The sequence below is a fragment of the Erythranthe guttata genome, chromosome 3, assembly GCF_056151865.1.
Source record: "Erythranthe guttata isolate IM_541 chromosome 3, IM_541, whole genome shotgun sequence".
NCBI classification, from domain to species: domain Eukaryota; kingdom Viridiplantae; phylum Streptophyta; class Magnoliopsida; order Lamiales; family Phrymaceae; genus Erythranthe; species Erythranthe guttata.
In genome coordinates this window covers 18070232-18198962 of record NC_142535.1, presented here as the reverse complement: position 1 = coordinate 18198962, position 128731 = coordinate 18070232, and the positions used below count along the sequence as shown (strand labels likewise).

General features: G+C 36.2%; 40 protein-coding genes and 1 non-coding gene across 52 annotated transcripts in view; 10 read left to right on the top strand and 31 right to left on the bottom strand.

Annotated features, from left to right (window-relative positions):
- The window catches only part of LOC105974276 (DNA-directed RNA polymerases I, II, and III subunit RPABC5), a 1771-nt gene extending 1173 nt beyond the window's left edge, over positions 1 to 598 (top strand). The window contains exon 4 of the mRNA XM_012999340.2: positions 317 to 598. Within this exon, the coding sequence (XP_012854794.1) occupies positions 317 to 342 (26 nt within the window). The 3' untranslated portion in view covers positions 343 to 598. The remainder of the gene's footprint in view (positions 1 to 316) is intronic.
- A 172-nt stretch (positions 599 to 770) lies between these two features.
- Positions 771 to 2829, bottom strand: LOC105974201 (putative F-box/LRR-repeat protein At5g38386). Its single transcript, XM_088815901.1, has 4 exons — positions 2669 to 2829; positions 1534 to 2552; positions 1317 to 1457; positions 771 to 1235 (listed from the first exon to the last, which is right to left on the bottom strand). Exons 1-4 carry the CDS (start codon positions 2787 to 2789, stop codon positions 918 to 920), a joined length of 1599 nt encoding a protein of 532 aa, XP_088672027.1. The 5' UTR covers positions 2790 to 2829; the 3' UTR covers positions 771 to 917.
- Positions 2830 to 3459: 630 nt separating this feature from the next.
- On the bottom strand, positions 3460 to 7412 carry LOC105974449 (embryogenesis-associated protein EMB8). The gene is made up of 14 exons (XM_012999555.2): positions 6879 to 7412; positions 6337 to 6426; positions 6178 to 6239; positions 5837 to 5937; positions 5643 to 5732; positions 5352 to 5474; positions 5185 to 5262; positions 4983 to 5068; positions 4813 to 4861; positions 4658 to 4714; positions 4436 to 4566; positions 4246 to 4329; positions 4071 to 4140; positions 3460 to 3980 (listed from the first exon to the last, which is right to left on the bottom strand). The coding sequence occupies exons 1-14, from the start codon at positions 7139 to 7141 to the stop codon at positions 3606 to 3608; spliced, it is 1659 nt and encodes a 552-aa protein (XP_012855009.2). The 5' UTR covers positions 7142 to 7412; the 3' UTR covers positions 3460 to 3605.
- Positions 7413 to 8506: 1094 nt separating this feature from the next.
- LOC105974202 (patatin-like protein 2) lies at positions 8507 to 9434 on the bottom strand. Its single transcript, XM_088815302.1, has 3 exons — positions 9297 to 9434; positions 8846 to 9178; positions 8507 to 8737 (listed from the first exon to the last, which is right to left on the bottom strand). The coding sequence occupies exons 1-3, from the start codon at positions 9432 to 9434 to the stop codon at positions 8507 to 8509; spliced, it is 702 nt and encodes a 233-aa protein (XP_088671428.1).
- Positions 9435 to 10762: 1328 nt separating this feature from the next.
- Positions 10763 to 13531, bottom strand: LOC105966602 (patatin-like protein 2). Its single transcript, XM_088815902.1, has 7 exons — positions 13411 to 13531; positions 12468 to 12589; positions 12181 to 12362; positions 11865 to 12057; positions 11574 to 11735; positions 11174 to 11476; positions 10763 to 11079 (listed from the first exon to the last, which is right to left on the bottom strand). The coding sequence occupies exons 2-7, from the start codon at positions 12576 to 12578 to the stop codon at positions 10828 to 10830; spliced, it is 1203 nt and encodes a 400-aa protein (XP_088672028.1). The 5' UTR covers positions 12579 to 12589; positions 13411 to 13531; the 3' UTR covers positions 10763 to 10827.
- A 980-nt stretch (positions 13532 to 14511) lies between these two features.
- LOC148771997 (embryogenesis-associated protein EMB8-like) lies at positions 14512 to 18218 on the bottom strand. Its single transcript, XM_088815900.1, has 14 exons — positions 17841 to 18218; positions 17368 to 17457; positions 17181 to 17242; positions 16845 to 16945; positions 16650 to 16739; positions 16381 to 16503; positions 16213 to 16290; positions 16012 to 16097; positions 15841 to 15889; positions 15685 to 15741; positions 15472 to 15602; positions 15298 to 15381; positions 15117 to 15186; positions 14512 to 15027 (listed from the first exon to the last, which is right to left on the bottom strand). Exons 1-14 carry the CDS (start codon positions 18101 to 18103, stop codon positions 14656 to 14658), a joined length of 1656 nt encoding a protein of 551 aa, XP_088672026.1. The 5' UTR covers positions 18104 to 18218; the 3' UTR covers positions 14512 to 14655.
- A 1952-nt stretch (positions 18219 to 20170) lies between these two features.
- LOC148771996 (patatin-like protein 1) lies at positions 20171 to 21076 on the bottom strand. Its single transcript, XM_088815301.1, has 3 exons — positions 20939 to 21076; positions 20484 to 20807; positions 20171 to 20380 (listed from the first exon to the last, which is right to left on the bottom strand). The coding sequence occupies exons 1-3, from the start codon at positions 21074 to 21076 to the stop codon at positions 20171 to 20173; spliced, it is 672 nt and encodes a 223-aa protein (XP_088671427.1).
- A 1060-nt stretch (positions 21077 to 22136) lies between these two features.
- LOC105974413 (sucrose transport protein SUC8) lies at positions 22137 to 24627 on the bottom strand. The gene is made up of 4 exons (XM_012999513.2): positions 23122 to 24627; positions 22980 to 23043; positions 22757 to 22800; positions 22137 to 22394 (listed from the first exon to the last, which is right to left on the bottom strand). Exons 1-4 carry the CDS (start codon positions 24391 to 24393, stop codon positions 22263 to 22265), a joined length of 1512 nt encoding a protein of 503 aa, XP_012854967.2. The 5' UTR covers positions 24394 to 24627; the 3' UTR covers positions 22137 to 22262.
- Positions 24628 to 24745: 118 nt separating this feature from the next.
- LOC105974412 (sucrose transport protein) lies at positions 24746 to 28012 on the bottom strand. Its single transcript, XM_012999512.2, has 5 exons — positions 27233 to 28012; positions 26330 to 27118; positions 25508 to 25571; positions 25319 to 25362; positions 24746 to 25213 (listed from the first exon to the last, which is right to left on the bottom strand). Exons 1-5 carry the CDS (start codon positions 27707 to 27709, stop codon positions 25031 to 25033), a joined length of 1557 nt encoding a protein of 518 aa, XP_012854966.2. The 5' UTR covers positions 27710 to 28012; the 3' UTR covers positions 24746 to 25030.
- A 5195-nt stretch (positions 28013 to 33207) lies between these two features.
- Positions 33208 to 38392, bottom strand: LOC105974388 (Ikzf5 (DUF668)). Of its 2 annotated transcripts, XM_088815899.1 has the most exons (13): positions 37997 to 38211; positions 37716 to 37786; positions 36922 to 37439; positions 36487 to 36812; positions 36293 to 36385; positions 36113 to 36203; positions 35879 to 35972; positions 35562 to 35659; positions 35374 to 35443; positions 35170 to 35264; positions 34930 to 35046; positions 34755 to 34831; positions 33208 to 34013 (listed from the first exon to the last, which is right to left on the bottom strand). In XM_088815899.1, the coding sequence occupies exons 3-13, from the start codon at positions 37237 to 37239 to the stop codon at positions 33443 to 33445; spliced, it is 1950 nt and encodes a 649-aa protein (XP_088672025.1). In that variant the 5' UTR covers positions 37240 to 37439; positions 37716 to 37786; positions 37997 to 38211; the 3' UTR covers positions 33208 to 33442. The 2 variants fall into 2 exon arrangements, with proteins under 2 accessions (XP_088672025.1, XP_012854935.2); XM_012999481.2 differs by lacking the exon at positions 37716 to 37786 and having other exon boundaries at positions 37997 to 38392.
- A 581-nt stretch (positions 38393 to 38973) lies between these two features.
- Positions 38974 to 40950, bottom strand: LOC105974486 (protein-tyrosine-phosphatase PTP1). Its single transcript, XM_012999595.2, has 8 exons — positions 40704 to 40950; positions 40355 to 40448; positions 40175 to 40257; positions 39958 to 40092; positions 39654 to 39788; positions 39400 to 39548; positions 39184 to 39325; positions 38974 to 39069 (listed from the first exon to the last, which is right to left on the bottom strand). The coding sequence occupies exons 1-8, from the start codon at positions 40902 to 40904 to the stop codon at positions 38992 to 38994; spliced, it is 1017 nt and encodes a 338-aa protein (XP_012855049.2). The 5' UTR covers positions 40905 to 40950; the 3' UTR covers positions 38974 to 38991.
- Positions 40951 to 41063: 113 nt separating this feature from the next.
- Positions 41064 to 44559, top strand: LOC105974427 (uncharacterized). Of its 2 annotated transcripts, none has more exons than XM_012999527.2 (3): positions 41064 to 43262; positions 43802 to 43924; positions 44489 to 44559. In XM_012999527.2, exon 1 carries the CDS (start codon positions 41117 to 41119, stop codon positions 43205 to 43207), a length of 2091 nt encoding a protein of 696 aa, XP_012854981.2. In that variant the 5' UTR covers positions 41064 to 41116; the 3' UTR covers positions 43208 to 43262; positions 43802 to 43924; positions 44489 to 44559. The 2 variants fall into 2 exon arrangements, with proteins under 2 accessions (XP_012854981.2, XP_088672017.1); XM_088815891.1 differs by having other exon boundaries at positions 44092 to 44512.
- Positions 44560 to 45627: 1068 nt separating this feature from the next.
- Positions 45628 to 47524, bottom strand: LOC105974203 (protein DETOXIFICATION 54). Its single transcript, XM_088815890.1, has 3 exons — positions 47344 to 47524; positions 46378 to 47244; positions 45628 to 46302 (listed from the first exon to the last, which is right to left on the bottom strand). Exons 1-3 carry the CDS (start codon positions 47395 to 47397, stop codon positions 45742 to 45744), a joined length of 1482 nt encoding a protein of 493 aa, XP_088672016.1. The 5' UTR covers positions 47398 to 47524; the 3' UTR covers positions 45628 to 45741.
- Positions 47525 to 47576: 52 nt separating this feature from the next.
- On the bottom strand, positions 47577 to 48981 carry LOC105974204 (F-box/kelch-repeat protein At3g23880). Its single transcript, XM_012999269.2, has one exon. The coding sequence runs from the start codon at positions 48876 to 48878 to the stop codon at positions 47703 to 47705; it is 1176 nt and encodes a 391-aa protein (XP_012854723.2). The 5' UTR covers positions 48879 to 48981; the 3' UTR covers positions 47577 to 47702.
- Positions 48982 to 49143: 162 nt separating this feature from the next.
- On the bottom strand, positions 49144 to 50661 carry LOC105974407 (putative F-box protein At2g02030). The gene has a single exon (XM_012999505.2). The coding sequence runs from the start codon at positions 50523 to 50525 to the stop codon at positions 49353 to 49355; it is 1173 nt and encodes a 390-aa protein (XP_012854959.2). The 5' UTR covers positions 50526 to 50661; the 3' UTR covers positions 49144 to 49352.
- A 132-nt stretch (positions 50662 to 50793) lies between these two features.
- On the bottom strand, positions 50794 to 52497 carry LOC105974408 (F-box protein At3g07870). The gene is made up of 2 exons (XM_012999507.2): positions 51005 to 52497; positions 50794 to 50966 (listed from the first exon to the last, which is right to left on the bottom strand). The coding sequence occupies exon 1, from the start codon at positions 52273 to 52275 to the stop codon at positions 51109 to 51111; it is 1167 nt and encodes a 388-aa protein (XP_012854961.2). The 5' UTR covers positions 52276 to 52497; the 3' UTR covers positions 50794 to 50966; positions 51005 to 51108.
- Positions 52498 to 53183: 686 nt separating this feature from the next.
- LOC105974406 (F-box protein CPR1) lies at positions 53184 to 54647 on the bottom strand. The gene has a single exon (XM_012999504.2). The coding sequence runs from the start codon at positions 54551 to 54553 to the stop codon at positions 53348 to 53350; it is 1206 nt and encodes a 401-aa protein (XP_012854958.2). The 5' UTR covers positions 54554 to 54647; the 3' UTR covers positions 53184 to 53347.
- Positions 54648 to 55168: 521 nt separating this feature from the next.
- LOC105974222 (F-box protein At3g07870) lies at positions 55169 to 56725 on the bottom strand. Its single transcript, XM_088815889.1, has 2 exons — positions 55793 to 56725; positions 55169 to 55696 (listed from the first exon to the last, which is right to left on the bottom strand). The coding sequence occupies exons 1-2, from the start codon at positions 56591 to 56593 to the stop codon at positions 55394 to 55396; spliced, it is 1104 nt and encodes a 367-aa protein (XP_088672015.1). The 5' UTR covers positions 56594 to 56725; the 3' UTR covers positions 55169 to 55393.
- A 296-nt stretch (positions 56726 to 57021) lies between these two features.
- On the bottom strand, positions 57022 to 58531 carry LOC105974205 (F-box/kelch-repeat protein At3g23880). The gene has a single exon (XM_012999270.2). The coding sequence runs from the start codon at positions 58402 to 58404 to the stop codon at positions 57196 to 57198; it is 1209 nt and encodes a 402-aa protein (XP_012854724.2). The 5' UTR covers positions 58405 to 58531; the 3' UTR covers positions 57022 to 57195.
- A 1031-nt stretch (positions 58532 to 59562) lies between these two features.
- Positions 59563 to 61087, bottom strand: LOC105974206 (F-box/kelch-repeat protein At3g06240). Its single transcript, XM_012999271.2, has one exon. It carries the CDS (start codon positions 60947 to 60949, stop codon positions 59780 to 59782), a length of 1170 nt encoding a protein of 389 aa, XP_012854725.1. The 5' UTR covers positions 60950 to 61087; the 3' UTR covers positions 59563 to 59779.
- Positions 61088 to 61885: 798 nt separating this feature from the next.
- Positions 61886 to 63459, bottom strand: LOC105974433 (F-box protein At3g07870). The gene has a single exon (XM_088815888.1). It carries the CDS (start codon positions 63328 to 63330, stop codon positions 61999 to 62001), a length of 1332 nt encoding a protein of 443 aa, XP_088672014.1. The 5' UTR covers positions 63331 to 63459; the 3' UTR covers positions 61886 to 61998.
- Positions 63460 to 63581: 122 nt separating this feature from the next.
- Positions 63582 to 65175, bottom strand: LOC105974434 (F-box/kelch-repeat protein At3g06240-like). The gene has a single exon (XM_012999536.2). It carries the CDS (start codon positions 65082 to 65084, stop codon positions 63864 to 63866), a length of 1221 nt encoding a protein of 406 aa, XP_012854990.1. The 5' UTR covers positions 65085 to 65175; the 3' UTR covers positions 63582 to 63863.
- Positions 65176 to 65770: 595 nt separating this feature from the next.
- LOC148771995 (F-box protein At1g11270-like) lies at positions 65771 to 67317 on the bottom strand. Its single transcript, XM_088815886.1, has one exon. It carries the CDS (start codon positions 67315 to 67317, stop codon positions 66004 to 66006), a length of 1314 nt encoding a protein of 437 aa, XP_088672012.1. The 3' UTR covers positions 65771 to 66003.
- Positions 65771 to 69071, bottom strand: LOC105974207 (F-box/kelch-repeat protein At3g06240). The gene is made up of 2 exons (XM_088815887.1): positions 67741 to 69071; positions 65771 to 67535 (listed from the first exon to the last, which is right to left on the bottom strand). The coding sequence occupies exons 1-2, from the start codon at positions 68952 to 68954 to the stop codon at positions 67505 to 67507; spliced, it is 1245 nt and encodes a 414-aa protein (XP_088672013.1). The 5' UTR covers positions 68955 to 69071; the 3' UTR covers positions 65771 to 67504.
- Positions 69072 to 69790: 719 nt separating this feature from the next.
- On the bottom strand, positions 69791 to 71389 carry LOC105974498 (F-box/kelch-repeat protein At3g23880). Its single transcript, XM_012999611.2, has one exon. The coding sequence runs from the start codon at positions 71287 to 71289 to the stop codon at positions 70105 to 70107; it is 1185 nt and encodes a 394-aa protein (XP_012855065.1). The 5' UTR covers positions 71290 to 71389; the 3' UTR covers positions 69791 to 70104.
- A 442-nt stretch (positions 71390 to 71831) lies between these two features.
- On the top strand, positions 71832 to 73239 carry LOC105974239 (F-box/kelch-repeat protein At3g06240-like). The gene has a single exon (XM_012999307.2). It carries the CDS (start codon positions 71968 to 71970, stop codon positions 73144 to 73146), a length of 1179 nt encoding a protein of 392 aa, XP_012854761.1. The 5' UTR covers positions 71832 to 71967; the 3' UTR covers positions 73147 to 73239.
- Positions 73240 to 73669: 430 nt separating this feature from the next.
- Positions 73670 to 75152, top strand: LOC105974482 (F-box/kelch-repeat protein At3g06240-like). Its single transcript, XM_012999592.2, has one exon. The coding sequence runs from the start codon at positions 73770 to 73772 to the stop codon at positions 74949 to 74951; it is 1182 nt and encodes a 393-aa protein (XP_012855046.2). The 5' UTR covers positions 73670 to 73769; the 3' UTR covers positions 74952 to 75152.
- Positions 75153 to 75171: 19 nt separating this feature from the next.
- LOC105974481 (F-box protein At3g07870) lies at positions 75172 to 76819 on the bottom strand. The gene has a single exon (XM_012999591.2). It carries the CDS (start codon positions 76768 to 76770, stop codon positions 75610 to 75612), a length of 1161 nt encoding a protein of 386 aa, XP_012855045.1. The 5' UTR covers positions 76771 to 76819; the 3' UTR covers positions 75172 to 75609.
- A 254-nt stretch (positions 76820 to 77073) lies between these two features.
- Positions 77074 to 80024, bottom strand: LOC105974395 (lectin protein kinase family protein). Its single transcript, XM_012999490.2, has one exon. The coding sequence runs from the start codon at positions 79766 to 79768 to the stop codon at positions 77273 to 77275; it is 2496 nt and encodes an 831-aa protein (XP_012854944.1). The 5' UTR covers positions 79769 to 80024; the 3' UTR covers positions 77074 to 77272.
- A 1326-nt stretch (positions 80025 to 81350) lies between these two features.
- Positions 81351 to 83566, bottom strand: LOC105974208 (GDSL esterase/lipase At1g29670). Its single transcript, XM_012999273.2, has 4 exons — positions 83112 to 83566; positions 82195 to 82425; positions 81850 to 82099; positions 81351 to 81765 (listed from the first exon to the last, which is right to left on the bottom strand). Exons 1-4 carry the CDS (start codon positions 83499 to 83501, stop codon positions 81548 to 81550), a joined length of 1089 nt encoding a protein of 362 aa, XP_012854727.2. The 5' UTR covers positions 83502 to 83566; the 3' UTR covers positions 81351 to 81547.
- A 2595-nt stretch (positions 83567 to 86161) lies between these two features.
- On the bottom strand, positions 86162 to 88039 carry LOC105974457 (GDSL esterase/lipase At1g29670). The gene is made up of 4 exons (XM_088815898.1): positions 87561 to 88039; positions 87071 to 87298; positions 86693 to 86942; positions 86162 to 86596 (listed from the first exon to the last, which is right to left on the bottom strand). The coding sequence occupies exons 1-4, from the start codon at positions 87948 to 87950 to the stop codon at positions 86373 to 86375; spliced, it is 1092 nt and encodes a 363-aa protein (XP_088672024.1). The 5' UTR covers positions 87951 to 88039; the 3' UTR covers positions 86162 to 86372.
- Positions 88040 to 89097: 1058 nt separating this feature from the next.
- LOC105974220 (PyrD) lies at positions 89098 to 90832 on the top strand. Of its 2 annotated transcripts, none has more exons than XM_012999285.2 (2): positions 89098 to 89242; positions 90291 to 90832. In XM_012999285.2, the coding sequence occupies exon 2, from the start codon at positions 90302 to 90304 to the stop codon at positions 90599 to 90601; it is 300 nt and encodes a 99-aa protein (XP_012854739.1). In that variant the 5' UTR covers positions 89098 to 89242; positions 90291 to 90301; the 3' UTR covers positions 90602 to 90832. The 2 variants fall into 2 exon arrangements, with proteins under 2 accessions (XP_012854739.1, XP_012854740.1); XM_012999286.2 differs by having other exon boundaries at positions 89104 to 89242; positions 90272 to 90832.
- Positions 90833 to 91345: 513 nt separating this feature from the next.
- Positions 91346 to 93444, top strand: LOC105974446 (Exostosin family protein). Its single transcript, XM_012999551.2, has 3 exons — positions 91346 to 92149; positions 92449 to 92705; positions 92778 to 93444. Exons 1-3 carry the CDS (start codon positions 91543 to 91545, stop codon positions 93327 to 93329), a joined length of 1416 nt encoding a protein of 471 aa, XP_012855005.2. The 5' UTR covers positions 91346 to 91542; the 3' UTR covers positions 93330 to 93444.
- Position 93445: 1 nt separating this feature from the next.
- On the bottom strand, positions 93446 to 94126 carry LOC105974209 (protein DMP7). Its single transcript, XM_012999274.2, has one exon. The coding sequence runs from the start codon at positions 94124 to 94126 to the stop codon at positions 93446 to 93448; it is 681 nt and encodes a 226-aa protein (XP_012854728.2).
- Positions 94127 to 94952: 826 nt separating this feature from the next.
- FAB1D (FORMS APLOID AND BINUCLEATE CELLS 1A) lies at positions 94953 to 102185 on the bottom strand. Of its 6 annotated transcripts, none has more exons than XM_012999376.2 (13): positions 101723 to 102185; positions 100802 to 101023; positions 100655 to 100688; positions 99906 to 100535; positions 99664 to 99808; positions 99222 to 99566; positions 98493 to 99125; positions 98073 to 98407; positions 97869 to 97995; positions 97616 to 97753; positions 96274 to 97401; positions 95660 to 95926; positions 94953 to 95569 (listed from the first exon to the last, which is right to left on the bottom strand). In XM_012999376.2, exons 2-13 carry the CDS (start codon positions 100998 to 101000, stop codon positions 95213 to 95215), a joined length of 4338 nt encoding a protein of 1445 aa, XP_012854830.2. In that variant the 5' UTR covers positions 101001 to 101023; positions 101723 to 102185; the 3' UTR covers positions 94953 to 95212. The 6 variants fall into 6 exon arrangements, with proteins under 6 accessions (XP_012854830.2, XP_012854829.2, XP_012854835.2 ...); XM_012999375.2 differs by having other exon boundaries at positions 99906 to 100538; positions 101723 to 102078; XM_012999381.2 differs by having other exon boundaries at positions 99906 to 100538; positions 100802 to 100976; positions 101723 to 101985.
- Positions 102186 to 103491: 1306 nt separating this feature from the next.
- On the top strand, positions 103492 to 103564 carry TRNAR-UCU (transfer RNA arginine (anticodon UCU)). Its single transcript has one exon. It is a non-coding gene; the product is annotated as a tRNA-Arg (tRNA).
- A 350-nt stretch (positions 103565 to 103914) lies between these two features.
- LOC105974300 (uncharacterized) lies at positions 103915 to 105858 on the bottom strand. The gene is made up of 4 exons (XM_012999367.2): positions 105660 to 105858; positions 104735 to 105567; positions 104490 to 104636; positions 103915 to 104350 (listed from the first exon to the last, which is right to left on the bottom strand). Exons 1-4 carry the CDS (start codon positions 105760 to 105762, stop codon positions 104003 to 104005), a joined length of 1431 nt encoding a protein of 476 aa, XP_012854821.2. The 5' UTR covers positions 105763 to 105858; the 3' UTR covers positions 103915 to 104002.
- A 5544-nt stretch (positions 105859 to 111402) lies between these two features.
- LOC105974447 (uncharacterized) lies at positions 111403 to 112968 on the top strand. Its single transcript, XM_012999552.2, has 2 exons — positions 111403 to 112058; positions 112139 to 112968. Exons 1-2 carry the CDS (start codon positions 111699 to 111701, stop codon positions 112748 to 112750), a joined length of 972 nt encoding a protein of 323 aa, XP_012855006.2. The 5' UTR covers positions 111403 to 111698; the 3' UTR covers positions 112751 to 112968.
- A 1851-nt stretch (positions 112969 to 114819) lies between these two features.
- On the bottom strand, positions 114820 to 117504 carry LOC105974393 (Translation initiation factor IF2/IF5). Of its 2 annotated transcripts, none has more exons than XM_088815882.1 (2): positions 117180 to 117504; positions 114820 to 116632 (listed from the first exon to the last, which is right to left on the bottom strand). In XM_088815882.1, the coding sequence occupies exon 2, from the start codon at positions 116298 to 116300 to the stop codon at positions 115017 to 115019; it is 1284 nt and encodes a 427-aa protein (XP_088672008.1). In that variant the 5' UTR covers positions 116301 to 116632; positions 117180 to 117504; the 3' UTR covers positions 114820 to 115016. The 2 variants fall into 2 exon arrangements, with proteins under 2 accessions (XP_088672008.1, XP_012854941.2); XM_012999487.2 differs by having other exon boundaries at positions 114820 to 116629; positions 117180 to 117297.
- A 722-nt stretch (positions 117505 to 118226) lies between these two features.
- On the top strand, positions 118227 to 121011 carry LOC105974394 (beta-1,3-galactosyltransferase 7). 2 transcript variants are annotated; one of them, XM_012999488.2, is made up of 11 exons: positions 118227 to 118692; positions 118831 to 118933; positions 119039 to 119100; positions 119185 to 119384; positions 119488 to 119551; positions 119663 to 119735; positions 119829 to 119949; positions 120058 to 120145; positions 120219 to 120344; positions 120458 to 120567; positions 120658 to 121011. In XM_012999488.2, exons 1-11 carry the CDS (start codon positions 118601 to 118603, stop codon positions 120804 to 120806), a joined length of 1188 nt encoding a protein of 395 aa, XP_012854942.1. In that variant the 5' UTR covers positions 118227 to 118600; the 3' UTR covers positions 120807 to 121011. The 2 variants fall into 2 exon arrangements, with proteins under 2 accessions (XP_012854942.1, XP_012854943.1); XM_012999489.2 differs by having other exon boundaries at positions 118388 to 118692; positions 119296 to 119384.
- A 1271-nt stretch (positions 121012 to 122282) lies between these two features.
- On the top strand, positions 122283 to 125999 carry LOC105974351 (vacuolar protein sorting-associated protein 9A). 2 transcript variants are annotated; one of them, XM_088815881.1, is made up of 5 exons: positions 122283 to 122651; positions 123310 to 123486; positions 123926 to 124096; positions 124728 to 124907; positions 125034 to 125999. In XM_088815881.1, exons 1-5 carry the CDS (start codon positions 122298 to 122300, stop codon positions 125880 to 125882), a joined length of 1731 nt encoding a protein of 576 aa, XP_088672007.1. In that variant the 5' UTR covers positions 122283 to 122297; the 3' UTR covers positions 125883 to 125999. The 2 variants fall into 2 exon arrangements, with proteins under 2 accessions (XP_088672007.1, XP_012854887.1); XM_012999433.2 differs by having other exon boundaries at positions 122345 to 122651; positions 123339 to 123486.
- The last annotated feature ends 2732 nt before the right edge of the window (positions 126000 to 128731 follow it).

Here is a 128731-nt window from a genome sequence, read left to right as displayed (position 1 = left end):
TTCATGGATTTGTGTTTTATGGTTGGAAGTTGTAGATTTATGACTGGAGACGTGCTTTCTTGATTACGGACTATTTACCAATCTCTGAACTGGAATAATGTACCTGCCATAAATGGATTAAAAAGTTGATTTTCTGATTTGAAGACGTGCTATATTTAACTACAGTATCTAGTCCGACTTGGTTATTTGGTTACTGTCTGGTTGATGGCAAGATACAATTCTGTAGTGCCGATATAACATATCTTTTTAAGGGTGACTGCTATTTATCGAACTCCCTTTGATCCTTTTCTGTCTTTTCTTTTGTTATGTGTTGCAGCTTTGGAGAAGTCCGAGGGCAGCTGATGCAGTATGGGATCGATCGATATATCCGAGTCTATGATCGTCTTAAATCTCGATTACGAGATAGTTGTTTGTAAATGTCCTAGTTAAAGATGATTCTGGCTGTGTGCTGTTTAAGACCATATAACCATCTCTCAGAAAGACTTGTCGTCTGAATATATATGATTAGGCAATCTGTTCTCTTTTGGTGTATTACTTGCGTTTGTTTTTACCGTTGGGTCGGAATTTCAACCTTGATAAACGTGTCTTTTTTCCCCAAGTTTTGTTCTCGGTTTGGTTTTAGTTATTTGTGCCAAGGAAAATGTGTCTCGTTTTTTGGCCTTTGTTTATCTGCAGCAGATTTCAAGAACTCTGCCATATGTCGATTTCTTAGTTGGCGAAAGAAGAATCAACGAATACGATAGTTATAAGTTGATTAGTACTAACAGCAATTTCGAAGCATTGAATATTCGACCAAAAATTCAACCAAAATCATGATACTGTGAATAAATTTTCTTGATTTTCCGAAAGCAAATGCCGGCAAATACTAGTATGCATCGACAAAACCGAATAATTAACGTAAAAGAAATGTATGTCATTTATTGAATAACGACTTGTGCGGTCTTGGAAACAGCTTGTCCTTGTAATTGTTCGTGAATCGTTTTATACTTGTTCTTACTCCACGGAAACTTTTGTATCGAGATCCATGTGCCAGGTCCCTCGCGTGATTTCAGGTATACCTTATTACATCTACTTATGTGCATTTCCTCCAAGTTGATTGCACTTTTGAGGATGTACAAGGCGAACTCCATCTCGTTTTTCGTCCCATTAAATCCGCCGATTTCCATTTTCTTTAGCTCCGAATGAAATACTATGGGCTGCTCTTCCACCTCTGGTTCATTACCCATACCATTTGTCTGCAAAAGAAAACACTTGAAGTAATCAACAAATTTGCAACAATTTTCTCAATCATAAAAAAAAAAATTAAACCTACTTACATTCAAGCCAAACTCCTGTAGGAGGGGACAACGTCGCAAGATTAAAACCAGCGAAAGAAGATTCATTTTTGATAGATTCATGTTGACATCCAATCGCCTAAGGTTGCTCAACGTGTCGATTCCCATGTGTTCGTTGCTCACCTGCGTATTTAAGAATTTCGGAATTTAAGAATTTTGCACGGCAAAAAAGTAACATAATCGAGGGCGGTTCTCGTACCTGTAAACTATCCCCCGCAGTAACAAAATGCATTGATTTCAGGTGCGGCACGTCGATTGCGAGTCTCCCAAAAACATAAGGAACAATATTTTCCACGACATAAAGAATCATACTTTGCAGCTGCGGAACATGATCAAATCTAAGGTTAACCATTTTACGAGCATCAAACTGAAATAGAACGAGATTACTGGCATATAACTCTATTTCCCCTACGCCTTGACAACCATCGATATAGAGTCTCTTCAATTCTAGATGGGGACCGCGTACACTTAACTTATGAGGACATTTGCAACAATTAATTGACAGTGATTGGAGCTTCAAACAATTCGACAAAATGCACTCTATCGCACCACGAGAAACTTCAACAAACATAAGCACGAGGGTTTGGAGGGAATTATATTGGATTCTCGAGCTTGGCTGCAGCGAGCACTTGGACAATCGGAGATATTTCAACGAGGGCATTTCGGAAAAAAGGTGACACGAAAAAGAAAGATCACTGGTTTCCGAATACGAACAACAACACGTCAGACAGAGTTCTTCGACGCCCGAACTTCCTAGAGAAGAAATGCACTGCTCGAATCGGTCGTTGACCGATCCATCTAAACAACAATGTAAACGAAAAGAATGAATCTTGGAACCGGAACGAAGCTTCAGAAATTCATCCACTGAATTAATGATTAATTTAGGGTTGTGGAGGCTATTTTCGGCTAGGAAGTTGCCGCAGCGCGACTCGATGCGAGACAGAAATCCGTGAACACTCCTCCACCTCTGCGAGGAAATGCTCGTCTTAATACCGAAATCCGCATGCTTTAAAAGGTAGGAACAGTCCAATTTGATATGTAATGGCAGAAATCTGTGAAGATTCCTCCATCTTCGCGACAAGAGGCTCGTACGCACGGCATCCGTTGTAGACAAACACGAGATGATTGAAATCAGAATATCGTCTGGCAGTTGACTTATGAAGTCGGTCAACTCCTTGTCCCTTTTTAGCTTCTTCTTTCCGGGGCCTACTAGCACATCTGAAAAAAATAAAAAAAAATAAAAGAATATCAGAAAATATATGCATGGCTTCAGAATTCCAAAATTCCAGGAAAAGAATATATATATTTTTTTTTATTTTTTTTTCTTATCATACATTGCAAAGAAGACGATGAATTTCTTTTAATCCGTGCATTGCGACTACGGATTTGTATTAGTGTAGCAAAAACAGAAATTGGAAACACCAATGAGAAAATAACTTGCTCAGAAAAGATCATTATTTCTGAGTTAGAAGAAACACAACCAACCAAACAATCCTTCGCAATTAGGGTTTGGAGAAATTGAATCTATATAGCAAGGATTTCTTCTTACAAAAGTAAAAATAAATAAAAATATTACCTTCCTCGTTAATTGCCGAATTACGAATTCTTGTGTTCTCTTTACAACTTTGCCCTTACAAACGACACCGTTTTTCCTTCGAAATCTCGCTTCAATTTTCTTCCAACAGTTCCTTCATTTTTGGCTCGTCGAGTTCCTTTTTTTTGGCCTATTTGTAGACCTCGAGTCCAAGCTCATTTTGTTGTTTTTTTTTTTTAAATATTTTCAATAATTATTTTATTATTATTAAATAAAAAATTCCAAAATAAACAATATATTGTAATTATATTTATATTTTATTTTTAATTATTTCTATAATATTTTATATTATTATGCATTATTTAAATAAAAAATAATATATAAAAAAAAATTAAAAATAATAAATAAGGCTCGCGAGCCGGCTCGTGAGGTCACGAACAACTAAAAACTAGTTCGAGCTCGAAAAACACGAGTCCAAGTTCGAGCTTTTTTCGAGCCGGCTCGCCTCGTTTACCACCCCTACTTTGAGATAATGGGTAATGCAAAATTGATTGAAGATGATGGGGACGACAGGGACTACTACGAATCCGGTTTCGCTCAAGAAACTGAATCGAGATTAGTGAGATTTTGCCATGGAAACATTTCTCGACATCGTTACAAAATTAACCCATCGATGGCTTCTAGAGGAAAATTACAAGTTATTATACTTGTTGATGATAATAAACTAATATCACTAATCATTTTGGTGCTCTTTTAAACTTCCTTTTGAAGAGAAAACCGAGCGCAGCACCGACAATTGGCCAGCTCGAAATAACGGCTATATAAGCAAGAAGCCATATTGACTTATTAGTTTGTCTCGAGAGCTGATGCATGCACTTTTCAACAATACTCGAACCACCACTATTTTCAGCATCAGGGGCAAAATCGGGTTTTCGCCCACTGCTAAAAACATGGTTCTCTTTATTAACTGAAACTGCTTGATTAGTCTGATCTTTATTCTCTTCAGAAACCTCGTTTCCCATTGGAGCCACCATTCCATCAGCTACATTAAGATAAGGCCCTTGATCGATCGAAGATTGCAGCGGTGACGAATTGGGCACAATATTTTCCGCCTGAAAATTACGAGAAAAAATGTATTATTATCGGTTAATTATGTGTTTCTGCGAGTAATTCTCCATTAATACGAGTAAAAAAAAAGGTACCTTCTTCTGTGTATGCATCAACGAACTCGAAAGTAGAGCTCCAAGGTATTCATTAACTGCTCCCACCCACCTGAACAAGAAATCATTTTTTTTTTTTTTCAAATTTAAATATCGGATTTTTTTGCAATTATCACGACCATCTATGTTAAAAAAAAAAGAAAAAAAAAGGTAGTACCAGAGACGAGATCCAGATATGCCTTCAAAGAACGCCAGGTGTCCACCGTGTTGTGTTGTAACAAGGACTACGTTTTTATTTGCTCTGTTGTAAATTTTCAAAAATTACGATTACTATAGCAAACTCAAATCTAGTCAGAGAAATGGACTAAGCATTTTTTTCCATCGACAAGATATAAGTAATTCTATACCGGCATTCATCCCACGGAATAGCTTCTACGGTGCACACTGGATCATCCAACGCACTTATGCAGAGAAGCGGTACCTTCACTTTTCCGATAAACGAAGAACTGCTACACCGCCTGTAGTACGTATCCACAGTCTTGACGAAAAAAAAAAAACAAAACAAAAAAATTCAATATGTTAAAATATTCAATGCGCTTCTTCGAGAAAGACGAGAGAGAAAGACGTACCTCGTAGTTCCCAACAAGACAGGTGGCATGTGTATCAAAATCCCGAATCGAACGTGACTGCATAAAGTATACGAATCACCGAACGGATTTTTTTTTAGCAATACATTTTCACATAGAGGAAAAATAAAAAGAGATATTGAAGCCAAAAAACGAACCTTTTTAATACCATCCCAATTAGCAAGACGAGAATAACGGGTTTCGTGTCTGCATTTACACAATAAAGTACGTGTAATTTCAGTCTCTTACATAAGTCCACCATATTATGGAACAATAATTAAAAGTAAGTGCATAAATAAAAATCATGTAAGAAGGGAATGCAACGTACAGCTGTGCATAACCTTGAAGACCAATAGTAAGAGCTCTGTCGTAAAACGTTTGGATAAGCCTTCGAGATATAAACCTCGAACCAATCTGAGAAGTTGGAAATAAAGGACGAAAAAAATTCCGATTAAGATAAATGTCGGCTATAAAATTATTTTATTAAAAAGATAAATGTTCGGTAGTGAAATAATTTACATAAAACCGACCAAGAGATCCCAAGGCGAGCAAACTGCTGCAGCACCTGCAATTGGAACATTTTCTCCATCCTCTCCGAGATATTTTACCTAAAACCATCAATTTTAAAATAATAACAAATATTAATTTTATTTATTTTAACACTATATAGAGAAAAACGAGAGAGTTGGAAGTATACCAAAATGTTTGCACCAATGCTCGTTCCAACAACAAACAATGGAGCTTCAGAGTATTCTTGATGAAGATAGTTAATAACTTCTCGTACATCTTCGGTCCACCCAGCATTATAAAAGCAATCAGACTGTAAAATATCACCATTCAAAACCAAAGTCAGAATACGAATTAAATAGCTGAAATCGATTTTTCAATGACAAATCTTGGTTGACTAAAATATAATTAAAAAAAAAAACCGATGGTATTCTTTTTTAACGGACTAAAATCGAAGAAAAAGTTACTTAAGTGGACTTACAGTAACTGAGACACCGCCCAATCCTCGGTGATTACTGACAACCACATTCCATCCACTTTTTGCCGTGTTAAAGACGAGATGTTTCAAATACTGCAATAAACACGGTAGAATTTAACTCAAATTATATAAATAACTAATGACTAACAGAAAAAAAATAGTTCTCGTAGAAAATGGCATCAGAATCCAGTTCTTACGGGAGAAGCCGAATCACTGGTTAGCCCTGGAATCATAATCACAATAGGAGTCGTATTATCCTTAGCAATTGTATGATTATTTTGAATATCTGCTCCGGAAACTGCAGCAAGTAAACGAGAGAAAAAAAATGACGTAAAGTAGTACATAATTCGATAACAGAAGCAGCCAAAACGTTATAGAATATTCCGAAAAAGAATTTGCATTTTGCGAAACTCGAGTAAGTGCCAACTGGATTAATTGACTCGATTTTCACTAAGGCTATGCATAACTTTCTAAAACCGAACAAGCTAAGTATGCGCATGTGCTGTGTATTTAACGAACTTTGGTATAGTTAATTTACCATCGGAATGCATTAACCAATCCAGAGCAAACATGCCACCATCGGATGCGTGAAACATCTGTCTGAGAATCATAGACACACATCACAGAAAAAAAAAAAAAAAAAAAAAGAACGAAGCTGTTTAATTTCGAACTCTTAACCGAGAAGAGCGAGCATCACCTTCTATAGGTAAATAGTGGAGGCCTCCCAAAGAAGTTTAAAAACGAAGTTTGGATATGTGGACTCGACAACCACGGCGTCACCAAATACCTATTCGTAAATATAACAATTGCATACAAAAAATCAGAATATCGAATCTAGAACCAACAAAAGTCAATCACGAGTTAGGTTCAAATAACCATTACTAATCACATTCCAAAAACAAACAACGTAAGTGATAATTCCGAATCAATTGTACTCATAAACCAAGAATTCAATCAATTTCTTGAAAATAGGATAAAATAATTTCCTAATGCCTCGTTTGGTTGGGGAGGTTAGTCATGATTAATTAATCCCCAATAACTTACCGGGTCGACCCGCAAATGTTATGTTATCATCGATTATCATGTTCTGTATTGGATCATCGAAGTTTCAATAATATAATTGGGTTTAATTAAATTATTTAATCCTATTTTAGCTAATCTTATCTTAGCAACCAAACGAGGCGCATTAATCCTAGACAGATGATAAAAATGAAGCATTTTTATTTTTTCTGGGTTTACCTTCCGTGGAGTGTTCGACACTTGGAGACAACTCCATGATAAATCTCGGAGCTGGGATTGTACGTCAGATAAATGGATCCACCGCGAAACCCGGTTAAAAGATCCTTAACAAAATGGAACTCCAAGAAATTGTACAGTAAAACAATCAGAAATAAACACACCGCCACCGAATAATGCGACAAGGGTATCGCAAAAGCCGACCGGAAAAGAAGCTTGTAAGCTTTCGCCGCCGTGTCGGGAATTGCTTCAGAGCAGCAATCCATGGTGCAGAAAAAAAAAAATCGATGATTTCAAGAAACATGAAATTGGGTCGGATTCGGTTTCATAGGAAGAGTGAAGTTAAATTTGGTGAGGTGGGTTTGCAGAGATTCGACATAATAATCATAATTAAATGTTGGTGTAATGCAAACAGAGGCAGAGGGGGACACGTGTCGGTGGTGGGAAGGAAGAGCGTTGGAGGTTTCGGTGCGGTTAATTGTGTGTTATAGTTTACGGTTTGAGCTAAAGTCGGTTGTTTTGTTGAATCATTTATTTTTGGAATGTTATATATTTATTGAAAAGCCCAATTAATTCCCGAAATTACATTTACCTCCTTGAAAATTAATCTTTATTTTTGCAAACATACTCTCATTAAGGATGATGTAGAAAACAAAAGACATAGCTATAAGTCTATCAACAACTATTTTCTACAAGTTGAAAAGTTCAATTGAATTTTGTTGTAAATAAATCAAGAGAGATTGAAAATTTTACGATTAAATTTACTCGATTAGACGAGAAACATTTTTTGATAGTACAGTAGAACCTCGATAAATTAATACCCGATAAATTAATAACCTCGCTTAAATAATAAATTTTCCCGGTCCCGACTCGGGGACAACGTGCTAAATTAATAATTCGCTAAATTTATAAGATAATACACATTCGAAAAAATTAAGAAGCCCCATATAATATATAAATTAATAATGCATAAAAATAATTCTTAAAGTACATGGTATAGTACATGGTTTATAGATCTATGAAAGCTTAATAAAATATAATTTAATTGTTGCTTGTTTCTTGTTGAAGTTCACATTACCATCAATCTCGTCCCTCACTTTTCTTAACATGGTTAGAACTTTTGGTATTGTTTTGTCGTAACTCAACATAAAATCGATCTATACCATTGCTACTTTAAGAGATTCCGTTCGTGAAACGAGCTCTATAATGCATTGAACTAATGGTACAATGAATAATATACACGTAAAAAAATTAAAAAAAATGGATTTATTGAAAATAAAAATAAAAGTAATTTCATAAATTAATAATTTATTAATTAATGTATAAATTAATAATTATTAATTTATCGATAAGTTAATATTTCGCTAAATTAATGAAATTTTGATGATCCCAACAGTATTAATTTATAGAGGTTTAACTGTATATTAGTATTGAATTATGAAAATATATATAAATCCAAAGCTAAAGAACTTTCATTATAAATAAATAATTAAAAAAATAAAGTAAATTAAATAAATTCAAGTAGAGACTAGGGAATGACATATCAAGTTTGCTCAAAAAAATAATTAGTTGATGAATCTATCACAAAACGTTCGAGAAAGTTGTTCTAGTCGGTTGATGATTCTCTTTTCCTAGCGAAATCCCGACGTACGTAGCTGTTTCTCTTTGGAAAGTATTGCCGCTAACCGAATAAGCGCCTCCTCGTTTGTTCCTTGATCACTAGATGGAACATATTCTCCGGTACGCAAATCGAGTCTTGAAATTGGCTTTTTCAGCAACTCCTCTCCGACTTTGACGAGATTCTTCAAATTCTTCTTTGTTGCAACGTCCACAGACGACGTTACACCGACTAAAGTCTCGTCCTGAAAAATTATATATAAATATTATACATATGTGAATAAATTAAATTAAATCTAAACTTTTGAACTCGATCGATCGGAATTGATGAAGAAGAATTAAATTATATATACCTGGATTCGTAGAAAATTTCCACTAGAGTGAAGGGCACCAACAAAAGTGGAACCGTAGTAATTATTGACGTCTTGTATAGCTCGAGAAACTACATCCAACAAGGGATTCGATTTACGAATTTTCAACCATCTCAAAATACTCCACTTTGATGCTTTTTTGGCTTCGTACTTACGAACTTGTGCCGAACCAGTTCCTAGAGACAATACTAGAAATTGACCTTCTTCCTTTGGCATCGAACAACGGTCGATTCTTTTCGTTTGGAGCGGTCCCGTGTTTGTGCCCGCGATTACGTCAAAGTAATCCGCAAGTCGAGCATCTTCGCCATCCAATTTCTGAAATAAATAAACACATGCATGCATCAAATATTGATTGAAAAAATAAAAAACTCAATAGAAGAATCGAAAAGTAGGAGCTAATATTTATACGATCAAGATATCTATATATATATACCTGAAGTTGTGACTCGAGAAATTCGAGGATAACTACGGGGATTATCCCTCGAACTCCACCACCGTCGATTATCAAAACCCGGATCAATTTTCCGAAAGGTTGGTGCTCCATCTGAAATACTTCTGATCTTGATTCCATCATGCAAGAACAATTCAATTTCAAATCTTAGTGCAAAAAATTCAAATTAATTAAATCTTAGTGCAAATTGAATTTTTCAATGTATACGAGTAGGGATTATCGTTTTGCTAAGAGTTGTATTTATAGAGTTCTGAGTTATGTTTTAGGAAATATAAATTTCCATAACTTTGGATTTTTTAATAAGGAAATTTTAGAAAAATTGGAAGCAATATAATGGCAATTACAAATTACAATTACTTGGTATATACATCTGTCTATTTGAACTATGGGATCTTTGCTCTTGATAAAATAAAAAATTAAAAAAAAATTATGGAATCTATTTTGTTAAATACGGTATATTATCTACTAAAAGATCAGAATTTTTGTTTCCTTATTCTATATCAGAGTTAAGTCGCTAATAGATAATTCATAATTGGCAAATTATCTTATTTGGAATATTTTCAAAACAATTTACACGTCATTTTTTTTTTTTTTTTATTTCGAATCAGAACTTACAACTATTTAATTAAAATGGTGTACGCGTATTAAATAATTTAATAAATATGTGCAATGTCATGAAAAATTATATAGTTTGTTTAAAGGTTCTATTTATTAATTCTATTTTGATTAAAATTGAGAAAGTGATAATAAACGTATCATTAAATAAGATTTTGATAAGAAAATTCAAATTAAAAATTATCTCAATATATTAATTTATTTAACTGCACTGCTTGGAGATGCTCTTAGACGGAGACAGAGAGGGACACGTGTCGGTGGTGGGAAGGAAAAGCGTTGGAGGTTTCGGTGCGGTTAATTGTGTGTTATAGTTTACGGTTTGACCTAAAGTCGTTGTTTAGTTGAATCATTTTTTTTTAGAATGTGGTATATTTATAGAAAAGCCCAACTAACTCCCGATATTACATTTACCTCCTAGAAAGTTTTTTTTTTTATTCTGCAAACATACTCCCATTAAGGATGATGTGCAAAACAAAATACATAACTATAAGTCTATCAACAATTTTCTACGAGTTGAAAAGTTTTAATTGAATTTTGTTGTAAATAAATCAAGAGAGATTGATAGATTTACGAGTAAATTTACTCGATTAGACGAGAAACATTGTATAGTATGCAAATTCATATATCGATACACAATCAAACACAGTGTACGGTTAAATATTCAAGGTAAATTTAAGTATACTTATAATATTTTGAACATTTTTTTGATAGTATATTAGTATTGAATTATGAAAATATATAAATCCAAACCTAGAGAACTTTCAGTATAAATAAATAATTAAAAAAAGTAAACTAAATTAAATAAATAAAAGTAGAGACTAGGGAAAATGACATATCAACTTTGCTAAAAAAACAATCAGTTGATGAATCTATCCCTCAACGTTCGAGATTTATCGTTTCAATCGGTCGATGATTCTCTTTTCCTAGCAAAATCCCGACGTAGCCGTTTCTCTTTGGAAAGTATTGCCGCTAACCGAATAAGTGCCTCCTCGTTTGTTCCTTGATCGGTAGACGGAGCATATTCTCCGGTACGCAAATCGAGTCTTGAAATTGGCTTTTTCAGCAAGTCCTCTCCAACTTTGACGAGATTCTTCAAATTCTTCTTTGTTGCAACGTCCACAGACGACGTTACACCGACTAAACTCTCGTCCTAAGAAATTATATATTTATTTATAATTGCTTAGAATGATATTATATGTGAAATAAATTAAATTTAAACTTCATCGGAAGAAGAATTAAATTACCTGGATTCTTAGAAAATTCCCGCTAGAGTGAAGGGCTCCAACAAAAGTGGAACCATAGTAATTAGTGATGTCTTGTATAGCTCGAAAAACTACATCCAACAAGGGGTTCGATTTACGATTTTTCAACCATCTCAAAATACTCCACTTTGATGCTTTCTTGGCATCGTACTTACGAACTTGTGATGAACCAGTTCCTAGAGACAATACTAGAAATCGACCTTCTTCTTTTGGACTTCGATGAAAAATACTATTATTTTCTTCATCCAGCTTCATCCTTATTATTTCAGCTATTGCTATAAAACACTGCATGCAAAGGAAATCCATAAAAAAAATATTAATAATCGATTCTTGAATGTCATACAAATTTCTAAAAAAATATTAATTAGTGTAAGATATTTACCGGATCGTTAGCAGCGATCCCGCCATCAATAAGGTTGAATTTTGTTTTTTTGCCCGTCGAATCTTTTGTCTTGAAATAATGTGCTGGGAGATAAGTCGGAGCGGCTGAAGTTCCTAAGCAAATATCCGAGAGCAAAGCATCTATGCTTGGATCGTTATGTACCTAAATAATTAACAATAAGATCGATATAAAAAACGTGACCTTAATACATGAAATAATTAGTATTAGGATAATATATTATATATAAATAATAAATCAGTATGAAAAACACAGAGAAACATATATATATACCTCATAGCTGGAGAAGATAGTGTGACTCATCTTTTTAATATCAAAAGTTGGAATAACAATATTTGTCAATGTTTCATGCAATTTTGTGTCTCCAAGTTTCTTCTTGAGTAGGGATCGAAGATATTTTCCGTCGTATTTCGGCCCGGATAATAAACGCTTGATCGTCGTTGCAGTGTGACTAACAAGATTATCCCTACAACCAATTACAAGTACTAATTTTAACATTGGACCGAGCTAAGATTCAATATTTAACATACATCAAAAAAAAAATAAAAAAAAAATAAAAAAAAAAATAGAAAAGAAAAGAAAGTAGTACCTCTCTTGGGGAAAAATTTCGGGACAGTTGTCAAGGTAGAAGTCTTTAATATCTTTGGCAGCGAACAAAGGTCGATTCTTTTCGTTTGGAGCGGTAAGCATTACAGTGACGAGACCTCCTGTGCTTGTGCCCGCGATTACGTCAAAGTAATCCGCAAGTCGAGCATCTTCGCCATCCAATTTCTGAAATATAAATACATGCATGCATCAAATATTGATTGAAAAAATAAAAAGAATCGAAAAGTAGGAGCTAATATTTATACGATCAAGATATCTATATATGTATACCTGAAGTTGTGACTCGAGAAATTCGAGGATAACTCCGGGGATTATCCCTCGAACTCCACCACCGTCGATTGTCAAAACCCGGATCAATTTTCCGAAAGGTTGGTGCTCCATCTGAAATACTTCTGATGATCTTGATGATTCCATAATGCAAGAATAATTCAACTTAAATCTTAGTGCAAAAAATTCAAATTAAATTTTAGTGCAAATTGAATTTTTCAATGTATACGAGTGAGTAGGGATAACGTTTTGCTGGAGTTGTATTTATAGAGTTCTGAGTTATGTTTTAGGAATAGAAATTTCCATAACTTTGGATTTTTTCAATAAGGAAATTTCAGAAAAATTGGAAGCAATATAATGACGTGTCAGATATCCAGTGACCTGGCAAAGGTAATTACAATCACTTGGTATATACAGTCTATTTGAATTATGGGAAATTTCATCTTGATAAAATAAAAAAGAAACAAATTAAATTTGGAATCTATTTTGTTACATAGGGTATATTTATTATCTACTAAAAGATCAGAATTTTTTGTTTCCTTAAGTCGCTAATAGATAATTCATAATTGGCAAATTATCTTATTTGGAATATTTTCAGAAAACAATTTATACGTCATTATTATATTATTTTTTGTTGGTAGTGCAGTATTTCTTTAGAAATAAATCATGATTGCCAGATGGAGCTTTTTGATTGGGCAAAGGGAGGTCGGGCCTCACCGGCTTTTGAGATCCTACACCGGGTGAAATACACCGGGTAGATCTTTACCATTCATATACACACAAACACACACACACCCACATTGGTATGTGTAGATCAACGGTAAAAGATCACGCGGTGTAACCTTCACCGGGTGTAGGATAGATAAAACCTCACCGAGGAGTGCGAGAGGGCCTTCCACGAGGGCTTCAATATTTTTGGGCAAAAGTTTCAAGAATTAAAACTTACAAGTATTTTTGATTGCACTTTTGAGGATGTACAAGGCAAACTCCATCTCGTTTTCCGTTCCATTAAATCCGCCGATTTCCATTTTCTTTAGCTCCGAATGAAATAATATGGGCCGCTGCTCTTCCACCTCCGGTTCATGATACCATTTGTCTGCAAAACAAAATACTTGAAGTAATTAACTAATTTGCATCAATTTCCTCAATCGTAGAAAAAATTTAAACCTTCAAATGACACAGTTTTTCGTCGAAATTGCCTAACTTCCTTTGATAATCATGTACAAAATTCTACAGACATCTGAAATAGATGAACATTGAATAATAAAGATTGATTAATCAGGTTGTGGCAGTTTGAAGGCAACAATTCCACCCAACACCGCCGCGGTGCCGCCCCATACAAAGGCCGGTAAATTGCTACCTCCAAATAATGAATCCAATGGTCCACTTATCAAACTCACTCCCATCTGTTTATATCATGCAAAACTTTGTTATATACTATAGTATACACTTGTCACAACTACCCCTGAGGTAAAGTCTATTTACAGAAAATACCCCTCATTTTTCCATAATTACATTCATTCCTTGTAATGTGTAGATTTCTTACATTAACACCTTTTATAGGGAGTGGATGTAAGAAATTTACAAACAGGAGGAGGTTGGATGTAATTTCTCAAAAGAGAAGGGGTATTTTTGTAATTTTACTTTACCTCAGAGAGGTGGTTGTAATTTACTATTTCAAATATAAAATCCGACGTAAAAATACGTGCAATCAGAAATCAAGTATAGTATCTTCAAGACCGACAATATTGTACATAAAATCGAAACTTACCTGTGGAATTACAATGGCAAGATTAAGAAGTCCTAACGCAAGCCCTTCAAAAAACGAAAAAGAACACGTTAGAAGAATGTATGTTACATTTAGATCAATTGCACATAATTTTTGTGATATATTACACGTGGAAGTATATACGACGGCCTTTTTCTTGACGGTTTCGTGACATTTGAAACCCGTCACGAATAATGTTCCTGCGGTTTTTTTACTTTCCTGACGGTTTTTTTTTCATCGTATAAAGCCTAAAATGTTGTAGTGTTGCTAGAAGGGAGGTTTCCCTCAAGAAACTGAATCGAGATTAGTGAGCTTTTGCCATGGAAACATTCCTCGACATCGTTACAAAATTAACCCATCGATGGTTTCCCGGAGGAAAATTACAAGTTATTATACTTGTTGATAATAAATTACTATCACTAATCATTTTGTTGCACTTCTAAACTTCCTTTTGAAGAGAAAACCGAGCGCAGCACCGACAATTGGCCAGCTCGAAATAACGGCTATATAAGCAAGAAGCCATATTGACTTATTAGCTTGTCTCGAGAGCTGATGCATGCACTTTTCAACAATACTCGAACCACCACTATTTTCAGCATCAGGGCCAAACTCGGGTTTTCGCCCACCGCTAAAAACATGGTTCTCTTTAACCGAAACTGCTTGATTCGTCTGATCTTTATTCTCTTCAGAAACCTCGTTTCCCATTGGAGCCACCATTCCATCCGCTACATTAAGATAAGGCCCTTGATCGATCGAAGATTGCAGAGGTGACAAATTCGGCCCAATATTTTCCGCCTGAAAATTACGAGAAAAAATGTATTATTATCGGTTAATTACGTGTTTCTGCGAGCAATTCTCCTTTAATACGAGTAAAATAAATGTACCTTCTTCTGTGTATGCATCAACGAACTCGAAAGTAGAGCTCCAAGGTATTCATTAACTGCTCCCACCCACCTGAACAAGAAATCAATTTTTTTTTTCCAATTTAAATATCGGATTTTTTTGCGATTATCACGACCATCTACGTTAAAAAAAGAAAAAAAAAGAAAAAAAAAAGGGTAGTACCAGAGACGAGATCCAGATATGCCTTCAAAGAACGCCAGGTGTCCACCGTGTTGTGTTGTAACAAGGACTACGTTTTTATTTGCTCTATTATAAATTTTCAAAAATTACGATTACTATAGCAAACTTAAATCTAGTGAGAGAAATGGACTCGACAAGATATGAGTAATTCTATACCGGCATTCATCCCAAGGAATAGCTTCTACGGTGCACACTGGATCATCCAACGCACTTATGCAGAGAAGCGGTACCTTCACTTTTCCGATAAACGAAGAACTGCTACACCGCCTATAGAACGTATCCACAGTCTTGACGGAAAAAAAAAAAAGAATTCAATACGTTAAAATATCCAATGTGCTTCTTCAAGAAAGACGAGAGAGAAAGACGTACCTCGTAGTTCCCAACAAGACAGGTGGCATGTGTATCAAAATCCCGAATAGAACGTGACTGCATAAAGTATACGAATTACCGAACGGAATTTTATTTTTAGTAATACATTTTCACATAGAGGTAAAATAAAAAGAGATATTGAAGCCAAAAATGAACCTTTTTAATACCATCCCAACTAGCAAGACGAGAATAACGGGTTTCGTGTCTGCATTTGCACGATAAAATACGTGTAATTTCAGTCTCTTACATAAGTCCACCATATTACGGAATGATAATTAAAATTAAGTGCATAAATAAAAAATCATGTAAGAAGGGAATGCAACGTACAGCTGTGCATAACCTTGAAGACCAATCGTAAGAGCTCTGTCGTAAAACGTTTGGATAAGCCTTCGAGATATAAACCTCGAACCAATCTGAGAAGTTGGAAATGAAGCACAAAAAAATTCTGATTAAGATATGCTATTATTAAATTATTAAATTATTAAAAAGATAAATGTTCGGTTGTGAAATAATTTACATAAAACCGACCAAGAGATCCCAAGGCGAGCAAACTGCTGCAGCACCTGCAATTGGAACATTTTCTCCATCCTCTCCGAGATATTTTACCTAAAACCATCAATTTTAAAATAATTTTAAATATTATTTTTTTATTATTTTAACATTATATAGAGAAAAGCGAGAGAGTTGGAAGTATACCAAAATGTTTGCACCGATGCTCGTTCCGATAACAAACAATGGAGCTCGAGAGTATTCTTGATGTAGATAGTTAATAACTTCTCGTACATCTTCGGTCCACCCAGCATTATAAAAGCAATCAGACTGTAAAGTATCCCCATTCAAAACCAAAAGTCAGAATACGAGATAAATCTTGGTTGACCAAAAAAAAATAAAAAAATCCCGAGGGTATTTTTTTTTTTTTTTACGGACTAAAATCGAAGAAAAACTATCAACTTGAGTGGACTTACAGTAACGGAGACACCGCCCAATCCTCGGTGATTACTGACAACCACATTCCATCCACTTTTTGCCGTGTTAAAGACGAGATGTTTCAAATACTGCAATAAACGCGGTGGAATTTAACTCAAATTATGAAAATAACTAATAACTAACAGAAAAAAAATAGTTCTCGTGGAAAATTGGCATCGGAATCCAGTTCTTACGGGAGAAGCCGAATCGCTGGTTAGCCCTGGAATCATAATCACAATAGGAGTCGTATCATCCTTAGCAATCGTATGATTATTTTGAATATCTGCTCCAGAAACTGCAGCAAGTAAACGAGAAAAAATTAACGTAAAGTACATAATTCGATAACAGAAGCAGCCAAAAACGTTATAGAATATTCCGAAAAAGAATTTGCATTTTGCGAAGCTCACGTAAGTGCCAGCTGGATTAATTGACTCGATTTTCACTAAAGCTATGCATAACTTTCTAAAACCGAACAAGCTAAGTATGCGCATGTGCTGTGTATTTAAACAACTTCGGTATAGTTAATTTACCATCAGAATGCATTAGCCAATCCAGAGCAAACATGCCACCATCGGATGCGTGAAACATCTGTCTGAGAATCACACACACACATCACAGAAATTAAAAAAAAAATAAAAAAAAAAAAAAAAAAAAAAAAAAGAAAAGAAAACAAAGCTGTTTAATTTCGAACTGTTAAACGAGAAGAGTGAGCATCACCTTCTATAGGTAAACAGTGGAGGCCTCCCAAAGAAGTTTAAAAACGAAGTTTGGATATGTGGACTCGACAACCACGGCGTCACCAAATACCTGTTCGTAAGTACAACGATTGCATACAAAAAAATCAGAATATCAAATCAAGAACCAACAAAAGCCAATCATGAGTTAGGTTCAAATAACCATTACTAACCACATTCCAAAAACCAACAATGGAAGTGCTAATTCCAAATCAATTGCACTCATAAACCAATAATTCAATCAATAACTTACCGGGTCGACCAGCAAATATTATGTTATCATAGTTTATCATGTTTTTTATCGGATCATCGAAGGTTGAATAATATAATTGGGTTTCATTAGATTATCTAATCTTATTTTAGCTAATCTTATCTTAGTAACCAAACGAGGCCTAAGTGTGCGCATTAATCACAGACAGATGATAAAAGGAGGCATTTTTATTTTTGTGGGTTTACCTTCCGTGAAGCGTTCGACACTTGGAGACAACGCCATGATAAATCTCGGAGCTGGGATTGTACGTAAGATAAATGGATCCACCGCGAAACCCGGTTAAAAGATCCTTAACAAAATGGAACTCCAAGAAATTGTACAGTAAAACAATCAGTAAGAAACACGCCGCCACCAAGTAATGCGACAAGGGTATTGCAAAAGCCGACCGGAAAAGAAGCTTGTAAGCTTTCGCCGCCGTGTCGGGAATTGCTTCAGAGCAGCAATCCATGGTGCAGAAAAAAAAAACCCGATGATTTCAAGAAACATGAAATTGGGTCGGATTCGGTTTCATAGGAAGAGTGAAGTTAAATTTGGTGAGGTGGGTTTGGAGAGATTCGACATAATAATCATAAGAGCTAATTGCAAATACCACCCCTGTGTAATCTCTAATTGTCAAATACCCCCTGTGAAAAAAAAACTCACTAACTCCCCCCTGTGTTAACAAAGTCAAGGCATCCGGACCCCTGGAGGCAAATCGTGTCTCTCACTCGCGGATTGTGCGAATTTTTATTCTGTTTTCTGGGTGAAATGACATAAATAGCCTTCTTTATAAAAGGAAAAAAACCAGATTGGTGTAATTTAAATAATCTAACTTTATAGGACTAAATTGTAATTTTCAAAATTACAAAATAATAATAATAATAAACCATTGAAAAAAAAGGAGAGACTGCACATCTTCTTCCTCGTTTCCATCGGCCCACCTCCAACAAGTTCAGCATCGCCGCTCGTCTCGCACCACCACCTTCCCCCGCCTCATTCAAATTCGTTCCCACTACACCGCCTTCCACCCACTTCTTCAAATTCGTTCCGACTACAACGCCACCGTCTCGCACCACCGATACCCAACCACTATAAAATTCTCTCCCTCGACACCGCCGCCGGTCTGGCACCACCCATTTCTTAGTGATAGAGATAGTTGTGTATATTATTGAAGAATTGTAAAATTTACTTGTGACGAGATTTGTATGGAGAGAGACCGAGACGAGATCGAGATCGAGAATCTCTCCGTCGCCGAAATATAGATCCGCCGCCGCTTTTTATATATGTTTCTTTTCCTTGTGTGTTTATAGCTACCATTTTTACTATTGCTGTGGTGGTGGATCTGGAGAAGATGATTATGGTGCCGGTGGTAGTAGTGTAGCAGAACAACAGTAGCAGGTTGAGCCGGGCAGGTGGGTGGGTGGGTGGGTGGGCTGGAGAAGAAGAACTTTTTTTTTGTTTATTATTATTATTTTTTTTAATGATTATTATTATTTAATAAAATGTAACATACATAATTACAAAGAATATAAAAACATTATAGAAAAGGCATATAAGAAATTTTAATATTACAATATATATTTAATTCTTGTTTATATTTTTTTTTATTCAAAATAAATACATAATATTTACAAAATTAAAGTGATTCTAAAATTTGGTATATTGTACTTTACTAATTGCTAAAAAACCCCCTTAGGGCATTTTTGTCTATTCACCATTAGTCAAAGCCTAAAATCAAAAAGGGTGGAGTGTGCTTCGAAAATGTTAACACAGTGGGGAGTTAGTGAGTTTTTTTATCATAAGGGGTTATTTGACAATTAGAGATTACACAGGGGTGGTATTTGCAATAAGCTCTAATCATAATTTAATGTTGGTATAATGCAAACAGAGGCAGAGGGGGACACCTGTCGGTGGTGGGAAGGAAGAGCGTTGGAGGTTTCGGTGCGGTTAATTGTGTGTTATAGTTTACGGTTTGAGCTAAAGTCGTTGGTTTTGTTGAATCATTTATTTTTAGAATGCGGTGTATTTACAGAAAGCCCCAACTAATTCCCGAAATTACATTTACCTCCTTGTAAGTTTTCCTTATTTTGCAAACATACTCTCATTAAGGATGATGTAGAAAACAACATACATAGTTTTCATTGAATTTTGTTGTAAATAAATCAAGAGAGATTGATAGATTTACGAGTAAATTTACTCGATTAGACGAGAAACATTGTATAGTACGACAATTCATATATCGATACACAATCAAACGTAGAGTACGGTTAAATATTACAAGTAAATTCAAGTATACTTATAATATTTTAACATTTTTTTGATAGTATATTAGTATTGAATTATGAAAATATATAAATCCAAAGCTAGAGAACTTTCATTATAAATAAATAATTAAAAAAATAAACTAAATTAAATAAATAAAAGTAGAGACTATGGAAAATGACATATCAACTTTGCTCAAAAAAATAATCAGTTGATGAATATATCAACCAACGTTCGAGAAAATCGTTCCAGTTGGTCGGATGATTCTCTTATTCTACCGAAATCCCGACGTACGTAGCCGTTTCTCTTTGGAAAGTATTGCCGCTAACCGAATAAGTGCCTCCTCGTTTGTTCCTTGATCACTAGATGGACCATATTCTCCGGTACGGAAATCGAATCTTGAAATTGGCTTTTTCAGCAACTCCTCTCCAACTTTGACGAGATTCTTCAGATTCTTCTTTGTTACGCCAACTAAATTCTCGTCCTGAAAAATTATATATATTATACATATGTGAATAAATTAAATTAAATCTAAACTTTTGAACTTGATCGATCGGAATTGATGAAGAAGAATTAAATTATAATACCTGGATTCTTAGAAAATTTCCACTAGAGTGAAGGGCGCCAACAATAATGGAATCGTAGTTTTTATTGATGTCTTGTATAGTTCGAGAAACTAAATCCAACAAGGGGTTCGTTATACGATTTTTCAACCATCTCAGAATACTCCACTTTGATGCTTTCTTGGCGTCGTACTTACGAACTTGTGTCGAACCAGTTCCTAGAAACAATACTAGAAATCGACCTTCTTCATTTGGCATCGAACAACGGCCGATTCTTTTCAGTCCTCTGCTTGGGCCCGCTATTACGTCAAAGTAATCCGCAACTCGAGCATCTTCACCATCCAATTTCTGGAATAAATAAATACATCCATGCATGCATCAAATATTGATTGAAAAATAAAAAAACTCAATAGAAGAATATCGAAAAGTAGGAGCTAATATTTACACGACCAAGATCGAAATATATATACTATATCTACCTGAAGTTGTGACTCGAGAAATTCGAGGATAACTCCGAGGATTATCCCTCGAACTCCACCACCGTCGATAATCAAAACCCGGGTTAATTTTCCGAAAGGTTGGTGCTCCATCTGAAATACTTCTGATCTTGATTCCATCATGCAACAATTCAACTTAAAATCTTAGTGCAAAAAATTCAAATTAAATCTTAGTGCAAATTGAATATTTCAATGTATACGAGTGAGTAGGGATAACGTTTTGCTAGAGTTGTATTTATAGAGTTCTGAGTTATGTTTTAGGAATAGAAATTTCCATAACTTTGGATTTTCTAATAAGGAAATTTCAGAAAAATTGGAAGCAATATAATGACGTGTCAGATATCCAGTGATCTGGCAAAGCTAATTACAATCCTTGATATATACAGCTGTGAGCTGTCTATTTGAATTAAGGGAACTTTGCTCTTGATAAAAAAAAAAAAGAAAAAAAATTATGGAATGTATTTTGTTAAATACGGTATATTATCTACTAAAAGATCAGAATTTTGTTTCCTTAAATCGCTAATAATAGATAATTCATAATTGGCAAATTATCTTATTTGGAATATTTTCAGAAAACAATTTACACGTCATTATTTTTTTATTTTTTAATGAAAAATTATATAGTTTGGTTAAATGTTCTATTTATTAATTCTATTTCGATTAAAATTGAGAATGTGATAATATACGTATCATTAATTTTTTTTTTAGTTTTTAGTAACTTCGACAAAGTCGTTACTCTAATTTCGCCTCTTATACATTTTTTATATTTCAAATTGAATAATAATCCTTTTTTTTATTGGGTTATTGTCATTGAATATGTTTAGAAAAACACAAACTAACAAATTCATTAAATAAGATTTTGATAAGAAAATTCAAATTAAAATTATCTCAATATATTAATTTATTTAACTGCACCTGCCTTGGTTTGTTTGCTCCAAAATAAAAATAAATTTGTATTCCGCACAATATTACCATTATTCACAAACAAGAATAATATTAGCCAGAAATAAATTATTTATTTATAGTTTTCTATAATAGATAATAACAACATATAATTACTAGGGTGATCATACATAATGTAAATCTGATTTTTAATTAGTTTTCGTTTGTCTTTTAAGATTAATATATATATGTTAGATGAACCTTGATTTTTCCTTTTAAAAAAAAAAAACTATAGAAATAAATAAATAAAAATATATAAAAAAAAGGTGGAATTGCCTTTCAAAATTGCCTAACTTCCTTTCACAGTCATGTACAAAATTCTACAGACATCTGAAATAGTTGAACATTGAATAATAAGGATTGATTAATCAGGTTGGGGAAGTTTGAAGGCAACAATTCCACCCAACGCCGCCGCGGTGCCGCCCCATACAAAGGCCGGTAGATTGCTACCTCCAAATAATGAATCCAATGGTCCACTTATCAAACTCACTCCCATCTGTTTATATCATGCAATACTCTGTTATATACTATACACTTATCACAACTACCCCTGAGGTAAAGTCTATTTACGAAATTACCCCTCATTTTTCCATAATTACATTCACCCCTTATAATGTGTAGATTTCTTACATTAATACCCTTTTGTAGGGGGTGGATGTAAGAAATTTACAAACTGGAGAGGAGGTTGGATACAATTTCTCAAAAGAGAAGGGGTATTTTTGTAATTTTACTTTACCTCAGGGAGGTGGTTGTAATTCATCATTTTATATACAAAATTCGACGTAAAAATACGTGCAATCAGACATCAAGTACAGTATCTACAAAACCGACAATATTGTACATAAAATCGAAACTTACCTGCGGAATTACAATTGCGAGATTAAGAAGTCCTAACGCAAGCCCTTCAAAAAACGAAAAAGAACACGTTGAAAGAATGTATGTTACATATTGAAATCAACTGCACATCAGTTTTGTGATTTGTTTCACCTGGTGTAGCATCTAAAAAATCGGAAAAAAAAAAAACGAAAAAAAATCGAAAAAAAAGGTAATTTTTTTTATAGAAGAATTATTGTGTGCTTGCCTTGGCCAGTGCCACTGTCTTTGGAGTATATAGAAGCTAGAGCAAAAGGGATGCAATAAGTAACCTGCAAATATAACACAAGAACATTCAAAAAAAAAAGGCGCACGTTAGAGAAACCTAACAATAATCAACTAAAACTAACCGCTTGTGGTATGCCCAAGATAGCAAAGAGAGCAAAACAAGAAAGCTTCACTCCAAGAGAAGGTGAAACAAGTGGAGTCCCTCTCTCCACCACAGCAGCTTCTCTTGCACTCACAGCCACGTAAGAAATCGCCACCGTAAACCCCATGCAGACCGCAAGTACGAAATTCGTAAAGCTCCAAAGCCGTTTTACGCCCCCCAATAGTCCAATCAACCCCTCCAAAAACAACGAAACGACCCCCATCGTTAAAACATACATCATTAGCCCCAACGAGCCCAGTCGAACGCCTTGATGGTACAGACCAAGCTCCTCTGCACTCCCCTCGATTTTCCCGCCGAAAACCTCCTTCCCCATCCAATCCGTATCGTACAAAAGAAACGGGAAAAACCCGATCCAGTTGAGCGCCGTCACGACGTACAACACCCACATCGCCCTCGAAGTGCTCCTCGCCGCCACCGCTATCTGCACGAAGAACGAGGGCTGCGGCGGCTGGGCCCACGCCGCCTCGCCGGCGTTGTTGTACCCGTCTTGCATGTACTGCATGTACGCAGGATCGAGCCTCTCCTCGTCTATGTACCACACCACCAAAGATATAGTAAATGTCGTGAAGAAAACGGACAGTAAAAAGCAAGTCTTGATGTTCGCGCAGTTTGTATCACAAGCGTTCGTTTTCGTGAACGGGAAAAAACGGTGGAGATCGAGCGCACCCGAGGCGTACCCTAAAACGTTTCCGACGGCCATGAAGAAGGCGAATAGGGCGTTGCCGAGTGTCACCATTGCGTCACTGTCGCCCGAGATATCGGCCAAGAGGGCCCTACACGGGCTTTGGATCATATTATTCGAAATATCCAACAACCAAAACCCGAGTATGAAAATCGTGGCTGCTCTATGTTTGATTCCCGGTTTTAAAGAATCGCCTAAGTTTCTGCCTATATCTGCAGCGAAGCCTATGAGGAGGACACCTATAGAGAGGAGAAGGGTACCAGCTACTATAAAGGGGCGTCTCCTTCCGAAACGAGATGTACACCTGTCGCTGTGGTGGCCGACGATTGGCTGGACTATAAGGCCCGAGATGGGCCCGCATAGCCAGACGAAGGACACCCATTTGTGGCTGAGGCCTAAGAGCTGTGTGTATGGGGTTAGGAGAGAGAGCTGTAGGGCCCACCCGAATTGTACTCCGGCGGCGATTGTGGCCACTAAGATCAACTTCTTTAAGGTGGTTTGATCTGGAAGTTGAGGGTTAGGCTGGAAACTAGTTTCTTGATAAACCATGATTTGGTTTTCCTGTAATGAAAACAAATCTAGTTTTATCTGAAGAGAAAAAAAAAACTATTACAAAAGAATGGTTAGATATACAACAAATGATATGAACACACACAAACAGTCAATAGAGAGAGAGAAGATTGTTTCTCAATGTGTGTGTGTGTGTGTGTACATTTGTTGTTTGTTTCAGATTGTGAGAGGTAAGAATCCAGACAAAGGGTAACCTACATAACTGAACAGAACAGAGAGATTTGGTCCATCCATTTTGAGGATAAATAATATAAATAGTAAATAAGCTATTTCAAGATTCTTGCTTGTCCAACAGAAAAATATAAGGCTCTCCCCACGGGATAATCTCCGGTTTTCACTACGTGCACAACAACGTTAACTACCCTTTTTATTTTTTCTCATTTAAGAAACACAGTCACAGCAAAGTAACATAGTACAATAAACTATACTGTCACGCGTAGTGTATGTGTACACATTTTTTTTTGTAGTTTTCGACACGAGAGGGAGAAGAAAACGGGGGAAGCTTTAAAAATTACAAGCGCCCCAAAACGAACACTAACATATGCAATTTTCAATCCCCCCCCCAAAAAAAAACAAGAAAGCTTTAAGGCTACTAGCTACCGAACATAAGACATTTTCAGTGAAATCCACCGGCACTACTCAAAGCCTTGGTTGATGCATCGTCAGAAGGTGGTGATGGAAGCATTGTGAGTGCGAAAATACCGCTAGCGGCAGCAGCCACCGCTCCCACCACGAACGCCGGTAGGTTTCCGCCCCCGAATAAGTCATCCCACGGCCCACTTGCCACAGACACCACCATCTGCCAGTAGCCAAAGATAAATGCAGAGATATTACACATCAATTTGTCATTAATTACCCTGTTTTAAGACAAGATGTAATTATTATTTTACCAATAAAATATTACCTGTGGTATAACTATTGCAAGATTTAGAACTCCCAGGGATAGACCTGAATATACAATATCAGTTCAGAATCAAAACTGAAAAGATTTTATATATATATATATATATATATATATATATATATATATATATATATATATATATATATATATATATATATATTTATATATTATTGCAGTCTGTATATATACCTTGTCCAGCACCAGAGTTACTGGAAAATATGGATGCCAAAGCAAATGGAATGCTGTAAGTTATCTAAACAAGAGAAACAGAGAGATGTTAGTAGGTTTTGTATCGTCTTCGAGATGTCTCAAATGCTCCAATTACATAAAGTATGATACAAGTAACTAAATGACATTAATCGTGATTTGGATTGGGAAACGTGATTCCTATGAGAGAACAAAGCCAAAATTAATAAGTGCAGTTGAGTTTTGCCATATGGATATAATTGCTTTGACAATATCTTAATTTTTATCCAAAGGAACCTAATCTTTACTTTTGGCAATATGGAATGAATTCGATCATACTCTTTTACTTCAAAATGATTTTTCTTACCAACGATCTAATAATTGCGCTCGTTTTCCCAACCTTAAAAGGAGGCAAATTAAAGTTATTCGCCTTTTCCTGCTACAGATTCTTGTGTAAATTCAAAGTAATGAGCCAAATTGTGGATATGGAACTTTGACAATATGTAGAAACAACCGAAAAAATCAATAATCCCAAAGTCGATCATTATCTTGAAAATGTTTCTTTTAATCCAATAATCCATAGCCATGTAAATATGCCAAAACTGCATTAATGACTGACTCCTACTTTTTGGATCTGATCGTATGAATTTTTCAGGCAAGAAATGTGCGTATCTAAAATCAGATTCAACGTACGATGAACGAGAACATTACGTAAAATATGCACCGAATTCAACGCATGTGATCTAATTGTCTAATGAATTTCAAGAATAATAGTAAAAGAAAATGTAAAATGAAATTGGATTTACGAAAAAAAAAAAAACTCACCGCTAGAGGAATGCCGAGGACAGCGAAGAGGGCCAAAGCCCCGATCCTTACACCAGCCACCGGCTGCATAAGCGTGGCGGCGGTGGCCTCGTCACCGACGTACCGCCGCGTGTGCTGCGCCATCTTGGTGACCAAAACAGTCATGGCCAAACAAACCGCCAGCAAGAAATTCACCAATCCCCACAATCTCTTCACCCCACCAAGCCCACGCGCCAAGAACTGCACACTCAGAGAAGCCAAACCCAACACCACAGAATTCAGCATCAGCCCCAACGCACCGGTGCGTACCCCTTTGTCGTACAAGTTTCCCTCACCAACCTTCCCTCCGTACACCTCTTTCCCCATCCAATCAGTGTCGAACAACAGGAACGGAAACCAAGCAATCCAGTTCAGACACGTCACCAGCAGCAGCATCCACATGGGTCTAGGCAAGTCCTTGAGCGCACCGAATAATTCCCCAAACACCGGGAAACCCCTCTTTTTAACCGTCGCCGCCTGTTCCGGCGGAGATGCGGCGGCGGCTTTTTCGTGCACCATTGTCAGTGCGAGAACGGTCAGAGTCACCAGAAGAGCTATGGAGATCAAAAAACAGCTCTTGAGATTTGCGCAGTACAAATCGCAGGCGCTGGTTTTGGAGAAAGGGAATATTCTATACAAGCGGGTGTACGCGCCGGCGGCGTAGCCTAGAACATTCCCCACCGCCATGAAAAAGGAGTACAGCGAATTTGCAGCACTCATTTTTCTCGCATTTCCGCCTGATAAATCAGCCAACAGTGCCCTACAAGGCCCCTGCAAAAAAAAAAAAAAAAAAAAAACCCCAAATTTTAGGGAAATTAGAAAAAAAAAAAAAGGAAAAATCAAGGATCCGATTAACAAAATTCTGTATGAATTTTCGCATGTTACCTGTAACATGTTGTTAGCAACATCGAGAATCCAAAATCCAACAACAAAAACAGTAATAGCCCTAGGTTTGGAGCCCTTCCCGGTCGAATCGCCGGCTGCATGCCCCAAATCGGCAGCAAAACCGATGAGAAAAACAGCCACCGCGACGAGAGCTGTCCCGGCGGCGATGAACGGCCTCCGCCGCCCGAATCGGGAGGTACAGTTATCACTGTAGTACCCAACTATTGGCTGGACCAACAAACCCGAAACCGGGCCGCACAGCCAGATGAAAGCCGCCCACGTGTGGGGTATCCCCAATAACTGCACGTACGGCGTCAACAGGGAGAGCTGTAGGGCCCATCCGAACTGCACCCCGGCCGCAATCGCCGCCACGAGGATGATCTTCCGCAGTGGCTCCGCCGCCAGCGGCGGCGGATTCTGCTGCTGCAGCTGAAAGGAAGACGACGTCGCAGTCGCACCACTGTTTTTCACCTCCATTGAACTCGATCTCCCTCTCTCTCTATATATATATCTCAGTAATTAAAACCCCTTTCTCTCTCTAAAATGTGTGTATATCTGTGTATGTATATACATGCAGAGGAGTAGAGTGGTGAAAAATGGGAATGAGATTGGGGGGTATTTATACTGGATTTGGCGGGGTGGTGAGATTATCCATATTATCCATATTGGATTTGAGATTAAAAAATAAAATAAAATAAATAAATAAATAAATAAAAAGGTGAGAATTTAGTCAATAAATGATTTAATTCATTTCATCTTTTTTGCAGCCTTTTTGTGATTACAAATTTCAGATTTTGTATACCCTAAATTTAATGTCTTGGCCGTGGACAGTTAGCTTTGCCTTTTTTCCTTTTTATTTATTTATTATTTTTGTAATTTCCTTTTCTTTACAACATTTTAATTACAGCATTTTTTTTTGGTAAATTTCACTCAACTTCCTGTAATTTGAGCTTTGTGCACACGACCCGTTATATTTTCAAAACAATTGTCTTCCTAATGAGCATGATTATTTACCAAATGAAATACCACAGGGGGATTATGTGCTATATTAAAAGTATAGGGGTTCATGTGCAAAAAACTCAAACTACAGGGGGTTAAGTGCAATTTACCCTTTGATTTTTTTCCTTTACAAAATTTGATTACACTAATCATTCTTGAATTATTGGATTTATGACATTTATCCAATCCTTAAAGTTTAAACATATTGCTTTAATTATTTTTACAAAGTCCTCCATAAATGTGTATTGGATAAAACTTGCTTTTTTCTACAAATTACAGGCTGTTAATTATATTAATTAATTTGATCCAGAAAGTGTTTATGTGTATAGGATTAATTGCATTCATATGTATATAATTATAAACCATATTTGATTATCTAATTAAAAAAATATAAAAATAAACAAAAATAGGTGGGCGGTGAAATTTAATATATTTCTTTTTCCTTCTAATTTTCCCACCAAACTATCAATAATAAAATTAAATAAATAAATTAAATTGGACAGTTAGCTGAGCTATTCTATTTCTGTAAATTTTCTGTAAATGTAAATGCCAGGCATAATTAGTTGAAAAAAATGAGTTTTATTTTCTCTTTTAAGAATTATATTTTTATTTTATTAATCATCAATGAGTCAGCATTTACATCATCATACTGAACATCTGCAAAATCAAATAATAAGTTAAAAAAATTCATAACATATTGTTGTGTTACAGTATAAGAAAGTCAACAAGAAGTCAAGACTGAACATCGTGTACATGAAATCACAAGTCACATGGTAAGCTGATCTATTATTTGTTCTTTTTTTTTCTTTTTTTTTTTTAATTTAAGAGAAAATTTAATTGCTTACATAAACTTTCATTTAATATATTATTTAAGTAATTTTTAGAGTCTAAATTATGTGATCCAAATTTAGTTCTCTATTATTGATCATTCATCAAATCTCAAATTACACATTTATGGTAGATTTCAAAAGTGATTTTAGAGTTCAAAAGTGATTTTATAAGAGTTCAAATCATTTGGACTAAATCTCAATGACCATCTTTTTCCTCAATAATTGATGTTTTTCCCTTTTTATTTTACTGATTTTGTTTCTTTACGAAAGACGAAAATCACACTAGACTGATCATGTGTGACGAGCACGACCTAGCGATCAAAATGTCAAATTACGAAAATAAACTACTCTTGCTTTAGTGATTATAATCACCCCCGTTGACTATGTATTTTGATTTTCTTACGGAAAAACCTTTCATTCAGTAGGTAAATTTGACATCGCAAGGATCAACGTATCAGACAATACATAATTGACTAATTGAGGGGTATGATCGTAATTATCCAAACATGAGAGGATTTTTCGTAATTTAACCTTACTTTAGGGGTAGCCGTAATTTTCCTTATATTTCACATAGTAAAACTCACATTCATACAACTATACAAATGTGTATTAAATATAAAAATAAACGTCAAATATCACATTATTGTACTAAATAATGTGTGATCTACTATTGAAGCCTTTAGGCATCTTTTATTTTATTTTATTTTATTTTATGTTATTTTATTTTATTTTATGTTTCAATGATAAATCAAAGAATAAAGTTTACATATATCGTGAGAGAATAGTTTTTGTTTGCTTACAGTCATGTCATAAGATTTGATTAATCTTAATTAACCCTTAAGATAGCTTACAGTCATGTCATAAGATTTGATTAATCTTAATTAATCCTTGATATATTACTAATCAGGACTATCTTTCGCTTGATAATACTAATCACGACTGTTTTGTTTGATGGAAATACTAACCCTTATATCCAAATAATGTATTATTACACAATATGAAGATAATATAATATTCCCAATTTTTTTTTTTTTAATTCAATTTTTCTTTTTTCCTAGATAAGATTAAATTAATATTGTCTGTAAAAATACAATTGGTGTAAATAAAAACTGGGAGAATAAAATTGATATATGGACGGTCGATGTTTAATTAGAATCAGAATTTTGTTTGGATAAAAAAGTTGAAATATCGTGTTATCTAATCCACCGACATGCTAATTTTTGCAATAATTAATACTTAATAGTATATTTTAGCATAATTCTATTTATACTTATAGGCAGATTTATATATATGTACATTGCATGTGGCATAATTATTTCTACGTGACATAAAGTAGAGAGTATCTAATTTTGTTTTTATATTAATAATTTTATATCTAATATTCCAAATAAATACAATTAATTTCAGTCACGACACTAATAAAGTAATATGCTAAATTGGAAATAGAGCCGTGAACTTAATATTAAGTGTTGGAGTCCAAAAATTCGAGACACTTGTAACGAAAATAAACTCAATAATTATTTTATGAATTACTATATTTATTGTGATTTTTTTTTCTTTTTGAAAAAATAAAATAAAATAAAAATGAAGCACAATCCTCGAAAATCGGACCAAAAGTTTTTAAGGTAGTTAGATTGCAGATGTTACGTCTGAAGTCAAAATAAGTCGCCGCTTGTACAATTCAATTATTATGTATTTATTGCTTTGGTCTTTGAAATGCTCAAAATTTCACTATTTGGATACCCTATTTACTATTTAGGGCCCACGCGTTTATATATTACGGTAATGATGGTTGGCCAGATTCTGGTCATCCAGAAAAAGGTCAATTTACTAATCTGCCCCTTAAGTTATAATTTGACTCTTTAATATGAATTTATGCATTTTCTCTCTATGCGTATAGTCTTATGCGCATTTAATATAATCTACTAAATAAATGATGGTGTTTAAAGACCGAGGAGCCACCCAATGACCCAATTTATTTCTCCTAATCAGCTAAATTTTTAATCAATTCTCTTTCTCATTAAGTTTAGTCTTTAGTTTTTACTATATTTTAAAGATCTATACCACAACATTTTTTCGCATCTGGCTCTAGAAAAGTAGTGTAATTTAGGTTGTATAGAATATGAATAAATTAGTATAGTAAATAATAACATAAAGTATTATTTTATTTATATAATATAAATAACTCATCAAAATTAAAATCACATTATAAAAAAAATTATTTAATAATCGTTTGATCCAATGACCAATCTCTACTGCTTTTAATTTAATTATTATGTTTAGTATACACTAATCTCATATAGTGGTTCACTTTTGATTTAGTAGTAGTAGTAATAATAATAATAATAATAATAATAATAATAATAATAATAATAATAATATGTTTATTTTAAAAAAAAAAACAAGATTATAACTCATGTCAATTAATTTGAATCGATTAACTTCAATTATTTACAAGAACGTATTAAAATTATTCATTATATTATTATAGGACAATTATTGATAAAAACATATTAATATAAAAATTAATAATTGTTTTATTGTAGGACAATTATTGACAAGAACATATTTATAAACAAAAATATAGATCATGTTTATTTTAACAAGAATAGATTATCACTGATTACAATTAATTTCCGTACTTTAAAAAATACTATAGATTATGAGTTGGATCAAAATATTATGTTTTCTTTTAATTTTTGGTTGAATAGTATTTTAAAGAGATATATTATTGACAAGAATATATTAATTGAATTGACTATTTATAATTAAAGTTTAATATCTTTTTAATTCAATTTTATCATAAAAGTAATAAAATATAATTCGTTAAAATCGTAAGAATATATTTGTTAATCGTAAGATTGAATCGGTTAAGATCAAATCTTTCAATTTGTAAGCTTATTCAAAGATTTGAATAGATTATGCTCAACTATTAACAATGACGTACTAATCAAATTAACTGTTTACAATTTAAGTAATATCTTTTTAATTGAATTTTATTATAAAAAATAATAAAATTTAATTTGTAAAAATCATGAGAATCAAATCATAAATTGTAAAGTTTAATCATTTTTTTACATTTACATTTTATTCAAATATTTATATCGAATCGTAAGATTTAAATCGATTAAGCTCAAGTCCTTTGAATTTATTTTTTATTTATTATATTACATTTTTTCAATAATTTAATTAACATTATTTAATAATAATGAATATGCTGATTAATAATCTGTTTAACATTAATTATAATAATTTGTTTGTTTGGGCTATATACTAGTATTGCAAGTTATTTAACAAATGCTTGCAATGTCGTAGTGGTTAATGTGTCTATTCATGTTCAAGCAACCCACGTTCGAGCCACATCCATAGCATTTTTCGAATTCAAAATAAAAAGAATTCCGTCATGACCCGCCCCGGATCGGATCTGCCTCCTCGCGGGTTCGTTTCTGTGCCCCAAAAATCGGGCCCACCGTTAGATTTGGATTCAACACCCCATTAAGGGTAAAAATGGTATTACACTTAAATTAAAAAATAAAAAATAATAAAAAAATTGATTCTGGTCAGCCAGATTCTGGCTATTTAGCACTGTCCTATATATTATTGGAAATTACCCAGAAGTCCCTAGAAAATATTCGGAGTTTCGTTAACGGAATTGCTTAGAAAAACTACAATTTCGGTTTTTTTTTTTTTGTTTTTAATGACAATATGTAAAAGGGTAAATTACAAATACCCCCCTGAGGTATGGTCAAATTACAAAAACACCCCTCTTGTTTGGATAATTACAACCACCCCTCAACTCCTCAAATTTAGTGGAATCTTCGAGATTATATGAAATAGTATCACTTTTGTACCCGTTTTATCCCATTCAAACTCTACATTATGAAGCAAGATGATCATAATATGTGATTTTTAGCTTGTATATATCAGTTTGCAGTGCATCGGAAATTGTATTTTTACACAAAACGAGTACAAACTAGAGCACATTCCACGGAATCTAGATGATTATGTTAAATTTGGCACCATAAGGGTGGAGGTGTAAGAAAAAATCATAGTTGAGAGGGGTAGATGTAATTATCCAAACAAGAGGGGGTTTTTGTAATTTGATCATACCTCAGGGGGGTGTTTGTAATTTACCCTATGTAAAAATTCATAAAAGCAGAATAGATCTCACTAAAAGTAAATATACTTCTTTTCTGTACAGATACCCGATGAAAATAGCACCCGACGAGCACTCCTCCGCACCCCATTTTCGTAATTTCACAGAAAAACGAACAAAAAATATATAAAAAAAAAACAGTATACACAAAGATTAAAACTCTTTACAGCGCAAACTTGCTAAAACGGGCCAGGCACCAGAAAAAAAAAAATTCAGACACTCTCGTCATTGAATCGCGTCGACTCGATCAATGACATCCAACGCTTTGACCCGATCGATCTCGAAGTCAATGGACGGAAGAGAAAAAAGCGTCCTTCTAATAGGGAAAGGATCGTCCTCCCTCTTGCTGCTATGCTCACTCGTCGGTGAGTGACTGCTGCTCTTGCTGAGCCTGTTGTGCTTGCATAACCTGGCTGTCGTCGTATCGAACTCCTGGCTCTTGCTCCTGCCAGGTGTCAGTTTCCGTTTGCTGACTTCTAGAAGCATCTCACGGTCCTCGACCGACAGTGTGGAAGGTGGAGAGTTTTGCTTGTGGCTTGACAGATGGAATGTCTTCTGATTGGGCGATCTGATCGGGGATTTTACGGGCGATCTGATCCCTCCGTTTGCAGCCCTAGATTGGGTGATGAGATGGTGAAGCCACACCACTAAATCGAGAATGTGGGCTTCGGTTTTCTCCTTGTCCGCGTGGTGAAGAGTTTCGATACGGAGCAAATCGGTTTGACCGGAGAGTTTACGGTTCATATCCGACCCGGTATTCGCCCATTCTCCAACCCAACCGAATCCATGGTGGGCCCTGTTTTAAATTACAACACATAGTCAAGGTGTGCGCGAGTATTTAGGAAAAAATAAATATTCGACAGGCAGGGTGGAAAATCGGACAGATCGGATCATAATTAACACTTGCCGAAAAAATTCTTTTTTTTTTTTGGAAATGGAAAACTAATTCCAATCCCATTCCAAAAAAAAAAAATTCAAAAAAATCGAAAAAAAACGGAATAAAAAAACTTAGTTCCAAAATCAGAAATTTTTGGATTGGATCGGATAGGTGGAATTAAAAAATTCCAATTTTTTTAGTCACCTATAATACAAAATGCAAAATAATATTGATTTTTAAGTGTAATTTTTTGGAAATTAAAATCGGATCGGAAAATGGAATCTAATATGTATTCCCAATTCCTCCCAAAAAAATCAGAAAAATCGGAAATTGGAAATCGGAACTTTCAGAATAAAAAAAAAAGTTATTCCAAAACCGGAATTTTAATATTGATATTACAAGTGTAATTTTCGGAAAATAATCGGAATTTTCGGATATTAAAATTGGAATCTAATTTGTATGACAATCAGTTAAAAAGAATCGGAGAAATCGAAAATTGGAAATCAGAACTTTCGCAATGAGTAAAAAAAAAATTATTATTCCAAAATCGGAAATTTTTAGATCGGAATCGGTGCAATTCGGTATTTCTATTCCAATTTCCACCCTACCGACAAGTGCGAGAAATCACGAAAGGGCAATTAAAGAGAAGATTTTTTATACTTAGTTGTATTGGTGGCCATCGGGACCAGCCACTGCAGTGTTTTCTCCATTTCTGCCTTGATTTGCGGAACAGTAAACTGCCGAATAAATAAATATATATATCAGACGAATTCGTATAACTGACTAATTAAGAACCGAATTAATAATTTTCTTTGAAAAAAAAAATAATAAATACCTCTTCATTGAGATGAAAAGATTGTAATTTGTTCCGAAGAGCTGATTTTAGACACGGTGGCAGTCCTTGGTAAAGAGAATCTCTTGTACTTGGTGGAACGGAGCTCGATCTCGTCACCTGATTAACAAAACATCGATTAACGTTCAGTTATTTTAATTAATCAACGACTAATCATATCAACTAAACGAGCCATTAGTGTATGGATAAATTCATCTACAAAATACGGATAATAAAACTCACAAGTGTATCAATCTGCGTGATGATATTTGCGTAATGAAGCGCAAGTCCGGCAGATCCCAACTTCTGATGGTTGTTTTTCACCGGCTTGTTTTCATCTTTAACAATAATTATCAACATTAAAAAAATAATAAAAATAATAATACAATTATTTTTGTCATAGTTGTTGAACCACGTGTCGAGTTTCGAAGCGTATGAATTAATTACCACTGCTACCAAATGCTGAATGGATCTCCAAATGTAGAAAGTGAACAATGTCGACAAGCTTCTCCATCACCTTAACATAATTTAAAATATACGATCAACTTATATATATACATATATATATATATAATTTAAAAAAATAAAAAAAAAGCTGCTTTACTCAAATAGAAGACGAAGTGTAGAATTGCTACCTCTTCCAAGATTTTAGACCACAACGACTTCTTTTTTAAGCTTTTCACGTGTTTCTTTTGACTCTTCAGTTCCGCTCGTAAAATCGAAAGGCTGTCTCCTTCACCAAAAAAATTGAAAATAAAAAATAATATATATTCATACTATATAACTACCAACATAGTAGACGTCATCAAAAGTGCGTACAATTTATTAGGCATGTGTGCAGATTTCACACAGTTTTGCATCATCCGTAGATAAAATAAGTTTAAATATATAGTTTCCGAAAAACTTAAATTAAAATTAAAATACGAAATAAATTAGAGCGTAAACTAATTACCTCTCTGCGCAGCAGTGGAATTATCGTCTTCTTGAGCTTTTCGTCTACAGTCCTGTTCGAATCTGTCCAGTGCATGCATTTCATGGTATAGTTCCTGCAACCTAAACATATTAAATATCCTTTTTTTTATAAACGAGTAATTTTTCAATCGAATATATTCAGCAATTTCTACATCTAATGATGAACTACGATATAAAAAAATAAGCAAAGGGAAACAAACTCGAGATAACTTACAGCAGTGAAATGAACCAAAACCATCAGTTGCTCTATCTCGGTTTCCGCTTCTGCTTTTAATTGTTTGTGAGGTGTGAGTTCCGTTTCCAACCTGAATTTGTCGAAGTGTTGACTAAATATTATTTTGAAAATTTAATCAATGTATAAAAAATTGACAAAAAAGACAATATTCGCAATTACTTCTCAAAATAACGGTCCAAGTTGTGCCACTGAGGATCCTTACACCGATTCCCAAATCGAATAACTTCACCCAAAAATACTTTCAATTCATCCCTGATACATATATAGATAGTTAGATACGTTAATTCTTAATTTCTTTAATATGTAAGAAGCATATGATAAAAATGTGAAACACGTGTTAAATTTTCCAAGACCTTTTGTCAGAAGCAGCAATTCTTAAGAGTTCATCAATATCCGTCGATATCAATCTTTGAACACCTTCCGAAAGAAGCACCACCTCCTTTAAATTTTGAATATTCTCGTCTGAAAGGGAGTGCATTAAATTGGCACCTTTAACAACCGTATTCGCCACTTCAAAAGCCAAAATCGATATTTTGAGTCCTTTTGTAGCTATCCCAGATGCAAAACCACCACTAAGATTCAAATTAGTCATGCTGCTACCAAGTGTATCCAATACATCTACGGCTTTTCCGAGGCTAACTGTACCCGCTCGGCCTAAAAGCGAACTCACTTCCGAAACCTGCCAAAATTAAATAAAGACTCCATTTATTTTTATAAAGACTCCATTTTTTGAATAAAGACTCCATTTTTTTTTTTATAGACTCCATTTTTTAAAATTAGGAAGATACCTTTGCAATTGCAACTTGCTTTGATCTTGCTGATCTAGATTTATCAGATAAGGCCCTGGATAATCGAGGTATTCCATCATTAATGTCGATATCCGAGTTTGTACCGTAAGAAACGGAAGTCAACTCCGGGAACGAGAATGGTTCTCTAGGATGTTTATCGGAAGTAGCTTCTGTTGCTGGAATATTCTCTTCTCGGGTGTTCAGTCCACGAGGCTGATAAACTAATCCAGGTCCGTAAGTGAAGTGTCCGTTGACACCTGGCAGTGCACCGGCCAATGCAGAGTCATCGGTTGACCTTCTCGAGCAAAGTCCCCCCATTGTAGACTTGTAGTGACAGCAATTCTATTCGGCACTAATCATCTGATTCAATCCCCAGATTTATAACATCAACAGATACTTCCCGAGCAGAAAAAAAACCCGCAAACCACTAATCGAAACCGGATACTTAAAAAACGGAAATCTGATTCAAGTTCAATTCTGAATCTCACACCAACTGTATACGTGTGGCAAAGCTGAAACTGCAAATCAAGAAATGAAGCTAAGCTACATAAGTCAATTGTCAATGCACAAACTTAATAGCAGCAACGAATAAGTACAGCTTCGAAACAAGAAACGGAATAACCGAGTAATAATTAGACTAAAAGAAAAGTCAAACAAATGACAACACAAAAGAAGACTCCAAGCCCACAAGAACAGTTTACTAACATTAACAAATGAAAAATCAAAACCCCCAATCCCTAATACAAATTTGAGGATAAAAACATCAAATTCAACTTCAAGAATAAAAAACCCACTTTTCCAAGAAGGTAAAGACAACAGCTTGGATCTAAGATAAGAGAGAAAGATCCTCGCCCACGTCTCTTTTCTATTACACAAGGGGGCAAAAATTCATTACACACAGATTAAAATACTGTATCTAATCTATAATAATGAGTAGACAAAAATTAGCAGATTGGGTCTGGCAAATGATAATCAAAGATTCAAGAAAGTACAAAAGGGGGGGCAGTAGTCTTTTTTTTTTTTTTTTTTTTTTTCTGTGTCTCAATCTTTCAAAAGGGACTTGCTTGCTTCTTACACTGTTTCACCACTTGAAGTTATCTAGGCGGTGTAGTAATAAGTGGTGATTGGTTTTCTGCTACAAAACGGAAAAAATGAATCAGAAATCAAAGTTTCAAGAACTAGGTCGGGGAGTAGGGAAGCCACTCCCTCTCCTCTCTCTCTCAATCTCTCTCTCTCTCTATATCTCTCGTCTTCTCTCTCTTCTTTTTCTGGTCAAAACCCCAACTGTGTAAAAAAAACAAAAAGGGCCTCTTGAATAGTAATTATGGTAACCTTTTGGAGTCAAGATTGTACAGCTAATTCATGTCACATTTTTTAGCTAATTTACCACTGTGATTTTTGGTCTGTTGTCAATTTGTTAGAAAATTGAGGATAAACGATAAGCTTAAATTAGGATATTATTTTATTATATTTTATAAAAACTGATTTTATTTATTTTATAATAAACTATTAAAAAAAACTTAATTATCCTAATGTAGTTTGAAATTTGAGGTGTTATTAACCTTAACCAGACTTGAATTAATTTGTGGGAAGAGAAACATACGTCATAAAAGTGAAGGAAAAAATAATAATATAATCCTCAAGGCCCCATAACAATAATAATAATAATATAAAAATACAAAAAGAACATAGGAAAAATATTCAAAAAAAAAGAATATATATATTAATATTAGCCGTTCTTCCCACTCCTTGTGAACAAACTATTTAATTCAAATTGAATATTAATAATAATAATTAGAAGAATAAGATATATAGTTTTCTCAGTTGAGAGAACTATGGGTCCAAGACCAGGTCAACTCAGCTATTTTTCCAGTCAAGAGAATAATATATATACTTTTTAATTTTTTTTATAATCAAAATAGGAGTTATGATTAATACTTAGCAATCAAAGAAAAAATCATTGATCAATTTGATTGGTGGTCAATAGAAGCTTATAGTCACTCAAATACATAACAATGATTCTCTCTCTCTCTCTCTCTCTCTCTCTCTCTCTCTCTCTCTCTCTCTCTCTCATACATGAGCTTTGCTATCTGATAAGAGGTTTTGTAGTTCATCAGCAATGGCATTATGGCAGAACTGATATTGCTCCTGTAAAATAAGCAGACCACACACACATATATATAAATATATATATACATATTCAGCAAAATATTCAATAATCAAAATTCTAGCAATTTGTAATTTTCATAAATAAAATATTACCAGTGTCTGAACCATTCCGAGTCGCTGTGACCTAAATACGGTTACGGTATTAACAAGATCCAAAGCACTCATATCTCCGTTAAGAACTCTTTGGATTGTATTGTGTATCAAACAGTATGTTCCAGTTCTTCCAATACCAGCACTGATAAACCAAATATATGTCAGAATATATAATAAATAAATATAAAATCGACAAATCCCATAATTTCGACAAACCTGCAATGCACAACGACTGGACCAAGACAGTGTGGGCCCGCAGATAGTCGTTTGAAGATTTCACGAACTGCAACAGTGTCTTTTGGAACTCCATAGTCCGGCCATTCTGGATACTGAATGTGCAAAACCGAACATGGTGCCTCGTTTGACTGCAAAACGAGACATGCATAATATGTGTAACACACTTTTATTTGTAATAAATTGAAAAATCGCTGATCAAGAATTTAATTTTATAAGAAGATAATTTGGCTCACCCCCTTGTTTTTCACTTCTAAGCATCGCAAGATTAACGAAGTTTCCGTAGATTGTATCCACTTGACACTGATGCGTATATTACCAAACTCTCTAGCTCCGTCCTCTGCTTGGAAGTAATCTCCACATTTCACTGTCTGAAATTTAGTTTCATTACGGACATATTAAGTAACAAAATGTCGAACCAATTTACATAGGAAAGGGCAATGTAATTTTTGGTCAACCTTAACAGAAGTTAAGATTCACAAAAATAGGCAAAAGATCGTAAATTACACGCTAAAGAAATCACGAAATTGTATTGCTTACGTGGTTATTCTCAACCAATCGGGTGAGCATAACAATGGCAGGGCAGTGATATTGCATCACCATTTCCCAGAAATCTTCTGCAGTGTGCGGCAGTGGACCTTGAGTTGCGATAAATTGTGAAACGCCCTCAGAAGCCTACAATAAAAAAGTAATCAGTTTTCGAACAAACAGAAGATTAGCTCATTAATTTCTCGAAATAAGGAATTAAAAACACGACCTTAACAAAGCTTGCATTAATATATCCAGTGGACGAAGATCTGTAATCCTTGTGCTGATTCAAAATAACCCGGTTATTGTCATCTGAAACACAAATGAAGTTATTATTGAAAAACAAAAACTGTTATTTCGGAAAGATGATTCAATTTTAAATAAACGAAGGAACATATGAATCGCATACACGGTACAACATTATTGTAACGATTCTTGCTGGAGTTGACACTGTCAAGGGCAACGGTGCAACTACTCCTAGCGTAGAAAGCTTTCATTTTGTCCTGTAATAACGAAATTCGACTCTCTACATTACGAAAACGAAGCAAATAGTGCGTAATATTTCAACTCAACCATGTTTGCAAGCTTAATTTAAGTGCAATATAATCATCTTCATAATTTGGATTATCTCCATCAAATTTTCAATTTACAAGTTTCAAGTTTCATCACTCACTAGCTAGAAAAGCAAAATGCAGACAGAAATTAAATGCACTACTATCAAATTAGAAAACAAATCTGCAACAAATTTCGGAAAATACCTCTAAGATTTGAAACTCATGGTGAATCGATTGCGGAGAGCTTAATTTTTGCTGGAAGAATTTGAGAGCTTCGGAGCAGCTGCGTAGCTGATCCTCCGACAGGACGCGCCGCTGAGTGGTGGTGACGGCGGAAAAACCGGAGTTTTTGGCCGCCGTCGTAGAAGCTAATGCGGCAGCGGTGGTAGAAAAGGATCTCGTCATCTCCGATCTCGTAGATCTCACTCAGTCATTGAATTATTATTATTATTACTATTTTAAATAATTATTAATTGTTTTTATATACTATTATTAAATAAATTTGTTTCTATGAAGCATATATAATATATATATATATATATATATATATATATATATATATATATATATATATCGATTTGTAAGTCCACTTCGCAAAACCCTACCAAAACCCTGCCATGAATTTTCTCTACCGCTCCCACTGCTCGCACCTCCGCCGCAGCCATTTCCGCCACCAGCACATTCGATCTCTGTACGACGGCGTATTCACCCTACAATGCCCCCGAGACCGCGGCCTCGACCACGCGGTGGAGCGTGAGAAGCACCTCAGAGCGCTCCTCAATCTGAAAAACCTAATCATTTCCGAGCCATCGAAATCAGTCCCACTTACCTTAATCACCCAAGCAAACGAAACCATAGGGTTCCCGTTTCGGCCAATCGAGTTCATCCGGAAATACCCTTCGATTTTTGAAGATTTTCATCCTGCCACCCTCAATATCCAACCACACATTAAAATCACCCCCGAAACCGTTTCTCTGAGCTCCGAGGAAGATTTGCTCTACCAGAGCACTACTTACAAGCAAGAAACCGCGAACCGCCTTTTGAAGCTGTTGATGATTAGTAGGATTAATAAAATTCCGATCTTATTGTTGGATCAGTTGAAGTGGGAGCTAGGTTTGCCGCAAGGATTCGAGAAGGTCTTAGTCCCCGAATTTCCGGACTATTTTCGAGTGATTAGTAGTAATAATTTGGGTGAAATCGGGAAGGAGCTTGAGTTGGTTTGCTGGTGTGACGAATTTGCAGTTCCGAGTATGGAGAACAATAAGACAAAGGATGGAAAGATTCAGTTTCCTTTGGAGTACTCAAAAGGGTTTGAGATGGATAAGAAGTACAAGAAGTGGGTTGACGAGTGGCAAAAGTTGCCGTATTTGTCGCCTTATGAGAATGCGACGAATTTAGCTGTGAAAACCGATGAGTCCGATAAGTGGGTTGTAGCAGTTTTGCATGAGCTTCTTAGTCTTTTTGTAGGGAAGAAGGCAGAGAGGGAGACATTGCTTTCTTTGGGTGAGTTTTTCGGGTTGAGATCGAGGTTTAAGCGTGCGTTTTTGCAACATCCGGGTATTTTCTATGTGTCGAGCAAGAATCGGACACATACGGTAGTTCTGAGGGAGGGCTATAAGAGGGGGATGTTGATTGAGAGGCATCCTTTGATGGATATGAGATTTAAGTACGTTAAATTGATGAATGTTGAAAAGAAGGATGAGGAGAAATCGAAAAGCAGCACAAAGGCAAAGAGTGGTGTTGATGTGAAGAGTAGTAGTCAAGGAGAGGAATTGGATGGCGCTGATGTGGAGGAAGATAGTGACGAATCTGAAATTTATGACTCGTCCGATGAAGAAGATGAGAGTGACGATTGCAATGAGGTCTCAGAGGGTGAAAAAAACATGACCAAAAAAAGGAGATTTGGAGCGAATGATGCAAATGTTGAAGAGAATAATACTAGGAAAAACGTGGAGAAGAGGACAAATGGAAGAAACAATGACGAAAAAGTGCATGGAAATTCGACAAGGTTTTCTAGGAGAACTAATGATGGGGGTGGTGAAAATGTGGCAAGGAGAACTAATGGAAGAAGAAGCAATGATGTGGATGAAAGTTCTACGAGGTTTTCAAAGAGAACAAATGATCGGGGTAGTGAAAATGTGGCAAGAAGGACTGATGGTTATGAAAGTTCTAGAAAGTTCTCGAGAAGAACAAATGATGGGGGTGGTGAAAATGTGGCAAGAAGGACTGATGGTTATGAAAGTTCTAGAAAATTCTCGAGAAGAACAAATGACGGGGGTGGTGAAAATGTGGCAAGGAGGACTGATGGTTATGAAAGTTCTAGAAAGTTCTCGAGAAGACCAAATGACGGGGGTGGGGAAAATGTGGGAAGGAGGACATTTGGAAGAAGAAGCACCGGGTTTAATGAAAATTCCACGAGGTTTTCAGATAGAAGAAACGATCGAGGTAGTGAAAATGTGTCGAGGTGGACAAATGGAAGAAGTAGTGATGGTTATGACAGTTCTAGAAAGTTCTTGAGGAGAACAAACACTCGGGACATGCCGAAGACACCTAAAAACCCGACACAGAAATTAGATTTTGAAGATAGGAATACGAGAAGAAGTCTTGGAATGAGGACAAATGGAAGAAGCAAAGCAGAGATTGAGTACAAACTTTCTAGAAGAACAGATGTTGGGGGTGGTGAAAAGAAATCAGAAAGGGCCTTGTAGTGGAAATTCAGTCTCCTCAGCAAGCAAATTCATCGATTAGGGTTTGTTCTATTGCGTAAGTTCGTGTTGGCAATCATATAGAGTAATCTTGTCAGTTAACGTGAAACATCTTTTGATGTTACTTATTGCTTAGTTAAAATCATCTACGTGCATTGTAGTATTAAGTCGGATCCAGTGGCTATTATGATCTATGTCTTGAGAATCTACGATATTGGTTTCTCCATTGGTTTTTGTTCTGCCTAAGAATATGCTCGATTTTGAATCTTTGAATATTTGATGCTATTGCTCTAATCAAGGACTATATGAAACGAGTTTGAATGAAACGATAAACGGTGGTCTTTGTCTGTAATAGTGCCCTTCTTGGTTGATTTATTTAGAATGTCAAGAAATGGACGTACATTTGTTTTTTCTTTTGCTGTATGAATCGAAATGGTACTGTACGAATTCAAAATTGCAATTAACTGCTTCGTTTACTCTGCCCCCAAATCCACATCCATTATATTCTTGTCAACCTGGAAATTATTATATGAAATCGAATGTCGCAAACTAGATAAATTGAAGTCTAAAGTGTCGTTTCTTTTTTCACTTTGACAGGCTCTACTTCCGACACCCTCAAGTGACGGTTAATGGAGAACAAATTAGCATAAAGGCAAACATCGAGCAATTTGCTGAAGGATCTGTGTTTTTGGATCTTGATCGTGTTTTTCAACTTTACAAGTAAGTATTTTCTGAATCGTGTTTGTTGACTTGCAAGTAAAGAATTGGTTGAGGAAAGTCCGTAAAAATTTCCGTGATTCGAAAATTGAATTCTTGTTTATATTTATCGTCACATGATGCTTTTTTGGCATAATATTAAACTGCAAAGTTGTATGTATTGTTGACAGAAGCTAGTGTGTAGAAGGTGATGAAAAAAGTAGAAGCGCTTATGCGGAAAGGCATAGATCACGGAACAAAACAACTTTTCGGGAATCATTAAACAAACTTATTTGATTTGCTCTTCTTCTTTCTCTATCTAGTCATCTTCTTTGCTGTCCAAATTGCCTCTGCCTTAACCACTCTTTTCACTGGAATCAAACTCAATGAGCATTTGTGACATTGTTTATTTTGCTTTCTTTTAGATTTATGAAAGCAAAGAAAAAGATAGACAAGACTACATAATTCTTGGGAGTTTCTGATTAATTAATTTTCCGATGTGGGATCAATCTCAGCATGTCAATAAAGTAGAAGATGCATTTATTTAATCTTTGATTTCTAATTATTCAATGTTATTGGATTTCTCAGTTTTGGGATATTCCCTATTCTATAGTCTATATTGCCACTGACGGCTCAATTTATCTGCTTCCTTCCGCTTATTCCGATTCGAAAATCCCGATTCTTGATTTTATTTTAATTTCTAAGAGAAATTCCAAAAAAAAAAATTATCAATATTATTACCTATGTTAAATTATAGGTGAATGAAAAAATAAATCTTTTTTTTTTTTTAAATTTTGCTTATTTCAGGTGTTTGTAGTTGAACAAAAGATTCGATTTGAGGGCAATGTGGTCTAATATTGTGGGCCCCACCAAAAACTCAATTTATTCTGTAAAAACTGGACACTTGTCTTTACATAATCCCCCTTTCTCCACGAACAGACAAAATAGTGTAAATTGGACAAGTCTACTTCATATATAAGCACTCACATTCTTAAAAAAATTTAAGGTTAATACACTTTACACCCCTAATATTATATCATTTGTAACACCTACCCTCTTTAGCACAATTTAATTTTATTTTAGATTTTAATACCTTCAAATTTTCTTTTTTATTGGACGGAATAATTAAAAGAATAATTAAATTAAACAACTAAAAATATCTATTGAAAAATACAATATTTTAAAATTTAAAAATATTATTTTGCGTTGGGTATAAATCTAATTGTTGTTGGACCAATTAATCGGATACATTTATATTGATAAATTTTAAGAAATAAATACATAACTAATAGTAATCTTAAATGTTTAAATTTATTTTAGTTTATTAATTTCTTAAAATATATTTTTTATTTATTGTTATACAATATATGTTACTTCCTAATTCTTTTTGAATAATTTAATTTTAGTTACTTTTCATTTTTATATGATCCAATAAATATTAGAATGTTATGATTATTGTGTTTTAAATTTTAAAATACTCTCGTTCCGTTCCAAAATAATTGTCGTTTTAGATTGTTGCGCACATATTAAGAAAATTAATAAATATGCGTGGATTTTAGGATAATACATATAATAGGACTAAAATACCCATGTAATTAATTATATCTCAGTTAATTAAGAGTAATAACTAATAAGGGTATAGTTGAGAAAAGAGTAATTAATGCATTATTGGAATTTAAAGTGACAGATAATATGAAACAATAAAAACTCCCCAATGCGACAGTTAATTTGGAACGGAGGGAGTAGAATAGTTGATGTTGTTGAGGGGGGAAAATGATACTAGGGGCTAAGTGTTACATTGGCCATACTTCAGGGGTGCAAAGTGTATTTACCCCTATATTTTATTTATTTATTATTTTTAATGAATCTTTTGATTGAGCCAATAGCCCATTTGTATCTTCACCATCACTATTACACTTGATCCCCATTTCCAAGCCTGTTAATTTAGTGGCTTTAACAGCTTCACCTTCCCAATCCGTACAACACAACACAGCATACAATATCGAGCCAGCACACGCAGCTTGAGCCGAAAGCAAGCCGAGCCACAGCCCACTGAACCCAAACCCGAGCCAGAAAGCCAAGCCTAATGCCACGGGCGTGCCCACAAAGTAAAACGACCCGAGATTAATACGGGCCGCCCAAACAGGTCTGGCCGTGGCCCGTAAAATACCGCAGCCCGTTGTCTGCGGGCAGTTTCCGAGCTCGCACAGCCCGATTATCGGTAAAACCAAAGAAACGAGAGATTTAAGCATTTCGTCTTTAGTGAATAACTCACCCCATTTTTCCCTAAATATCACTGTCCAAATTATGTTAATGAATCCAACTCCAAATGCACATATCAAAGCCACTAATGCAGCTAACTTTGCCTTGTATGGCTTCCCACCACCTAGCTCATTTCCCACCTGTAAAACATGATCAATTTTCAAGAATCTTGAAAAATAACTAAAAAGATACGAGGTGTGAAATTACGATATTACCCTTGCGGAAACACAGCCGGCCAACGCCATCGGGACGGTGTACATAAGACCAGTCGTCTGAATCACAATTCCGGTGGCGGCCAAAGCGAGCTTCGGATTAGGCAGATAACCAGCCATCACAGTCACAATCTCGTACCACCACCACTCCAAGCATATTCCCGCGCAGCTAGCCACCGCCATCTCAACCAGGGGCCAAAACCCCCCACCACAGACAACACCACCACCCCACTTCCATCCCCAGCCCCGCCTCCCATAAACACACACATACCCCATCAAAAGCACCAGCATATGTAAATTCGTCAACACGGAAGCCATCGCCACCCCCTTCACTCCCGCCCCCATGAGCACATAATTCAACGGCACGTGAAAAACCACCGCCACAAAAGTGCACCACATTTGAGGCTTGGTCACACCTTGCGACCTCAAATAAACCCTCAACGGCTGCAACAAAGTGTTGATCAAGAGATCGGGGAGCGAATATAGACAATAAATCGCAGCCGTTGATGTGATCTCTTTATCCTGGCCCAAGAAGAGCATGATCGGTTCCAGATTGATCCAGAGAAGAGCGATGGGTACCGTTGCTACCGAGAGAATAAAGATCATGCGGCGGAGAGAGAGGGAGAGTAGGTCAAAGTTCTTGCTACCATGGGCTTGGCTGCAGACTGGCTCGAGCCCCGATGCGAGACCTACTAGAACAGAGTAGCCGGTGATGTTTGTGAACCCGATTGAGAGGGCCCCACCTGCTAGCTCTAGGCTTCCGAGCCTGCCCAAGAAAACAACCGAAACGACCGCTCTAATGTAGACGAGGATATTCATTGCTGTTATAGGGAAGGCCATCGACCATAGCGCTTTCAATTCATCCACCACCTTCGAATTTTCAAGAAATTGAATTTTTTTTTTAATAAAATAACATAAAAGACGACGATGAGAAGAAGAAAACTACAAAGGGATATCATAATTAGTTACCTGGGACGAGGAAGGTGATTTATGCGAGTAAAAGTCCGGGCCTTTTTCAGACATCGCAACCCTGAGAAATCGGTTATTGCACTAGTGGTACTATGTATAAGTACTATATATATGCACAACTAAATGTATATGATTAAGAATGTTTGGGCAGTGTCTATGGCAAGAATTCTTTAACAATAATTTTCTTTTAGAGGCCTACAAAGTGTACCGTTGATCAATAAAGAAAGTTTCACTTTATAAAAGCCAGAAAAAAAAATTCGATTACTGAAAACGACAATTACATCCTCGTACGGTCCAAACACTACAATGATTAAAATCCGATTACTGAAAACGCAATTACATGTCTGAAACAAACGACGTCAGAGTAATCTTACGTTCTCCATCGGGAAGCAACTTTTGAGTGAAAGAAAGCTCGAGGTATGAAGCATAGCTGTCACATTAATTAAATTGTCATTATCATCCTCGTACGGTCCAAACACATCGATCCGTGTAGTAGCTTTAGTCTTGTGGGAGTAGTGTACCATGTACAGCTCAAACCATGCCATCAATATGTCGCCGTTCTTGAAAACTTTGATCGGACAAACAAAGTTCGGTAATTCAAAATTACCACGAAGAAACTCGGGAGATTTTCTGACTACAAAACCCCTTGTCCAAGATTTCTCATCTCCATATTCCTTCATTAACCATATAACAATTTCATGTTCACATGTGTTATCACACACACATAAATACCCCCCTAAAGCTACTAGGCGAAACTCCGTACAGTTTTCGCTTCTTCCCATTAGGGGAGGAGGAGAAAACGTGCTAAAGATTTCCGTCTCGAGATTGAAGCAAGAAATCAATTTGAAGCCCTTCTGCAGATCTGTAACCAGCCAGTGAAGACTTCCATTAATAAACACCGCAGTCGAAAAACAATCGTGCTCCAACATGGCGCAAGGGGCAATGCTTCTCCATATTCCCGTTCCAATAGTGTGAACGTGACAAACGCATTTCATAATCCTCACCACGTCCATCGTATCGGGATGACGAATACACTCTTGTAAAACCCTAACCACCTTATACCGGCCGGTCATTTTGCAAATGCCAAATCCGTAAGTTACTAGTACGGAAAAAGAATTGAAGATCCCGGCATACGGAAGCTGGATATACTCGCGGGTGATCGGATTGCATACGTAAAGATTATTGCAGTTAATTATCGACCTCAAAAAAAGCAAACCATCAGCCGAACCCTCTAGTTGAGAGGATTCCATGAATTTATTACTGCGGAATTCGGTGACCGGAATGTAGTGACGGTTGTGGTGGTCGTGATCGAGTTCATCTACAAATTCGAAAATTTTAAAGTACCTGGAGATTCTGCATGTAACTACTCCCGACGATGATTTAGAAAGATGAGAATCGGCGAATGCGCGAGTCTGGATAAGATTCCGCCATGTTTTGCAAACACTTTTGCACGTTACAATGGTTCGAATCGGAAGTCTTGATACAATTTCGATGATGATTTCGGGTGGTAGATATCTGAAGAAATCTATGTTCATTTTCAGATTATTAATTAAGTTAATTTATTTTTCTCAGTAGGTAATTAAGTATATATATAGGCATGTTTAGAAACTCTTGAGTTTTCTTTAATTACCTTATTCCCAATGTAATGAATCTGCATATTCAAGAAGGAGATGCATGCATGAACCGGAAGATTAAAACTATCTCGTACATGCATCAGTAAGAAGAAATTAATGCCAAATTAAATTGAAATTAGTAACTATCTTGTTGAAGTTACATTTAATGTAAGTGCATCAAGATTAAAAAAATTAATAAAAACAACATTGTATATATGTTACATTAATAGAAGTATAGAACCATGATTACAGATCTAATTAGCCCATAACGCTCAAATCCTGGCCCTCCAAATCTTTTATATCAACCAATGAAGATTACAATGTTGATGATACATTTAATGAGACTATATTTCATCGGAAAAACACACGATTACATACCGGATATACACACAACCATCAGAATGGTCTTACGTTCTCGATCGGGAAACTAGTTTCGAGTGAAAGAAAGCTCGAGCTGTGAAGCAATGCCTTCAAGCCACCGATATCTTCATACACTCCAAGCATATAAACTGGTGTCGTAGTTTTCGTCTTGTTCGAGTAGTAGAAAATGTACAAGTCCGACAAAACCATCAAAATATCACCATCTTTGAAAACTTTGATAGGATAAACAATTTCACAACTTCCACCATAACCACGGAGAAAATCGGAGTCGGATTTTCTGACGACGAAATCCTTCGTCCAAGATTTCCCATCCCCGCATTCCTTCATCAACCACATAACAATTTCGTTGTCCGACGTATTATCACACAGACACAAGTAATCCCCCAAAGCCACCAGCTCCAGTCCCCCAAGACATCTTTCCCTTCCCGAACAAGACGGAGGAGCAGAAAACGTGCTGAAAATTTCCGTCTCGAGATCGAAGCAAGAAATCAAATTGGAGCCCTCGAAATCCGTTACCAGCCAATAAAGACTTCCATTAACAAATGCCCCGACCGAATAACAATTGCTTCGGAACGGGGCGCCAGGCGCAATTCTTCTCCATGTTCCTGTTCCAAGAGTGTACACGTGGCAAACACAATTGGTAACTTTCAGCAATTTAAATGTATGAGGATCACAGATACACTCATGGACAATTCTAACCACCTTGTACTGGCCAGTAATTTTGCTAACCCCAAATCCGGAATTTACTAATGTAGGAAGTGAATAAACAACCTCGTAATTTGGAAGCTGGATGAACTCACGAGTGATTGGATTGCATATGTGAAGAGCCGAGGGTTCAGATTCAACTGCGCCCAAAAAAAGCAAACCTTTAGCAGAACTTTGTAATTCAAAGGATTCAATGCGATTATCGCAGTTGAATTCCGTGACCGGATTGTAGTGAAGCTCGTGGCTTTCGAGATCGAGTTCATCGACAAATTCGTAAATTTCCAAGTACCTGGAGAATCCGCTTGTGATAACGATCCCGGAGGCTGATTTAGAGAGATGTGAATCGGCGAATTCGCGAGTTTGGATAAGATTTCGCCATGATTTGCAGACGAGTTTGCATCTGATAATGGTTCGAATCGGAAGTCTTGATAGCGTATCGATTGTTATCTCTGGTGGAAGATTTCTGAAGAAATCTAGGTTCATTTTGGGGACGACGACGAGGCGTTGAAGAAAACGGCGTCGTTTGGCGAATATAAAAATTCGTTAATTAGAAATTGGATCCCGAAATTGATTTTAGGTCCAAACATAAACTTGATTTCCAATTTTTTTTAATCGGAAATAATTATATATTATTGTAAATTTCATATTGTAGGTGAATAAAAGGATAAATTTTTCAAATTCTGTCGATTCTGATCTGAAAATTTTCAATTTTACGAACAAATCCGTTCTAAAACAAACTCATTGCCATATCTAAACAATACTATTACACACACATAAATCCTATTCATTACACATAAAATACGAAAACATGATAAAATATGTACAAAAATCACTCGGAGTGGACTCGACTAATGATAAAATATGTACAAAAATCACTCGGACTAGACTCGACTAATGATAAAATATGTACAAAAATCACTCGGACTGGACTCGATTAATGATAAAATATGTACAAGAATCACTCGAACTAGACTCGACTAATGATAATATATGTACAATAATCACTCGAACTGGATTCGACCAATGATAAAATATGTACAAAAATCACTACAAATTAATTAAATAATCAAAACTTATTAACTTTCTCTATTGAAAACATTCTAAGAGATTGAAAATTAGGCACATAATGAATGGCCTCAATGCTACTTGGTTCTATTGGCTGATCCATATCAACTTCTTTAGCAACTTCACTTTTAATGCAGCAATAAAGCATAAAGAAATTCCCCCACACAATCAAAATATTACCATCTTTGAAAACTTTGAGAGCATGAACTATTTGATATGATGGGCCAGAAAGTTCTGGAATCTTCTTGATGGAATATTCCCTACACCAAGATTCCTCCACTCCATATTCCTTCATCACCCAAATCTCAATCTCAAAGTTTGAAGTATTATCACACAAACACAAACAACCCTTCAAAACTCCCAAGCTCCCTAGAAGCTTCCTCCTAGGTCTAAAAGGAGGAGGGATCGGACGGAACTCCTCGTTTTCGAGATCGAAACTCGAGATCAAATCGTGGGCCGCCTCCAAATCTTGTATTAACCAATGAAGACGTCCCTCGAAAAATAATCCGATCGAACGGCTATCGTACGCGAAGGGGGCCCCACCGATAGTCCTCCACCCAGTTTTTCCGAGAGTGTAAACTTGGGTTTCGGAATAAGGGACTCTTACGCAAGAACGGTTTCTTGGATGAAGCTCACGCTCGTGGAATATTCTCACAACCTTGTACTCTTGACTTATTAATGATACACCGAATCCATGCGTGACAACGCTTGGATATCGAACGAGCCCTTTTGGACTAGGGAGTTGGAAATACTCGCGTGTGAGAGGGTTGCATATATACAAGGTTTCGTGCTTGTAGTTGACGTCACGAACGAGAAGAAACCCGTGTACGGATCCATCTACGACGATATTCGAATCGGAGAAAATACTTAGATTCTTGAGATTGAATTTCAACATAGTATCACGGGGGAGACTATGGTGATCATACTTGTCATCGAAATGAACGATTTTGAAGAAATTCTTGAAAATCTCGGTTTGGTGGACCACTAGGCTCGGGATTGACAAGGCAAAATGGAACGAAGCAAAGTAGGGTTCGTTTATCAATTCGAGCCACTTCTTGCAAACGGATTTACATTGGATGATTTTTTTTGGAGGGAGTCTTGCAAGAATCTCTATTATTATATGAGGTGGGAGATTGATTATCAAGAAGAACAACCCTTTATTCCTCATTCTTTTAATTTGGATAACTGGATTATTCTAAGTTAGTAGTTTTATAAAGAAAGATTCTTGTGGTTTTAGCAAATTCTTACACGGCACTTATTTTTCAGACAAGGAAAGGAGGAAATGTAAAACACACACTCACACGTACAGTGGGTGTAGTGATTATGAAAAGATAATTGCGTTTACTACATGTTCTCTAGTGGTTGATTATGACATATCATCAAGCTTAAAATATCAGAATTACTTTACTAATTGTATTTTCTGTCATGAAGGGGGTGAATTGTATATATAGACAATCTATGGGGGTAAAATTACAAAATACTCATAGTTGAAGTGGCAAAGTGAAGTAATTCTTGCCTAAGCACTCTCAGTTGTTTTTTCTTTGTGGGCAACATCTATGACTTCTTGCACGTCTTTTCTTGAACAAGAAATTGCTCCAAAGAACAAGATATTGCTCCAAAAAATAAAATTAACAAGTGAATAAAGACTATATATAAATTTAGGATAAATATAGCCACCCCTGAAGTAAGGTCAAATTATGAAAATCCCCTCCTTGTGTGGTAATTTACAACCACCCCTTAATTATGAATTTTTTTACAAGTTCACTCCTTCAAGGTTGAATTTACTGGAATCTTCTTGATTATGTGCAATATTCTCCAATTTGTATCCGTTTTATCCCATTCGAGCTCCACATTTTGGAACAAGATGACCACAACGATGTATCTCTTGACTTGTAAATATCAAATTGTGATGCGTCATAAACTGCATTTTTGTACAAAACGAGTACAAACTAGTATATAATATATTCCCCGAAATCTAGAAAATTATGTTGAATTCGAGTCAAAGGGTTTTGGGGGAAAAACACAAGCAAAAAACTTGCGTAGTTATCGTTGCTGCAAGATACGCGTAAGTAGACATGAGGGAATAGAAAGATATCATTAATTATTCTTTCAACGATCTTCCAAAAAAGTTTTGATAATTAATATTCGAACATAGATACCAATGCTCTTTTTCAGCAGCACAAAACACGATCGACACGAACTAAAATACGATTATAGATAGATATTCTAAAAAGACAACATCAGAACGGGTAGGCGAATGAAGAGAACGAGGTTACATCCTCTGCCGGGAAACTTTTCTCGAGAGAAAGGAAGCTCGGCGTAAAAGGCATTGCATACATGGGAGTCAAACCATCAAACCTTCCAAACGCATCCATTCGTTTAGTAGTTTTGGTCTCGTTTGAGTAGTAGAACATTTTCAAGTCCTGCCACGTCACTAACACGTCGCCATTCTCGAAAACTTTGATAGGAATAACAAGTTCAGCATATTGACCATAAGCACAAACAAAATCGGGGCTTTTTCGGATAACGAACTCCTTCGTCCAAGAACGTTCGTCCCCGTATTCCTTCATCAACCAGAAAGCAACTTCTTCCTGATACGCGCTGTCACTTACGCACAAGTAATCCCCCAAAGCTACCAGCACCTGAAGACCTGTTTCCCTGTCGGTAAGTAGTGAAGGAAGCGAAAACGTGCTAAATGTTTCCTCCTCGAGATCAAAGCACAAAATCGAATACGAGCCCTTGAAATCCTCTACAAACCAGTGAAGACTCCCATTAAGAAACGCACCAATCGAATAATCCTTGTTCCCCATCAAGCCGCAAGGTTCGATTTTTCTCCATTTCCGAGTTCCGAGAGTGTAAACGTGGCAAATCGACTTCGTAATCCTCCGCACTTCGTTTGTACTGCTATGGCGAAGACACTTCTGAACAATCCTAACAACCTTATACTCACCACTCACTTCGCTCACCCCAAATCCATAACTGACTAATCCATCAAAATAATGGTGATTGTGCATCCCCTTATTCTGAATATCGATATAATCGCGATTAATTGGATTGCTAATGTAGAGATCGTGGTATTTAGATACATCTGGGTGCAGAAGAAGCAAGCCATTAACAGAACCTTTGATAACTGCGGGGCTGATCGAATTCGCGCAATCCAATTCAGTGACGGGTTTGTACTCACCTTTGAGATCGAGTTCATCCCCAAATTCGAAAACTTTGTACTCGTAGAATTCGTAGCAAGTAATGAGCCCTGGCACCGATTTCGAAAGATGCGAATCGACGAATTCGCGAGTCTGGAGCAGATATTGCGACGATTTACAGACGCATTTGCAGATTGCGATGCTTCGAATTGGAAGCCTTGATAGAATTTCGATGATGATCTCCGATGGCAGATTTTTGAAGAATTCTGGGTTCATTTTGGGGGTTTTTTCGGAGGGTTTCATAACGTATATTAGGGTTTCGAGCAGACGTATATACTATATATAGTGTGAAGAATGATAACCCTAGTTCGAGGGAATCGCGTTAACCATTGATACAAACGCACAAGAAGAACGACGTCGTCCTTTTTGGCACAATTGAAATATGAATATTTAAGCTCCATCAAATTCAATTCCAAATTTCCAATTGTGGAATCACTTTTTTATTTTTATTTTATTATTATTATTTTATTTTATTTATAATTTAAGAAAATTTTGATCCTCAGTTTTTCTTGAATTTTTGTTTTGGATCGAAACGAAAAAATTTCGTCGTGTTCATTACACGAAGCTGGGTGAATCAGATGCTTCGCAATACAGTATATAAGCATTGGTTTGAATATTTGAGTATTTCTTTAGTGCATACATAATAACGTTCATTCGACTAGTTAACGAAACAATCTGCCATCGGGTAAACGAACAGTGTGGCTTACATTCTCCATCGGAGATGGTGGTAAAACAGAAGATGCGCATCGGCTTTTATGTTATGTCTAGATGATGTTTGATGAAATGTCTGTGAAGTAAATCAACGAATGCTAATTGCTAACGCAAATCGAATAGTAACGGAGCTTCAATATATAATGCTACTCAGTGTAAATGGTGTATTGGTAAAAGACTCTTTTCTTGCGGAAATTCGAAGCAAAGAGTTTTCAAGAAAAGCTTGAAAAAATAGCCGTTGCCAACATACTTGCATAATGTCAAGATGTTTCCGATAAATTGATACAAAGATATTAACGAATTTTCCCAGTGAGGCAAACCATAAGTTACATTTGACAGAAAGACGAACTGATAATTCTGACATACTCGACGTCAGAAAGAACTTACACTCTCCTTCCGGAAACTTCCGAGCGAGAGAAAGCTTGATGTATGAAGCATTGCACTCAAACCCTCACCATCATCGTCGTCCAGCCTAACCATATCGAATGACGTAATACTTTTCGTCTTGTTGGAGTAGTAAATCATGTCTATTTCATCCCACGCCATCAAGATATCGCCATCCTTGAAAACTTTGATAGGAAAAACAACTTGACGACAATCATCACAATCACAAACATACCCACCATCTTTTTTTACGACAAATTCCTTTCTCCACGATTTGTCGTCTCCATACACCTTCATCGACCATATAACAATCTCATCAAACGTATTATCACACGCACATAGGCAATCCCCCAAAACCACTAGGCCCACAAGAAATTTTTTGCTTACCGGAAAAATCGGAGGAGCAAACGTGCTAAAAGTTTCCGTCTCGATATTAAAGCAAGAAACGCAATGGGAGCCGTCTGCATTTTCTACAATCCAGTGAATATTTCCATTAACAGATGCCCCAATCGAACGACTGCCGTATATAAACGGGGCAGGAGGAGCAATGCTTCTCCATAATCCTGTTCCGAGAACATATACGAGACAAATGGACTTGGTAACGTTCGACAACAAATGCGCAGCGGTATCGCATTCACGCCTATTATCAATTTCATGGAAAACCCTAATCACCTTATGCTGGCGAGTAATTTTGCTAACCCCAAATACAGAAGTGACCATTCTAGAATCGGAGTAAAAAATCCCATCAGATGGTAACTCAATATACTCGCGAGTTATTGGATTGCAGATGTAAAGAGAGTCGCAATTAGAGATTTTTCTGATGAAGAAAAGCAGGCCACTAGCTGAACCCTTTAGCTCGGAGGAATCGGCGAATCCCATTGAGTTGAATTTGGTGACTGCGTTGTAGTGAAGATCGTGAGTTTCGAGACCGAGTTCATCGACAAATTCGAAAATTCTGTAGTTTTCCGGGTCCCAATCGTGGCCGATAAGTAATCCAGGAACCGATTTCGAGAGATGGAAATCGAGAAATTCGCGGCTTCGGAGTAGCTCTCGCCATGATTTGCAGACACATTTGCAGATCGCGATTCTTCGAACTGGAAGCCGTGATAGGATATCGATGGTGATCTCTAATGGCAGATTTCTGAAGAATTGTAAATTTGATACGGGATTTCTTCTTGGCTCCTTCATCTGGTGATTTGGGAACACAAACCCTAGATTTTTACAGAAGAAAATTCCCCTGTGGCGGAGCACTGTCAGATGGAAACGACGTCGTCACGAGTTTAGAGGCGGAGCAATGTTAGATGGAAACGACGCCGTTTGACAACCAGCTGGAATTGTTCATTATTGATTTCTTATATTTTGATTCTCGTTTTTTTTCTGATTTTTCTTTATTGGAATAGATTATATATAAATCTGTCTGATTCTATATTTTTAAAATTTAATTTCAATTTGCAATAATTTCATTTTTTTCTTTCAAAAATATATTTACAGTAATAGTATAAGTACATATTAATATGATACATTTTAAAATTTAATTATCAAAGTAACAAAATTGATAATTTCTGCCAAAACAAACTAAAGCAAAAAATAAAAAATAAATACAAGAACTGAGAAAATCGAAAATAAAAGATAAATTCACGCATCAAGTTTTCGTTTCGTAATTTCTTCAACGATATCTGCAAAAGTTCGGATCATTAATATTCGAACAAGGATACTAATGCTTTTATTTTTTCAGTGGGACAAACAAAAACGGAACAATCAGAATCAGCTTAGAACCAACCAACCAACCGTTAATGAAAACGACGGAACGAGGTTACATACTCTTTCGGGAAACTTTTTAGTGAGAGAAAGCTCGGCGTATGAACCATTGCCTCCATATGAGTATCCAATCCAAACACATCCATTCGTTTACTAGTTTTAGTTTTGCCCGAGTAGTAGCACATGTATGCTTTGTCAAACAACATCAAAGCGTGACCATCTTTGAAAACTTTGATCGGATAAAGAATCTCGCCAGACGATACACCAAACGGACAAACAAACCGATCACTTTTTCCGATAACACATTGCTTCGTCCAAGATTTAGCTTCTCCGTATTCCTTCATAACCCAAAAAGCAACTTCGTCTTCAAATGTATTGTCGCACACACATAAGTAATTCCCCGAAGCTACTACGATATGCAGGCGACCGTTTCTCCTCCCCGAAAGAGGTGGAGGATCGAACGTGCTAAAAGTCTCCGTCTCGAGATCAAAGCAACAAATCGAAAGTGGGGCCGTGAAATCTTGTACAATCCAATGAAGACATCCGTTAAGAAACGCCCCGTTCGAATTACGGTCGTTTCTCAACGGTACGCCAGGTGGCGTGATTCTTCTCCATTTCCCTGTTCCAAGCGTGTAAACGTGACAGATAGACTTCAGCCTCCGAACAATCCTAACAACCTTATACTGGCCGGTAACTTTGCTCACCCCAAATCCGTAATTGGCCGGACAATCCAACGGATATCCGAGAAAGCGCTCGTCGTACGGAAACTCGATAAACTCGCGAGTGATTGGATTGCATACGTAATAATCAGAGGGATAGGAGGATACCGGGCTCAAAAAGAGCAAGCCATTAACAGAGCCTTTTATATCCAAGATGCTAATTGCCAGTGTACTGCAATCGAATTGTGCTACCGGTTCGTAGCGAAGATCGGAATCTTCAAGATCGAGGAGTTCGTCTTCGAATTCGAAAACTTCAAACCTATCGCGGTCTTCACTGACAACCAGACCCGGGACCGATTTGGAGAGATGCGAATCGACGAACTCGCGAGTCTGGATCAGATCTCGCCATAACTTTCGAACGCATTTGCAGATTTTGATTGTTGGAATCGGAAGCCTTGATAGAATTTCGATTACGATCTCCGACGGCAGATTTTTCAGGAGTTCGACCTCAATTTTGGGGGTTTTTTGCTTGGTGGCTTCCATTTCTGGGAATTTACGCTTGGTCGAGGATTTGGTTTTCATTATTTCTGATTGGGATGTGTATGTATGTATTTGGGGAAGGATGAACCCTAGCTCGAATGAATCGCAATAACCGCCATGGATAAGTATGAAGAGCGGCTTTGTTTTTGGCAGAGTGAAATTAATTAGGGATTTTCCAATTTCAAAATATGAATTATAGATTGATAAGCAAAAAGAGCGGGAAGTATATTAGAAGAAAAAATAAATAAATAAATAAAATTTGGGAAAATTATAGTTTTTACCCCTCAAGTTTACATCAATTACACATTTGGCCCCTCATGTTCAAACAAAATACATTTAGTCCCTTATGTTTCAATAATTGATCAGCTTTGGTCCTTTCAGTGAATTTACCGTTAGTTCCTCAGTTAAGGCAGTGATGAACAAATGCTTGATTCCGTTAGTACTAACTGAAAATTGACGAAAAATACTAAAACTGTTTGTTGATTTTTTTAAACATGAGGAATCAAATGTGTTTTTTGAGAACATAGGGGATCAAGTGTGTAATTAATACAAACTTGAGGGGTGGAAAATATAATTTTCCTAATAAAAATTGGTCGTGGACTCGTGTTACAAGTTACAACACGCACAACGCGCCTAATTAGTTAGTATTATTATTATTCCGAAAATTACGAGTCTAGTTTTTACTGAATTATTTTACATAGTAACTATAAAAAAATTCTCCGATTTTAATTCCTGAAAAAACACCATTTTCCCCCCAAAAATATATATAATTATATATTCTTATGATTAATAGCATTACATTTTTATATGATGCATTTTACTCTCTTTTTTCCCCAAATTCCAGAGATGTTTCGATATTGTACCGAAAGTTTTATCACAATTTCAAGAATTCTGAAATTCTCAGATGATAAATGAATTTTCCATATCTAAAAAGTCATTTTTCAATTTCTCAAAATAGAAATGAATTTTCATTTCTGCACACATCAAAGATCGGTTTTCAGTAATCGTTTTGCCGAGTAACAGAAATTTCTTCATTATTCGTTAGATTTACTTCTCAGTTCAGATTGTTCAATTACGTCTCGGGTTTTATCTTATGTTCTGAAGAAAATGACCAATACTGCAGTAAAGCATATACAGCAGCAATGGAGCTCGAATATTAGACGACCCTGTCAGTAAATGGTTCATGGATACAAATAAAAATAAGCAATCAAGTAATGGATACGTCTTATATTCATCGAGGACACAATTCTTGCCGTACCATACATTACACGAAAAACAATAACCAGCGGATAAAACTAACCGATGAAACGGCAAAATAAAAGAAACAAAATGCATCAAGTGTTTGATCATCATTAATACCTGAGCAAAAGGATACTAATGCTTAATTTTTCCTAATTGGATTGTGATGTTTCAATAATCACCTAAACCAAAAGAATTTGGTCACGTTCTCTCTCGGGAAAGTCTTGAGCGAAAGAAAGCTCGGCGTATAAAGCATTGCCTGCATGGGACTAGCAACCCTAGTCATTAACTTCCGGTTCTTTTGAGTAATTTTAGTTTTGTTGGAGTAGTAAAACATGTCGTAGAACCAGCTATAGTCTCGCTGCCACGTCATCAACACATGACCGTCTTTGAAAAGTTTGATAGGATAAACGGTTCCACGAGGTTGTTCACCATAACAATGTCCATAATCTTTTCGAATAACAAATTGCTTTGTCCAAGATTTCTCATTTCCGTATTCCTTCATAACCCAAAAATCAATTTCGTCGTCTGTATTGTCGCATATACACAAGCAATCCCCCAGAGCTACTAGGTTCGGAGAATGTCGTCTCCACAGAAGAGGCGGATGAGAAAACGTACTGAAAGTTTCCGTCTCAAGATCGAAGCAAGAAATCAAACCAGAGCTCTCGTAATCTTGTAAAAACCAGTGAAGGCATCCATTAATAAACGCCCCATTCGAATAGTCGTTTCTTCCCAATCGGGCACCACAGGCAATTCTTCTCCATTTTCCTGTTCCGAGAGTGTACACGTGGCAAATAGACTTCCTAACATGAACAATCTTAACCACCTTATACTGTCCACTCACATTGCTCACCCCAAATCCGTAATTGACCGTTCCTTTGAAATCTTCTTCGAGCAGCCTCTGTTCGTACGGAAACTTGATATACTCGCGAGTGATTGGATTGCATATGTAATAATCAGAGGATATAGAGCTTAACGGGTGCATAAAAAGCAAGCCGTTAACGGAACCTCTTAAATCGCATATGCTAAGGCCCAATCCACTGCAATCAAAGCTCGTTAATGAATCGTAGTTACGATCGGGATCTTCGAGATCGAGTTCGTCTTCGAATGCAAAAACGTGGTAACTGTCGAAGTCAAAACAGGTAACCAGGCCCGAGACAGATCTAGGAAGATAAAAATTGGCGAAATCGAGAGTTTGGATCAGATCTCGCCATGACTTACGAACGCGTCTGCAGATTCCGATTGTTCGAAGCGGAAGCCTTGACAGAATTTCGATTACGATCTCCGATGGCAGATTTTTTAAGAATTCTACCTCCTTTTTGGGGGTTTTTTGCTTGGCGGATTTCATTTCTGGGGATTTGCGCTTCGTCGAGAAAATATGAATGTGTGTATGAATTTGGGGGAAGGATAAACCCTAGCTCGAGAGAATCGCAATAACCGCCATGGATAAGAATGAAGAGCGGCGTTGTTTTGGCAGAGTGAATTAATTAGGGCTTTTTCAATTTCATAATATGAGTTAGCAAAAAGAGCGGGAAATAAATATATTATCATATGAAAATTGGGCTTTTTTTTAAGAAGAATAATAATTAAATAAATATTGGTCGTGTGTGTTACACGCACGACGCACCTCATAAGTGGTGGGTGGAAATGGAACAAAATTTTCAATTCAACCAATTTATATTCCAAATTATTTGTTTTCGGAATAAATATTGCTTTTCTAGCAATTTTTTGAAATAAATTGTATACTGTTTTTAAATAAATTTACGTTAAGTATTTTTTTATGTATAATAAAATATTAAATTGACATGGTAAAAAGGAAAAAAAAAATTATATTTTTGGAGCAGTTAAATAGTTTTTTCTTACAAAAGCTGAAATTCGTGAAATTGTTCGAAATAAACTTCCATTTTTTTGAATTTTCTGAGATGAAATTCAATTTTTTAATTCCAAAAAAATTAAGAAGTGTTATCTCACCTTCTCTAATATCTCATTGCATATTTACAGAAAATATTTAGGAAAACACATTTACGACTTGAGCAGTTTTTTTTTTTCGATCGAACTTGAGCAGCTTTTTTTTCGATCGAACTTGAGCAGCTTTTTTTTTTCTCAATCGAACTTGAGCAGCTTTTTTTTTTCTCAATCGAACTTGAGCAGCTTTAGTCGCTCCATAAGTTTATGAATTAGCTTATCAATACATACATTAGACATCACAAGTGTGGAAGCATGGGGAAATTGCAACGAAAACGAAAAGTAACAATGAGCGGAAAAAAACAGAGAAAACGGAAAATACAAGAGAAATTTATGCATCCAGATTTCATTTCATAACTACTTCATTGATCTTCCGCAAAAGTTTTGATCCTTAATTTGAACAAGGATATACACTATATGCTACTTTTTTCTTCAATGGGATCGAAAATAAGAGAATTCGGTCACAAACTCGTTCGGGAAACTTTTGAGTGAAAGAAAGCTCGGCGTAAAGAGCAATGCATCCATGTGAGAACCAGCCCCTGATATTCCAAACACATTATACGCATCGAATAGCGTAGTCGTTTTAGTCTTGTTGGAGTAGTAGAACATGTTTAACAACATGTTTACGCCTAAATGCTCCTCCCACGTCATCAACACGTGTCCATCTTTGAAAATTTTGATAGGACAGACAATTCCATTCGACTGACCGTAATCACTAACAAGCTCAGGGGTTTTTCCGATAACGAATTCCTTCGTCCAAGACTCGTCATTTCCATATTCCTTCATCATCCAGAAAGCAATTTCGTGTTCGCCTCTGTTATCGCATATACACAAGCAGTCGCCCAAAGCTACTAGGACCTCGTAACTTTTGAACATCGAAACTGGCGGATGAGAAAACGTGCTAAACGTTTCCGTCTCGAGATCGAAGCAAGATATCAAATTCGAGTTCTTGGAATCTTCTACAAACCAGTGAAGGCATCCGTTAAGAAACGCCCCAGTCGAGTGCTTGTTCTTTCCCAACGGCGGGCCAGGGTCGATTCTTCTCCATTTTCTTTTTCTTGTTCCAAGTGTGTAAACGTGACAAATAGGCTTCCTAATATTAGTAACCCTAACCACCTTATACTGACCAGTCACTTTGCTCACCCCAAATCCGTAATTTATTATTTCATACGGCTGTATATCGATCAGTCGCTGCATATGTGCATCAAATGGAAACTCGAGATACTCACGAGTTATCGGATTGCATATGTAATAATCATCGGCTATTGAGCTTAACGGGTTCAGTAAAAGCAAGCCATTAACCGAACCTTTTATTTCGAAGATGCTAATGACCAATTCGCAGGAGTCGAATGTGGCTAATCGCTTGTAGTAAACGTCGGGGTCTTCGAGATGGAGTTCATCTTCAAACGCCAAAACATCGAAACTCAGCCAGTCGCTAGAGACAACCAATCCCTGGACCGATTTCGAAAGATGCGAATCGGCAAATTGACGAGTCTGGAGCAGATCCCGCCACGACTTGCGAACGCGTTTGCAGGTTCCGATTGTTCGAATTGAAAGCCTTGATAGAATTTCGATGACGATCTCCGGTGGCAGTTTTTTTAGGAGCTCTCGATTTCGGATTAGATCTCGCCATGATTTGCATACACATTTGCAGAGTGCGGTGCTCCGAGCCGGAAGCCGTGATATGATATTGATGATAACCTCCGAAGGCAGATTTCTGAAATTTTGTAGCTTCAATTTGGGGTTTCTTCGAGGCTTCGTCATCTGATAATTAATGGGAGAACAAACCCTAGATTGGTGTTTGAAGAAAGTAAATGATTGTATGGGCGGGAAGGATAAACCCTAGGTCGAGAGAATGAGAAGGAATTGGGAAACAATACGACGACGTTTTGGGAGAGTGAAGTAGACTTTGCTATTAACTATTGAAGCTGGGCCGAATTTTATTAACGGGCCGAGACCAATTGCAGTTACAGGCTGGAATTATTATTATTAACGGGCCGTGCCCAATGGCAGTAAATGGTAAATATAAGAAACAAAATACAGTTCTAACATATATAAATTAATACAGTCGACACTAGGGAAATTCTATTAATTTAGCGAATTATTAAATTATGGAGTTAATAATTTAACATTTTTTCACCGAGTCGGACCGAGAGAAACTATTATTTAATCAAGGTTATTAATTAATCGAGGTTCTACTGTAACACCAAGTTTTAATCATTAACACTGAACAAAAGGATACTAATGCTTAATTTCCAATGTGACGAAACACGATATCGAAACGAATTTACAACCGTTCACCCAAAATGGACGAATTCGGCCGCATCCTCTTTCGGGAAACTTTTGAGCGAAAGAAAGCTCGGCGTATAAAGCATCGCCTGCATCGGACCACCAACACTAGACATGAACATTTGGTTCTTTTGAGTAGTTTTCGTTTTGTTCGAGTAATAGAACATGTCGCAGAACCAGCTCGAGTCTTGCTGCCACGTCATCAACACGTGTCCGTCTTCGAAAAGTTTGATAGGATGAACGAGTCCACGAGGTCGTTCACCGTAACCTTTTCGAATAACGAATTCCTTCGTCCAAGATTTGTCGTTTCCGTATTCCTTCATAACCCAAAACGCGATTTCATATTCATGTGTGTTGTCGCATATACATAAGTATTCGCCCAAAGCTACTAGGTTCAGAAGCTGTCTTTCCCACGCCGGACGAGCCGGATGAGCAAACGTGCTGAAAGTTTCCGTCTCGAGATCGAAGCACGAAATCGAATGAGAGCTTTGTATAAACCAGTGAATACATCCATTAAGAAACGCACCAGTCGAGTAATCGTTCTTTCCCAACTTGGCATCACACGCAATTCTTCTCCATTTCCCTGTTCCGAGAGTGTACACGTGGCAAATAGGTTTGTTAACATGAACAACCTTAACCACCTTATACTGGCCACTCACTTTGCTCACCCCGAATCCGTAATTTACCGTTCCGTTAAAATCTTCGTCGAGCAGCCTCTGCTCGTACGGGAACCCGATATACTCGCGAGTTAATGGATTGCATATGTAATAATCAGAGGATATAGAGCTCAACGGGTGCATAAAAAGCAAGCCGTTAACGGAACCTCTTAGATCGCAGATGCTAAGGCCCAATCGACTGCAATCGAAACTGGTTAATGAATCGTAGTTACGATCGGGATCTTCGAGATCGAGTTCATCTTCAAATGCGAAAATTTCGTAATAGTCGAATTCAGTACATACAACCATTCCTTGGACCGATTTGGAGAGATGCGAATCGGCAAACTCACGAGTCCTGAGCAGATCTCGCCATGACCTACGAACACGCTTGCAGATTCCGATTGTTCTAATCGGAAGCCTTGATAGAATTTCGATGACGATCTCCGATGGCAGATTTTTTAGGAATTCTACCTCCATTTTGGGGGATTTTTTTTGCTTGGTGACTTTCATATCTGATTGGCGTACGTATGGGAATTTATGCTTGTTACCTTTCATAATTGGTGAATGTATCATGTATGTATATTTGGTGGAAGGATAAACCCTAGTTCGAGAGAATCAAAGTCGACGCCATGGATATGTTAGAAAGGGGCGTTGTTTTGGCACAGTTTGTTTAGGGCTTCCAATTTCAAAATACTTGTTTCATTGGTTAACTAAAAGAGCGGGAATTCTGAAAAAAAAAATGCGGGAAATGTTATGAATGTTGAGAGGCTTGCTTTGAGGGAACAAAAAAATTTCAATTCAACCAATTTATAATTTATGTTCTAAAAGTTTTATTTTTGGAATAATTTATTTTTATTTGGATTCTGAAATAAGACTAGAAAGTGTTTATATACAAAATTATAAAAAACTCGGCTTTCTGATCCAATCATAATTTTCAAAAATTCCGATTTTCTCAAGAAATATAATAATCTATATTTTTTTTTAAAATTTATTTATGCTAAAAGTAAATATAGTTTATGCATAAAATATTAAAATGACCTGATCAAGAGAAAAACTTCTATATTTTCAGAGCATTTAAATAATATTTTCTTAAACTGTGAAATTTTTTCAAGACTGTTCCAAAAAATGTAGAAATTGCATATATTTTTTTGAAATTTCTGAAATTTTATCAGTTAGAATCCGAAGTATTATGTCACAAAAGATGTTGAAGATTTTTTTTCGTCAATCACTCGTTACATACAGACTTAACAGCAATAGTCTTAAACAAATGATTTGCTCCAAACCTCGTCAAATAATACTTGTTATATGCTGCAACCACGAGATTTTAAGCACACATCTCGCTAAATTACTCCAAGACCGAGAAATCGGAAAATAGAAGAGAAATTTATGCATCAAGATTTCATTTCATAATTTCTCCACTGGTCTTCTGCAAAAGGTTTGATCATTAATATTTGAACAAGGATAAACTAATGCTCCTTTTTTATCAACGGGATTAAAAATAAGAGAATTCGATTACATCTTCGTTCCGGAAACTTTTGAGTGAGAGAAAGCTCGGCGTATAAAGCAATGCCTCCACGGGAATACTAAAACCACCTGTTCCAAACACATCACACGCATCGAATGTCGTAGTAGCTTTAGTCTTGTTGGAGTAGTAGAACATGCTTGAGCCTGCGCGCTGCTCCCACGTCATCAGAACGTGACCATCTTTGAAAATTTTGATAGGATAAACAATTCCATTCGATTGACCATAATCACTAACAAGCTCAGGGGTTTTTCCGATAACAAATTCCTTCGTCCAAGACTCGTCATTTCCATATTCCTTCATCATCCAGAAAGCAATTTCGTGTTCATCTCTATTATCACATATACATAAGTAGTCGCCCAAAGCTACTAGCACTTGAAAGTTTTTCAACATCGGAAATGGAGGATGAGAAAACGTGCTGAAAGTTTCTGTTTCGAGATCGAAATAAGAGATCAAATTAGAGCCCGTGAAATCATCTACAAACCAATGAAGACATCCATTAAGAAACGCCCCAGTCGACTGGTTGTTCTTTCCCAACGGCGGGCCAGGGTCGATTCTTCTCCATTTTCCTTTTCCAAGACTTTTTCCTGTTCCGAGAGTGTAGATGTGACAAATAGGCTTCATAACATCAACAATCCTAACCACCTTATACTGGCCGGTCACTTTGCTCACCCCAAATCCGTAATTGACTGTTTCGTAAAAATATATGTAAAACAGCCGCGGCTCAAATGGAAACTCAAAAAACTCCCGAGTTATTGGATTGCATATGTAATAATCGGTGGCTGTAGAGCTCATCGGGTGCAGAAAAAGCAAACCGTTAACCGAGGCTTTTACGTCGAAGATGTTAATGAACAATTTACAGCTGTCGAATGTGGCTAATGGATTGCAGTGAATATCGGGATCTTCGAGATCGAGTTCATCTTCAAATGCCAAAACGTGGAATCTCGTGTAGTTGTGAGAGACAACCAACCCTTGGACCGATTTCGAAAGATGCGAATCGGCAAATTGACGAGTCTGGAGCAGATCTCGCCACGACTTGCGAACGCGTTTGCAGGTTCCGATTGTTCGAATTGAGAGCCTTGATAGAATTTCGATGACGATCTCCGGTGGCAGATTTTTTAGGAGCTCGCGATTTCGGATTAGATCTCGCCATGACTTGCACACACATTTGCAGATTGCGGTGCTCCGAGCCGGAAGTCGTGATATGATATCGATGATAACCTCCGACGGCAGATTTCTGAAATGTTGTAGCTTCAATTTGGGATTTCTTCGAGACTTCGTCATCTGATAATTAATTGGAGAACAAACCCTAGATTGCTGTTTGAAGAAAAGAAATGGTTGTATGGGCGGGAAGGATAAACCCTAGGTCGAGAGAATGAGAAGCAATTGGGAAAAGAATACGACGGCGTTTAGGTAGTGAAATGGACTTTGGTACATTGAAGCTGGGCCAGAATCAATCGGGCCGAATTTATTAACGGGCCGAGCCCAATTGCAGTTGCAGGCTGGAAGAAATTAAATAGAATATTGCAATTATTAATTTTAGATTTTGTTATAAAGTTCTGCAGTGAAAATGAAGATAAAAACAGAGGAGCTGGAGAAAAAAAATTAAAGAGAAATTTAATTTATGCATCAAGGGTTTAATTTCATAATTTCTTCAATGCTTATTTTTTTCGATGGGATCGAAAATAAGAGAATTCGGTGACATACTCTTTCGGGAAACTTCTTTTGAGCGAAAGAAAGCTCGGCGTATGAAGCAATGGCTGCATGGGAGTACCAATATTAATCAGTCCAAACACACCGTAAGCGTCGAACAGCGTAGTAGTTTTAGTCTTGTTGGAGTAGTAGAACATGTTTGAGAACATGTGTACGTTTCCGTGCTCCTCCCACGTCATCAACACGTGGCCATCTTCGAAAACTTTGATCGGATAAACAATCCCATTCGATTGGCCATAACCACTAACAAGCTCGGCGCTTTTTCGGATAACGAATTCCTTCGTCCAAGACTTGTCATTTCCGTACTCCTTCATGAACCAAAAAGCAATTTCGTGTTCGTTTGTGTTGTCACATATACATAAGTAATCCCCCAAAACTACAAGGACCTGAAAACGTTTCCACGTCGGAAGAGGCGGATGCGAAAACGTGCTAAAAGTTTCCGTCTCGAGATCAAAGCAAGATATCAAATTAGAGTCCTTGGAATCTTCTACAAACCAGTGAAGACTCCCGTTGAGAAACGCCCCGGTCGAGTGCTCGTTCTTTCCCAAATCGCAGCCAGGGTCAATTCTTCTCCATTTTCCGGTTCCGAGAGTGTAAACGTGACAAATAGACTTTCTAATATTAGTAATCCTAACCACCTTATACTGGCCGGTCACTCTGCTCACCCCGAATCCGTAATTGATTATCTCGAAATGAGTGTCGATCAGCCTCTTGTCAAATGGAAACTCGATGTACTCGCGAGTTATTGGGTTGCATATGTAATAATCAGTGGCTATTGAGCTTAACGGGTTCAGTAAAAGCAAGCCGTTAACAGAACCTTTTACGTCGAAGATGCTGATGATCAATTGGCAGCTGTCGAATCTGGCTATTGGCTTGTAGAATCGCTCGCGGTCTTCGAGATCGAGTTCGTCTTCAAATGCCAAAAGGTCGAAACTCAGATATTCGTTACAGACAACCAATCCTTGTACCGATTTCGAAAGATGCGAATCGGCGAATTGACGAGTCTGGAGAAGATCTCGCCATGACTTACGGACACGCTTGCAGATTCCAATTGTTCGAATCGGAAGCCTTGATAGGATTTCGATGACGACCTCCGATGGCAGATTTTTTAGGAACCCTGCCTCCATTTTTGGGGATTTTTTTTGCTTGGTGGATTTCATATCTGAGTGGCGTGCGTATGGGAAGCTCTGCTTATTGTTAGCTTTCATATCTTTTGGGGGTATGTATGTATGTGTATTATGCGGAAGGATAAACCCTAGCTTGAGAGAATCAGAACGGACGCCATGGATGAAGTAAGAACGACTGGTTAATTAGGTTGAGGGAAGGGAATCAGAACATTGGTTTTATTAGGGCTCCCAATTTCAAATTACTTAATTCACTGGTTAGCAAAAAGAGCGGGAGAAAAGAGCGGGAAGTGAAATGATAATCTTATGTTAAAGAATGAATATTATTTTATTTATGTATAAAATATTAAAATGACTTGATAAAAAAGATTTTTATTTTTATTTTTGGCGTTATTTATATATTTTTTTAAATGAAACTTCTAGAAATTGTTCCAAGAATTTTTCTATCGAGTTCAGTTTTTCGATTACTTTTTTCTGATTATCTACATTGAAGATAAATAATTTGTACATGAGATTTTCGATTAACTATATTTTATTTACTTACGAAATAGCTTACGACATATGGTTTAAACATTTGAATATCGATATTATTGCTTCAAACACAAGTCACGCCAACAGAAACACGACTACAGATTGATATTCCGAAACATGTAAAAATCAGAACAAAAGGACTCGATTCAAGTAGAACTAGCTTGAACTGCTATCAATTCAATAGCATTGTTGGCTGTTTTACGTCAACATGATGTTCGATTAAATGTTTGTGAAGAAAACGATGAATATTTGACTCTTGATTTGGCACATACGTAAGGTGCATTCAATTATAGTTTAATCGAACCAAGTTTTAATATGCCATTGATAATAAGCACATCCAAATGATCTTCGCAGACGACATTCAAGATGATAAGCAGAAAAATGTTGAATTTCACGTTAAACATCGTTTCATAAAACTATAGTGTCTTAACCTTACATCTCAAGCCCGATCCTAAAACATACAAAAACTTCCGTATGTAGATGTATCAGAAAACAGAGAAGTCATAAATTCATCCCGGGACGCAACTTTATCCACACCGTACATTGCGTGAAACATAACAACGAGCAGATACAAACTGAGAAAATGAAAAATAAGAGGTTGTTCCAAAATGTTACACGCAACATCGGAAGGGGCTTACAAACACAAGTTACATCAAAAGAAAGTCAGAAACACGACTACAGATTGACGGTCTGAAACACAACATCAAAACGAGCCTACATTTTCCAACTGGAAACTTCGGAGCGAAAGAAAACTGGGTGTATGGAGCAATAACGCGCCAAAGCCAAGAGCACCGTCATAAACTCCAAGCATATCGAAATCTATAGTAGTTTTAGTCTTGTTGGAGTAGCAAAACACGTACATGTCAAACCATACCATCAATATATCACCATCTTTGAAAACTTTGACCGGATACATAGTAGCTGGACCCGAATCAGAATCAGTTACAAACTCAGCACTTTTTCTGATAACAAATTGCTTCGTCCAAGATTTCTCATCTCCATACTCCTTCATCAACCATATAACAACATCATCCTCCGATGAATTGTCGCATACACATAGGCAATCCCCCAAAGCTGATAGGACCACAGCATATTTCTCACTATATCTCGGTGGAGAAAACGTGCTAAAAACTTCCATCTCGAGATCAAAGCAAATAATGCCAAGGGAGGCGTCCGTAATGTCGACCAACCAGTGAAGATTACCGTTTAAAAATACCCCATTTATCCGCTTAAAGTTTTCGAATGGAGGAGCGTAAGCTACGCTTCTCCATATACCTGCTCCGAGAGTGTATACGTGACAAACAGAATTCGTAATTTTCTCGAACGAATAATCCTCGTACTCGTGTAGAACCCTAACCAACTTATATTGGCGAGTCTTTCTGCTAACCCCAAATCCGTAAGTGATTACTGCAGGATTACTGTACAGAGAGTTTTCAGTGGATGGAATCTGGATATACTCGCGAGTGATTGGATTGCATATGAACAGAGGATTAGGGTTAGGGTTTAGAAAGCGGGTGAAGAGCAAACCGTTGGCTGAACTCAGTAGCTCAAAGCGTTGGTTGAATCCCATGGAGGAGTTGAATTTGGTGAGTAGACTGTAGTGAAGATCGTGGCTTTCGAAATCGAGACCGAGTTCATCGACGAATTCCAGAATTTTGAGATTCCGGAAGTCCCACTTGAAGCCGAAAATTAGTCCGGCGACTGATTTCGAGAGATGGGTGTGCGCAAACTCGGCTGTCTGGAGCAGATCTCGCCATGAATTGCAGACGCATTTGCATTCTGCGATGGTTCGAATCGGAAGTCGTGACAGAATGTCGATTACGATCTCCGGTGGGATGATTCTGAAGAATTGTGGTTCCGATTTGGGGTTTCTTCGAGGCTCTCTCATCGGAACAAACCCTAGATCTCTCAAGAGTTCCCCTTTGTGTGGTTTACGACGTCGTCTTCAAGAACGAGATGAAACTCGTTACTAATAGGACCATTATTTATTTATCTATTAAAAAATCAATTTCCGTATTGTAATAAATAGATTTGGTCCCTATATTATACATTTTATTTAATTTTGGTCCCTAAACTTTTTCTGCAAGAAATTTATCCTCAAATAATCGGGTTTTTTACACTTTCTGTCAACCATTTGATTTTGGAGTTAGATTGGATGGAAAAACGCACGTCTGAAGGCACGTGACCATGCTATTACAACCACTTTATTTCTGATTTAGTGTAAAAAAATCGATTATTTATGGACCAATTTGGTGACAGAAAACATGCAAGGGCCAAAATCGAAAACTGTGTGTAATATAGGGACCAACATTGTAATTATCCGGATATTTCCCCCCTGTTTTCATTTTGGAGGGAAACTTCCCGCTGTTTTCGAAAACCAATGAATTAAGAATTTTGAAATTGGAAACCCTAGTTAATCTCTACCAAAAACAACGCTCCCCCTTTCTTACATATATATCCATGGTGTTCATACTGATTCTATCGACCTATACATACACTAATCAGAGATCTGAAACCCATCAAGCATAAATCCTCGACCTCGGGTTTATATCCACGCCTATCAAATATGAGAGCTACCAAGCAAAAAATCATGAAATCCGCCAAGCAAAAAACCCCCAAAATGGAGGCAGAATTCTTAAAAAATCTGCCGTCGGAGATCGTAATCGAAATTCTATCAAGGCTTCCACTTCGAACAATCGGAATCTGCAGACGCGTTCGTAAGTCATGGCGAGATCTGCTCGGTACTCGCGAGTTTGCCGATTCCCATCTCTCTAAATCGGTCCAAGGAATGGTTGTCTGTACTGAATTCGACAATTACGAAGTTTTCGCATTCGAAGACGGACTCGATCTCGAAGACCCCAAGCGTCGATACAGAGAATTTACGAGCTTCGATTGCAGCGAATTGGGCATTAGCATCTGCAATATTAAAGGTTCTGTCAACGGCTTGCTTTTTTTGAACCCGTTGAGCTCTATATCTGATGCCTATTACATATGCAATCCAATCACTCGTGAGTATATCGAGTTTCCGTACGAGCAGAGGCTGCTCGACGAAGATTTTAACGGAACGGTAAATTATGGATTCGGGGTGAGCAAAGTGAGTGGCCAATATAAGGTTATTAAAACTGTTCACGTTAATAAGTCTATCTGCCACGTGTACACTCTCGGCACAGGAAAATGGAGACGAATCCCCGCGGGCCCACCTTTGGGAGATAACAAGAATTCGAGTGGGGCGTTTCTTAACGGATGTCTTCATTGGTTTGTGGATGACGACGAGGGCTCTGATTTGATTTCTTGCTTCGATCTCGAGACGGAAACTTTTAGCATGTTTGCTCATCCGCCTCTTCCGTTGTCGAAAAGACATCAAGTCATTGTAGCTTTGGGGGATTACTTATGTATATGCGACAATACGGATGAAAACGAAATTGCGCTTTGGGTTATGAAGGAATACGGAAATGACAAGTCGTGGACGAAGGAATTTGTTATCCGAAAAGGTTATCGGTATTGTCGTGGTCGACCTTCTGGAATCGTTTATCCTATCAAACTTTTCGAAGATGGTCACGTATTGATGACGTGGGAGGATCGCTGCAAAGAGTTCTCGATGTTGTACTACTCGAACAAGGCTAAAACTACTGCAGAAGTTCATGGAGTTTTCGGAATTTCTAGTCGCATGCAGGCAATGCCTTATACGCCGAGCTTTGTTTCGCTCAAAAGTTTCCCGAAAGAGGATGTAAGTTTGTTCCGGTGAACGGTTGTAAGCTCATTTTGATGTTGTGTTTTGTCCCCACTTAGTATTCTAGTTCAAATATTAATGATCAGAACTTTCGCGGGAAATTATTAACTTGTTTCCATCTAATTTCCATAATTTCATTAACATAAAGAGTGGTTATAAACTGAAAATTCAGAAATATGTAAAATCGGAGCGAGCGTACAATCTCCTTTCGGAAACTTCGAATCGAAAGAAAGCTTGACGTATGTTCAATTTCATGATTTGATTATGCACATGTTGGGTCTTAGGACTTCACCTGATAGAGTACTTACAAAAAATAGTATGAAATATGAAGTGATGACAATCAAAATTAAATAAAATAAAAAAATGATGAGGGGTAAGGTGGTCAAAAAAAAAACAATTTTCACATGATAATAAACTTTTCCCCCTGTTTTATTTTTGGAGGGAATATTTTTGGTGGGAAACTTCCCCCTGTTTCAGATAAGTATTTTGAAATTGGAAGCCCTAATTAATCCAATTGTACCCTCACAATCCATGGTGTTCATACTGATTCTATCATAAATTCTCGAACTAGCTTTACCCTTTCACCAAATATATACATACACATTGATACATACATACATACATTCGCCATACCAAATATGAAAGCCACCAAGCAAAAAATCTCCAAAATGGAGGTAGAACTCTTAAAAAATCTGCCGCCGGAGATCGTAATCGAAATCCTATCAAGGCTTCCAATCCGAACAATCAAAATCTGCAAACGTGTTCGTAACTCATGGCGAGATCTGATCCGGACTCGTGAGTTTGCCGATTCGCATCTCTCCAAATCGGTCCAAGGAATGGTTTTCTGCAGTGAATTCAACAATTACGGAGTTTTCGCATTCGAAGATGGACTTGATCTCCAAGACCCGGAGCGTCGATACGAACAAATAACGAGCTTCGATTGCAGCTATTTGTGCATTAGCATCTGCGAAATACAAGGTTCTGTTAATGGCTTGCTTTTTTTGAATCCATTAAGCTCTATATCTGATGCCTATTACATATTCAATCCATTAACTCGCGAGTATATCGAGTTTCCGTACGAGCAGAGGCTGCTCGACATAGATTTTAACGGAACGGTAAATTACGGATTTGGGGTGAGCAAAGTGAGTGGTCAGTATAAGGTGGTTAAAACTGTTCATGTTAAGAAATCTATTTGCCACGTGTACACTCTCGGAACAGGAAAATGGAGACGAATCCCCGCGGGCCCCAAGTTGGGAGAGAACACGAATTCGAGTGGGGCATTTCTCAATGGATGCCTTCACTGGTTCGTAGAAGATTCCAAGAACCCTAATTTGATATCTTGCTTTGATCTCGAGACGGAAACGTTTAGCACGTTTCCTTGTCCTCCGTCTCTTTCGTTGTATAAAAGATATCAAGTCGTAGTAGCTTTGGGGGGTTACTTGTGGATATGCGACAATACCGATGAACTTGTGATTGCGTTTTGGGTAATGAAGGAATACGGAAACGAGAAATCTTGGACGAAGGAGTTTGTTATCCGGAAAAGGCATCCGCATTGTTACGGTCAGCCTCGTGGAATCGTTTATCCGATAAAACTTTTCGACGACGGTCATGTATTGATGACATGGGAGGATGAATTCAACACGTTCTCGGAAATGTACTATTACTCGAACAAGACTAAAACTACTGCAGAACTCGATGATTGTAAAGTGTTTGGAGTTTCTAGTGGTGGTAGTCCGATGCAGGCGGTGCCTTATACGCCGAGCTTTGTTTCACTCAGAAGTTTCCCTAACGAGTATGTTAAGTCGTATAAATGGTTCTAAGCTCGTATGAAATTCTCTTTTGGTTTTCGTTTTTTCTGTTTGTATCCGCTCGTTTATGTTTTTCGTGGAATATAAGACGCCTAGTCGCCTAATTCTAGTACTGGCTATATTTCTGTCTTACATGGTGTTTGATTAAATGCTTCTGAAGTAAATTGTGAATATTTGTTTGTGGCAAATATAAATATGCCCTTGGCTTGAATATTTTTTACTCTTCACATAATGTACATTCTACTGGTTACATTAACAGAAACATTGATTACGGATTGATATTCCGAAACCTAAAATACACGATATTAGATTGTTCTTACATTCTCCATTGGGAAACAGCTTTTGATTGAAAGAAAGCTCGATGTATAAAGCATTGAGTCGATACCCCCTTACAATATAGCGAAAATCGTGAGTTAACTTGTGCAACGAAAGAAGAACAGCACCATTTCTGGAAGGTTAATCAAGGAGAAGAAACGAGTAGATACAACTTGGCCAGGTATCAACTCAATTCTTGTATTGGCTATTTTTCTGTCTGTATAGTGTTTGATAAAATGTCTGTGAGAGAAATGGTGAATATTTTGTGGCAATTCAGATACTTGGTAACAGATAGATAGAATACATGCACATTCTACTGGTTGTAATGATATTCAGAAATCTGAAATACACAACATCAAAATGGCCTTACATTCTCCATTGGGAAACAGCTTTCGAGTGAAACAAAGCTCGACGTATAAAGCATTGAGTCGATATCCGAGTCCCCCAATTCGAGTGTATCGATTATTCGAAGAGTTTTAGTCTTGTTGGAGTAGTAAAACAGGTTAATACACTGGCACGACATCAAAATATCGCCATCTTTGAAAACTTTGATCGGATAAACAAAGTCGTAAGATTCACCATCAAAATCAGGCCTTTTGCTAATAACAAATTCCTTTTTCCAAGATTTCTCATTTTTATATTCCTTCATCATCCATATAACAATTTCATCGTTAGACGAATTGTCACACAAACATAAGTCGCCCCCCAAATTCACTAGCCCCCCAAGTAACCTCCCACTCGGTCGAAGAGGTGGAGGCGGCAAAAATGTGCTGAAAATTTCTCTTTCGAGATCAAAGCAAGAAATGAAGTAAGAGCCCGTTAAATCCGATACTAACCAGTGAAGGTTTCCGTTTAGAAATGCTCCAACGGAACGGCAATTGTATACCAACGGGGCACTAGGTGTAACGCTTCTCCATTTTCTAGTTCCAAGAGTGTAAACTCGACAAAAGGACTTGGGAATTCTCAGCAATACCTGTGTGTGAGGATCGCGTTCACACTTGTGGTAAACGTTGACCACCTTATACTGACCAGTTATTTTGCTCACCCCAAATCCATAAGTGACCATTGTAGGATACCTATAGACGAACCCTTCATTTGGAAGCTCGATATACTCGCGAGTGGTTGGGTTGCAGATGTAAAGAGCATTAGGCTGTGTGTTTATTTCGCGCAAAAACAGAAAACCGTTACTCGAACCTTGTATTCCAATAGCAGCGTGCGGGGAGCTAATGAATGCCCTGCGGTCAAGTTTCGTGACTTGATTGTAGTGAAGCTCGTGTCTTTCGAAATCGAGCTTGTCGTCTTCAAATTCGAACGTTTTGATGTAATTGTCGTATTGATAGACAACTAATCCAGGGACTGACTCGGAAAGATGGGACTTTGCAAACTCCTGAGTCTCGAGTAATTCGAGCCATGACTTGCAAACGAGTTTGCAGGTTATAACGGTTCGAACGGGGAGTCTTGATAGAATGTTAATGGTTATTTCTGGTGGTAGATATGTGGAGGTTTCTTGGTTCATTTTAGGGATTGTTTGGTAACTTTTTTGTGTCTTAAAATTTGCTTTATTTGATGGGCATATATATATATACATATATATATAGAATGTTATGTGGTGGAAGATTAACTATAGCTGTATAAAAAAGTATGCAGATTGAGACTTGTCTATGGTGCATTTCTTGACTTGTTCAATGCGTTAGAAAAATTTGAAATGGTCTTAACTACCAGAATTTTATTTTTATTTTGTTTAATTTAACCTTACCTCTGGAATTGACCGTAATTTACATTAATTATTAATGGTAGCTGATGACAGAATGTTCCATTATTTATTGGGAAAGAAAAAACACCTTTAATAAATATGCAACACTAATTACAATTCCTCAGTTTATCATTTTCTTGATACAATTTTATTACAACAGGTAAAAAAATTTGATTAACCTTAAATATTACAACAATGAGAAAGAGAACTTGCAAGATACAAGTTTTTTCTTCTGTTTGCTTGTTACAATGTACTAAAAATTCCCTCACTTCGTCTCGGAATATAGTAACGAAGACGATGCACGATCCCCAAGCTTCCCCGACGACGAAGAAGAAGGCAGCGGCATCGAAGCCGCAAAAGTAGAGACAACGCTAAAGCTACTGCCTGTGACACTATTTCCCGCCACAGATCCTTCTCCACCACCAACCGCCGTCGCGGCCTTAGGTGGCGGCGGCTTATCGATCTCCACAACCCCTTCCAGCATTTGAACAACTTTCCCCATCATAGGCCTTTGAGAAGGCTGTTCTTGAATGCACCAAAAACTAACTTCAATCACTCTCTTAACTTGCTCGATATCAATCTCACCACCGTAAATCCTCCGATCCACAATTGCCTCGAAATTACCCTTCTCGAACTCCTCATAAGCCCACACTGTAAACTTCTTATGTCCCGTTTGGCCCGACACTTCGAAATTCCTCTTCCCACTCACAATCTCCATCAATACCATTCCGTAACTGTACACGTCCGATTTCGAAGTTATTGGAAGATTAGCAATCCATTCGGGGGCCAAATAACCCCTCGTACCCCTCACGCTCGTCAAAGTCCTATACCTATGATCCTTCGGATTAACGAGTTTCGCAAGACCGAAATCCGAAACTTTTGCGTGGAAATTTTCGTCGAGAAGAATATTCTCTGGCTTGATATCGCAGTGTACAATGCAATCCCTACATTCCTCATGAAGGTACGTTATCCCTCTTGCGGTACCGAGTGCAATGTTGTACCTACACTCCCAATTCAAATGCTTACCCGATTGCTCCTCGGACGAATCGGATGTAAAGAGGAAATTATCGAGGGACCCGTTTTTCATGAACTCGTATACTAGTAGCCTATGGCGACCCTCCGAGCAAAATCCAATCAATCTCACCAAATTCAAATGATGGGTGCTACTAATGGTAGCTACTTCCATTCGGAATTGCTTTTCGCCTTGTTCGATCCCTTCTAATTGCTTCACCGCAGCTACGGTTCGATTAGCAAGAACCCCTTTGTACACCACTCCGAATCCTCCTTCACCGAGCTTCTCCTTGAACCCTTTAGTCGCCTTGTGGAGCTCCTTGTAAGAGAATTGCACCGGTGCACCGGATGCGTATTCAAGAAGTGCGTATTGGGCGGATAGCGCACCGAATTTGGGGCTGTTTCGGAAGCACCACCACCACAAACCGCCTTCCACAGCTAACAATCCGATAACCGAAGCCAAAACCGCCACCACCACCACCCAAGCCCTCAACCTCCACCTATTCCTCCCATCACCGCCCGATAAACCGAGAGATGGATTTGGATTAGGCTGCACCGGCGGACAAACCTTAACAAACGAAGTACTAGGAATGGCCGGGGAATGGTAGCCAACTACAAAATCGTTACTCGACTTTGTGTAACACTGCCCCGATCCATCTGCAAGAGCAGTTGAAGCAATGCAAGGCCCGACGAGACAATTGAGCCTACAAGCAGAAATGCCTTGGAAAGTCATTTCGGGTTGGAAATTCAAGAACTTGGAATGATCCAACTGCAGCATAGTTTCTCCCCCAGGACAATCTTGGAGCTCCACTTTTCTCTTACAGCCTTTCCTAGTATCTCTAACATCGTTGAATTCGAAGTTCAGCGAAGGGCACCCGCAGATTGGATAGGTGTCGTTGTAACTGCATATTCCCATGTTGCCACAGAACGCGAAAACCTGACACTGATCGCTTACAGCGGCCCATCTCGGGTTTACGGTTCCACTCCCTTTTACGGAACTGTAAATCCTTAAATTCCCATCATTGTCTAATTTCACAAACCTCATAATTTCGCCTTCGCCGTCGAAATCGCTGGCGTAGGCTAAGTTTTGCGGGCTCGAGAGCGTGGGATCGGAGAGGGTAAGGATGCCGGTGGAGATAATGTCGAGGTTAGGGTTTGTTAGGTTTGAATTTGTGGTGGAATTGAGGCCGGAGTTGTAGTAGATAACGGTGTTGTTCCATGAAAGTGTGAGGTTCCCATTTGTCTGAATCTTGAATGAGTACAGCCCGGATGAGAGGGTGTGGCTGGTGTTGAATTTCTGCGTGGGAACGATGGTGTCGGTTGGACGGTCGAAGGACGACCACACGGCGGCGCCGGAGGAGTTCTTGAGTACGAAATTGCCGGAGTCTTCGAGGGAGGCGGCGGAGACGCCGAGGTTGGCTGTGGCGGAGGACCAGAGGGGGGTGGTGGAGGTGGGGGTCGGGAGGAGCTGGAGGTCGCCGGAGGGGAGGAGGCGGAGGACGGCGGAGGAGTTGGTGGTGGGTCCGGCTTGCCAGATGGTTATGTTGTTGTATGTGACGGCGGCGATGAGGGTTTGTGGAGAGGCGGCGGTGGGGTCTGGTACGAAGGTGAGGGCGAAGGTGTTGTTTGGGGAAGTCCACTTAGAGTTGGGGTCGGAAGCGGAGAGGGTGGCGCCGGGAAGGATATCTACGGCGGAAGTGGTGGTTGCGAGGAGGAGGAGGAAAAGGGGTAACCACCGTGGAAGCTTCATTTCATTATATACACACAGATAAAGATCAGAGCTTTATTTAGTAAATTACAAAAACAAACACAGCAGATAGAGGATTGAGAGTTGAGGAGAAAGACATAGATAGATACATATACACAGTTTACTGTGTTTTTGTGCGTGTATCGCTGGTGAAGACTTTGACTTTATATGTCTGAAATTTAGAGAGAGAGAGAGAGATAGAGAGAGAAGCTGTGGCGCTCGTATCTCGTACGTTAATTTGCAGGTCTTTACTTTTTTCTTTTTCTTTTTTATTTTCTTTATAATATATATTTAAGATATTTTTTATTAGAATAAATAACAATATAAATTGAATTTTACATTATAGATTTAGATTATTCTATGTGGTACAAAATTAACTAGCTACTAGGAATTGGTCTAGAGAGAACATAGAATATGATAGGAGTCAAACCTACAATATTTTCCTTTTTTGATTTGGTAAAATAAAACAATAATCATTTGATCTACTCATCTACCCTACCACCAATTTGTTATCTTGACAATAAATCCAAACTCAAAGAAATTGGGATCTATTCTAGACATTTTGAATAAATGAATAAAATTCTAATTGTATCCAACAAACTAGGTGATTCGAGTTCAATTGCACAAATATCTATATTGAACTAAAATTCATACACAATTGTATTCCAACAAACTAGGTGGTCTCATTCATTATAACTGGTAAATCTTATCAAGTAGTTGTATAGGGGCATGTGTTAGTAATGGATGTGACTACATTCGGCTCAATGTTAGAAACAAGGGTTGAAAGTCTGCACATTAACGTGGACTGAACGATGAGCTCGATTATGGCAGTTAAAGCAACTACAAAGCGACCTAGGTCGTAAAGCGAGGAAGTAGACCGTCTTAAGTAGGTAAAATGAGCTATCAGCAAGTCATGTTACCCTTCACATGCATCGTGGCTTGACACAGATCCTACTAGACTCGTCTCCATACAACTGTGGAACACAAGGAAAAACAGATTTATTCTCTTCATATTATACATTCAACACATCATTCTTTACCTCTCGAGGAGATACCATTTCCCACTTTACCCGACTAATTGTCGGGAAAACATTTCCCGGCACCCCCTTTTTGCAGGTCTTATAGAGCAGTTGAGCTCTTTCTCAGTCGGGTTTTCCTTCGTCTTGGACTTCTCTTATCCTCAAAGCCCATTTGCATTTTATTATTGTTGCTAAGGCCATTTAGAAACTATAACGGTTCGGCCCAAAAGCAAGCCAATCTATTGGGCCTAAAACTCATTAAACAATAAAAAAAAATTATAAATATATTTTTCATCCTTCAAGTTTGTACAGGTTTCACATTTGATCCCCGATGTTCATAAAAAGACACATTTAGTCCCTCATGTTTCAAAAGTTCGACATTTTTAGTCATTTCCGTCAAATTCCCACTAGCACTAATGGAATCAAGCATGTGCGTTGCAGTGACTTAACTGACGGACTAACGATAAATTGATGGAAATGACCAAAATTGTTAAATTGTTGAAGCAAGAGGAACCAAATGTGTTTTTTTGTAAATATGAGGGACCAAATGTGAAATATGTGCCAACTTGAGGGACGAAAACTGTATTATTGTTGAACTCAAATTAACCTCGTATAGTCTGAAGATTCTCAAGACAATTTTATTCAGCTGATCAGTTCAGCTTAAGTTATTACAGTATCAAAGCTACTACAACAACAAAAAAAAAAAAAAAAAAAAAAAACAAAGTGTTTTCATCTCCGTCGAACAAATACGCCGAAACTCCGTTTAAATTTCGGAGAGGCGTTTGACATTAAAAGGGTACACCTCATCTCTAAGGAATGATACGAAAGCCTTCGATCCGATTACACAATTCACAGCTTCCGTTGGATGCAAGCCGTCGAAAAACACATATTCCCTTCTATTCGGACAAATCAACCCTCCTCTCTTGCACAATATTCCGGTTACGCCCACTTCACAGCACGCACTCTTCGCATCGGTGAAACCTGAGTACGAAAAATAATTGCATAATCTTCTAAATGAATATTAATAATAAGTATTTAAATATCACAGATGGAGTTATAATTAACCTCGAATAATAGGGAATCTGAGTATATCCTCTATAATTTTGTAAGTATTGACAAAGACAAGGTTAGAACCGCGCAATCGAGGCCGAATATCGTCGACTAATTTCTTCAAATTTGAATTAAACATTTGAGATGCTCTATCTAATATCTCGACGCAGTCTCGTGTAGGAGATCTCACTGTAGCACTTGGACTACAACCGTTGGGATTTATCGCCATCAAGACGAACTTTCGAGCACCCAAATCGTACAACCTCTGCACAAGTCATAAACATAAATTTTTCGGTTACGTAATATTTGCGAATTAAGTAGTAAGAAAAATCAAGAATCCGAGTATATATATATTTCTACCTTGAGTTGGAGAGAGAGAGTGGCGGTTAAATTTGCAGTAAAATCTTCGAGGGTGATGTTCGTATTGTTGGACCTAAAATAATTGAGTGAGTAGTCGTTTCCGCCACTTCCAACCACAAACAAGAACTCGGACATTATTATTTCCGTGCTCTTTTCGCCTAAATGCAGCTCGAAATCTGGCAGAGTGTCCGATTCGAAATCTCTGATTTGTTGATTCAAACTGGTTACACCCTGGATTAAATTATATTGGATTGGTTAAAGGTTTTATTTCGTTACTGTTGTTTAAAGTGTTCAGAACTGTTGGCAAAAAACAAAATTAAATCTAACAAACTTTTTCTTGCAATCATACATATTTTCTAAAGTGGCAAGAAACATGTGTGTGTGTGTGTGTGTGTGTGAGGGATTTATATAGGATGGATCAGAATTAGCCCTTTCGGAAAAAAAAATCGATTTTTTTCGGAAGTGAAAAGTTAGTTTTGGTCACCAAAAATATAAAATGCATAATAATATTGGTATTTAAGTGTAATATTCGGGCGGGGGGGGGGGGGGGGGGGGGGGGTCGGAATTTTTGGCACTTAAATCGGATCGAAAATCAGAATCTCATACATATTCCAATTCCGAGACAAATAATTTCAAAAAATTCGTAATTGAAAAATATTGTTCCAAAATCGAAAAACTCCCGACCGGAATAAACGGCGGAAATTTTGGTAAAGGGTTATTGTTCGCAGAGTAATGGGATATAACTAACTTAATAGAATCATGTGACTGAAACTGAATCACATGATTACTTAATTAATGATAATAGCTCCACAACAACATGCAAAAATAATAATAATCATGTGACTAAATCAATTAATTAATAAATGAAAATCTATTTTATTACAGCAGCATATTTTGTAATAAGTTGGAAAACTTACTGCAGGTGCACCAGTAACATCAAGTATACCAGAACCACCAGAAGCAAAGTTAACACCATGCAAAATTTCACTTCCATTTGTTGAAGGATCATTAAAAGGTGGAATATAGTTCGGAAGTCGGAGTTTCTCTCCCAATACATCGATCACATTCTTTCCGTTCGTGAACCTTCCGGAAGGTCCTAGAGGGAAGTCGACTCCGTAAGGTGAATAATCCGCCTTGGCTATAGAATTCGGAAGAAAGTTGTTGTTGCCATTGTCAACTAAAGAACTTCCAAAAACAAACATTCCCCTAATTTTGGAGCCATGGTTTTTGTGTGTGAGTTTGCTTAGACAAATTGATTGAGAAAGAAAAGCAAAGAGAAACACACACAAGAGTGTGATTTGTGACATGTTGTTATGTGTTTGTTTTTTTCTTGGTAAGAAACAATGTGATTTATAAGTGGTTTTTTTTTTTTTTATTTATGTTGTATTTATAGAGAATTTAAAGGAGACAAGATCACATTTTTATTGATCAAAGTAAGGTCCAATAATTGACAACTTGTATGTCTATTTTGTGTGTTTCATTGTGTGGAATTAGTCTAAGTACTCCTTCTGTGTCGTATTATTTATTATTTTTTTGGAGATTTTTTTTTGGTCAAAAATTATTGATCGCTTTAGAATTTCAAGAAAGTTTTAATTGTATTTTTTTTTTTCAATTTGATCCGTTACCCTCTTAATTAGTTCGTTGAAAAATAATTAATGACAATTTTAATATTGCACCCGTATTATTTATCTCTTTGAAGATTTTTTTTTTTTACTTTACAATCCCAATAAGCATTAATTGGACTATTCTCAATTTTATCATTTATCTGTTTTAATTAATTAACTGAAAAAATAATTAATTACAAGAATATTTTACTGATTTCCTATATTTTTTTTCTATAACCTATGCATAACCAAAAAATGATATATAAACTAGAATGCTGAGAATACATTGTTTTGCAATAATCTATGCATATTTATTGAATCTTTTAAATATCTACAAAAAAATATGTGACGTAGAATATGGAATGGAGTAGGCTATATGCAAAACAATAATAAATAGGGTAAATTACACCCACCTTCTGAGGTATGGTCAAATTACGAAAAACTCCCTCTTGTTTGGATAATTATATCTACTCATCAACTATGAATCTTTTACACCTCCACCCTTATGGTATCAAATTCAACATAGTCATCTAGATTCCGTAGAATGTGCTCTAGTTTGTACTCGAGTGTTTTGTGTAAAAATACAGTTTCTGGCGCACCACAATCTGATATATACAAGTCAAAAAACACATATTATGGTCATCTTGCATCAAAATGTGGAACTCGAATGGGATAAAACGGATACAAAAGTGATAATGTTTCGTATAATAAAGAAGGTTCCACTAAATTTGAAACCGCAAAAGTGAACGTGTAAAAAGTTTTATAGCTGAGAGGTTGTTGTAATTACCCAAATATGGGAGGGGGTTTCGTAATTCTACTATACCTCAGAGGTAGTTGTAATAAGCCTAATAAATATACGCATGATTAATGAATTTAATTTGCTTGACTTTTTAATTGAGAAATTATGGAGCAACAGTTTTTTGGCTGGCATATCACATATATAGTTGAAAATTGAATTATTTTATTCTTGTTAGACCACACACAAATACGGTTTTGTGTGTGTGGACATAAATAGTTAAATACTATATTATAAGAATCTAATACACCTTATAAAATGTTTTATGCCCAATTTGGCAATTGGATTATTAAAAGTTGTTACACACTTTGACTTTTTTGGCGCTATTGTTAGCTGTTAGGTATGGCTTAATTATTACAAAATAAACATTACAATAAAATAAAATAAAATAATAAGCAGTACTATGCACTAAGTTTTATCATCTAAAATTAAGTGTTACTACATGAAAAAATATTGTTCTATTGCCTTTTAGATTCTCTAAACAACAAATCCCTCAAGAAACTTTATTTTTAATATCTTTATTCTGGTCCCGACTCAATGACAATGTGCTAAAAAATAAAACTTGGCTGGTTCTAATTGTAATATTTTTTATTTTCGATTTCCGATTTCCGATTTCCAAAATTCGTATTTTTCTTTTATTTCCGAAGAAACATATATAGAAGTGAGTAGTTTGGATTGTTAACTACCATGCAGAGTGTAATAAATTCAGAATTAAGCTGAAGTCAAATCTGATACAGCAAAGAAAAATAAATGGAAAAGATGGTACCTCAGGCTTCTCATGTTGTACATGTGGCCTTGGAGTTTTTTCTTTTATTTTCTCTTTTTTGGAAAATAAAAATTAAAAAAGTAATCCATTTATTGCATTTTTGTTTGCTGTTGGTTCGTCTTATCCAAATAAATATTGCCCTGATTTAGGTGACCCTTATGTTTGTGTACAGTATATATCTTATATATAAAAGAAAGAAACGCTAGGCAGCCCGCATGGGTGTAGCTCAACTGGTTCCGGAGGTGGTAAGTTGGAGCAAGGTCCTAGGATCGAATCCTGGCAGCCGCAGTGTGGGAATTTCAACTCCAATGAGATTGGTTCCTTGTGGGCACCAGGTCCGGGTCCGCTACCTTAACGGGCCGTTGAGTTACCATGATTTACATTCCTCCATCAAAAAGGCGAGGGATTTCGCCTTTTTGGAGCAAGAAACGCTAGGCAACCCTAAAAAACCCTAATGGTAATTCTGTAATTATTTATTTTTAATATTTTTTATGTACTAATTTTTAACAATTATCAATCTCCTATTTGTCATCAATATATCTCAAATCTTAATAGATAAAGATAGAAATTCGATTTGTTAAATCTAAACATATGTATTTGGATTATAAATCTTAATATGTAAAATTTTAAAAAACTAATGTTATATAAAATATGAATAATACTGTATTATTAAATTTTACTATGTTAATGTACTATATTTTCTTATTATGTATTAAATTGATTTTTTTTTTCACTCTTGAAATAATATCCCGTGCATCGCACGGGGAAAAAATTGCTAGTATATATAATGAAAACATACACTAACCAAATTAATTTTTTTTAATACACTTAAATCTTTATAAACTAATACAGTTGATGCTAACAAATTCTATTAATTTACTGAAATATCAAAGTATCGAATTAATAAATTAGTACGTTGTCACCGAGTCGATATTATTACATTTTTCAAGAAAAGCATAAAACAAGAAGAAACAAACAGTAGAGGTGGCGGCGCGTGGGCTATCTTCTCTCTCTAAACATAAATTTGAGAAAGCCTCTTAACATTAAAAGGGTACACCTCAGCTTGAAGGTTGGATTTAAAAGCCTTATTTGCAATAACATAATTCACAGCTTCTGTTGGATGCAGTCCATCAAAAAACACATACTCACTTCTGTTTTTACAAATTAGCCCTCCTCTCTTGCACAAAACTCCTGTGGGCCCCACTTCACAGCATGGACTTTTCACATCACTAAAACCTGAATTTAATTAATTAAGTAATTAATCATTTAAAAGCTTCTAAATTAATATATATTAATTAAAGGGTTAGAAGATTAAATATTTAATTAATATACCTTTAGTACTAGGAGATTTTATAATATCCCTTATAACTTTGTAAGTATTGACAAAGACAAGGTTAGAACCAGGCATTTGAGGCCTAATTGCATCCACTAAATTCTTCAAATTTGAATTAAACATATGAGATGCTTTGTTTAATTTTCGTAAGCAGGCTCGTCCCGGAAACCACCTCGTAGCCATTGGACTACAACCGTTCGGGTTTATCGCCATCAAGACGAACTTTCGAGCACCCAAATCGTACAGCCTCTGCATAAGTTGTCACAACATAATTTTTTCATTATTGTTTTATAATTTATACTAATGGATGTGATTAAATTTGGTTAGTTAAGTTAAAGAAAATCAAGAATATTCCAATTAGTATGTTATATAATTACCTTGAGTTGGAGAGAGAGAGTGGTGGTTAAATTTGCAGTAAAATCTTGAAGAGTGCTGTTATTATTGCCCCTGAAATAATTGAATGAGTAGTCATTTCCTCCACTCCCAACCACAAACAAGAAATCCGACATTATTTTCGTGCTTTTTTCGCCTAACTGCAGCTCGAAAGCTGGTATAGTGGCCGATTCGAAGTTTCGGATTTGTTGATTCAAACTGATCACATTGCCCTGAAATTTAATTTGATTGGTTAAAGGTGTTACCTTTTCTTGCATCATGTGTGTGTGTGTGTGTTACATATATAGCAAATTGTGGTGAAGTGTTACAATGTAAATATAATCAAGAAAGGGGCATATTTGACAATGTATAATCATGTGACTGATCAATCACATGAGTACATGATAATAACTCCACAACAACATGCAAATAATCATGTGACTAAATCAAAATGGAGAGAGAGAGAGAGAGAGAGAGAGAGAGAGAGAGACATACTGCAAAAGAACCAGTATCATCAAGTATGCCAGAAACACCAGAAGCAAAGTTAACACCATGCAAAATTTCACTTCCATTTGTTGAAGGATCATTAAAAGGTGGAATGTAGTTCGGAAGTCGGAGTTTTTCTCCCAATACATCGATCACATTCTTTCCGTTCGTGAACCTTCCGGAAGGTCCTAGAGGGAAATCGGCCCCGTAAGGTGAATAATCCGCCTTGGCTAAAGAATTCGGAAGAAAATTGTTGTTGCCATTGTCAACTAAAGAGCTTCCAAAAACAAACATTCCCCTAATTTTGGAGCCATGATTTTTTGGTGTGAGTTTGCTTAGACAAATTGATTGAGAAAGAAAAGCAAACAGAAACACACACAAAAGTGTGATTTGTGACATGCTATATGTCTGATTTTTCTTAGTAAGAAACAATGTGATTTATAAGTGGGGTTTTTTTTTTTTATGTTGCATTTATAGAGGAAGGAGAAAATTAAGAAAAAATATATTTTAGAATTAGTATTTAATTCCCTTTGAATTGATTGGTGGAGAATTAGTCAAGTAGTCTTTGGAAGCTATAATAAATATATATGCATGAATTTTTGCTTGACTTTTTATTGAGAAAAAAAGCCTTTAAACATGACATTTTTGCTGGCATATGTAGTTGGAAATTGTATTTTTATTCTTGGAAAATTAATAATAATTAAAATAAATAAAAAAATTCAGAGTGAATTAGTTGAAGTCAAAAGTTCATTCAGATTTCTGACACTGCAAAAAAAATTGGGAAAGTGGAATGATGGTACTCAAGGCTTCTGATGTTGTACATGTGGCCTTCAAGTTGAAGAGAGGCCCCTTCTGGAAAATGAAACCCTAGCCAACATTAATTCAACACCTAAAACAAGTGTTCATTTATTGCATGTTTTTTTGTTGGTTGGTCTTGAAACGACGTCGTTTGTCTCCCCCTTTACCAATTCAAAAGCCAAAATAAAATAATAATAACGATTCTTTGAAGTTATAAAGTATATGTTTGGGCTTTAAAAGCAATTCGAATTCCGGTGTTCTAACTTCTAGTTAGCAGCCCAAACTGATTTTTGAGTTCACCAATTCGAAAAAGCCCATATTTCTATTTTACATGCAATTAATTATTTTCTATTTATTTTTTTATAAATTAAAGTGAAATTAAATGTAGTATAAACAAACCATTAAAATATACACTAAACCAAATTTAGATTTGTGTAGTATGTATGTATGTGTATGTATACATATTATACACCAAAAGAAAATGTTGCAATTGATGGTATTCTTTGTACATATAATTATTAATTTATTATATAGACACTACATTGTAATCGATGGTATAATTATTAATTATTATTATATAAAACATTATTGTAATCAACATTATATTATATTACCTTTACAAGAAGAAACAAAGAACAATCAGCCCATCAGCCCCATCTGTTAATACACAATTATGTAAAGAGATTATTTGAGGGGCGCGTGGGCGACACTTCTCTCTCTCTCTCTCTCTCTCTCTCTCTCTCTCTCTCTCTCTATCTGACGCAGAAACCATATATATATATATAAGCACTGTTAAACCAAAAGATGCTTCTTTTCGAGATTCAAAGCTCCCAGGAATCATCAACCCTACCACTCATCACGCGATAACTTCGTAATTCATTACAGTTATTTAGGTTTGTCTATCAGATCCCTTTATTATTATTATTATTATTATTTATTAGTTTTCCAATTGATTGATTTCTTAATCAATTGTTCTTTCTGTTGTCGTCTTGTTTCAATTATTAAATAGCATCTGATTTCGTGTTTAATTTTGTTAATTGCGTCTGGTTTTTGTTTAATTTTGACAGTTATGGAGCAATTTGTTGATTCTGTTAAATATCTTTGCTTATTATTATTATTATTATTATTTTTATTTATTTTTTTTTAATTTTTTTTTTGATCATGTTGAGAAAAAATGTGTTAATGGATTAACTTTATGGTGAAGGCATTTAAGATAAATATTTTATGGCTTCTTATGAAAATTGCTATGTTCTTCGGTTTGTTGGTAAAAAAAAAATAAAAAAATCCAGCTGTTTGTACCTGAATAATAATAATAATGTGCTAAAATGTATTCAATGTTATTGTTAATGTTTCGGTCTAATTAATTGGGGGCGTATTGAAGACGTAATTAAAGATGTTGCTGAAAATCGACAAATTCGAGGAATTAGTTAATGTTTGCGATACGTATGAAATTTCCAGCTTTCTCTTTCTTATTCCGGACTGAAGAGTTTTTGGTTTTTATCGGATATAACTACTTCTTTAATGGCGGAACCTGCATCTGTTAACATCAAACGGAAAAATATTTCAATTTATAGATATAGCCCGTTTTATTTTGTATGTCGGCGAAACGAGTTGACCTTTGACAACGTTGGCAATGAATCTTCGAAGAAAAATATATATGTAAAAATTCTTATATATTCTGTGGTTTTTTGTTTTCTCTACACGAGTTCGTATTTTCGTTTCTCCATTTTTACCTTATTCCCGTTACGTGCCCTTATGAACGGAGGAAATGGTTGGCTTAAAATCAAATCGCCTGTCCTTTCGTGAAGGTTGTATAGTATCAAGACCATATACATATTCCCGACTCGTTTTTTATTACCTTCAATTGTTTCTATCGATAGTGATGCTATAATGTTTTTTCTTCTTACACTTTAATTAAACAGACGAATTGCGTTTTGACAGTGGCGACAAAAATGAGTCTGGCATGTCTGGTATGTCACGGTGTAGAAAGCCCGTCACATTCGTTCAGAAGCTACTCGGTATCGAGTTCAGACAATGAAGGAAGATGCTCGGCTATTGCCAATTGCTTGGCAAGAAAAACTTCACTCCCACATCTTAGACCTAATTCCGGGATTACTTCGTCGAAGGTAATGCCCCACCCTACAATTCCTGGTAACGGTGTCACGGGGGCCCCACGCCTTGTCAGAAGCCACGCCGTTAGAAGGGACATTGTCAGAGACTGGAATTTCGACGAACAACTCTTGGACCGTTAAAAAACGGGAGTTTGAATAGCATTATCCTCTTCTCTCTCTCTTTTTTTCTTCTGCATCGAGTATTTGAAGCATTCATGACAATGTCGAGAAAAATTCAAGATTCGAAATGTCTGTTTATAGCTATTATATTTCTTTTTTTGTTTTTGTAATCGCGGATTCTACTTTCGTGGCGTTTAGCCGCTTGATCTTTCGATTTTTTGTTTTAGTGCATGGAAATGGTTTATAGCCTAAGTAGCCCTTTGATTGATCCATTTAATAATTTTACTCAGTTTTCCTTTATTACAAGACTTTATGAACTTGATGATGGTCTAATCTTGGTTGGATCAGAAGAGACAGAAAGAATCACCTTGGAACAAGTGTCATTGTGATTAGTTTTCTAACAAGCTTAAAATTGGAAAAATACAGTTTTCACCCCTCAGGTTTGCACGGACTTCATATTTGGTCCCCATGTTTACAAAAAATACATTTGGTCATTTATGTTTCAAAAATTCAACAATTTTAGTCATTTCCTTTCCGTCAATCTCCAGTTAAAAATAGCGGAATCCAGCGTTTGCCAATCACTGCCTTAACTAACGGACTAACGGTAAATTGACGGAAATTGACAAAAATGTTAAATTATTGGAATATGAGGACCAAATGTGTTTTTAATGAACATAGAGGACCAAAATTGAAATCGGTGCAAATTTGAAGGGTGAAAACTGTAATTTCCCCAATTTTATTTCTACATTCATCTTTGAATCAGAAACTTTTCTTTGATCGATTTTTTCCGTTTTGTGTCCTTAGTTATTCCGGCGGATTCTCTGTAGTTCTACTCTCTCTCTCTCTCTCTCACACACACACACACACACACACACACACACACACACACACACACACACACACACACACACTAGATCTTCATTCCACACATAAACACAAATCAGAGCAACAGATCTACAACAATGGCACCCAAAACCCCACCCCTCTTCCTCATTCTAACACTCCTCTCCCTCCTCTCCCTAACTTTCTTCTACCTCCATTCCACCACCACTCCGCCGCCTCTACCAACTCCGACGAACCCCCTCACCGCCGCACATAATCCCATCAGAGTCTACGTTTCACCCCTCCCCAGATCCCTCAACTACGGCCTCTTAGAAAAATACTGGGCCTTGACCTCCGATACTAGGGTTGGCAGTGAAGTAGACAACGAAATTAGAATTACCCTTTTGCCCAAACTTTCCCCAAAATCCCTTCCATATCCTGAAAACCCCATCATTAAACAGTACAGCGCGGAGTACTGGATCTTGGGGGATTTGTTGGCCCCTGATGAGCTGAAAAGAGAGTCTTTTGTGAAAAGGGTTGTGGATTCGAAGGAGGCCGATGTGGTTTTCGTGCCGTTTTTCGCTACATTGAGTGCTGAGTTGCAGTTGATTATTAATAAAAGTGTGTTTAGAAAGAGGGTTGAGGAGAATGAGGATTATACGAGGCAGAAGATGGTGGTTGATTTGGTTAAAAAGTCGGAAGCTTGGCGGAAGTCCGGCGGCAGAGATCATGTTTTTGTTGTTACAGGTAATTTGTTTTATCCTTTGGGTCATTGTTATTGAAGAATTATAACATACATACAATGTGATAATGTACATGCACAGTTAGGTAATACATGATAGTTTACGAATGTTCGGTATGGAACTAACTCCCGTTTACGGTGGAGAATAAGGGAACGAGTCAAAAAAATCGAGTAATAAAAAGTCGTTTACATGTTTGGAGAAATTGTGTTAAGTGATAAAGTGAACTGCCAAAAATGGGAGTAGCTTATATCTTAAGTGTCTGGATTGTCAGGTTATGCTAAAACTTGAAGCATTCTTTGGCAGACCCCGTTGCGATGTGGCATGTAAAAGACGAGATCGCCCCTGCAGTTCTTCTGGTTGTGGATTTCGGTGGGTGGTACAGGCTCGACTCTAAAACATCCAATGACAGCTCATCCGATCTCACGATACATCACACTCAAGTTTCGCTATTGAAAGATGTAATAGTCCCGTACACACATTTACTTCCCACGCTTCGCATATCAGAAAACAAGAAACGGCACACCCTTCTTTACTTCAAAGGAGCTAAGCATAGGCATCGGGTTCGTATTGCTGAACATGCGATTTTTCTTCAAAACGTTATATTTGCTTTCTAATTTTATTGTTATCTACAGACTGGACTTGTTCGAGAAAAATTGTGGGATTTATTGGTCAACGAAGATGGAGTTATTATAGAAGAAGGGTTCCCAAACGCCACCGGAAAAGAGCAGTCAATAAAGGGAATGAGGTCATCAGAGTTCTGCTTACATCCAGCTGGCGATACACCTACTTCTTGTAGACTTTTCGACGCCATTCAAAGTCTCTGTATACCAGTAATTGTTAGTGACAGTGTGGAGCTCCCGTTTGAGGGAATGGTTGACTATTTAGAATTTTCCGTTTTCGTCTCAGTTAGTGATGCGATGAAGCCCGATTGGCTCGTGAGCCATCTTCGAAGCTATTCCAATGAACAAAAGGATAAGTTTCGTAAGAATATGGCAAAGGTTCAACGAATCTTTCAGTACGAAAACGGTCATCCAGGGGGCATTGGTCCAGCAAATCTCGACGGTGCTGTAAATTACATTTGGAAAAAGGTTTATCAAAAACTGCCGATTATCAAAGAAGCTGTCACACGAGAGAGGAGAAAACCCTCGGGCGTTTCGGTTCCGCTTCGTTGTCATTGTACTTGAAATATCTCGTACTTGTATTAATTTTTTCGTCTTTATTAATATTAGTTCATTCCTCTTTGCAAATTACAATAATGATATAGTTACATTTTATACAAGAGATTCTTTTTTTTTTAAATTCAATTTCTGATGTGTAAAGCATCACTCTGAAGCAAGAAAGGATAACCAATTCCACTTCTTGTGGAAGGAAACAAGACAAAGAGCACACTTATAACGAACCCTATCGCGAGTGGGACTGTGTTGATGAACTTTCTCGGCAAAACCAGACGATAACAGCTCAATACATCGTTGTGAAACAGAGCGAACGTGAGAAGGGCAATCAAGGAAAGCGACGAGTGGAAGAGATCGCGCCACCTCAGCTTGTAATCCGACGGCACACAAGGTCCGACTCTTCTCCCTCCTCCAAAAGTCCTTATCCCGCTTAGTGTCGCCACACCGTAGTACAATCTCCCCGTGCCCGTTTTGAAGCTGTCAGTTAATGAGAAGAACACGCACGAAGTGGCTAAGAGAGCGAGGAATATTCCCATCTGCCACCTGTCGAGGGCGGTGCATTTGCCGTCGTTTGTTAGTAACGGGGCGAAGATGGTGAAGGAGAGGATCGTGGCGGTTGGTAACAGAATGTTGAGACGGGCGGTCCCGTTTAGGATTGTGTTGACTATGTATATGTAGTTGGAGTTTTGTGCGTCTTCGTAATCTTCTTCGTCTTCTTGATCGTACAATTCGTAGTTTTCTTGATTGTGTGATATGTCGTAGTAAATGTTGTTGTGGTCGGTGAGGTGTTGAAAGGTGTTATTCGACATAGTGAATGGTGTCGGTCGAGTTCGGTTATAAACGTCAGAATAGTTTGATGAGTATATATATATATATATATATATATATATATATATATATATATATATATGTATATATATATATATGTATGTATATGTATAACTGTGATAGATACATATTGATATAGGTGAGCTTGCAAAAGGAGATTCCTTGTTGAGATGCTAGGGAAGAAAAATTCCTTGCCTTAGTTATTTTCTTTTTTAGTTTTCTTTAGTTCACTGCAAGAAAGGTATCCTTTGTGTGGTTGCTATTTGTAATTTGCCAAAGTTAATTTTTTGCAATTTTATTATCATTTCTTGTAAAACATAAAAAAAATAAAAAGAAAAATTGATCTTGATTCTTGTAATTTATTTCATGACGTCACTTGTAAAAATAAATATTATTTAAAAAAAAAATAGAGAGAGTAGTATTATGTAATAACAAGGTGTCCTGGTCAACAATGGCGCCACATATTCAGCTGAATAAATATATCAATCACCACAAAATGCAACACAGGAAAACCGTGCCCAGATTAAATGCAAAAGCTTCAACTTTTTGAATATCATATATATATATATATATATATATATATATATATATATATATATATATATATATATATATATATATATATATACCATTTTCATTTCAAGAAACCCTAATCCACAAATATTTTATCCCAAACAAGATCCTAGGTTTTTGCTCAAGAACAATGGCATTTGGCAATAACAGAATCAGGTATGTCTTTCTCACATTTGATTATCAAAACACACACACAAACACAATTCATAGCCTGTAGGAAAAAAAAAATGGATATGCAAATTACATTTTCTTTCAATCGCAAATATCAATACGAATCGTACCCTTATGTTTCTTTACACGGTAGAAGATATAAAATACGACGAATATGTGCAGCCTAAAAATATGTTTGTTCGTATAATATCAAAATACCCTCAAAGACTTAAAAAAAATATAGCACGATGAGAGGGGGGGAGCAACACAATCATACTTCGATGAACGACGATCGACTATACATAAATAATGTAATAAAAAATATTAATACGGTACCATAAATCTCAAACCGAGGATCCATTTTGTTCACTATCTTCATCTTGACTGACCGATTTTATGGCACTCGAAGGATCCGGGGCGGGCCCACAAAGTTTGCAAGGGTTGGAGGATCTTCTAGAACACCAATGATCCGGAACACTCAAGAAATGCGTGTCGATGAATTTTCTGAATCTTTTTTTATATTCTTTAGGCGATACAATAGTCGGCAATTGATTCTTCGGAAGAACAAGCGAAGATTTCACCCAATTCTCGAGCTGCTTATCCCATGTATATTGCCTAACGTAATCAATAATGCCACATACCAATTCACGTTTTTGAATGTCCACTCCCACGAGTAGAGAATAATCCATCACATTAATCGACTGCCGAGAAAAAAAAAGAAAAAAGAATTGTTACCCCTAATATATGCAAGTACTAAAAGAAAAGATTTTTTATTTAGAGAGATCACTCACGTTGAGGAAAAGAGTATCGTTATAAACAGCCCTTTGCAGAGTCCGTTTCGATTTTCTACTGACGTAAAGAGGCGAAACATTCATATCGTTCACAAAATTCTGATCCAAAAGAACATCACCCGAACCATCGCCAGCTGTACTAAATCGAGCGTATAGTGCCCCTTTGAGATCATATTGTCTTGCTATTTGATGACCAAACGAAAGATTCTCCATCACCAGTAAATCATGCCTTGTTTCCCTCCCATTCTTCGTTCCTCTTGTTACAACCTTAAGAAAAGAAGAAAAAAAATGTAAATTACGAAAATTCCCCCAAGGTAAGGCCTAATTACCAAAATGCCCCTCGTTTTTGTGTAATAACGAAAAATCCCAAGGTATGTTCTTGTCTTGCACAGTCACCCTTATGATGTGTATCTTGACGGAATCTTTTTTATTCCATGGAATATTCCTCAAAAATGTCATTTTTGCCCTTTCTGAGTCTATTTATAGACCAAATTACCCTAAGAGGTTATTACTTATTTGTAAGCATAATTTTTACTTGGAGGGTAATTTTCTTACCTAGTAAATTTACAGACCGAAAAAAATATGCAGAAAAGTAGATAGAAGATATAATTAACCTGATAAATGCCCACGATTTTAGCAAGGCACGTCTGATTTCCATGCTGATAGCACTGATTCATATACTCGAAATAACTCGTGGCGAATTTCATAAACGAATCAAATTCAGTCCTCTTAATCTCCTTAATAATAAACCGATCGTCCAAAGTTTTCGCAAAGAACGATTTACTCTTTCCGCCTTTAGCGTCCCAGTTCTTACAACGGCTCAAAGAGGCAATATACTCTTCTTCCGAAGGGCAACACCTGTCCCTCAGCTCGCGAAACGGGGCCTCGTAGACACACACAACCGAGTATTTACGATTTTTACCGGGCCCCATAGAAACTTCCGGATGGCTTGCACCGTAAGAAACCAAAGACTCCAACAAATCCAAACCGTCGAAGCTATTCGAGTTCAACGAATTGGCAGGTGGAGACTGGCTGCTGCTTTCGGAATCCAACGAACCGAACGAGGACCAATTGGGAGAATTCAACGAGAATAATCTCGGTAGGTTTTGAGAGCCCTCGTTTGACTTTAGGTCGTCTTCTTCCTTTGCGTCTTTCAGTAAAGTCAACGCACAAGCTATTATGCTCGAGAATTCATCTTCGTAATCGGACACTATGTAGTCATCAAGACCAAGAGGAATGTGCATTCTTGAACCCTCGTCGGAAATCAGCTTTCGAGAAGTCGACTCCTCTTCGAAGCTTTTGTAGAATTCGAATTTCGGCAGGTACCCTTTTCGTAGATCCTCTATATATTCCCTTCGGATTTCTGCAAACGGGGCCCAGATCCAACTCTTGTCGTTTTCGGAATTCCTCAACGCAGAAAGCGCCACAGATGATGATGGATAAACCTCAACCGTTGGATCAAGATCTTCTGAAGTGGGTTTAATCAAGAAATCTTGATCCGATCCATTTTCTTCAACACGAATTCCTTCGGTTGGATGACTTTTGCTGTCTGAAGATGTATTGGGATTAATTTCGGTTTCGGGATTGGGGTTCATGGTATTGAGATCCGAGGAGAGCAGTGCGTGTAGTCTGTGGTCCCACGTACAAGATTCTAGAAGAAGATCCAAGCGCAGTCGATTTAGGCTTAGAAGGTTCCACACAGCATTATCTTCACTTGCATTCTTCACATTCTGAATCTCAACCTAATAATAAACACATTTGCACGGCTGTTATTCAAGAGGATGTTGAATCTCGCGTCTTTTTAGGATGTAATAAGATCTAAAAGAGTGGTCTTGGTCAAGGCTTTCATTTCCCTTTTGATTCGGTTGCATATCATTTATAAGGCCAACTTTCTTTTTAAATTAAAAAAGAATAAAAGAAAAAAAAACACTTAAGTTCGAGCATAAACAATCGAACCTCGAATTGAGCCTTTTCTTGTTTGAGCATCTCGACAATAGCAGAAAATTCCTTACTCGAACCCTTTACATATCGATCTCCTAAATTTGTCAAAGATTTTTCAATCTCAAGAAACATCGAAATACCTCTCGAGTACACCTTAACAAAGAAGAAAACAATGAAAATCAGTCGAAATAAAAAAATAAAAAATAAAAATAAATAAAAAAACACGAATATGGATTATATGTCTATAATTAATTAATCAGATGCATACATTCTCGGAATCGTTCTTTAGAAAATCTCCTCTGAACGAAGAGTTAAACTCCATCTCCTGAGGTGGCAGCGACACTGAATAAGTCACAACTGGAGAGTACTTGAACATTGCAACCATCGGTCCTAATCTGCGTATTTACTTATTTTTAATAAATAAAAACAACATAGAAAATAAATAAATGAAGGATGTAGAAATATGACGTACCCGAAGAAGTAGAGGAAATCTTTATGGAAAGAATGACCGCAACTGGATAAACTATGTAAAGCAGAGTGGCTCGAAAAACTGAGTTCCAAGAACTTGCCAAACGAAAAACCACGTGCAGCAGTTGACAATAATACCCTTTTCGTGGATTTCGAGGTTCCATCTTTGTTCTTACATTTACCGCATCGACTCCACATCCAAAGCTTCCCTTCATTTTCCCCCAACAAAGTTTTTTCTGCAGGGAGTCTTCTAACTTGGATCGTAAGTTGTTCGTTATGATGTGCGTAGTAGAAAATGTGTGCGTCCGATGGTTCATCACAAGTCTTACACTGTAGCCTCTGCATATATAGAAATAACCACTTCGATTTTTATATTTTTCTTTATAATTAAAAAATAAAAAAGAAAAAAAGAAAAAGAATATACCTGATTGAGTAAATTATCCTGCAAAAACTTTCCGAGAGGAACATCGAAACTTCGGTAAAACTTGATATGCGAAAAGTGACTGCTCTCACAAATAGTCCCCCTCGAAGCATTTCGGCTCGACATCAAAACCAAAATACTCTCGGAATCCAAAACCGAATTGATATTATCTTTGCTCTGCATTCTCTCTTCGCCGTCATCACTAAGATTCTTTCCTGCATCCGAAGATTCAGCCACCTCAGCGTGAAGCAAATTTTCTTCCTCACGGTGATTTACAGCCTCTGGAAAGCTGTCGTTCATAACTTTTTGAATGGTTGTGGAAATAGACAAACCCGGAAAAGTTGCTGGATCACACACCTCGAACGACAATGAAGGACTTTCTTCGGATGATTCAGTTTCATGGAATCCATTCGAAATTGAAATATCAAGTGTCGACTCATCGGTTTCAGCCAATCTCGATTTGTCATTAGTAATTACTAAATCCACTACCTCAGTGGGCGAAATTGTGGAAAGCATTGCGGTCTGATCCAAAAGGAAAAAAGTCTCGAGCATCAAATGATATGCCATTACAACCGCGCACCTCACTACGCATTTAATTCTCTTCAATTCGTCGCTATTAGCTCCCATAAGCAGAATCTGCGCATTATAAATAATCGAGTTCACCAACCAAAATACAATTTTTTTCCTCGTGAAAATTTATTATACATTAGGCGGAGAAAAAACAAAACTTACGGTACATCCAAGGCGAGTAGGGGCACCCTCAAGGAACATTAATGTTTTACTCTGTTTTTTCCCGCCCTCTGCGGGGCCCGCAAGTTCTTCAACAAACTTTTCGATACGAAAGGAATCACACTGTCTAAGTTTCTGACCAATCGCAACCCCGGATGCGGCCAAGATAGGTGAGCCAATGCAACGAGCGACTCTCTCCAAACGGTGTAGCTTCATATCAATGACTAGTGTTATTCCTTTCGCAACAATGGATTCTTGAATGTCGCGAGACACTGATTTCTCGACTAAGATCACGTTAGGATGGTACGTGTCTATCATGTCAGTAATAGATTTCAAGTTGTCTTTATCCTGTCAAAACACCAAAAATAAAAATATGATTAAAAAATACAAATTGATGTCCCTTATGTTCAAGTCTAAACGAGAGATTCTTATTTCTCATTTTCACCTGCTGTATAGAATGGAAAGATGAAAAACCACCAGACGAAAGGTCGAGTGAGCCATGAATCAGCAGCAATCTTGGATTTTTGTACTTTGTTGCCATGTGTTTGTGAGCAGCGTGCTTTTTGAAGACCAGCCCTTTGATGAGTTGACTACATAATTGTAATATACGTCGAAATTAAAAATTGCCCTTTAAAAGAAAACCCGTTTTCGAGGCATCGAACCCAAAAAAAAAATTACGATTATTACCTTTGTGTGCTAGAACCAGTTGCAACACATTTAATCTTGACATAACCATCAGGATCCATAGCAGCACCTTCGGTTGCATCGGGCTTGACAAAAGTAGCAGCTTCCCACGACAAAGAGGTCACTATATCGACCCACAAGTTTCTGGAAGATTCCACGCCCACCGATTTCATTAGTTGACTAACGAGCGCCCTGAATTTTCCGTTTTTAACATCTTCCATTTTCTTGACTTTTTCTTCTTTGAACTTGTAACTTCCACTTCCGCTGCCTTCTTCTCCAAAGCTGCTTAAAGAACTCGGTTTCGACCAGTAGGCCCCACCATCACCACCCTCATCGTCGTAATCATCGTCGTAATTTGCTACACTCCCTATGACATCATCATCTTCGTCCTCTGGTTCTGGAGGAATCCAAAATTCAGCATCTTCTTCAGATGCCTCTTCGCCATATGAACTCGGTCCCTCTGCAGTTTTATCTTCTGCAGTTTGTACAATTTCTATGTTTTTGCTAACATCCCTAGTTTCATCTTTCACCACATTATCAGCTAGAGAAAAACCGTTTGACTCATCGGGGCGTCCTTTTGATGAAGAAACAGAATCTTCTTGACTACTGTCTGCGGTGTTGTCATCTACAAATCTACTGATATAATAAACGAAAAAATTAGATCTTAATTATGAAGTTGAAGCCATGGAAACGAAACTTATCTATAATCATTTTTCAACAGACGGTTGACTGAATGAAACGATTTTTTGTACCTGTCGTCAAAATCTGCATCAACTGACATATCACCTGAAAATATAAAAAACGTGAGCGAAAGGAGCAAGAGAGGAAACGACGTCAAATTGAATAGACGGGGAAATATAAAATATAAAATATGTGAGTACCGTAGCTTAAAACGGAACTTCCACGGCTTCTTAATGAAAGAGTGGGACTGATTGACGGAGTTGTGGAAGAACTGGAACTCTCTTGGTTCGTATTGCTCATGTAGTTCTTTTCACCACAAAACTCGCAAGTCTCGGGATTTAATTCGATCGAATGCCCATTTTCCTGCTCTGTACAGTCACCTGATTTTGCAAACTTTGCATCACAATTACGGCACATATTAAATTTGATCCAATTTCAGCCTGCACATTCGGTTTAAACAAGTTTGGAAGCTCAATTACAGCCACAAAGAAGTCGAGAAAATTGAAGATTTAACCTGATAATTACGAAAAGAACCGAGAAACGATAGTCGTTTAAACGGCAATAATAGTCGTCGTGATTGAAAATTGATACTATTGCCTAAATTCAGACAGTTTAAGAATTCAGACAGAACTACTAAAATTGATGCATACACAGATTGCTGATCGAAACAATTCAACATTCGGTTTTCACAATCGTATAAAACAACTCATATCAAAACAATCTAATCCTCTAATTGAATAATTCAATTTTTTTTTTAATTTCATTTTCGTTTTCATTAGAATCGAAAAGCTACCATTTTCGCACCACAAATTACGAAAACAGCCTAATAATCTGATTCTGTGAATCCAATCATACTGAATCTTGAAATACCAGACCTAGAACAAGTCAAAAAAAAAATACCAAAACAGCCAAGAATTCATGAAAGCTTGATCCGTTGACTCTCAAGTCAACACAATGTCCAGTAAATCATACTACCCCAATTTTCAAGAACACAAATTCAGCAAGAGAATCAAACAAAGATCACCAATTTACAACTCCCAACAAGATCCAAATCCAGCAAGAATCAAAATAGAATCAAGCAAGAATATTCCTTGATAACTAGATTTAACAAATCCCATGAACAGATATTAATCAAATACCTTGAAAAAACACTATTGTAATAACCAATCTTCAGAACCCAGACAATATCTCTTCCACCAAGAATCAAATATTTGGACATTCAATTTTCAAGAACTTGGTCTGAAACAGCTAAAAATAATTTCATGAGTGAATTCAAGAAAATCTGGAGGACGAGAGAAAGAAATAGAGAAAAAGCAAGCTAGAATTTTATGTTTCCCCCAAGTGGGACCCACCAGAGCCTTTTGTTCAATACTTGAAATTTAAAAATTCAATCTTTTTCTCCTATGTAGGTGACAAAAAGCCAATATGTATGGTCTGCGTTTTTTTTTTTTTTTTTTTTTTTAAATTCTTTTTTCTGTTTTGTCAAATTTTATTTAGGTGAAAATTCTCCATCGTCCAATTGAATTTAAATGAAGAAAAAATTGCTGCAATAGCTTCACAGTTGGTGACATGTCTGAGTGTCTGGAAAAATTAAATCTTTACAATAAATGAAGCAGATTTTTTTTTATTTTTTTATTTATGGGTTCCAGTTGATTTTGTGAATTATTTGCCTTTGTAAATTTATTTTTTTCTTATTTAATTTTTGGTAATAATAAAATTGAAGGAGAAAATAATAAAATCCGAAAAGTAAAGGGGTAAAAATGCAAAAATAAAAAATATAATGGGCTCCCTCCCTATATACGCGTATTATGACTAGGACCCCTAAGACATGGTTCAAATCTCTCCAATTAAGACGGCATTTTGTCTGATTATAGACCGCAAACTTATTGTAATTGCAGTTTAGTCCTATAAAAAACATAAATTATTCTATTAAATCTTAATTTATTGTAATTGCAGTTTAGCCCCATAACATTCATTTAATTTTATAAAAGGGTATGTACCATATAAATAAGACTTAGACAACTTTGTTCAAATTTAAAGCAAGTACTTTTTATGTTGGTTATTGGTTGGTATGTCAAGAAAGCAAGATGGTGATTTTAATAATGTATCAAGTAGTCTTTGATATTAAATTTGACTAAAATTTGTAATAATAAAATCATATATTAATATTATTTTTTTGGGTGCAATTTTTCAATTATTAATTTAATTGGAGGCAGTCAAGATTTGAAGCCACAGGCATGTAAGATTAATAAAACTCTTTGCTGGTGGAAGATGTAAGTAAAGAGAAAACTGTATTATTGGTTCATTTATTTAATTAATAATAATTATCATCTGAATGGATATACTATATTGCAATTTGCAACTTGCACTATTAAAAAAAAAGAGAAGAAGGAAATAGCCTGCAGTTGACCATCTCAATGGGAGTAAAAGAAAATTGCAACATGTACTTGGTTTGTCTTTTGACTTTTGACTTTCTTGTTTCTCTTTTTAATTATGGTCAAAATTACAAAAAAAACTATTATTTAAGCGAGGTTATTGATTTATCGAGGTTTTACTGTTGAAACTCGAAGTAAATTGTACCTTTTACATTCATAAATGGAACTAATACATATATATTTAATTTAAAATAAAAATTATAAATATTATTCTTATTGGGCCTTGATTCAAAAGTTTATTTATTGGGCCTATAAAGCAAACTGAATTTGCTCGTAGGGCTCCTCTAGAACCTCTATTATGATGGCCCAATGGTTTCTAGACCTTATCATGTCACCATATTTGTTTTGCTTGCTCAGTTTATTTACCATAAATTTAAATTGATTGGTGAGTGATTTTAATTTTTAATAAAACATTAAAGTACGTATTATCGTATTTGGATATATTATATTATTTGAGCTGCATTGCCAAACTAGCGCCCATGGCCTAATGGATAAGGCGTCTGACTTCTAATCAGGCGATTGTGGGTTCGAGTCCCACTGGGCGTGAACCAAACTTTTTTTTTTAATTTTATTGTATTAGGGGTGTTCATTCAATAAAACCTTCAAACATTTCTACCGTTCACCGAACCGAACTATTCGGTACGGTTTTTAATTGACGAGGAAGACGGAATTTTATTCAATCGTCGGTGGTGAACCGAACTATTTGGTATAATTGACGAGGAAGACCAAATTTTATTCAATCGTCGGTTTTTCGTGGTTTCTCCGTCTCGGATTATCCCCTTATTAGGATCCACTTGAAGATAACCAAATCTAGTGGTGTTTTTGCATATAAATTATAAATAAATTGAACAATATTTTTCTTGAAATTGATATAAATCAAAATATATTTACTCTCCACAAGTGGTAAATTAAGAGGAAAATTGTTCGACCAAAACCTACGTAGAAAAACCAAAACAAACCCTAAGATATTAAAAGCCGAAAAAGCTACATGAAATTCTCGTTGCAATCTTTGGGAACCGGTCGGGGTTGGAGAATCACTTCTGCAGTCTTCGAAACAGCTTTTCCTTGTAATTTCGTGCGAATTATCTCAGGTGTCTCTTCACTCCATCGTCTTGTACGGAACTGGAACCACTTGCCAAGTCCGATGTATACGTTAGTACACCTACATATCACCATTTTCTCTAAGCTCGTCGCACTTGCGAGTATGTAAGTAGCGAATTCGATCTCGTTTTCCATCCCACAAAATCCAGTAAATACCATTTTCTTCAACTCTGTGTGAAATACTATCGCTTTCCTTTCTCCTTGCGCCACGTCATATTCATTATTATTCAACTACAACCAATTACAAACATCAATTTTCTTTTTTTTCTCAAGTTTCTAATATTTGAAACACGAAAGGAACAAACTCGTTACCAATGAAGTGATAGTACTAATAAAAGTTTCGAAAAAAAAATTGTACCACAATACTTACATTGACGTGAAACTCCTGTAGGCACGGGCACCATTGCAAAAGTGGAGTCAGCACAAAAAGATCGATCTTTTTCTCCACACGGTATACGTTGATACTTAATTGCCTAAGATTTTTGAACATGTTAATCCCGATAGATCCGATTCTTTCCTAAGAATTAAGAAACACAAAGTCAAGAAAGTCATACATCAAATAGTAACAAAGATTCACAAACGGGGAGCGAAAGAAATCGAGGACCTTTCTCATACCTCAAGACTATCACCTTCAATGATAACTATGATCAATGATTTCAGGTAAGGCAAATCTTCCTCGATTTTCCCTAAAACACGACGCTCGATGATGCTCCCCTCGAGATTCGAACCAAGCTTAAGTAATATACATTCCAGCTTCGGGACGTGGTTGAATACAATGTTAACCGTTTCTCGATTATTAAAAAAATCGAATCTGACGAGATTACCGGCGAAGAAATCTATCTCCTCTAAATCTTCACAAGCACTAACATCGAGAGTCTTCAATTCTAGGTCGATGCCACGTATGCGTAACTTAGAAGGGCATTTACAATTAACAATCCTCAAAGTGTGGAGCATCGAGCAAGTCGACAAAACGCACTCTACGGCACCAGACGAAACCGTAACCTCGGAAAGATAGAGTGTCTGGAGCGAATAATTACGTTGGCTTCTCCAGCTCGGGTGCAAAGAGCACAAGCGCAGCTGGAAATATTTCAACGAGTGCATCTCGGAAAGAAAGTGACAAGAAAAGGGAAGATCGTGAGACGTGTGGCTATAGCAGTTGCATACCAAAACAAAATTCTCGACGCGCAATCTCTCCACGGAACAAATAACCGTCTCCTCGAAACGACTGGCGACGCACTTGCTCAAGCAACAGAGTAAATCGAGGGAATGCACCTTGGAACCGAAACGACGACTCAAGATCCAATCGAGCGAGTCGATAATCAAGTTCGGGTCGTGGATACGGCTACGGTCGTTGAGAACGTCGCGTGGTAGAAGCCCGGAACAGCACAGATGTAAGTCTTGGCTGTTAGGTACAGGGCCACGTGTCATCTGAAGAACATCATCATCATCTGGCAGTTTGATGTGCATATAAAAATTAGGTTGGTACAAAAAAAAAAAAAAAAATTAAATTAATAAAAGATTAGGGTATCGTAATACATACGTAGTAAAGATGGCTGCTTTTTCTTGCGAAGACGGAGTTTTCTAAGTATAGCAAAGACAGTTATTACAGTTAATAGAGTCACCATTATTGAATCTCTGTCCATTGCTTCTTCAGATACTTCTGCTCGAAACGAAGATCAAATTCTATTTTTTTTTTTTTTTTTTTTACTAGGGTTTTGAGAAAATGAGTTGTGCAGAAAGAAAACAAACGAAGGAGAATGGATTAGGGATGGTGTTTTTTTTTTTTGTTTATATACATAATAATAATAATAAAATAATAAATAATATTACATAAACACATATAAAAATTTAAAAATATATTGTTATAGTTTATTTATATTTTTATAGTCATATGAATAATTTATATTGATAAAATAAAGTGATATTAATATAAAAATTAGAAAAAAACTAAAAAAATAACAAAATGAGCTGAGCTCGATTATCCTTCTTAAACATTAAATCTTGCCAAAAGATTATACTTTTGGGGCAATTTGCAATGAATTATATATTTTGAGGGGGGTGTTCGCTTTTTATTTATTTATTTATAGGGGGTTTATTGATAAAACTCAAATTTTAAAGGGGTAGAGTGCTATTTGTCCAAAAAAATAACTTGGTCGGTGGATTGTTATTTTAAAAAAAGCCCACAAATATTATTACAGCCCAATATGGCTTGACTTGGATGAAGACTCGTGGCCCAATAAAAAATCGATAAAAAACGATGTGCCAACGATAGAACTTAAACGATAAATACATGACGACTTTTAGTAATCGTATGTCATCTTTTAATAAATTGCATAAATTGGAATGGATGTTTTAAAAGTTGGACTTCTAAGTGTAAATTAGGAAACTTAAATGACTAAAAGTTAAATAATGTCAAAATATAGGACCAGAAACGTATTGTATATATACGGTTGAAATCTATCCAATGTAAATATCGAGGTGTAGCGTCTAACTACATTTATTTAACTGACCGACAACTAGTGCATATTTGTACTTGAGTGGGAAATGTCCGTAACTCTACTCTTAACTCTCTACGCCATAATTCTTCGTACTTCTTGTAGTATTTACTATTTATTAAGTAGGTCCTATATATTTTGGTCCCAATTCATGCAGAAAATGCTACTCATTTTAATTACTTAATTTAGGGACCACAATTTGGTAAGTTAAGAAATCATGAAAATAACGATTTTCGATTTCCGATCTGATTAAATGTAACGAAAGTGTTACTCAATATAACTCATCCTTCATACCCATTATCTGCAGCATTTGATAATAGTGCATTTGTGATTTTGCTTGTTTTTATCTTTCAATTTTTCGATGTATATATATATATATAAGTTTATTTAAATAATTAAAAAAAATGAAATAAAAATCTAGTTCACTGAACCGATTGAAATAATTTGTGACATGTGAGCCCTGAATTGTATTATTGAACTTAACCATTTCACATGTTTATAAGTTGATGTGATCAATTCAATGGCAAAGTATTGGCCACAAACAATTCAAACACACGTGTGTTCGACATTGTTCTAAGATAGGGTGATCAAGATATATATATATATACATACATATATCCATGAAAGAAGTCATCAAAACGAATTTAAATATATATAGGCCCCCATCCAAGATTTTGGGCATTATTGATTCATATAAAAAAAAAAAATGAAAAACACTTGAGATTTTAGGATCGAGCACTGGCAGCTGCAGTGTTGGAATTTCAACTTTAATGAGAATTGATTTCTTGTAAGCATCTGATTCAAGTCCGATACATTAACGAACCATTCAATCACCGTAATTTCCATTCCTCCATCAGTAACATGTCTGGCCGGGAGATGGGGGCAAAGTATAAATAAAAGTATAGTATTAAAGTCTACAACCACTTGTTGTACTAGATTATTTATTATATAAATGATTTTCCAAATTTTATTTTATTTTCTTATTGTGAATTAATGGGGTTTAGAATTACACTTTTTAGGGTGGAGAAATGGGCCATTGAAGGCATTCTTAGTGGTAATGAATTCCCAAAGTGGACCTTCACCTAAGATTAAACAAAATAAACTACCCTATAATAACCATCTTCCTATTTAATTTATTAAATAAATATATATCAATTAAGATTTAATTATTGCGCCTAGCTTTACTTTTTCTCTAACCAATTTCATCATTATCATTTATCACTATTTTAAAAAATATATCTTTTTTTGTTAATGGTATTAGCAATGATGTTTGCTTCGTTGACCCTTGAATTTAACTTCCAATTTCAATTTCAATATAATTATTTATTTTTATTCATAATTTAATTTCTTGGGTTATAATTATTGCTTGCACAAATGAGACAATGCCTGCAAATCGTGAAATAAAACAGCTGTGAGAATCAATTGGGCTGGTTTTGAAATGACAATTGCAGAAACAACAAGTACAATTTGGCATTCATTGTTAATTATGCTTTCATATTTATTTATTTTTCTTTTTAAAATTAATTTCACATCATATATACAACTTTTTTCAATTCGTTTAAATGATTTTTCGATTTAGGCGTGACGAAATTTAATTAAGATTTGAAATCAATAATAGCATAGAATTATGCCAATCATGCTTTAACAATTTTATGATGATGATTGCCCTTATTTTCTGTTTTTTTGACTAAGTGTTGAAAGATTACTTAAAAGGGGCTAAACTAGAGATGATTTACATTTTGATAAGGTTGGCTATTTTCTTGAAAAACACTTGCACTTATGTAGTTGGCATCCAACCATGGTTAGTTATGAATACGTATATGTCGTAATTATGGGTGGAAATTGAACGATATGAATCACGGATCGAAAAAAAATCGGGAAACAAACAGTACAATTTCAAAAAAAAAATCCATTTTTTCAGGATCGGAACCTGCGAAAATCGACAATTTCATTTGTTTTATTCACTTATAATACAAAATACATAATAATATCTATAATATGAGTGAAATTTACAACAACAAAAAAAATCATAATTGTTCTCGGTTAAATTCGTGAAATTGGAATCTAGTACATATACTCCATTTCCGATTAAAAAGAATACGAAAAAAAACCATAAATTAGAATTTTAGAAATTTGTAAGAACAAATTGTTCCAAAGTCGTTGATTTTCACGCTGAAATTGTCATAATTAGAAAAATTCGTTGCGAAAACTACAAAAATGACAAAGTTATGGGGCCAAAGTAGAAATAGTGATTTAACAAAATGTGCATGCATGACCCATTAATCCACGCGTAAGAGATATCATCTTAGAACAAAGTAGCCTTTAATCGATTCCTTTATCCCCTTATTATGTTCAACTATTTAATTTGTGGTCCCTATAAACAACTCAATTGACAACCAATAACCAAGTGTATATATAATAAAACATTAAATATAATCACATCTGAATATAAATATATATGTTATATTCAAAATAAAAATAAGTTGAACTTTTTTTAATAAAAAAAGAAATAGATACAAATTCTCATAATTAAAAAGAAAAGAAAAAGTATTTTTTTGAAAGTTCAATAGGGTGCACTGATTTTATATTTTAATAATAATAATTTATTTATTTTTATTTACCTCAAATGAATGTTGAAATTTGGAAATATTGAATCGAGATGAAGATATATAAAATCATTTTCAAAGGTGATGGTGGGAATAAGGACCATACAGTTGGATCCATCTAGGGTTCATTAAGAAGAAAATGAAATATTTTTTTTAGGGCATGGTATCCTTATAGGATGGAAAATGATGGTGGCCAAATTTGTCAATTTAATTATCAATGATATTAATTAGCTTTTTTTAATAAGTTAGATTAAATGTTTAATTAGTTAGACATAGCTACTATTATTCTCAAATTTATATAATTATCGTTTCAGGTTTCGATACATGTATTAGCAAAACTAGTACGTGTTGAAAACATTACATTATATTGAGAAAAAATCTCGTAAATTACTGTAAATGGTTTGAGTAACATTGGAGTGGAGAGTATAGTGTTATATCAATGCTTCAATACAGTTCGAAACGACTATTTTTTGTGTTTGATTCAATTTTTCGAGTGTTCGACGTTTCGTCACCATACTAAAAAATCGAAATATCTAAATCACCAAGAACTCGATTTATAATCTAAACATAAAAATAAATTAATTAAAAAAGGAGTCAAAGAAGATCTCATCCTATAATTAGATGCAGGTGTTGTGGGCCCAGCAAATAAAACTAAAAATAAAAATAAAATAAAATAAAATAAAATAAAAGGAATTAAATATTGGACAAATTGTTCCTAATTAATTAAGTTTCCCATGAGATCTCAAAGGACCAACATCCTCCCAAGTGTCACATTCTCCAAAAACCCACGACCACTCTCTTTTATTAAAAGTATCATTTATTTAATATACTAATTAATTAAAATTGCATCCCACCCAATATAATTAATTTAATTCAATATATTATTTATTGGTTTCCTCATCTTCTTCACCTAGAAATTATAACTAAACACTCAATAGTAATTTTCATGAGATAATTCTTGATAATACCATGTTGAACACTTTGACTATGGTAAAATTGTTCATATATATGAAGTGAATTTAATATTTTATTATTTATTATTTTGAATTAAAATATAGCAATGAGAGGAAATAGGACCCAATAAATGATGGGTCGGGTCAAAAAGGTCCACTAAACAAATGGTGTGCTTCGAATGTCATGTGGGTTTGTTCATTGTAAGGTGTAGGGGGAGCATCATACAATGTACCATCAAAAAATGTGTTTGGATAATCACAACTGTCCCCTCAACTATGTATTATTTTACATGTTTACCCTTATATTGTCAAATATTTACCTTTTGAAAGAGGGATTTTTTCATAATTATCCAAATAAAAATGAGTTTTTTTTTGTAATTCGATCTTACCTCAGAGAGGTGGCGAGGTGGCCGTTTTGCCAAACAATAAGTGAAAAAAACAATAAAAGGGGTTTTTTTGGGTGGCCTAAAAAGACTGAATTTTTTTAAAAATTATTTTTTGGCCCCAATGGGAAGAGAATGCAAATACAAAGAATCCCATCATTCCAAAATCCCCCTTTAAAGAACACAAAGGAAACAAGAAGAGAGTGTGTACCTAGGAGAAAACAAAATCCCACAAATTTCAATAAGAATAGATGGGGTTTTAAGGAACAAATTCAGTTGCTCGAGGAACAAAAAGAGGAAGCAATAATCCAAAATATTTCACTTAAACCCAAGTCTCATAAATCAAAATTAGTGACCAATAGTCCAAATTCAAGAAGTAGAAGAAGTAATCCAAATTCAAGAAATAGACAAAGGAGTTTTTAAGGAGAGAAGTATACTTAGTCCCAATCAATATGGTTCGAATGTTGTCCAAACCATGACCTCAATCTAACATCATCCAAATAAAAAAAATAAAAAAAAAATAATAATAAATAAATAAAAGAAATTTGAAGCACAACTTGTACATAATTTTCTCTCTTTCCTTTTCCCCCTTTTTGTTTCCTCTTATCTACACATAATGATAGTCCACTATTCAATAAAATACAAGTGGTTTTCCGGTTCGGTTCGTTCTATGTTACACTCGATAAAACCTCACCAAGTTACACTCTAACATACCGCACCGCGTATTTCACACATTCCCACGTGTATTTCACCAGATGCAGCATCCGCGAGATGAGAGAGAAAGAAAATGAAAGTGAGCGAGCTCGATAAGTATTTCATGTCCCCCTTCCAAACTATTTTTGCCTCTTTTTTTCACCATCTCCTCTTTTTAATGAGCAAAAAAGAAAGAAAAGGAAAAAAAAAAAAAAAGAGATTTTGTTTTTCCCACTTTTTTACCTTCTTCCTCAATCATCCATTCCCCTGTACAGGAAACACTCATCATTGCTCCCAACAATCTTTTTCAAACCTGAGCTTCCAAGATTTTCGATATTTTTCTCTCACTTGTTCCAATTTTTTCCCATACTATAAATACCACACTCTTCCACTACTTCTTTCTCCTCCTCACTCTTTCATCCCCTGTTTTTTTCTTTTTTCTTCTTCCTATGATGGATCCTTCTTCGGCGAACTCGGTCAATGGCTTCTACAACTTCCTCACACGAGGAATCGAGGATCTCGAACGCGTGTTTTCGTCTAGCAACTTCATGTCGATTCACTTCCTCCAAAGAGTTTTGTCCCTCTTGAGATCTTCCCATAATCAGCTCACACTATTGGTTCAGAAACTCCATTTGCCCGTCGGAGAAAAATGGCTCGACGAGTACATGGACGAAAGCTCCAAGCTTTGGGAAGTTTGCCAAATCCTCAAAACCGGGATCTCGGGCTTGGAGAATTACTACTCGTCCGGCCTCAATATAATCTCGTCTTTCGATAGCCATCGCCATTTAAGCCCGCAGCTCTCTCGTCAGGTAATAAATAAAAACACAGTCTTGATTAATATGAATTCATTTTCTTGATTAAAGTCATGATTTAATGAATCAAAAAACAGGTAATTCGGGCTATATCGGTGTGCAGAAGAGAGGCGGTGGGATTGGAGGAGGAAAACAGGTCGTTAATGGAGACAAGAACAGAGCCACTATCTTTGAAATTGGACGAAAAAATCTGCGCAGAATCGAAGCTGAATGGATTCAATGGTTTCAGAGGAGTTCTTTATGCAATGAGAAATGTGAGTTCACTTCTGCTGACGATTCTGCTATACGGGTCGGTTTACTACTGGCCCGAATCGAATACGGGTCGGAGAAACGGGTACGAGGGTTCTCTGTTATTCGGATCATCGTTCATGATCTCGACAATGAGGCTGCAGCAGAGGGTGGATTCCGAGATAAACGAGACGAGGGGTGGGCCCGGCGTACTTTTGTACGAGTTTAGGAGGTCGAAGGATTTGCTTGATGAACTGAGGGGTGAGATTGAAAGGAAGTGTGTAAAGGGGAGTGTGGAGTGGGAATTAGAAGATGGGATTAGAGAGAGAGTGGAGATTCTGAGGGGCTGTTTCGGAATTTTGAGAAGTGGGATCGAGAATATTGTTATGCAGCTTGACGATGTTTTCGACGAGATCGTTGATGGGAGGAAGATGCTCTTGAATTTCTGCAGCCATAGGTAGATCAAAGTCAGCTTTCAACTCAAAAAAAAAAAAAGAAAAAAAAAAAAAAAGGAAAAATGTAAGTGTAGGGTAAGTAAGTTAGTAGTTGGTTTATTGTAACTTTTGTATTTTCTTTTACATCTATTTCTCTTTGTGTATTTCAAGAATGCAAGAGGAAAATTTTCTTGAAAAAAAATGCAGTAAAAAAAGAAAAAGAAAAAAGAAACCAAACATAAAAGTAGAATTTGCTCTGTTTATGTTTCTGTTTACCATGAAAAGAAAGAAGTGAAAAAACAGAATGGAAGCTTCTTTCCTGAAACAGGGGGGACAAAAAGGTCAAATCTTGACAATTCATATTTAACTTTCCTATGTTTTTTTATTTATTTATTGCATTGTTTTACTACAAAGTATCTGTTGTCTGTTACTGCTTACTGCTACTTGATTATTTTACTAGTAACTGTTTTTGGTCATGGAATATGAATTATTTTTGCACTCTGGGAAGCTTTTTTGTCTGAGTCAGTTTCATTTTGACAGCAATTGCATTTGATGATGAAAGTTTCTCTCTCTCTCTCTCTCTCTCTCTCTCTCAAACACACAGAGAGTGCACACTGCACACAAAGAAGAGACACAAATCAATTCCGACATGACTTTATTCTGTTAGTGCCCATCTTATTCCTACAAACTATGGTGGGCAACATAACATAGTTTCACAGTAATATGATTAAAAAAAAGAAAAAAAAAAAATCATGAGCTGGGATATTTTTGAGTAAGATTTTCTGGCAAAATATTGCTGGAAAAAAAAACCAATTAGAAGCATAAACAAAATTCTTCTTATGCCCGAAAACCAAATTCGAAGACAAGAAACTCAAGTTCCATAAGGAAGATAGGATACTAGAATTAGAGTTTGTTGGATTTTGGGATCAAACTGAATTAATCAAGAATTCAGCGCATCAACCCGATCCCCACGTAAGACGCCCAACACGTTCGGTCCAAAAAACACAAATCCCACTCGGTGACTCGAGAACCTTTTATGATCATTTGATCTCGACCGTTAACACTCTCACCTCTTTCATTTGGACCACTCGTTCGAGGTATTTCAACTCCGCCTCCTTCCCAACCCTAAAACTTTGATCTTTTCTTTTCCGTACCACCGCACTGAACATTTTCCGCGCCGACACATCCGTTTGACTATGACGATGGTTGTACTACTTATACTCTCTACTTGGAACACAATCTTACTTTTCCATCTATATAGTAAACCATTCGGGGAAAACATACATACGAATTTGAATCTCCTTCAAGTTTGCTTCAGCTTTTTACCACCAAAAATAATACATCAAACACCTTCATAAAATCTGGACCCCTTCTTTTTTTTCCTTCCATTCTTCCACCCTCTTAATTAAAGTACATGATATCACAACATATCATTTTTTTTTAAAGGGATTTGGTAAAATATATCTAATATTTCTAAGCTACACATAAACACAAACACATAGAGTGCACTTGAAAACAATTCTGGTAAAAGAAAAAGTTCTCAATCAAGCATAGAAATCAAAACCAATACATTAATTGAAATCAGGCATACATACAAATTGCCTTAAAAAAAAGTAATATTTACAAAAAAAAAAAAAAATTGGTTTACATTTACAAATAGATATATACTAAGGGTAGGAATAAAAGCAACAGAAGCATCGACAGCAGCGCCTGAAGCAGGTACAGTAAAGGTACCGTAATGGGCCTCGACGATTCGAGGAAGCCGATGATGAATTCTGGTCAGCCGGTCGATTTTCCATCGGAGCACACCTAGTCCGTGTGTTTCTGCGTGAGAGAGTGGTGTGTTTTTTACACTCAGCTAAAAGTCGTTGAAACCAAGAAAACGCTTTTTTAGTTTTTTCTTTTGTTAATGCGTTTTTCAACTCATCTGCATGCGGCTCATGCTACTAACATTTATACAACTTAATTTATATATATGTAGTCAATATATATTATAAATAAATACATTTTGAAATTTTTATTCGATGATTTAAATTGTAGAAATCATAGAATTATCATTTAAATTTTGAAGTAATATCATTATTTTAGACACTATATAGCACTCTCTCCAAATCATAATTGAAAACCAACATTACAAAAATTAAGACCAAAATACCCCTACCTACATATAGTTCCTCCTTGTTTCAAGAAACCAACAACACAGTTGAATCACTTCAAACATAGTATTTCTGCGAAAAAACACGATATAAATCAACGGCATTTCATCACAATAAAACACGAAAAAACAATATCGTCAATCTTCCGATTCAGATTCGGCACTCTGCAGCCACTCAACAAACGGCTTAACATTCTTCCAAATCGGAGACCCTTTATTGCCGCCATTTACGCCCTTCTTGTACCACTCCACAATGAACTCCTCTTCCACCACATCACTATCATAAAGCGCCTTCAAAACCAAAGCCACCTCTTTCACCGCCTCGTTGCTCGCTTTTCCACAAAAGGACTCTACTGCACGAAGCAGTACCGCCTGCGAGCCCTCTTCCTCAACTGCAGCCGCAAGGTAGTTCCTCTTCTTCACAACCTCTTTAGCAAATCCTTTTCCAACTCCTTCAAACAATGCCTCGAATAACGCATCGGTTATTTGCTGCTGCGTACCGGAAAGAGACTGCAGTAGCGATTTGAACTGGCTAACAGGCGACCCTTTCTTAATAAACTTCTTGATTTCGTTAGTAGCCCTTTTTGGAGAGCTTTTACCTGATTTTGGCTTCTCTTCATCGGTCGAGAGCATAACCATACTAGCTGTGACAGCGTTAAGCTGCTCTTTGATTCTTTGTTGAGCAGCTAATGAAGAAGTGTCCGTTTGCCACTGGATGTTGTCGTCGTCGTCGTCGCATTCTACTTCATGTTCATCTGCATGGCTACTACCATTAGGAGAATGGTCTTCGTCTGAGTGAATAGACTTCTTCTTGGTGATTGCTTTCGCAGCTACTTCCTTTAAATTTCCAGACGAACCCTTTTTCTTAGCGGCATCTTTCTTGAGCTTCTTCACCTCTTCATCGGCCGCTTCTCCTTCCTTGAGCCGCTCCTTCTCAGCCCGCCTCATTGCTTTCTTGTCCTTGGATCCTTTCTTCGACTCGTGAGGGTTTTTCAGAATGAAAGTTGTGAGTTTATCCCTCATGTCAACCTCCGAGATGAAACCGCATGCGGCACACTTGAGATTGATCATCTGCGACTTTGTAATGATGATTTCTGTTTCGGGGTTGCCACAGCCGTAGCACTGCACGAATTTCTTGATGAAGTTCTCGAGAAGCCCGGCCAGTTTCGAAGTATCGTGGGCCCCGTTGACATGTGAAGCTCCGGTCTTCTCATCAAACTTGGACTGAGCTCCCAATTCGCATCCGAAATGCTTGGTCGTGTAAGAAGCAGGCCTGCCCAAAGCCTTTGCAATGTCAACCATGTTGACTATATTTGTTTTGATGCCATTCCCACGGCCCTCGATTTTTGTTATCATTCTGGGCATCTTGTACCTGTAGAAGGCATCGTCCTTATTTCCAGCACCGATATTTTGCAAATCCATTTTCACAAATTGGTAACAATTTTATCACAAGGGAAGCAAGTTATCTTCAAAGGGAGTTCCTTCTTTAAAATGGTGAAAATTCGTAACAAACGGTACAGGCCACATGAACTGGAAATCTTGATAGAGTGGCTTGAGACGCATGCAGCTGATTATTGCAAGACGAGAATATCTATCTTTTTTTCTAGACGAAGGACAGCGCTCTTCGAGTAACCGTAACCCTAGTGACGATGAAAGGAGAGAGGCTCGTTCAGACATAAAAGAAGTTTCTAATTTAACACCCTCCACTTTTGTCGACTGGAAGTACCGCAGGTCTTCTACCAGCAGCAAATCTTCTGCAACAAAAAACGAATGTATAATTCATAAATTGAATCATAACACCAAATTATTAATAAGCTTTCGTAATTAGCCAATATAAATCTAGCTTAATCCAGATACAGCCTCAAAAATTTTGCTAGTAACTAAACAAAAACAGGTCCAATAAATCCAATATTCACCACAATTATAAATCCCTAATTAAAACAAGCTGAAATCGAATTATAGTCTCAAATTAAAATCATTATACAAGCACATAAATTCCAAATCTAAATTACCAAAATAATTTCCAAATCAAATCATAATTCCAGACGATCAATCAGGAGGGGAAAAAAAAAAACTCAACCATTTGTGCCATCATATAAATCTCAAGGAAGCAAACATCAATCCAGAAAACACAAACCCAACAGATCAAAAAGCTAAACCGCATTAGCCCAAGCGAGATTAAAACGAATAAATCAGAATAAATTAAAATTACGAGATGAAAATTAAAGGTAAAATTAAAATCTACAAATCAAAGACAAAAAGGAAAACATGATTTATCGGGAGAGAAAGCTGCAAAAATACCTTATTTAAGATGAAAAATGAGAAGAAAAACAGCAATTCAGGTAGAGAATGTGCCTTCTTCTTCGTCGACGTGGTTGAGGTGAAAAGCAATTAAACGAGGGAAAAGTTGTATATAAATGGAAGAGATCTGATCTCATCCGTTGGATTAAGATTTTACATCCTGACCCTTGACTCTTCATTTATTTAAATGTCTCTATCTTCAACTATTTTTTCTCTTTATTAGCTTGTTAACTCTACTCCACTCGTCGACCACCCCATGTGTCTTCATGTTCCTCGGTATGAGTCAAACTTTATCGTACATGGCAGACTTTGACTCATCGGTAGTCCCCTGATCGATGACTTATGACTTGTGATCCTATTTAAAGCAGAATGTGGACCAGTGAAGAATAAGACCAAAAGAAAACTCTAAACACTTGTACATTACCCTAAATTATACTCTCTGACTATGAGATTTGGGTATGTGTTGAATGTGTGAGTTGTAAGTGCTTCGTTTTTTGTCTTCCTCTGTAGTTTCTGGGTGAAATTGAGAGAGGAAGAGAAATTCTCTGATATGAGATTAGTTCTCTTATGTTAACCTTGATGATGTAGGTGGAGTTTCTTATGATATGTGAATTTGAATCAATTGTATTAAACTCCATCATTTCTTTATTATCTTGTTTCCTTTTCCAACTTGTAATTATTCTTTCAACTATGTAATAATCAATAGCATTCTTTATTCTTTATTGATATTTGAATTTTGAAAGACCTATGTATTATCCCTAACATTGGAAAATACATGACCAACATGTCATATGCTAACATTGTGTAATGTTCAAGAAACATCTTTTGAGGTTGTAAAGTTTTGATAGTGCAAGACACACATGTAATGACAGGGCCAAATTCATCATTAATTAGCCTATTGTCCAATGTGACTGTGGACAAGTTTAGCTTGTAAAAATCCATTGTTTCAAAACGGTTATTTAATTAATTACGACTGATTAATCTCCCCTGATCTGATTAAGAGACCTTATTAAATAGTATAATCATGCCTCGAACAAGACATTGTTAGTGACGTGACATGCCAAAATTATTTGAAGCCAAAACCAAACAAATGTCTAAATCCACCTCCTTAATTCTTCGACAAAAATAAGAAATAAATAAAAATAAAATAAATAATTCGTAAGCTTTCCTACATTGTACCAAGATTCCATCAACATTCTCCTTTTTCCAGCTCCATCACCGCCCATTCTCTCTCTCTCTCTCTCTCTCTCTCTCTCTCACACACACACACACACTGACACTGTATCTATATCATATATGTATATAAACCCGATTCTGAACATATTCTCTCTATCATGAATTCTGGGTTTTCTCTTTTCTTTTTTCTTTATATTTATTTATTTATCCTAAATTTATACACCTTATAGAAAGAACAGAAAACCATGAAATCTAAGAGCAGTACGAAGGTTTCTGCAAAATGGATTTTCATTTTCTCCACCTGCTCCTTCTTCCTTGGCATAATGTTCACCAACAAGTATATATATATATATATATATATATATAACATATAATATAACCCACTTCAATAAATTCGATTTTCTTGATTTTTTTTAAGGTTTTTTTTGGGGGGTTTTAATTAATTTTTATGAATAACTTGGTCGGGGTTTTGCAGATTGTGGGTCCCACTGGAATCCAACAACCAGCTCATAACTCTTAAAAGAAGGGACCAAGAAGAGCTGCAGATCACCTCTTCGGACTGCAGTACTGAGATAAAGGTTCCATTTTTATGTGTCAAATTTTCTGTTTTAACTGTTAAAGATTCAATTTTTATTTAAGGGTTTTTGCTTCAATTTTTAGTCTGAATTGTTTTGTTTCAATAGAAATCAAGAAACCAGGACAAAGATGTAGTGAACGAGGTTTACAAAACCCATGAAGCAATTCAGTGAGTTCATAAATATTTTTTTTTTTCAATTTTGAGTTTTGCACATTTAAATTTTATATTGGGAAAATTAATTAATTAATTCAGGTCTTTGGACAAGTCAATATCAATGCTCCAGATGGAGTTGTCTGTGTCTAGAAAATCTCATGAGAAAATGAAAACTAACGATGATTCGTCGTCCTCTGCGAGTTCTATAAGGAAGAAGGCATTTATGGTAATTGGTATAAATACGGCTTTTAGTAGTCGAAAAAGGCGCGATTCTGTTCGACAATCTTGGATGCCTCAAGGTAGAATGAAAAATCTAGTTTCATCTTAGTTAATGTTGACTCGTTCTTAATTAATTTTTCTAACGTTGGTAACTTGATCGACAATTTTTTTACGATTTTTTAGGGGAACAACTTCGTAGATTGGAAGAAGAGAAGGGGATTGTTGTGAGATTCATGATTGGACATAGGTAAATAAATTGCTCGATATTTTATTCGTGTACACTGTTTTCGATAGTTAGTATCTACTGTCGAGTAGTGATATTTCATCGTCTGATTTTAAGTCGATTTTTTTAATGTAGCGCCACATCGAACAGCATACTGGATAGAGCTCTCGACTCTGAGGAAGCTCAACACAAAGATTTTCTCAGGCTGGTAAAAAAAAATTAGTCAGATGCCTTTATTATTCCGTCTCGGAAAATATGCGGAATTTTTTATACATTTTAATCATTTAAATATTAATTATAGGATCATGTTGAAGGATATCATGAATTGTCTGCAAAAACAAAGATTTTCTTCACCACTGCTGTTGCAAAATGGGACGCAGATTTTTACGTCAAGGTTGACGATGACGTACACGTTAATTTGGGTAAAAGTTACCGTTTTTTTAATCTTTCGAAAATCCACTCAAAAATATGTTTAAAATGATTTAAGTGCAATTAAATGCAAATTTATCGAATAATTTTTGCTCCTAAAGGTACATTAGCTGCAAACCTCGCACGCCATCGATCGAAACCGAGAGTTTACATTGGCTGCATGAAATCTGGACCAGTTCTTGCTCAAAAGTAACAACACTTATTACCTTTTAATGTTTCGTATTTCAATTCTTGACATTTAATAACCGGATTTAATTTGCAGAAATGTTAAATACCACGAACCGGAGTATTGGAAATTCGGCGAAGAAGGAAATAAATATTTCCGTCACGCAACAGGGCAGATCTATGCTATCTCGAAGGATTTAGCCACCTACATTTCAATCAACCAGTAAGAATCCGCTCGTAAATACGAAGTCTAATAACTTTAATAAATTAATATTATTTATTACAAAACTCCTAAAATCACCCAATTTTTTTTTTTGTTACAATTGCAATATTTAGGCCCTTATTACATAAGTATGCAAATGAAGACGTGTCGCTTGGTGCATGGTTCATCGGACTTGAAGTCGAGCACATAGACGATCGGAGCATGTGTTGTGGTACTCCACCAGGTACGAAAACTAAACTACTATATCAATAAGCAATTAAATATGTAAGAATTCATTTTTACTCATATCGAAAGGGCTATAATGAATATGTAGATTGTGAATGGAAAGCACAAGCGGGTAACGTATGCGTAGCCTCGTTTGATTGGAGCTGCAGCGGAATCTGCAAATCGGTCGAGAAGTTGAAATTTGTGCACGAACAGTGTGGTGAAGGAGAGGAAGCTCTCTGGAATGCTTTATTATAAAATCTATGTGTAACTTTAGCTTCTATCATTTTCTTTTTTTTTTTTTATTATTAAAGAAGTGTAACTTTAGCTTCACAAATTGGACCTCATGCATATATAATTTATTAGGGTACATTATGGGCATCTATGAGGTCAAATTATGAAAAAATCCTTCATGCTTGGGTAATTACAACCACCCTTAATTATGAATATTTTTATACGTCCATTCTTATGGTGTCAAATTGAATAGAATTTTCTAGAAAAAAATCTTTATTGAAAAAATTGTACACCCTTAATTATGAATCTTCTTATACGTTCATTCTTATGGTGTTAAATTCAATAGAATTTTCTAGAAAAAATTCTTTAGTGAAAAATTGTATATAAAGTCAATAGCTCTTCATACAGCAAAATAGAAAGAAAAAAAATTGTATATAAATTATACACTCTCGTGTGCTTCCTTTCCTAATTATCACATACAGTAGAACCTCGATAAATTAATAACATCGATTAAATAATAGTTTCTCACGGTCGATTCAATGAAAACGTGTTAAATATTATTAACTCGATAATTTAATAATTCGCTAAATTAATAGAATTTTCCTTGTCCCGACGTCTTGAATAACAACCTGTCATAGTCTTCGAAACGGCTCGTCCTTGTAATTGCTCGAGAATCGTTGCTCGAGAATCGTTTTACTTCTCTCGTCAGTCGATCCGGCTCGTCCTTGTTATTGCTCGAGAATCGTTTTACGCCTCCCGTCAGTCGATCAGTTTCGTAGATGTTAGTGTACAACAAATACCAAAAAAACACAATCTTTAAAATAGATTTACTAGAAACCGAACGATGCTCGCAACAACATTTCAGATCGAGTTTTTCGACTCCTAATCTTCACAAATGCACTGCTCGAATCTTGGTCGTGTTTAAACAAGCGGATAATCTGAAAGATTGAATCTTGGAACCATAACGGAGCCTGAAAAAAAAAATTCGTCTAGCGAATCTATTATGAAGCTGGAATCGTGAGTCTTAAAATTATCGTCGCCGTAAAAAGGTCCTAAAACATCGAAACAACTCAAATCAAGGGTTGATACATCTTTGTAGAGAATGCTCGTTTTCGCGGCATATTTTGTTAGTCTGCCTTCTGTAAACGAAGTCCAAATATCATCTACGATATTTCGAAAATCGTCTACGATAATCGGAATATCATCTATCTGATTCCGAATATCGTCTACGATATTCTTTAGCAGTTGAAAAAAAAAAACGAGGGTTTCGAGTTAAAAGAAACAAACAAAAATACTAATAAAATTCACAAATCAAACAGAAATTGAACTGAATTTAACAAAAAATATATGGATAAATATATTGAAAATCCAACAATATATTGACCAAATAGAGCGTGCGCTTCGAATTCGAACCTGATCGTGCGCTTCGAATTCAAATCCAAAATTTATTTCAATTAATTTAGCGAAATATTAAATTATTGAGTTAATAATTTAACACCTTCTCATCAAGTATGGATGGAGATAAATTATTATTTAAGAGGTTCAAGGGTAATAGAATACTTGAAGATCCTCAACAAGTGGGTAGAGGAGGGGGGTATTATAGTAATTTCGGTTTCAGGTCTGCAAGCTGGGCCGACAGAAAAAAATTCGGGCCACGGGAATTTGAAGAGAAATATTGGACCGGCCCGATACAATCGATTTCCCTGCACATCACTCATTCCGTGGGGTTCGTTGACTCAATCGATCCCATCGATCGGCGATGGAAAATTCCGACGTGTTCAGCTCGTCCACTGCACCGCTGACGTGGCACGACTTCCTCGAGCGCATGCGCCATCCCTCCGCCGCCGAATTCGTCAAAGGCATCAAAAGGTGTGCTGATACACACACACACACACACACACACACACACACACACACACACACACACACACACACACACACACACACTGTTGTATGCAGAAACCAATTGCATGTTTGATGATTATATCTAGGAAATTGAAGCTATTTAGTGTTGTATTTGCCAGCCGAAATTGTTGTTCCCGTTGCTGGGTATGAATCGACGAACAAAATTAGTGGTGGATATGTTCTATTTCAGTGAATTTCGGATTTAGTTGAAGTTATTTGAGCCTAAGAGACTACATTTGGTGAATAATTTAGTTGCTGGATACAAAATTAATGAATAATTTGAACATAAGAGGCTACATTTGGTGAAGAAAATAATTAAATTACCTGACTTTTAGTGAATTTTCGACTGTCTACATATTTATGCCACTTCAATTTGTAGCTCCTGTGCTAACTTCGTTTAGTTATTTAATGGTGATGCCAAAAGAGTTCGGTTCTTGTCTGGTTGGTTCTCTGATTTCAATATGATTTGTGTAGTCGGAGATTTTTTTTTTCTTTCTTGAATTGTTTGCGAATTGCTATCTGTATCGACTTCTGGTTAAGCATGAAATGGAGATCTTGCAACTTTGTTAATCTAGGATTTATGTTCTTTTGTTATTTGTCTGTCGACTGAAACCACCCCCAGTATGTGTATCTGAGCTGGAATATCTGCAGTTTTATAGTGTCGTTTTTGAACAACGCGCCGGATGCAGAAAGGGACAGTGCTGCGGTACAAGAATTTCTCGGCAATATGGAAACAGCATTCAGGGCTCATTCCCTTTGGGCTGGATCTTCAGAGGAGGAGTTGGAGAGCGCAGGCGAAGTGAGTGTCTTTCTTATCCTAACACTGAACTACAATGTTGGAAATTTTCTGTTCCGTAATTATGTTGATTTTTTGTGAATATTTGTTTGTGTGTTTTAAGTTTTATGATGTTATAGACACGATAGTTTGCTTCATGTTAGAATGTGAAGTAGCTGTTGGAAATCCGATAATAATTCATACCTAAAGACTGACTGGTATTTTTTTAGTGACAAATTCATGCTGAATTGGGATATAGTTCTTTTATTTCCTGTTCCTGTCTGGAGTCATTTTTGTTGTTATGTGTACAGACATGATTGTATCCGTTATCAGTTTTTAGAAGTACTTTCTTGATATTTTAGGTTTACTAAAAAAATAATATGTTATTGCCCGATGATGCAGTGATTGGAGAAATATGATATATGCTTGGATCTGTATATTCACAATAATTATTTAATGGCAGGGATTGGAAAAATATGTCATGACAAAGTTGTTCACACGTGTGTTTACTTCAATTCCAGAAGATGTCAAAGCTGATGAGCAGCTTCATGAGAAGATGTCTTTAATTCAACAATTTATTCGGCCAGAGAATTTGGATATCAAGCCGACATATCAAAATGAAACTTCTTGGCTGGTGAGTGAAGCAATGACCCAAATTATCTTCTTTAAATGCTCAAGTACATTCATGACATAAGGGTACAACTTAATGCAGTTTGTGAAAGGTTCTTGGGGATTCATTTTCGCTATTAGAAAATTGGTTCTCTTTCTCGAATTGAGGGTGAAAACCGAATTTTAGATTAAGTAAATATTCTTTATCCATTAGGGGCTTCTACATTTAGTGCTTGCCAGTAAGCTGCAGTATGTGATATTTTGGCTTGAAAACTGAAGGTTGGAATATGGATTTGAACTTCTACCCTACAATTTGATTTGTATCAGCTCCCCTTATATATCCAACTTGTCTGAACCCAATCAATTTGTTTTTGTGTCAACTGTTGTGGCTTAATTTTGACGTCATAAGTTGGGAATTGAGGAAGTGTCGGTCAGTATTATAATGTGATCTATATGCTGATCTATGTGCGCCTTATGGGTTGGACTTGAGATGTGATTAAGGTACAAATTTGTTGACTGGTCGTACGACATTGTACGCTAATCTGTCTTTCCTCGGGGATGTGCGTGCATCTTATTTCTGCAACACTGTCGAAAAGTAACTTTCTGGGAAAGGTTAATGTTTTCCTGACTCCATTTCGGTATAACTATTATGGCAGCTTGCTCAGAAAGAGCTCCAAAAGATTAACATGTACAAAGCACCAAGAGACAAACTTCTCTGCATTCTCAATTGCTGCAAAGTTATCAATAACCTATTGCTCAATGCCTCACTTGCGTCTAATGAAGATCATCCTGGAGCCGATGAATTCCTCCCGGTTCTCATTTATGTTACCATAAAGGTAATTTGTGCATTTCTTTACCCCTTTTTCTTGTGGATTATTACTCGATTGAGGTGCCATTTGTCGTTATGTTTTTTGAGATCACTATTAGGTCCGCCACAATGAAACTCTACGTATGTTATACAGGCAAACCCGCCTCAACTGCATTCCAACTTATCATACATACAAAGGTTTAGACGCCAAACTCGCTTGGTTTCAGAATCAGCTTACTACTTCACAAACATGCTCTCTGTAGAGTCTTTTATCGCTAACATTGACGCTAAAGCCCTTTCGATGGAAGAAACCGAGTTCAAAAACAACATGGAGTCGGCTCACCAACTTCTATCTGGCCTCTCCGAGACTTCAGACACACACAATCAAGCAGATCAAAACATCGAACATGCTCCTAGGAAAGAACCCACGCCCCCCAAACCAGCTTCAACTTCTACGAGGCATCAGCACTTATCAACACAGGTTTCTGTCGAATCATCTAAAACCATACCAAAAGATGACGAACAGTATCAGGAAAATAACTCGTCACTGAACAAAATTCCGTCAATTTCAGACCTGGAAAACAAAGGGGCTACCATGCTGTTGAAGGAAGACGAGGTGAGCAAATTAGTCTTTCGGGATTTCCCGTTTTTGTACTCTCAATCTGGCGATCTTACGGTTGGAGACGTAGAAGATCTGCTCAATAATTATAAGCAGCTAGTCTTCAAATATGTCTGCCTTGCAAAGGGATTAGGTGTCGCAATTCCATCACCTTCGTTATCCAATTCCGATGTCGAAAATTTAGAGCAGCCTGAAATTGCAAAGGAATCGGACAATATAAAAGAAGCTCATGTAAATGAGAATATGCAAAACGAACTTCCGACAGCAACGAATGATTCAGGCGAAGAATCGGTTATTCCTATTGAAAATAACGAGTCGAAGATATCGGTAGAAGCAGCTCTTCCATCTCAAGGTGAGGAAGGTAATGAAAATCCTCAACGATAACCATCGTCACTTTATTAAAATTATGCAGTTTAATTATGTACGGTCGGTTCCTTTTTTTGTGTGTGTTGTTGTAAAGAAGAGCTATTATTCAAGCGAAATTTATGTTTTTTTTCAAAATTTGATTCTTCTGCATAAAGTAAGATATATAAACCTTAATTAGTACTAATGTCCTTACACTTGGTAAAACAGAAGGCTAATATTCGTTCGCATCGATACGGTTACGTTCAATAGTCCCATTTTTTGTTAGGTCTTTATTTTCATGTTTTGATCGATTTTATTGAGGTAATCTGCGCCACGTTTGGTTGTCTGATTATCGAATGTATGATAGTTGAAAAGGAAAAGTTTTCTCTGTTCATTAGTCTATAACACTCAGCATCTACAGAAAAAAACAAGTAGCCAGCGAATAAGTTTGGGCAAAAACAGCCCAAAAAAAAGTGCTTATTTTAAGTTACTGAAGGAATAAGAGCTTTATTTCATTTCAGCTGTTGGCCAACACAGGAAAGTGGATAAGCTAGTTTTTTTTTTCTCAACCACTGCAACATTAATTAATTAATAAGCTTTTTGTAATGTCGAAAGTGGTGTACATCTGTTATTTGAGAGAAATGTGGGTCTACAAGCATGCATGCATGCATGCAATAACATTAAAATAAAGATGATGTTTTTTTTTTTATTGATTTTTTTTTTTTTTTTTTTTTTTTTTTTTTTTTTTTAAATATAAATGTGTCCGAGACACGATCCGGCAGAAAGATCAAATGTTTGGGGACCTTAATTTAATTCTTCTTGGGTTTTTTACTCATAAATAAATTGAAAAAGATGAAGAAGAAGAAGTTTCCTCATGAATTGAAAAAGGCAATAAAGGGGTTCCCAAGATAGACTTTATCACGTGCACTGCACATGCTGACAAATACTATGGTCGGGGGATGCTTGTCTTGGTGTCAATAAATTTATTTATTTTTATTATTTCTTTTAGGGTAAATTACGGTCACCTCCCTGTAGTATGGTTAAATTACAAAAAAAACCTCTTGTTTAGGGTAATTACAACCACTTTTCAACTATGAATCGTCTTGCACGTCTACTCTTGCGGTGTCAAATTTAATGGGATCTTCTAAATTATGTGGAATATTCTCCAGTAAAAGAGATGATCACAAAATGCGTCTCTTGGCTTGTAAAACCAGATTGTAGTATATCAAAAAACTGTATTTCTACACAAAACGAGTACATACTAGAGAACATTTCACGGGATCTAGACGATTATGTTAAATTTAACACTATAAGTGAACATGTAATAAGACTCATAGTTGAGAGAGGTGGTTGTAATTACTCAAACAATAGGAAATTTTTCATAATTTGACCATACATCAGGGGTTGACTGTTCTTTATTATGATTAATGGTGTAGTACATTATATTTCTAGAGTTTAACCAAACGTAACTAATGGTGTGCCTAATATTGCAATAAAAAAAGAGAATGATATTCATGATTCTATCTGTTAGAGTTATGTCATGTCACATTAGTGTTAAGTGGCCAAACAAAGTTGACTTTATCTAAATAAATGGCTATTTCAGGCTTACTAAAAAAGAGAATGAAAATGAATTCATCATAATAAAAAGTTTAATTTTAATTTATTTGGGAAAACTAAAACATTACTCCCTCCGTTCCTAAATAAATGTCTCTTTTCACTTTTCACAAAGATTAAGAAACTCAATAAATATATCTTGATTTTAAAAAAATCATATAGAAATGACTAAAACAACATTTATTATTTAATGATTTATTAGAGAAAAATAATAATTAGAGTTTCATTAATAAGGTTAAAACAGGAAAAATGCATTTAATGCAGTATTGGAAATCGAAAGTGACAGATAATATGGAACAAAAATATTTAAAAAAAAGAGACAGTTATTATGGAAAAGAGAGAGTATTTCCTTAATATTTTGTTAATTAGGAAATAGTTCCTAAAAGGGCCCCCACACCTTTTAGGGAGCATTCTCTTTTGCCCCAAAAGTTGAAAGGAAAAAGTTAATTAAATTATTATTATTATTAATAATATATATGTAGACAAAAGACAATCGTGCCCAAGATAAATGAGGAACACTCAATTCTATTGGTTTCAACTAATTTGGAGCTTCATGTATTGTCTACCATTCCCCCTTTTAATATATATATATATATATATATATATATATATATATATATATATATATATATATATATATATATATATATATATATATATATATATATATATATATATCGTCCCGTAAGTGATCGATGACCTAGCTTAGCGGTTGGAGCGACTGAATTTGTATCAATTGACTAAATTTCTAATCCACTTGTGAACGCTCACTGAATTGAGTTTGTTATACATGGTTAGTCTAGTGTGGTTCGTTAAAAAAAAAAAAGGAAGTGATATATCCACCAAACCCTAGCTAAGGAAGTAAAGATATACAACTGTGATCAACTAGCACGAATTAATATTATAAATTTTAAGGTTGTCTAAATTATTAATATTAAAATTTGCTTGGCCATTTACACATGTATAACTTTTGTTCCCACTTCATATATAATATGTAGAGGTAGTAGTGTCACATATATATATATATATATATATATATATATATATATATAACTCTTCCAAACTTCAAGATTACTCCAAAAAGATGATTAATGCATATAGAAACCATAAAAATTATAGTCTTGAAATGATTTACAAAGCATTGCTTATAATATGAGAAATGGCATGATATACACAATTATATATATATATGAATTGTCATCATATTTGACATTGCATACTTGCAGGTTGATATTAGGACATTTGGTCCATAAAAGATAGCAACCTTTGAGACA

Bases quoted from the DNA above. Each gene is read 5' to 3' on its own strand.
- LOC105974388 (XM_012999481.2), bottom strand. From the start codon at position 37,239: ATGGGGGGACTTTGCTCGAGAAGGTCAACCGATGACTCTGCATTGGCC. The intron at 36,204-36,292 runs GTAATTGCGAAT...CGACAAATTCAG, and splicing joins TTGGACCGTTATTTTGAGAA to GTTGGAAACGGAACTCACAC. The intron at 34,014-34,754 runs GTATAAAAAATC...AATTTAAAACAG, and splicing joins ATGGCCACCAATACAACTAA to GGCCCACCATGGATTCGGTT.
- LOC105974412 (XM_012999512.2), bottom strand. From the start codon at position 27,709: ATGGAGGTGAAAAACAGTGGTGCGACTGCGACGTCGTCTTCCTTTCAG. The intron at 27,119-27,232 runs GTAACATGCGAA...TTTTTTTTGCAG, and splicing joins TTGCTAACAACATGTTACAG to GGGCCTTGTAGGGCACTGTT. The intron at 25,214-25,318 runs GTAATATTTTAT...GGCTACTGGCAG, and splicing joins TTGCAATAGTTATACCACAG to ATGGTGGTGTCTGTGGCAAG.
- LOC105974446 (XM_012999551.2), top strand. From the start codon at position 91,543: ATGGCACCCAAAACCCCACCCCTCTTCCTCATTCTAACACTCCTCTCC. The intron at 92,150-92,448 runs GTAATTTGTTTT...ATTCTTTGGCAG, and splicing joins TCATGTTTTTGTTGTTACAG to ACCCCGTTGCGATGTGGCAT. The intron at 92,706-92,777 runs GTTCGTATTGCT...TGTTATCTACAG, and splicing joins GAGCTAAGCATAGGCATCGG to ACTGGACTTGTTCGAGAAAA.
- LOC105974498 (XM_012999611.2), bottom strand. From the start codon at position 71,289: ATGAGAGAGCCTCGAAGAAACCCCAAATCGGAACCACAATTCTTCAGA.
- LOC105974447 (XM_012999552.2), top strand. From the start codon at position 111,699: ATGATGGATCCTTCTTCGGCGAACTCGGTCAATGGCTTCTACAACTTC. The intron at 112,059-112,138 runs GTAATAAATAAA...ATCAAAAAACAG, and splicing joins GCCCGCAGCTCTCTCGTCAG to GTAATTCGGGCTATATCGGT.
- LOC105974204 (XM_012999269.2), bottom strand. From the start codon at position 48,878: ATGAACATAGATTTCTTCAGATATCTACCACCCGAAATCATCATCGAA.
- LOC148771996 (XM_088815301.1), bottom strand. From the start codon at position 21,076: ATGGAATCAAGATCAGAAGTATTTCAGATGGAGCACCAACCTTTCGGA. The intron at 20,808-20,938 runs GTAGATATAGTA...TATTTATTCCAG, and splicing joins TTCTCGAGTCACAACTTCAG to AAATTGGATGGTGAAGATGC. The intron at 20,381-20,483 runs GTATTATAATTT...ATAATTTTTCAG, and splicing joins GAAATTTTCTAAGAATCCAG to GACGAGAATTTAGTTGGCGT.
- LOC105974205 (XM_012999270.2), bottom strand. From the start codon at position 58,404: ATGAAAACCAAATCCTCGACCAAGCGTAAATTCCCAGAAATGGAAGCC.
- LOC105974209 (XM_012999274.2), bottom strand. From the start codon at position 94,126: ATGTCGAATAACACCTTTCAACACCTCACCGACCACAACAACATTTAC.
- LOC105974434 (XM_012999536.2), bottom strand. From the start codon at position 65,084: ATGATACATTCACCAATTATGAAAGGTAACAAGCATAAATTCCCATAC.
- LOC105974449 (XM_012999555.2), bottom strand. From the start codon at position 7,141: ATGGATTGCTGCTCTGAAGCAATTCCCGACACGGCGGCGAAAGCTTAC. The intron at 5,733-5,836 runs GTAAGAACTGGA...TGTTTATTGCAG, and splicing joins CCAGTGATTCGGCTTCTCCC to TATTTGAAACATCTCGTCTT. The intron at 4,567-4,657 runs GTACGTCTTTCT...TTTTTCGTCAAG, and splicing joins GTCTTGTTGGGAACTACGAG to ACTGTGGATACGTACTACAG.
- LOC105974395 (XM_012999490.2), bottom strand. From the start codon at position 79,768: ATGAAGCTTCCACGGTGGTTACCCCTTTTCCTCCTCCTCCTCGCAACC.
- LOC105974413 (XM_012999513.2), bottom strand. From the start codon at position 24,393: ATGGTTTATCAAGAAACTAGTTTCCAGCCTAACCCTCAACTTCCAGAT. The intron at 23,044-23,121 runs GTTAGTTTTAGT...TTATATTTGCAG, and splicing joins TCTTGGGCATACCACAAGCG to GTTACTTATTGCATCCCTTT. The intron at 22,801-22,979 runs GCAAGCACACAA...CGTTTTTTGAAG, and splicing joins AGACAGTGGCACTGGCCAAG to GGCTTGCGTTAGGACTTCTT.
- LOC105974300 (XM_012999367.2), bottom strand. From the start codon at position 105,762: ATGGACAGAGATTCAATAATGGTGACTCTATTAACTGTAATAACTGTC. The intron at 104,637-104,734 runs GTATGAGAAAGG...CTTAATTCTTAG, and splicing joins TTGAAGGTGATAGTCTTGAG to GAAAGAATCGGATCTATCGG. The intron at 104,351-104,489 runs GTAAGTATTGTG...AATTGGTTGTAG, and splicing joins TACAGGAGTTTCACGTCAAT to TTGAATAATAATGAATATGA.
- LOC105974201 (XM_088815901.1), bottom strand. From the start codon at position 2,789: ATGATCTTTTCTGAGCAAGTTATTTTCTCATTGGTGTTTCCAATTTCT. The intron at 2,553-2,668 runs GTATGATAAGAA...TATTTTTTTCAG, and splicing joins TTCATCGTCTTCTTTGCAAT to ATGTGCTAGTAGGCCCCGGA. The intron at 1,458-1,533 runs GTACGAGAACCG...TTAAATACGCAG, and splicing joins CTGCGGGGGATAGTTTACAG to GTGAGCAACGAACACATGGG.
- LOC105974222 (XM_088815889.1), bottom strand. From the start codon at position 56,593: ATGAAGGAGCCAAGAAGAAATCCCGTATCAAATTTACAATTCTTCAGA. The intron at 55,697-55,792 runs GTAAGCAAAAAA...TGGTCGATGAAG, and splicing joins TTGCTCCTCCGATTTTTCCG to GTGTATGGAGACGACAAATC.
- LOC105974482 (XM_012999592.2), top strand. From the start codon at position 73,770: ATGAAAGCCACCAAGCAAAAAATCTCCAAAATGGAGGTAGAACTCTTA.
- LOC105974208 (XM_012999273.2), bottom strand. From the start codon at position 83,501: ATGTCACAAATCACACTCTTGTGTGTGTTTCTCTTTGCTTTTCTTTCT. The intron at 82,426-83,111 runs GTAAGTTTTCCA...AATTTAATCCAG, and splicing joins ATGTTACTGGTGCACCTGCA to GGTGTAACCAGTTTGAATCA. The intron at 81,766-81,849 runs GTTAATTATAAC...TTTCGTACTCAG, and splicing joins CAGATTCCCTATTATTCGAG to GTTTCACCGATGCGAAGAGT.
- LOC105974486 (XM_012999595.2), bottom strand. From the start codon at position 40,904: ATGACGAGATCCTTTTCTACCACCGCTGCCGCATTAGCTTCTACGACG. The intron at 40,093-40,174 runs GTCGTGTTTTTA...TTTTTATTGTAG, and splicing joins TTAATGCAAGCTTTGTTAAG to GCTTCTGAGGGCGTTTCACA. The intron at 39,070-39,183 runs GTAATATTTTAT...CTTATTTTACAG, and splicing joins TCGGAATGGTTCAGACACTG to GAGCAATATCAGTTCTGCCA.
- LOC105974220 (XM_012999285.2), top strand. From the start codon at position 90,302: ATGAGTCTGGCATGTCTGGTATGTCACGGTGTAGAAAGCCCGTCACAT.
- LOC105974206 (XM_012999271.2), bottom strand. From the start codon at position 60,949: ATGAAATCCGCCAAGCAAAAAACCCCCAAAAAGGAGGTAGAATTCTTA.
- LOC105974407 (XM_012999505.2), bottom strand. From the start codon at position 50,525: ATGAACCTAGATTTCTTCAGAAATCTTCCACCAGAGATAACAATCGAT.
- LOC148771995 (XM_088815886.1), bottom strand. From the start codon at position 67,317: ATGACGAAGTCTCGAAGAAATCCCAAATTGAAGCTACAACATTTCAGA.
- LOC105974351 (XM_088815881.1), top strand. From the start codon at position 122,298: ATGGAGATAAATTATTATTTAAGAGGTTCAAGGGTAATAGAATACTTG. The intron at 122,652-123,309 runs GTGTGCTGATAC...AACCACCCCCAG, and splicing joins TTCGTCAAAGGCATCAAAAG to TATGTGTATCTGAGCTGGAA. The intron at 124,097-124,727 runs GTGAGTGAAGCA...CTATTATGGCAG, and splicing joins AAAATGAAACTTCTTGGCTG to CTTGCTCAGAAAGAGCTCCA.
- LOC105974394 (XM_012999488.2), top strand. From the start codon at position 118,601: ATGAAATCTAAGAGCAGTACGAAGGTTTCTGCAAAATGGATTTTCATT. The intron at 119,950-120,057 runs GTAAAAGTTACC...TTGCTCCTAAAG, and splicing joins TGACGTACACGTTAATTTGG to GTACATTAGCTGCAAACCTC. The intron at 120,568-120,657 runs GTACGAAAACTA...ATGAATATGTAG, and splicing joins GTGTTGTGGTACTCCACCAG to ATTGTGAATGGAAAGCACAA.
- LOC105974393 (XM_088815882.1), bottom strand. From the start codon at position 116,300: ATGGATTTGCAAAATATCGGTGCTGGAAATAAGGACGATGCCTTCTAC.
- LOC105974457 (XM_088815898.1), bottom strand. From the start codon at position 87,950: ATGTCACAAATCACACTTTTGTGTGTGTTTCTGTTTGCTTTTCTTTCT. The intron at 87,299-87,560 runs GTATGTCTCTCT...ATTAAATTTCAG, and splicing joins ATGATACTGGTTCTTTTGCA to GGCAATGTGATCAGTTTGAA. The intron at 86,943-87,070 runs GTAATTATATAA...CAACTTATGCAG, and splicing joins CTCTCTCTCTCCAACTCAAG to AGGCTGTACGATTTGGGTGC.
- LOC105974406 (XM_012999504.2), bottom strand. From the start codon at position 54,553: ATGAAACCCTCCGAAAAAACCCCCAAAATGAACCCAGAATTCTTCAAA.
- LOC105974203 (XM_088815890.1), bottom strand. From the start codon at position 47,397: ATGTCTGAAAAAGGCCCGGACTTTTACTCGCATAAATCACCTTCCTCG. The intron at 47,245-47,343 runs GTAACTAATTAT...GAAAATTCGAAG, and splicing joins AATCACCTTCCTCGTCCCAG to GTGGTGGATGAATTGAAAGC. The intron at 46,303-46,377 runs GTAATATCGTAA...CATGTTTTACAG, and splicing joins CCGGCTGTGTTTCCGCAAGG to GTGGGAAATGAGCTAGGTGG.
- LOC105974427 (XM_012999527.2), top strand. From the start codon at position 41,117: ATGAATTTTCTCTACCGCTCCCACTGCTCGCACCTCCGCCGCAGCCAT.
- LOC105974207 (XM_088815887.1), bottom strand. From the start codon at position 68,954: ATGAAAGCTAACAATAAGCAGAGCTTCCCATACGCACGCCACTCAGAT. The intron at 67,536-67,740 runs GTATGTCACCGA...AATTTCTTCCAG, and splicing joins AAAAGAAGTTTCCCGAAAGA to CCTGCAACTGCAATTGGGCT.
- LOC105974408 (XM_012999507.2), bottom strand. From the start codon at position 52,275: ATGAGGAATAAAGGGTTGTTCTTCTTGATAATCAATCTCCCACCTCAT.
- FAB1D (XM_012999375.2), bottom strand. From the start codon at position 101,000: ATGTGCCGTAATTGTGATGCAAAGTTTGCAAAATCAGGTGACTGTACA. The intron at 99,126-99,221 runs GTAAGTTTTGTT...TATAATGCGCAG, and splicing joins CTACTCGCCTTGGATGTACC to ATTCTGCTTATGGGAGCTAA. The intron at 97,754-97,868 runs GTATGCATCTGA...TTCTTTGTTAAG, and splicing joins TAAAGAACGATTCCGAGAAT to GTGTACTCGAGAGGTATTTC.
- LOC148771997 (XM_088815900.1), bottom strand. From the start codon at position 18,103: ATGGATTGCTGCTCTGAAGCAATTCCCGACACGGCGGCGAAAGCTTAC. The intron at 16,504-16,649 runs GTAAGTCCACTC...GATACTTTACAG, and splicing joins TGGGCGGTGTCTCCGTTACT to TCTGATTGCTTTTATAATGC. The intron at 15,028-15,116 runs GTACATTTATTT...CGTAATTTTCAG, and splicing joins TGATGCATACACAGAAGAAG to GCGGAAAATATTGGGCCGAA.
- LOC105974481 (XM_012999591.2), bottom strand. From the start codon at position 76,770: ATGAACCAAGAAACCTCCACATATCTACCACCAGAAATAACCATTAAC.
- LOC105974202 (XM_088815302.1), bottom strand. From the start codon at position 9,434: ATGGAATCAAGATCAGAAGTATTTCAGATGGAGCACCAACCTTTCGGA. The intron at 9,179-9,296 runs GTATATATATAT...TATTTATTTCAG, and splicing joins TTCTCGAGTCACAACTTCAG to AAATTGGATGGCGAAGATGC. The intron at 8,738-8,845 runs GTATATATAATT...ATAATTTTTCAG, and splicing joins GAAATTTTCTACGAATCCAG to GACGAGACTTTAGTCGGTGT.
- LOC105974433 (XM_088815888.1), bottom strand. From the start codon at position 63,330: ATGACGAAGCCTCGAAGAAACCCCAAATTGAAGCTACAAAATTTCAGA.
- LOC105966602 (XM_088815902.1), bottom strand. From the start codon at position 12,578: ATGGAGCACCAACCTTTCGGAAAATTGATCCGGGTTTTGACAATCGAC. The intron at 12,363-12,467 runs GTATACATATAT...TTTATATTTCAG, and splicing joins TTCTCGAGTCACAACTTCAG to AAATTGGATGGCGAAGATGC. The intron at 12,058-12,180 runs GTACTACTTTCT...AATTGGTTGTAG, and splicing joins GAAATTTTTCCCCAAGAGAG to GGATAATCTTGTTAGTCACA.
- LOC105974239 (XM_012999307.2), top strand. From the start codon at position 71,968: ATGAGAGCTACCAAGCAAAAAATCATGAAATCCGCCAAGCAAAAAACC.